Source organism: Epinephelus fuscoguttatus, linkage group LG13 (genome assembly GCF_011397635.1).
Source record: "Epinephelus fuscoguttatus linkage group LG13, E.fuscoguttatus.final_Chr_v1".
Taxonomy (NCBI): domain Eukaryota; kingdom Metazoa; phylum Chordata; class Actinopteri; order Perciformes; family Serranidae; genus Epinephelus; species Epinephelus fuscoguttatus.
In genome coordinates this window covers 8,785,273-8,929,451 of record NC_064764.1, presented here as the reverse complement: position 1 = coordinate 8,929,451, position 144,179 = coordinate 8,785,273, and the positions used below count along the sequence as shown (strand labels likewise).

General features: G+C 40.1%; 2 protein-coding genes across 2 annotated transcripts; both read right to left on the bottom strand.

Moving 5' to 3' along the window:
* Nucleotides 1–35,362: 35,362 nt before the first annotated feature.
* On the bottom strand, nucleotides 35,363–78,127 carry calcrla (calcitonin receptor-like a). The gene is made up of 13 exons (XM_049594216.1): nucleotides 77,975–78,127; nucleotides 50,396–50,503; nucleotides 49,564–49,717; nucleotides 49,261–49,371; nucleotides 47,608–47,720; nucleotides 45,702–45,793; nucleotides 45,479–45,605; nucleotides 45,032–45,185; nucleotides 44,138–44,198; nucleotides 43,703–43,769; nucleotides 41,946–42,164; nucleotides 41,190–41,231; nucleotides 35,363–38,027 (listed from the first exon to the last, which is right to left on the bottom strand). The coding sequence occupies exons 2-13, from the start codon at nucleotides 50,468–50,470 to the stop codon at nucleotides 37,806–37,808; spliced, it is 1,437 nt and encodes a 478-aa protein (XP_049450173.1). The 5' UTR covers nucleotides 50,471–50,503; nucleotides 77,975–78,127; the 3' UTR covers nucleotides 35,363–37,805.
* A 2,417-nt stretch (nucleotides 78,128–80,544) lies between these two features.
* On the bottom strand, nucleotides 80,545–141,714 carry tfpia (tissue factor pathway inhibitor a). Its single transcript, XM_049594238.1, has 7 exons — nucleotides 141,534–141,714; nucleotides 107,434–107,634; nucleotides 91,518–91,694; nucleotides 90,542–90,616; nucleotides 88,007–88,066; nucleotides 83,330–83,503; nucleotides 80,545–81,672 (listed from the first exon to the last, which is right to left on the bottom strand). The coding sequence occupies exons 1-7, from the start codon at nucleotides 141,619–141,621 to the stop codon at nucleotides 81,605–81,607; spliced, it is 843 nt and encodes a 280-aa protein (XP_049450195.1). The 5' UTR covers nucleotides 141,622–141,714; the 3' UTR covers nucleotides 80,545–81,604.
* Between the last annotated feature and the right edge of the window lie 2,465 nt (nucleotides 141,715–144,179).

Below are 144,179 nucleotides of genomic sequence, written 5' to 3'. Positions count from 1 at the left end.
TGCAGCCCTAAACTTCACTCAGTCATGAGGGTACATTAGAGCAGAAGTCATAGCTTGGAGTCTAATGCAAAGCACTGGAGACACAGTAGATTGTAGTTTCAATGCATCAGCACATGCACATAAACTCCAAAACCCCTCACAAAGACTATGAATTGGTATGAAATTTTGTACTGGTGATTAGGATCTCCTGAATTTTGATCAGGCACCAACACCAGGTCAAAGATTTTGCTCATAAGATGAAATAAAACCAGCTACAGTAGTTTGCTAAAAGTCCCTGTGAGTAGTATCTTCAGCACCACCTGTTTGGTAAAGAGACGTGAATGAATAGCTGTTCCACTTTTTGGTGTGGTAAAACTCTTAAGAGAGTCACAGCAACCAATAAGCGCAGAAATGCAGACTGTGTGTCACTGGTAAAAATGTGTAAACTATAAAAATAAAAATTGTAATCCTGTACTGCCTGTGCTCAATATGTGACCGAGTCATGAGGATTTAAGGCAGTAACAGGCTGATATGTGATGCAGACTAACTCAGGTCCCACAGGAGATCCATTTTCTCTGGCGTCTATATTTGCAAAATTAATTTGAGAAATTTATTCAGGATATGATTTTGCTTTGAGGTTCCAGCAGGCACAGTAGAGCAGTGAAAACATGTTTCCTTAATTAAACCAGCCAACCATGGCCACAGTATCTGCCTGTCTGTGTTTCCCTTCAGGACTGAAAAGCGATATTTTAGGACTTCCGTTTCTGTTCACAAATATTCCCACTGACAACTGTGTTTTGAGTGAGAGTGGATGCACCTGTTGGTGTGAGCTTCTATTTGAGGAAGTTGGTTTTGTAAAGGATTGCAGACTGACAACAGAGTACTGATACTTTTATAATGCAAGAGACAGCAATTTCCTCTAAGATATTCCTAAAGCTTTGGAACACTCTTCCTGTGAGATGATTGTTCTCTATTTTTGACAACCTTTTTCATCAAAACACAAGGTATCAGAGCTGGCAGAATAAGAGAGGTGTTAGTTTGGCCTTGTGAGACAAGTAGAGATAGACAAATGGAACCGCAGCAACATGTATGATGAATGCAGCAGATACGGGCCATTTTATTTCCTCATTTTAAGTCAGAATTGTTTTACAAGAACAAGAAATAAAATTTTAAATATTGCTTTACTTAGTGCCAGAAAAATATCCCATTACCTGTCTTTGTAATTATTATTCAAATGCAGCTACCCAATATTCATTTTCTCTTGTCATTTCCTTTAGCAAATAATCTATGCTTAATAAGTCAGAGTTATGCATGCACTTTTAGTACATTTTGACGTAAAACCCGCATAATTCTATGAAAATTTACACTGAATTTGGAGGAAAACTCGGCTTGTGACATGGGAGTCTAACTATGCAACAATTAAAAGTCAAAAATAAAGTCATAGGCCATTAGTGAAGGGCAGCAAGGATAGTTCAGGCTGTGTCCTCAAAATTATATTTATATACAACTAATTTGAAACAGCAAATATGTTTTTCAGGGAAATGTAATACTGAGCAAATGACATTTTCTATACACATCATGTGCAGATGTTGCTATTAAATGTACCTGGCAAGTTCCAATTGAGCGAGGCAATCACGAAATTCAGTAAAATTTCAATCTGACTTCTATCAAAAACATAGCGCTGAAACAGCACTGTTTTAACAAACAACATTCTCGTGCCTGCTGATGAAGGGGAATATTCCAATTTCGTTTTGCTTGACTTATCTGCTGCATTCAGTACCACTGATCATGCCATTTTACTTGATAGATCGCAGAACTGGGTTGGTATCTCTGGTACTGTGCTTAAATGGTTTTCCTCACATTTGTCTGACAGACACTTTAAGGTTCTCATTTACAATTACATGTCTTCCTCCACTCCTCTCTTATGTGGGGTCCCACAAGGGTCAATACTAGTACCTATTTTGTTTTCATTATATATGGCATTATATAAGGACAATCTGCTTAATTCCTTAAGCGGTATCGCTTACCATTGCTATGCAGATGACGCACAGCTTTGCTTCTCGGTTAAATTTAGTAATTTTAATAATCTTACCATCCTTTATGACTGCATAGCGTCTGTTTCAAATGTGATGTCTCAAAATGTCCCTCAACCTAACCACAGACATAAAGGAGTCTGAACATGAACCCAACATGAACCCAGGACTCTGGTGTCACAGTCCTGCACTTTGTACGTCCGTCATTGACCCTGACCCCCTACCTGCAAATCCAGCGCAGTACATAAATGTAGTATTTCAGCAATTCAAATAAATATTCTCTCTGAACATAATCCAGACAGCAATTACGCTGTCACCACAACATAAGTATGAAAACAAACATAAATTCTAGGAGATAGTTTTGGAGTCGCGTGAAAGCCAAGTAGTATTTTGAGCTGTAGACAAAAGACAGATAAACAATGGGTCCCAGCTGCACAAAAAAACAAAATGTATCACAACCAGTGTTAGAATGTTTCTTTATTACCCAGGAGAAAAACACAAATTTGTAGCTCAATCTTCAGGTCTCAGTTTTCACTCACTTGACACTGAATGAGCACTGATGGCAACTGTGGAAAGGTCACGGTAACTACTGAGGGGAATCATAATACTTATTATCAAATCAACCACAAGGACGTCTCTTCACCACTCCCAGATACTTATATCCCTTGCCAAACACTAAAAATGAGAACCCTGACTCATGAAATGAGAACTGTAACTAGCGATAAACCAGGATGACTACATTTTTAATTAGTGATGTGGCCTCAGGGGTCAAAGACAGATGCATAAATTTGACCAAAGACAGTGCTCAGCTCAGAGCAGCTCAGATCTGGTCTGGAAACAGTGACTGCAAGTTATGCAATACCTCATGGGAAGTCGCTTCACATCTTGTGAAGTGGGAATTCCTGGACAAGAAAGATGACCATAACAAATGGCATGCTATCACTCTGTCAGAACGGTTTACCCTGTCTACTCTACAGGCAAACACATTGTATTTGCACTTCACAGCTGCGGCACAAATGAATTCCCCACATCTGTGTGCCGTTACTCATATCCACCTCATTAACTGGATTAAAAGTGACCCACTTTCCCTAAAATTCAACAATACAAGGGGATTTTACCACATTCTACGCAGCCAATATACTCCCTTGATTTCCATACTCAATCAACGCAACAGTCATGGAAAATTACTTTTAAAGTGAAGCTCCCATGAAAACTGCATTGGGTAAAAAATGTTGGGGAAAAAAGAGAAAGGTCCCACAGAGCGATCTGTCCTCGGTGACCTATACATGTCTGTAGATTGAACTATACATAGACTAAGTCTTGGATGTCTAATGAAGTCTGCGCATGTTTAGCCAGCTGATTGGGGGCATTCACTTTTTTAGTTAAACCAACCAGATTTTGCCACAATCTCTATCAGCCAATCATATCTTTGCTGTCAATATTTGAAATCTCCTTTATGTTGCTGTCAGCTTTCATTTCACTGCACACAGCCATGATCCTCCTCATGCCCATTCACCTCCAGTTCATCATTTCAGCTGCGAGGTCTGAGCCCAAGACCACAGAGATCTCAGCATCCTCCTTATTCATCACCATCACAACCACCTGTGTCTGGACTCCATCAGAGGGGTGTCCCAAACTACTCACAGCATTTCTAACCCCTCTACAAAAATATGATGACATCATGATGGGGTCCAATTGCTAAAGACACTTTCATTTTCATCTATTTTGTGCAAATGTCAATAAATAATTGTTCCCTCAACGAAGTCTCTCCTGATACCCCAGAGTTGGCCATTTTAATATGGGGATATATGAGAATTTATCAGCCTCTGATGCCAGCCTCAAGTGGCCATTAGAGGAACTGCAGTTTTTTGGCACTTCCATGTTGGTTATATTTTTTAGCCCTTGAGTCCTTTTCAATATGTCACCTTTGCTTCCATTATAATTACTACAGCCACTAGAGGTAGCTGCCTAACAATAAATGTAAATAGAGGTCATAATAAGCTGCTTTTACGAACTACCTCTGCTGTTGTCTTTTGGGGGAGGACAGTCTCTAAGTAATGGAAGTTGATACCATTTGCTAACATTTTCACTAAAGTATACAGAGCTATATCTCTATATATGCATCCCTTTCTAAACATTTTGGCAATCCATAGTTTATGTATAGAAAATGGTGTCAGTTTGCTACAATCTCTATGTATTGTTAAAAAAAAAAAAAATTGAAACCTCATGTTGTTTAGTAAGAGCACTCATTCACCTTCCTGAATTTGTCTTCTTTTAGAAGTTATAGGATCTCATAGTCACTAAGGAATGCATTTGAGATTGGCAACAATCAAACTGCGGATAAAAATTTAAAAAAAAAGAAAAGTAATATAATTTTCCGATAGCTTCACCAATCGTTTGTAATTAAGTAATTATCTAAATGCACTTGTGTTTCTGTATCCCTGTATTTTGAATAAGGCCTGCATTTCAAAAAAACCAACCCAGTGAGAATGACTAACACATTTTCTGTTGTCACAGAGCTTGAAAATCCATCTTGCGTATTGGTGTGTGTTTCTGGTGTGTGTACATTTCTTACTGTTTCAATTATATATTTAATATCTGTGTGCTATTCAAGTCCCTCATATCATGAGTTGGAGTACTTCACCCCTCACCACCTATTATTGCCCTCAGTGTAATTACTTTCCTACTCTGAAAAAAGAAATAGCTCTAATGACATTCTTCCTGTCTGGCTAAATTTTCCACGACACAAAGCCCCAGCCATTACTCCACATTAATGTGACTAGACACACACCTGCAAAAATCCACACATGTGGCCATGCAATTATATTTACTGACACAGTCCATTATCTAGTCTATTGCTTTCAACTGTGTTATTATTTCTGTAATTTCTGTCACCTAACACACTCTCACAGCAAATTAATTGAATTACTTAAAAACATGCACGCATGATTTTACTTAAGTAGAAATATGGAAGTGTTTTAAATCATGCAAACTATGAACTAAAGTATAAAAAAGTGTAAACTAGCTCAAGTAAAAGTACTCAGGAAGCAGCATGATAGCCCCTGACGTTTCATAACAACCATGTAAGCATCATTTCACTACTGTAGCTGGACAAGGTTTAACTGCTTTAAATACGGAATGGTAGTTATATTTATAACAGTGTATCATATTTCATAAGCTCATAATATTTTGCATGTTACATATTTAGCTTCAAAGTAAGATATTATTTAAGCTGCTATATAAATGTGTAGTGAGTAGTACTTAAAAAGTGAAGCTTTAGGGCCTATTTTCATTCCATGGTTGTCCAATACAAATACTTCGTCACACCCCTAGATGTGAGTAAACAATGCCAAAGGCACCCTTTAGTATCTCTATTAGACGCACCAGGCTTTCAGCTTACTCCAGTGTAAACCCATCCACGGCAATACTTGCAACTGTTTCACAGAGCGTGTTTTGACTCACTATATCTTAATGAAAAATGTGTTGAATTGATTTCAACCTGATTGAGCCATATCTACGATTTGGTTTAGGTCACTGCGTCTTTAAAAAGTATGCCTTTCCAGTTCACTTTTTACAGGAAGTTAGTCGAAGTGGAAGAAGAAGGTGGTGAAGGAGAAGATTTATTTCTATTAATCCCTGAGGGGAAACTACATTTTTTTCACTCTGTTGTCATATACACACAGGCCCAGAATACACACACATGCACAAACAGGAACTACACATGCTTTAAATGGAGAGATGTCAGAGCGAGGGGACTGCGTTTGACAGGCAGGGGGGTTAAGTGCCTTGCTCAAGGGCACCTTAACAGTGCCCAGGAGGCGAACTGGCACTTTTCCAGCGACCAGTCTACTCTCTCTATATTTGGTTTGTATGGGGACTTAACCCAGGGACCCTACAGTTCCCAAGCCAAATCCTTATGGACTGAGCTGTATAGGATTTTCAAAGGGAGGCATTTTTATTGGAAATGTTATAGTTTCATATATAGTTCTTACTGAACTTACTGAAATGTAACGTCTTACCAAAAAAAAAAAAAAAAAAAAAATCTAATAATGGTCAAGTACTTTTTTTTAAAGGCACTGTATGTAAGAATGTGGCCAAAACGGTTACTGCACTCAAATTCACAATACTAGTCGTGTCCACCCCTCCTCCCCTACAGATTCGAGGTTGCTGGACAGCGGCAGAGCAAGTCCGGCTTCTCTGCTGCTAACGCTGCTGCCGGGACACAGCTGAGGAGGAGCCAGCTGCTAATGCTATGTACGGGGACACTGCTAATGCTGCTTGCCGTGCTGCTGTAGCTCAGTCGTAACTGTAACTGATGCTGAGACTCTACTGACTGCGTGACTGGCAGACGGCGGTGGGTGGCGCAACGGGCCAAAACACAAATTCAAAACATAAACATGATTTGCAGACTGCAAAAAAATTTTTTAGATGTAAATATTCTGGCTGAACTATTGTTGTCGGTGAGATCAGTATGTTATATGAACATTATTCCTTAGTCTCTGTGACATATTAGGATGATTTTACGACTATTTGCTTTAGATTTCTTACATATAGCTCCTTTAATTAACATACTCTACCACATGGTTGATTTTGCCTTCATGGTAAAGGTAGCAAAGCTAAGCTAATGTAATTAATTTACATTTAATCTTATCTAACATAGGCTATAATTATTATTATTATTTTGTAAGTATGATTTTTTTAATATTTAAGGCCATGCTCAACCAGTTGAATTGTCCTTTTATGGTATCGGTAGTAATGCGGTAGTAATGCTAAGAATACCATATTTTTATTGTTATTCTATTAAATATTTGATGGAAAAAAATATCTCCAAAGTACTGTAATTATAAACGCCTAGAATAAATGCCTGGAAATAATACTAGTGCTGGTAATACCACTAATTCCATGGTCACAAATTGATATTTGTTGGTATACTAACATCTTACAAGCACTATAACAGTCCATGATTTGTCATTTTTAATTTTTCTCTCTGTTTTACCATTACCATGAAAAAGAAAATAGCCTCAAGGAAATAAAACATGCACCGCCATTGCCTTTTTATTAGTGAGGACACTGAAGGGTTAAATAAAGGGGGAGTGTAGCTACTGAAGCAGGGGTCCAATATGCTCCAGGTCCAAATCAAGGGCACGGGAACTTTCTTTTCAACACATGCAGGAAGTTTCCACAGGCCATCCCCAGTGCATGCACACCACTTAGGCTGTTAATTCCGTTTAATACCATCACCAACTCCCATTTCCTTTCAACAGTTGCTGTGAGTTTGTTTAAGAGGTTGGGTTGGCTCGCTGTATCTTGTTTCACATGACACTCCACCACCACTTGATGAGCACTTTGGGATGCAGTTAATCTCTGAGTTAGATGTTGCGCAAAGAAGTGGCTGAATGGAAGATACTAGAACATTTTGTTTCAATACTGAATGTGCGGGGAGATCTGGGTGGAACAGGCAATTGTACTGGCACTTTTTTTTTTGTTTTTGTTTTTGTTTTTTTTTTTCAAATAAAGCAATAAATGCTTTAAAGTCTAAACAATCATAAGAGACACATAAGAGTACTCTGACAGTATGTTGCGTCTCTTTCTTTCACTGATGCCTTATTACTAGCTGAGAAACACATAATGAGCCTCATGGCACAAACTGTACAACACAAGAAGAAAGGGTTGTGGTTCTAGCACAGATTTGACCTGAGTGTGACGTTCACTTCTGTCTGTGTCAGTGTCTCTTAGTTTGTCTTAGCTCCACCTTATCTTTCCTGCCCATCCTACCAAGCGCCTTGAGGACACAAAGCGTTCTCATCTTCACTCACCACACCTACATTTCACAGCCAAAGTGTATTCATCTTACAGGAGCCTCTGTGCTGTTCATATTTTCCATTTCAGACTCACTCATTATTTTGAAGTCATCCAGTTCATTATTCTTTGACTTCCTCCAGGTTTTTGCCCTTGACAGGACACTTCAGCAGAAAGGCTTTAATTTAGGAATTACTGTTGAGAACCCGACAATTGTCTAATACTAAGACAGAAGAAAATTGGTATCCGTAAACATGTTCAAAATGAGAGCTAGAAAACGTTCAATTTTATAGATCAATCAAGATCAATTTTATATGTTATCCTGTTTGTACTCTACAGTATAAATGAGACAGGAATAAGAATGGGATGATGACCATGGTTCTAATGCGACCATTCATTCGAAAGACGGTTGTCCTTGATGTCTTTTATTCTGCACTGCTATTTCTAGTGTAACTTTAACCTAGCTGTGCATATGCTCATACTCAGCAGTATGATTGACATGTGGTTAAAATAAGCAGTGTAGCAGGTGGTGATTAAACTGAACAGAAGGAGATACATATAATACTGTAAATGGTTTCTAGAGGCCATGTTCTTTTAAATATACTAAATGACATTGGAAAAAATATGATACAATTTTACTGAAAACTCCATGATGTCAAAAAGATCCACCTATCTACAGCATACAGCCAGTCATTGCACTGACTGTTACAAAATGCAAGATTCAGGTCCACACACAGCACATTTGTTCTCAAACATATCACTGCAGCTGTCAGATAAAGATTGTCACAGATTGTCATAGTGGCAAATCACAGAAGAAGGAAACAGATTGTGACAAACACAATGAAGCGTACTGTAAATCACATCATAGCAATCATTTGTGACAGAAAAAGGCATGAATAGACTCATTGTCTTCTGTATGGGACTGAGTTTAGATGAACATGCCCTGCTCTGCTGCCAAGAACACAGTTAATATAATCAGAATGGAATGGAGAGGAACTCGTTGCCCTGTGAAGTTTAGCTGGTCAGTGATGCTGACAAACCAAATGTCCTACAGTGCCATCTGACACGGGTCAAGATGACCTCAACAAATCCCCAGACAAAAACCACAGTCAGTCATTTGTCCACCACTCTACTGTTAAAGCTGCTGTTATCAATATCTGTACTTGAACAATGGAGTAAATCATGATGTGGATGCGAAAGGATGTAGTGATACACTCATAAAAGTTACTACTAAACTATACATTCCACGACTTTACTGTCATTCCCAGATATATCAGACAGCTGCTTTCAGCACAAAGCTCTTAACCTCTCTACATGTTACTTGCTCAGCACACAACAACAGACACAACCCAGCTGGCAACTAGCTGATTAACATAGTGGCCCATTTGGCAGCTAAAGAGCCAAATGATTCCCGTAGGAGGGACAGTCTTAAGTCCACCATATTAACTCAGACGATTCTACGACTGTGTGTGTGTGTGTGTGTGTGTGTGTGTGTGTATGTGTGTGGTTTACAGCTTTGTTGCACCAACCTGACACATGGCATGATACACTGAACCATTTTGTGAGCTGTTCTGTTTATAAAAGGGCAGGCACTTGACAGGTGATTGGATGAACCATCTGTCTATCACTGCCAATCACAACCCAATCACATCAACAAATCTACCAGTGTAACTGGTTGGTAAATGAAACTCTTGCTAGATCTTTTTGAGAAAAACCTTCAATGCTGTTCTTTGCTCGTCTTCAATAAAAAAAAAAAAACTCTTCAGTTCAGATCAGAGTACTTTGTAACGCGTTGAGTAGTCGTGTATAGCGATACTTTGATTACTTTTTGCAGTAACGAGTAACCTAACGTGTTAGTTTGCTGTTTGAGTAATCAAATACTTAAGTACATTTTCAAACAAGACATCAGTTACTTCCGTTACTTTTAGAACACTGGTCCTTCAGCAACGGCTGTCGTTTGGTTCTAATAACGGAGATAACGTTAAACCTATCAGTCTGAAAGAAGTCACGGAGCTTGTGGCTCGATACGTGGTCGGAGAAATGTTGCCGTTGTCTACGGTGGAGTCTAAATAGGTGGAGTAGGACTCGCTGACAGACATATTTCAGACTCAGGACTTGCATTATGCCTGGTACACACTACACGCTGGTACTCACCAATTATCCCCGGTCGTCTTTCACGGAGTGCGTGATGTCATCGGGTTATTCTTGTCCTATTTTTATCACTTTTACTTTTATTTGTGTCACTGCCAGAACTGTGTCTGTTCATGTGCCAGCCGACATGTTGTTGTAGTCACCTAAAAGCATCAGCAGATGGCAGGAGCTACATTTGAAGCGTCATAAGTAAACTATCAAGTTACTGTATCTTCCACAGGAAGTTCGGACAAATGTTTCACAATAAAAGCCTATTTAGAAAATCAAGGGATTCTCTAGCCGAGGTTATAAGGGGCTTTTAATTTGAAACAAGTGTTGAGTTTGAAATGACGGTGCGATATGTTAACTTTACAAAGACAATGGAGCGGATAAAAAGTAAATATATAAACACACAGAGGGATTAATAAATAACGGACCGTCTATAATGTAGTTTGTTTCAAATGAAGCTGGGAGCCTCTGCAGTTGTGGTGAGTAAAAGCCCCGCCGCTATTTGTTAATGTTATTACTTTATGTCCGACCGTGAGGATGTAGCATTGTTTGCTAGCTTGATGCTAATGACAGTAACGTTAACTCAGCGGGTTGACAAAGTGCCTCTGCTGTTTCACACCATCATTTCCCCCTTTTACTCTGTGTGGTAACATCCCTAGAGGAAATATTAAAAAGGCTGGGGTGTTGTTGTCATACAGTTGTCTACAGCAGCAGATCATTCTGTGTTTCTACTGGTCAAAGTGACGGCTGTGATGGGAGAATTGGATCTCAGTGAAGGGCAAGTGGTCCATAACTTTAATTTTGGAGACAAAAAATGTAGGCTTAGCGCCCTGTGGTCCATTGCCCAATAGGAAATGTAGAATACTCAAAAGTACTTTAAAAGTGCTTGAGTTACTTTTCTCAGGGAGTAACGCAGTAAAGTAACTGGTTACTTTTTTAAAAAGTAACGCAGTAACGTACTTTGATTACTTTTAAAGTAACCCTAACTGGTTCTGATACAGCTGGTGTTACTGCAGCATCTCTGCCAGTGATATTCAACCTACAGCTTGTGGGCCAAATCTAGCCAGCAATAGGGTGCCAGCTGGCCCACTGACCGTGTCCTAATTGAAGATGAAAATTCATTAATTCACTTTGGGAATTTTTTACTTTGAATGTAAATAAAGTGCTAGCATGCACACCTGACCTGTGCAGAGCTACTACCACTGAATTTGTGTCTTGGCAAAGATGAGTGATGACAGCAAGCATTAAAGGGTTGGAAACAGCCAATTTATCTTAACTATATAATGACGAAAACTCGGTGTGTCTGTGTGTCTTTTCCACGTTTTTCTCCTCACTGACTTGGTCAATCCATGTGAAATTTGGCACAGTGGTAGAGGGTCATGGGAGGATGTGAATGAAGCAATATTACATCAATTGGCCAAAGGGGGTGCTATAGCAACCGATTTATATTGCAAACTTTGAATGGGCATATCTCATGCCCTGTATGTCGTAGAGACATGAAATTTTGCACAGAGATGCCTCTCCTCATGAGGAACAAATCTGCCCCAAGAACCCATAACTTCCAGTTATATAGATTTTCTGCCATTTTGAATTTTTTGAAAAACACTTCAAATCGATCTCTTCCTAGGAAGTTTGACCGATCTGCATGAAACTCTGTGAACATAATCTAGGGACCAATATCTAAAGTTCCCTCTTGGCAAAAGTTGGAAAACTTACTAAAACTGAGCTTCTATAAGGCAATGAATATTGCGGAGGGCGTGGCTCATCACATAAAGGTGTATAACATCTCAAGGGTTTCACCGATCACCACTCAACTTTGTAGGCATATGACCACACATAATCTGAGGGGACCCCTCCATTATTGACCCCATCAAACAAAATGGGGCGCTAGAGAGCTAATTTCTTATCTAGGCCTAACCGCTATATCGATTTTTTCTGAACTTGGTAGATATGTAGAACAGGACGCCTCAAGGTGACTGGAGAAATTTAACTCTAATTGGCAACTGGGTGGCGCTATAACAACAGAAAAATGCTTAAAAAGGGCTAAAATGCGACCGATCGCTGTGGCTCCCCCTGTGGCCCAATGTTGTTGTTTTTTTCTAATTTTTGGTATGACTAAGTCATGGTACGGTATGCTGTACTCAATGGGTATGGACTAGTTTTTATATATTAATAAATATTATTAATGTATTAATGTTTATTAACTTGCCCCTGGTCTCCTGTTATTTTGCAGAAGAAGCCACCAAGCAGAGCAAGTTGAATATCGCTGAGCTATGCTAACCACTTTAGGAACCACTGTTGTTGTGTGTTGCCTCTCCATGTTGTGTCTAACACCTACACCCCGCCTTTAGCTGCCAGTAGCACCACAAATGGTGGTGCAGACACAAACACATTTGTGTAAGCTTGATAAGGTGGATTTTTTCGTGATCCTGTGATTTTGCGTAATATTGTGATATCTATGAGAGTCCACCTACAGTGCAAGGTAATCTTTCCACTGCTCCAAATGACCAAAAAATAAAAATAATGAAAAAAAAATAATAATAAAAAAAATAAAATAAAAAATATTAATGCAGCTTTAGGTTTTAGTTGAGTTGAGGAAAAGACACACACTGCTGTATCTGGTATTAAAGTCATATGGTCTGTACACCCAACCATTTACCTGAGAGTTGTTCCAGTGATATAATAATGTGATGTTACTTTTGCTATTGAAACTAAGGACAGACATTTTTTGCACAACTGTCATAACATGGGTTAAAATTACTGTAATATTTCTCCCTGATTTTGCTGCCCTAGATTCCCAGATTTGGGGGTAAAATACCCAGTTATTTGTTATAATCTTAAAACTTGTAATAGGATTTGTTGTTGCACTAAAACATGATTCTAAAAATGTGTTACAGCACCCAAATATGCCCCCAGATGTCATGAGGTGGGAGGACTTTTGGGGTGACCACTATAGCAATGTGTGTGTGTGTGTGTGTGTGTGTGTATGTGTGTGTTAAAGGAATGGCAGTGTTGGGCTGTTTGTTCCACTGCTGTGCTCCAAATTCTTAAACCCTCAATTTCGACAAATATTAGAGGGACAGCCATGAAATGTGGAACAGATACCCATGTTGCCCAGACGGCGAATGCTAATTTCTTTGCTGATCTCCTGATTTAACCTTTAGTGCCACCATGAGGTGGGCGTTTGTGGCTTTTAGTCAAATATCTCAACAGCTCTTGAATGGCATGGCACAAAGCAGATGCTCAACTCACACAAGCCCTGTGGCAGCTCCGAATAGAAAGCACTTCCTTTTAAAGTTGAACAGCAGTGTAATCTGATGAGGCAGCTGGTTAAACTCCAGATGAGCCTGACTGCAGCCTCAGGTCCTCCAGCAGATTTTTATTAGCTGTTTTGCTGGCTGTAGATTAAAAACAAATGATCTGGCCTTAACCATTAGGGCTTGTCAATTTTAAAACAACTTGCATGCGAAGCTCAGTCTGGCTAAATCTGTTCTCTGTTCTGTTTTACTTTAGATTTCACTTTTATAGAGTTCAAAGAGTTTTCTTTTATTCCATACTTCACATTTGCTATTGTATCTTAAGCACTTCATAACTGTTTGTAAAGTGCAACGTAAGTAAAAACAACAATGATGACGAAGATAATAATTATAAATCACAAATGTATGCAAATATATTAAAATTCACAGCTATCAGTCAGCCAATATTTCCACAGGGAGAGGCGTCAAAACAGTTGAGATGCTCCATGATAATGACAAACCACTTATTATTGCTCCTGCCCTCTGACTAGGATACCAATGCTTTTTGTTTTCCCAAACAGAACACTAAAAGATCTTTGAAATGCATTGTATGTCCTTTTTTTTCAAGCCTCACTTCACAATGCAAAATTGATCACGCACATCCACTGAGACTAAACCCCAAAATCAATCAAGGAGGTGATTTCATATATTGTGCATGAGCATTGAGTGGGGGTGGCTGGACTATTCCTGAAACCCATCAAAACCTGTGTGTTGAGCACTTGAAATCGTGGGTGGGCTCTGTTGCCTTTTTTCCATAATGCAACAGGGTGAGAGCAAATTCTATTTTCCGTGAGTTGACTGTCGCTTTAAGTGGGCTCACAGGTCATGTTAGTCATTGTTATGATGAGTCATTCATGCTGCAGTGCTGGAACTAACTTCTGCGTCAGATGCAGAGTTTATTTTCTACAAACACTACAGTAGATATCTATTTTTGATATCTTTATTATAGTTGAACATCCAGGGCTCCTAAGATATAAAACATCCAGTAAGTTTGACTGATTGATACAAATGACAAATGCGACGAACCCTGACATAAAAAAGTCCACCTATCAGCTTTCTCTGGTGCTTTCAATCACATCACATCAGTTGGCGATGGATCAGTTGTCATACAAGCTTAGTTGTTGTCGTTGTTGTTGTTGTTGCTGCTTCATCCATAGCACTTTCTAGGGTCTGGATGAAATCCATCCATTTTTCTAACTGCTTATCCTCTTGAGGGTCGCGGGGGGGGGGGGGACGCTGGAGCCTATTCCAGCTGACAATGGGCGAGAGGCAGGGTACACCCTGGACAGGTCGCCAGACTATCGCAGGACTACCAGACAACCATTCACACTCACATTGACACGTACGGACAGTTTAGTGTCACCAATTAACCTGCATGTCTTTGGACTGTGGGAGGCAGCCGGAGTACCCGGGGAGAACATGCAACCTTCACACAGTAGGGCTCCCGCACCCAGGATCGAACCCAGAACCCTCTTGCTGTGAGGTGACAGTGCTAACCACCACACCACAGTGCCGCCCCTGGATGAAGTCATTCTGTGTCACTGTAGACATATTTGTGGTTTACAAAAACATAAACTGCCACCATTTACTTCTTACAACTGGGCTGGAGGAAACTTCTACGTACTTCTACATTCTACATACTGCTCATGTGATATGGTTGAAAGCTCCAGAAAAAAATGTAACTTTATTTGGGCATGTTGTGTCACACCACTTAGCACCAAGAATGAACTTTCATGCATGACAAGTCTTATTATGAACAAGTCTTTTAACATAAATGAATAGAAAGTCAAACACTCTCATTACACAGGATTTTGCATACTTGCTTCATTGATAATTTCATTTTCAAAATGGAATAAACTCCACTACTTCATAACCAATAATGTCAGCATTTATTTTATTCAGTCATAGTCCTGAACTTTCAAACCCCAAACTCATACATTGTGGAATGTGTAATATAAGCACTTGTCTTTCTGAAGATGTTTTAAGATGGTCCCTAGAATAGAAGACCACTTAAGATCAAAGCTGCTTTGGCAGTATGTAGTAACACAGTGCTTTATGAAGTTTAAAGCTCCATAAAGTACTTGAGAACTCAAAGCAGGGATACAGTATGTTATGTTTAGTTGTCTAGGTTTCTGACTAATAGGTTCTTGTTCCTGTTTTCTGTTCTGTTTCTTTCCATCTGGGGTTAGATAAGGTTTTACATGCACAGTACAGCAGACTAAAATCTGTAAAGACAAGCATTTGAAGGCACATGGAGGCCACTCCTGTGTGTATTTTTACTTATTTCCTGATCTGACACCATTTACACTCTTTAGACTCCACCTGTCTGGTTCACCAAACAGATTAATAAAATAGATAAAATATTTGTAAACGCAGGTTGTGAGTAAATGCTTGTATGCGTTGCAAATGTTCCAAAGTGAGTCGAGCCAGAACGACATCTTGACAGAGGTTTAAAGCGGTGATAAAATTGGAACTATTTTTTTCAGTCTGTCCTCTTATGCAAAGCCCGGCAGCACTCCCACAATGGAGTCAACATTAATTCAATATAATTTCCTTAATTGCATTCACTTACGAGCAGAGGGCAAAAGACAGAGCACAGATTTTGTCAACAATACATCCTCTGTTTACAGAAATTTCTTATCTGGGGATGTGCAGGAGATTAAACATGAGGAAGATTTATTTTGTTTGGGACTGGAAAAGGAAAATGCATTGCAACTCACTAAACCAGTAGATAAAATCATAAATACTACATTCAAACCAACCATGGGTTTTGAAACAATTAAATCATGACATCAGTTCTGCAGGAGGGAACATATTTTTTTCTACATTTTCTACATCGTCATATTGTATTTTCTATGTTTATTGATAATTTCACCCTAAAATGTATTTTCAGGCAAACAGAGCTAGGATTAACATCTGTTGCTCTCTCTATAACTCACATTATGACAGTGGTTCCCAAGCTGGGGGTCGGGGGTTGCCAGATAAATCTGACAGGGTCACGACATGATTAACAAAATAGAAAAGAAGAAGACAAAACATTACTGCTGCACATCATTTGTTTATTTTCTCTGGCTCTTCTCAATCTTTGCCTTTTATATTGTGAAATATTGCAGACTTTTTCTTCATCAGGACTGTAAAACCAGTATTTAAAAAAAAAAAAAAAAAACAGAGAAGAAAACGTGGTTTTGGTAGTTGTGGCTCATAGAGAACCTGTAATGAGTGGTCATGAGCGGTCACTGGCCAAAGACCTTTGAACCTGTGCATTCTGATGAATAAATATCTGTATTTAACCTTCATTTGCCATGTTGCACTGGGCTGACATGCAGTACATTCAAAGGAAGGACATAAACACCCCGGGGAAATGATGTTTTTAGTTCATTAGATGCTTTAATTTATGTCATGGACTATATGGTCACATCCATATTTGGTGCTGCTTAGCACCACATGTATTCAGTATGTACTGCACTATATGGAAATCTACATCATGTTATTATAACATGTTATGTTATTAGGAAAGAGAACCTCTGTACGAGCTGAGCTGTACGTGTGCATTCATGTGTAACACTTTTCAAGGTGCAATGCTCATCCAGCTGATTGCTGCACAAACCCATCACAGTTCATTATCATGATACGCCGGTGTATTTACATGACCTGCCCTTACACTGAAACTTGCAGACCTACAGCACCCAGACTGTGTGCTGCTTGGTAAGGTGATCTCTAACCCCACTGCCACTGACTTATACTGGTATGCCCCTTATTTCTAGTGTGCCACTGCCACCGCTCTTGTGCTCAGATGTCTTGCTTGGAGCCAGATGAAGAATCTTTGAATCCACTCATATCCCTCTAGTCTTTGGCTATTTAAGGCTATATGTGATGTTAAATGGAATCCCATCTGTTCCGTGAGGGGACTGATGAACGCAACTGTTACACATCTGGCATTGACAAGGTGTACAATAGCTTAGGGAAGAACACTGAATTTGTCAATTTGCTGTAATGCTTTCTATTAGTCTCATATGAAACTCAGCTGGGCACTGACATCTCAACAAAAGCCCTTGAGTGTACTGACAGATGTTACCATTACTTTTCAATGCCGGAATGTATCTAAGTACATTTATTCAAGTATTGTACTTAAGTAAATTTGAGGTACATGACTATTTCCATTTTATGCAACTTGAAACTTTGACTTCAACAGTTCACTCCACTCTATTTATTTAACAACCTATGTTATTAGCTACATTCCAGATTGAAAATCTACACAAGAAGATGTATGATCAATGCATTGGTAAAGATTAAGCCAGTGTTCCCAAACTCTTTTGGGTTGTGACCCCATACAAAAAAATAGTGTCAGCTGGGGCTCCTTGCCACTGGTTTCAGATGTCTGTAAATTATTAGCAGCAGTTCCACCAAAGAACAATTTCCCCTCCAAATTTCTCAGATGGTTTCATTTAAATAACAGTTAAAGGATCAAAGAGGTAAAACTCCGCAATTTTAACAAAAAAAGCAAAGATTAGGAGGAGTCTGAAAAATTAATACAAACTTCTTTTAACTTTCTTTCCACCCCATTAATCATTTCATGACCCTGCAGACTTATCATGCAACTCTACAGTGGTGGTCGGAACACCACTAGCTTAAACTACTTAAGACTAGACCTTGATTAACAGTAAAATGCATTTTATTGATGCATCAACAATGTCATATATTGGAATATATCAACCACATGAGCAGATTTTCTGCAATATCATTACTTTTAATCAGTGGTGTAAGATAGTTACAATAGGCTCCAGAACACACTATTATGACGGTCTCTAGTGCAAGCTGTAGTGTCACATATCATCTTGTCACATGACCAAACAGAGACAGAGAAAATAAGAAATTATACAATTAATTTAACAATTTTAGTATAAGCATATCTTTTTGCTAAGGATACTACTGACTATTCTCCAATACTAGATTTGAGTTTACCTTTTTCGAGGGCATACAATGCAAATGTCACCATTTTTAATTTAATGAGAGTTCTTTGAAGACAGGCGTATGTCAACAAGGGCCCATTCTTCACCCAACACATTGGACCCCAGTGCAACCACACTGCCTGCACTGTCTATGTTTACACCCCTGCTTTTAATACTGTAAGTAAGTTTAGCTGATAGTACTTTGTACGACTAGTTGCGGTATTGGTACTTTTACTGAAGTAAAGGATTTGAGTTCTCCTGTTATTTTCCTCAATGATGCTGACAGTAAATTGCATGTATCATAATATATTTACTGGACAGGAGGCTCAGACCGTTTGTTGAACCTAGGATTCAGGAGGAGCAATGCAGATTCTGTTCTGGTTGTGGAACAGTGGGCCTGCTCTTTACTCTTGCAGGGCTGCTGGAGGGGTTATGGGAATTTGCCCTTTCAGTCTGCACGTGTTTTGTGGACTAAGAGAAGGCTTCCGACCACATCCCAAGGGGAGTCTTGTGGGGGGTACTGTGGGAATACGGGGTACCAGGGTTGCTCCTATGAGCCACCTGGCACAAAGTCAAACATGTTCTCGGTGACTTGTCCCTTGTCTCCGATTCTGTTTGTGATATTAATGGACAGGATCTTAAGGCACAGCCAGAGGGAGGAAGGGGTACAGTTGGTGACCTAAGAATTTGCTTCTCTGCTTTTTGCAGATGGTGTGGTTCTCTTGACTTCTTCACACCGTGACCTCCAGCATGCACTGGAGCAGTTCAAAATCTGAGGCCAAGGTTCTCTGCTGGAAACTGGTGGATTGCCACCTCTGAGGTCGGAGTAAGTTACTGCCTAAAGCAGAGAGTTCAAATATCTTGGGGTCTTGTTCATTAGTGAGGGTAGAACGGAGCGTGAGATGGATTGGCAGTTTGGTGCGACATCTGCAGTAATGCAGGCGCTGCGCTGGACCGTGGGAGCTGAGCCAGTAGGCAAAGCATTCGATTTACTGGTCCATCTACATCCCAACCCTCACCTATGGTCATGAGCCATGGGCAAAGACTGAAAGAATGAGATCATGGATACAAGTGGCCTAAATTAGTTTTCTCCATGGGGTGGCTGAGCTCATCCGTAAGGACAGGGTAAGGAACACAGACATCTAGAGGGAGCTTGGAGTAGAGCCGCTGCTCCTTTGCGCCAAAAGGGGTCAGTTGAGGTGGTTCGGGCATCTGATTAGGATGCCTCCTAGACATCTCTCGTTACAGGTGTTCCGGGCACATCCAACTGGTAGGAGGCCCCGGGCAGACCCAGAACACGCTGGAGGGATTACATATCTTGTCTGTCCTGGAAGCACCTCTGAGTCCCCCAGGAGGAGCTGGAAAGCGTTGCTGGGGAGAGGGACGTCTGGAATACTTTGCTCAGCCTGCTGCCCACACAACCCAGCTTCGGATCAGCGGTTGAAGATGGATGGATGGATGGATGGATAATATATTTAGCTAAAATCTCTAGATTGCACCTGTGTACTTCCTGTTTAGCTCCAGTGAAAGATGGAGCTTTATCAGGATGCATCTCTTGTCGGCATGACTCACATGAATAATTGAGATTCACAACAAGCTGGTTGGGACACATTGATCTTACTATCACTGATCAGCTCATAACTGATAAAAGAGCCATCTCCTCCAGTTATGTTTGCGATATGACTCTCTGTACTATGTGGAACTTGCAGTCACAAACTGGCTCAGGGACTGTGACAAGGAGGGATTCCAATGTTTTACTTTAAAACAAACATGTTTTGGGGTAGATGCCAGCTGTAGGAAAGGAAAGACAGTGTGAACATATAGACCAGCATTTATAGCTCAAGGGCTAAACTAGAATATAAAGAATTTAATTTTATATACTTTATTAATTCAATTTTTTCACTCCTTTGTCGTTAACACACACATGCACAAACAGGACCTATTCATGCACAAAGTGGAGAGATGTCAGAGTGAGGGGGCTGCCTTGGTCAGGCGCCCCGAGCGGTTGGGGGGGGGTCGGTGCCTTGCTCAAGGGCATCTCGGCAGTGCCAAGGAGGTGAACTGGAACCTCTCCAGCCACCAGTCCACGCTCCATATTTGGTCCAGATGGGGACTTGAACAGGCAACCCCCGGGTTCCCAACCCAAGTCCCTATGGACTGAGCTACTGCCGCCAACAATTGGTACAATGTTTCCTTGCTCTTAAGAAAACAGACTCTACGCTTGTTTTTGTTCAGAAAGTAGTAAGTTGAATATTTTGCTTTCCCTAATGTATTTTTTCCCTCCAATTACCACCAGATAATGCACTGGTATGGGTTACATGTGGGTGGAGAAACATAACTATCTTTATGACAACAAGCAAAGAGGGTATGCACACTTCAAGGCAGTAGCTTCTCACAATTGCAGGAAGACTCTTTAGTGCTCATGGCCCTCTCAGTTAGGAGCAACCTGGGCAGACATTTCCTGGTGTGATAGCAGAGCTCTGCAGTTTGTCTTATTAGCAGACGTCCTGAATAGTCGGCTCCATAAACAAGCCACTTCTTCCCCTTTTCTCTACTTAGGATTTGTGTAAATTGTTGAACATTCCACTACGTCTCACTGAGTGACATACTTTACTGGAGGAAACCTTGTTTTGTCTTCATGGCGCAAGAGGAAGAAATAGTTAAACTGCCACTGGAACCTCAAAAATACAAAATAATGTCTATGCAAATAACAAGATGAAACTCTTCTTTTTAATTCTATGCAAACAAAACATCTACATGAAAACAAGCAGTGTGTGGGCAGACCTCCTGTGATGGAAATACTGTCAATCATGTCTACATACAGTAAAATAAAAATAACTAAACAAGCAGTGTGTGGATATTTCAGTGTTTTAGTGCCATTTAATTGAAACCCAAGCAGCTTCTGGATGTTATTGTGAGCAAATGGTCTTGGACTGAAGATTAAACAACACTGCTATCAGTTGATCATTAGCAGTAAACACAAAGTGTAGCTGATGGGAATGTCATTAGTTTTGCAGGTATTTAGTCATAAAACAGACAAATACAAAAACATGACTTGATGGTGCTAGATGAAAAGTCAGGAGATCATCAAAGTTATTGCAAATCATCCTGAGGAGAAAGTTTGTGGCAAATCAATCCCTCATGTACTTGTTGAGACATTTAATTGTGAATGAAAGATGCCATCCTGCCGGTGGTGCTAGGAGAGCACCAGAATTATTGGGATATATCATCTTTGAATAATGAATGCCAATCCATCCAGTTTCCACTCAAAGTGAAATATTTATCCTGTTCGTGGTGATTAGTCCTGTTTACACCTTTTATTAGCACGTCTCTTTGCCGATCAGATCACAAGTGGACAGCTCTTTGTCTGTTCACGCCTGGCATTAGACAGCATCTTCATCATAGATTGTACTGAAAAGTCACTCATGGGTTTTTGATCTCCCATTTTGGCATTTCAGCCATCACCAACTTGTCTTTTTGGAGTCAGAAGTGACCATATTTGGATGATATTTGGGTGGAGATGTATAGGAGCAAGGGGTAGATCTGACTCACAGACTGTAGTGATGCCCCACAGTCACTCAAGTGGCCCCACCCTTCAACCTTAACATTAAGGGCTCTAGTTTCCCGGTGCAGCACAGGGTGGCGCAAGGTGGTGAACCCCGTGCAGAGCTAGTTTCGAGCAGCGCAACCCGAGGCGCGCTCACTTTGGTAGTTTGGCAGACCGAGGTGCGCTGAGATGGGTGTGGCGGCGCAGCAGGGGGAGGTGTCGACAGATCCAACTTGGCGCAGAGACAATTTCGTGCCAAAAGGCTTCGCCGAAGGTGCACTAAAAGCTCGCCAACTGAAACCACATCTACTGTCAGCGCAGGGGGAGCGCAGCTGGTGTAAGCCGAAGTTTGGCTGACTGGCGGACAGTGTGCACACGTCACCAAAACCTCACAGGCAGGTTTCCAGAATATCAGGCACATTAACAATGCAATAAATACCCAAAAAACACTATTCAATGCAACTATCTGCAATCAGCACATAAATGTATCTCTATATCGACTGTCCCGTCACATCTGATGTCAGATCAAAGGGGATTGGCACCGTTTGGCACGTTTGGCACGCGTAATGGAAACCCAACCTGATTTGATTAACACAGCTGCAAACTAATGAGTTCACATCCCTCTCAGCCAACCACAAACAGCCACAGCATCAGGGAGTATATATTCAGCATCTGTCATCTTAGAAAAGTCAAAAGAAAAGAAACAGAGTGAGACTGCGAGAGAGAAAGAGAGAGCGCGCGTGCACAAGAGAAACGCAACATTGATTTACAATTGTGGTGACCTCCTCCCAGGCTACCTTTGCATCATCAGCCCGTGGAGGTCTGCTCGCAGTTCCGTATATTCGGACACTGCGAGCTTGGACCTCCCGGACCAAAACATCAGTTTCCTCCTGGGAGAAGTTTGGCCGTCTGAAGCTGCTGCTCTCTTCTCCCATGGTGAATTGAGTAAACTCTCATTACGCCTTTGCGCGGCGCATTTAAGGGCGAGGAGAGGGGCTCATTTGATTGGTGTGATGTGTGTAAAACCCACTCCACACCTTCTCTCCTCCCTCTTTCCGACTTGCGCAGGTAGGAGGGACGGAGGTGGGAAAGAGGAGTAGCTGTGCCAGCATGCATGGTGTGCCAAACTTACAAAATCCGCCTGGCCACACCCAGTTGGCAAAGCGCAGGTGCGCTGCGCCCTGGCCTCGCCCGGTCTGCGAAACTAGAGCCCTAAGCCTTAATGAAATGTAAGCAGGTGAAAAATAAAAATTCATCCCTTGTACAGTTGTCATGAAGGGGAAGATTAGCTATAGAGACCAATTTTTGTACAAGGTTGTAATCATTTTTATTTCTACTGTAAAGTTGGCATTTTAATGTAGGGGCCTATGAGGATTAAATTTGGTTTGGAGCCAGCCTCAAGTGGCCATTTGATAAACTGCAGTTTTTGGCACTTAAATTTTCAGCCTCAGAAATTACCTCTTGGTCTCCAGCAACCACTTTGGGATTGTAAGTCACTACTCTGCTCTATATGCAAATAAACGTGTACATATTTCCGTTTGCAAAGACTAAATCTGTAGTGGTTTCTTTTTTTTAAGATTATTTTTTGGCTGTTTTTAGATCAGTCCAATATGAAATTGGGAGAGAGGATGACATGTAGTAAGGGCCAGAATTGGAACTGAACCTGTGGCCACTGCAGCAAGGACATAGCCTTTGTACATGGGGCGCATAACCTACTAGGGGAGCTCGTGGGCAACCCAAATGCATACTGTAGTTGTTTTTGCCTAGTCTAACAGAAATTAAAAGAAGAAGAAAAAGAAGAAGAAGAAGAGGAAGAACAAGGGCACTTTCAGTTAAGAAAAAGGCTGCAAAGACCTTGGCACAACAAGGTTTCTTCCTTGGCGTGTTCCAGTCAAACTAAATCGCTCAAGATATTTAATGCACCCATAGTATCTCATGCACAATATGGTGTGCGAATGAGTACATACTTCCACCTACTCAGAGGACATAGGTCAAGTAGGCGGCCTTTTAGCATGGCCCAGGACATATTTGCATACACTCTGCTAAAAGAATGTAGCCCAGATCACCTCTGAATGTGGTCTGAGCGATCAGATCTGAAGACACATTGGGAATGCATTGGGTGCCCTCACACTTGTACTTAGAGTTGTCCACTTGGGATCTGATCGATCAAGATGCATGTTAATATCAGATATAAACAGGGACATAGATGAAAAGTCATGGGATCACTTAAGTCAATAGGACTTGCCCTCTAGGAACTATAAGGTACAACATTTCATGACAATCCATCTTATACAGACATTTCATTTGGATCAAAGTGGTGGACCAACCAGCTGACACTGCCATCCCTAAATCCCTGCTGCTAGCATAATTCAAAACAATGTTTGATAATGCTGATGTCACCAGTTTTGTAACCAAAGCATGTATGTCACTGGTTTAAGCTCTTGGCTTACTACTCTTTGTGAATGACATTTTTTGACACAAGTAAATAAAAGCAATTAATAGCACTAATCTGAAAAAGACTCGGCACAAACAAAGCACATATGGAGATGATGTTGCTCCTGTCGGAGGTGGAACTAGTGCTGATGCTGTTTGTGTGAGTTGAACTGCTGATCTCTTCCGAGTTCCAGGGGACAGATTTAGCAAGGAGTTAAATCTCTAAACCTCTGGTGTCAAATCCAAGGGCATAGGAAGTATGACTGTTACAGCGCACAGTGATTGTATGTCCGTTGCCATGTACACAAATACATGCACACTATACATGGATTGGAAAATTCCTCAATATGCATTTTTTAGAACTAAATATATGACAAAATTACTCTTCAGTGAGAATGCAACATGCACATTATTCACACGCATTCAAAGAAAGAAACATGCTGGGACTTACACGTGCACCTATGCACTTAGAAAAACACACAGCTCTCATTACACGCACGCAAAAGACTCTGTCAAAGCTTAGCCTTCTATTCTCACTTTCTGCAGTGTCCATGCCACTGTTACGATACACCTGTCATCACACTCCCCCGACGTCAGCTGCCAAACAGCTTTCCAGCTGATGTGCATTAGCTACTTCCTGGAAGCTCTTCAAGCTGGATATAGACCCACAGGCACAGCACAGTTTCACAGACTGACCAATAAAGCTGCCAGCTGCTGACAGAACCTCCTCCTTGAACAATAAGTGTTCCTGAGCAGGGTGGATATGTTGGGTTAAGCCCACTTCTGTATAGATATATGAAATAATGTTCCTTTGTTTGAAGAAAAAATATATATAAATCACTATTTATAGCAGAACACCCCTCCAACTATGCAATATCGTGCTTTGCATGTATGGGTGCAAGGAAAAGTATCTGCTGTTAATTGCTCAGTCAGTGGAGTGAAAAAACTGACACAGTAGCATGCAAACACATGCAGTGGCTTTGCACCTCTGGCAGATTGCACTGCAATCAGTGAGTTATTCAGCAGCTTTATTAGTATGTGACCACAGCATTCCAACATAAACTCTAAATCTATACTATTCTACTCTTTACTTCCTTTTGTTGCATTTAGGTAAACAGCACAGCAATAAATTTCACAAGCTTCCATGTGTTTCTGGTTTTACTGACACAGTGTTATGCACTGGGTAACAGTCATTTTACAGATTAACCTCAACAGGTTGACGATACATAAATATGTCAGATGGATAATGCAACAATATGTCACATCCTCCAGAATCCTAACAAAAAAAAGATCTCTGCTGCCTGTTTGATCACCTACTCTCGCTCTCAGTCAACCAATCCTCCTCTGACAAAAGCATTCAGTTCAAATTACTTGTCACCAAACACACATCTCAGTGACATGCCCTCTTCTTCCCTTACTGGTCTCCTCCATCGAGAGGGTCACATTAGCTGTCTCTAACCTCCTGCCAGCACAGAGCACTAGACTTGTAGGAGATGGACTTTTTCCACTCCACCTGCATCCCTCTGAAGCTCAAATGTATGAGACGCTTCCTAAACAAAAATATGAACATTATTCCTCCTTTTGTTCTAAATGTTCATCATTTTATGTATTATTGTTTAACTATCATCATCTGCTCAATGAAATTCCCTGCAATAGAAAACATTGCACTGACTCACTATTTCACATCCTCCAAGCCAAAGCCCCCCTGGGTGTTTCCCAAGGAATGGGAAGACTTGGTGAACCCCTCACCCCCCACACGGTCAGAGGGAGAGAAGCAACAGCAAGACTCTCAGATATCTGCACCTGCCCATGCTGCGATCCCAGGGAGGCCCCTGCTGGGAAGCTATGGGGTATAAAGAGAAGTTTGTGAGGGCTCACAGAGAGAGATGGAGAGATATGGAGAAGACAACAAGTGATAGGAAGAGGTCAGATAGAGTCAGGCTTAATTTCCTGGTGCATTATGTTGCTCGAGTTACAACTTCAGACCGCCATAGTCTCTTCTTTAAACCAGTGTAACTGTGGCGTACCCCACCCACTCTGGATTAAGCTCCTTTATTAAACACAGTGGGATAAACATTTGATACATTTAGCAAAAGTAAAAAATTATCAACATGAAAATAAACTCAAGCACAGATACATGACCCAAAGCAAATGAGCAAAGCTTTACTATCACTTTTATGAGTGGGAATCAACTAGCAGAGATTTGACATAACATCCAGAAGTTACTCAGTTGTATCGATCCTTTGATGTCAGGATAGAGTTTAAAACAAATCACAGATTACTGCTCTAACCCACACTGACCCAACAAAAACTTTAACACATGAGGAAACCCTAAGCCTCTTTGTGAGGCTATAGCCACAGCATTGCTTTGAGCCAGCCCCGTGCCTTTACAAAATTAGCATCAAATTAGGGGGCAGTTATCTTGTGTGCTGGGTTGGAGGAAGCTGCTGGGGAAAAGGATGTTTGGCTTTCTCTCCTGGTCTGTTACCACCATGACCCTGACCAGGATAAGTTACTCAGAAATCTGAATGGATGAATAGATGGATGGAAAAGCTACAAAAAGATTGGAAAGATGTCACTGCTATGTCATAATGTGGATTAATGTGAAATCTATTCAAACATAGAAGTGAAATGAAGTCATTTAATACTTGTAATAAACAAAAAGAGAAACACGTTTGACATAAGGTGCAGTTTAAGAGTTGATGGCTCCAAGGTTCATGGGGAAGCTGTACTCTGATGTATAAGTGGACAGAGCACTGGCAGCAGCACAGATAACTTTTATCTGTGCTGAGAAGCATAGAGTCAAGTTGCTGGCAATGATGACCTTATTTTTTTTTTCCAACAAAAAAAAAAAACTCTTTGAAAATTATTGTTGTATTGTTTATTACTGTCTATTCATATGGTCTATTCAAGCACATTCTTACCATGAAAAACTAATGTAACATGACTGAAGGCCACTTGGAAAAAATGATACCGAAGCTAATTTTGGTCACGCACAAAAGCTATGCCTTGTTCAACCAGAAACAAATTGCTATGCAAAACCCAACAAGGAACGGAAGCACACAGAAATAATTCTGTTGTTGCACCAGTTAATAGTGCCATATGTTATGAAAGTACAACTTTTTTTTTTGAATAAGTCCAGTTGAATTTGTTTTAAAAAACTTGTTTTAACAGATAAATATGAATTTTAAAATGCATTTACGAATTTTATGAATCTAACATATTATTACAATGTTGTTAAAATGGTATTACATTTGGTAAAGAGCTCATTGTGACTGGTGTATAACTCCAAACTCAAGTTTAGGACTTGGGACTTGACTAATACCTGTCAGTCTTGACCTGGAACTTGACTTGGGACTTGACCTGTCTTGACTCAGCGCTTGAATGCAAAGACTTGGGACTTACTTGTGACTTGTACAACAAACACTTAGTTCCACCTCTGGCAAAAACTAAATCTGATTGTACAAACATTTTTTAAATGAGACCCATGTTAATCCAAAGCAAAATTTAAACTCAAAAACGAAGCTGCATCACCTGACAATGGTTAACCCCCTCTGAATATCCACCTAATCATGTCTGGGTCAAAATGATCCTGACTAAAAGAAAAAAGGTCCATGGAGTAGCAGTAAGTCTTGATTCCCTGACTCAGATTTGCTCTGAGCTTGGGCCACATTCTTTAAAAACCCACTTGTCTGACCTGTTGGCAGTAGTTTCCGAGATTCCCCAAAGGTAAACAATCTTGCTCAGCGTCTTGTGAAGTTGGCTGTTCTCCTACATATACACAACAGCAGCTATCAGTACAGGACAGGGTAAATGTTTTCATTGAGCTGAAGGCCTCCCTTCGTCCCCACTTCCTCTGCTGTCATGGAGGGGTGCGAGATGGGGGTTGATTAGATAGCGAAAAGCACGCACATTGGCGCCTTCTCATCCTGTGGAGCTTTTTCAGTGTGGTGCAGTTAAGGTGTGAGACTACATTGTTGTGTTGAAATGAATCATACCTGTGTGGGACTCATAATAATGTGGGCAATATAAGCGGACACCCCCCATTCTTAGTTTGTATTACGTGTGTACTATTTTCTCATTATTTGGCTGTCATTATTTGTATTTATTTGTAATCTTATTTTTGTGCATAAGAACAGCTAATATTTGCAGTGGGTTAGAATGTGTATAAAATGAGTAAAGCTCTTCACAGACACTTTGAGGCAGCCTAAGGGTCCTTTAAGTGAGGTGCAAGCTAGCGCTAACTAATAAGTGGACCCCCCCAGCCAGCCTGCATGTCGCGATGTGGTCGTGCTGATGTGCTTGTGTTTCTGTGTGTTTGTTTCTGTGTCAGGTGAGCTGAGAGTATGGAAATATGTTGAATATGATGTTGTGACACGTGAGCATACAGAGTGTGTAATAATAAGAGACTGTAATGCAAATGTGTGTTGCTGTTCAGCGTTTGCAAGTTGAGTAAAAGTCTGATGAAAACGTGCTTCACCTGACAGGAGTAAATGGCGAATCACAACATCAAAAGCGTTACCTACTGAAATATGAGTTGTGTGAGTGTGCCAAATGTTATCAGAGTGTTAGCTAAGTGTTTAAGCACAAGCACATATTTTGTTTAATGTCAGTTTGTCAGGAACGGGACTGGTTAGTTTAAGTGAGGTGCAAGCTAGCGCTAATTAATCAGTGGACCCCCCAGCCAGCCTGCATGTCGCGATGTGGTCGTGCTGATGTGCTTGTGTTTATGTGTTTACAGAAGTAAAGGATCTTAAACTCATGCACGCCTGAGAGTCTTCTTTGTGCTCAGGTGTGCAACACCTGTCTTACCATTGAATACAATACAGCAGTATATCCTCCTGAGTAAAGGGAGGACTTTTTGTCCTCATGGGAAGCTCATGCGCTAATACTGCAGCCAAGCACTCAGGACTGCAACTACTCTTGGGCTTTACAACATTTGACATCTCTCTGCTCTTGGACCCTAACAGTGGATGAAGAAATATTTACTGATGTATGTAACATATCTATCTAGCCTATTGTATGTTTTATATGTCACAGTAGTGGACATTTCTTCTTGGTTTGTTTATTGAGCTAAACTGAACCTGAAATCTTATACTGTGATAATTATACTGCATGTTTTGACTTATCAGACTTGTCCCTGCGATAGTGAAGTAAATGGGTTGAGGAAATTAGCCCTGTTGTATTTCCTGTGACAAGAAACAAGAAAACCACTTGGCACAGCAGTAGTCTAGTGATATATTACGACAACAAGTCCTCCAGCCCATACGACCACGCAAGTTGTGACTACTCTCTAATATGACCCATAGGAGCATTTCCTACATTCCATACTATCTAGGTTAGGATTAGAAAAAGAATAAGGTTGGGCATCATCACGTCACTTTTTCAACATGACATGAAGAGATAATGTGAGATAATGTCATGTCATGTCATGACATGACATTATATAGCCTACATAATGAGATATTACATGCGTAATTTGAAATAACTCAACGTTGACATGTGGTTTCACAAAGGACACAAACAGCGCTCTCCTTGGTCAAAGTTCTGTGTTTTTTGACCCATCCAGCTTAACCCCCCCGCCCCCCGCCCCCACACCCTTAAGTCAACTTTGTCGCTCTTTATAGCCATTCACTTGATTTCCTCCTTTGCTCTTGTCATAATTACTCTGGCCACTAGAGGTGGCTGCTTACATTAGAAGTAGATATGTGTCGTAATAAGCTGCTTATAATGATCAATGGTGTCATTTTCTGGGGAGGACAGTCTCATTTAAGTGGTGGTAATCAGTCTATATCCCCTTTGAGACAAAGAAAATCATCTAAACAGAGCTTGGGCATAGTTTAGTTGCAAAATCTCTGTAGATTCATCACAGCTAACAAACCCTTTTACAAAAAGTGCTGCAGGAGTGAGTCCTAAAACCTGGAAATGAGTCAGCATTTTAGAACTTCCTTGTGTCAAAGTCAGTGGGGTTTTTTTAATGGGTTTTTGCTTAGATGTCTTAAATAAAGTCTGTGGTTAGCTTAAGAGATTTTCACAGTTTTGTTCTGGAACATAATGTGCTAGCACATAGGCTACCTAGCTGGTGAATTTTAAAGCGTTTAAGTGTTTTACAAAAGGTTGGTTGTCAAGTTGTTTAATGAGACACAACAACGTCATCACACCGAACACGGCTTTACAGCCGTGTTTATAGCCTAATGTTAGCTTTTAACTTCTGGTTAATGCATTTACAAAACTGTGATTATCTTGCTGAACAAAACATCATCAACTTTGCCACAGAGCTTATTTTCTCCCATTGAATTTTTGTCGAGGGAACCAGGGTGATGCTAACTTCTGCGCTGGCCTACAAATAAACATCATTCCTTAACCACTCTATTGTCACACTGTTTAACATTGTTGATTGAAAAACATGGATTACAGCCCCTTTCACAAAGCACATATATCTTGGCCAAAACAGCCTTATAGTATGTAAGGAACAGCAGGGTGCACACTCTTATTTTTAAACAATGGAATATAGTTTAACACAGTCTGAAGTAGCACATCATGGTATATTAAAATTTCTGGTGCTGAAATCCTCATCTAGAATGTATTTACATCTGTGTGTGAAAGAAAATTCTCTCACTCCAGTCACAAAGTGTAAATGAGAGAACAATGTAATACCCCCCCACCCCATGTTATGCAGTCTACAAATGTATCACTGGTTTTGAGGTTAAGTGCAGGCGACAGTGCCTTAAAGCAGCCTCTCCTCACTAGTTAACTGCCAGTAGTGTGCACCCTTACTTATTTAGGTCATGGAAGAGGGAGACAAACCACCAGCAGCAGAGAAAAAGACATGAGATGTTTGTTTACATAGAACACCAGGGATATGTAGTTTCATCCCTGGGTGAAAATTTCTTGCTCAGGTGACATGCGGCTTTAACCTCAGCTGCCACATGCTGAAAAGCAAGATAAGGGTCATAAGAAATTCCGTACGTCAGCTCAGGCTGGTTGGAGGCAGTGGAGCGGTGGTTAATGAGTGGTACGGGGAGTTATAATTGGACATGATGGGATACAGAGGGGGCTGGTGGTGGAAACGTGTCTTTAGCCTTGTGTTGTTCTACAGAGAGTTGTGAATGAACTTTTGAACTCAACTGAGAGCGGCGCGTACAATTGACAATATGAACGAATTCCTCTGGAGAGACGACTCAGCATCAAGTAGGAGCTTTGCTGTCCACTGTGCTGGTGGACCTCTTCGTCCAAACAAGACAATCAAAACAATCCATTAGGATCTCTTTGTGAGTGTGCACAGTTTCTGAAGCTAGGGGATGGAGTGTGTTGGTAATATAAGCAATGACAAAATATGCTACTGGTGCATAATCTAGCAGCCCTGCATCAATATATGTCACAACTTCATAAATAGTATTACACTACTAAATATTCCATAAGGGCCATACTCATTTGAAATACTTAACAGGATTGGATTTATTACAGTAAGCAAATCTATTTTCTTTTTTAATTTTCAAGCCCCATGCTGCCCTGCTTTTGAATTTATGATACTATTCCTAGATACCATATTAATGTGCAGTGAGAGGAAGCTCAGTGAGGTGGGACACTCAAAGGAGCTTACGTGAGTGAGTGTAACTCTGTGTCAAGGTTAAGGGTGGCTGATGTAGACAAAAATGTGAATATCATCACATATTTCATCATAGATATGTTGCAGTAATTAGCAAAGTATTCAGAAATATGTATATGTCAAGAGTCAGATGTTTTCTGTGTTTTACTAGAAACAAAACTGACAGGATATTAGTCTGGTCTGATGCTTTTTTTCTTAAATTTAACCACACTATTAATTTTGTCATAATATAATTTGTCATTATGTAGACACAATAAATGATACTATCAATTTTTTTGTATCAAATTTAAAAAAAAAAAAAAAATCACTTCTATTCTAGTGAGGTGTGGACTCACTTTCACATGAAAGCATTCTTAAAGATAAAAAATAAATAAATTCATTAATTAAATTAAATTGAAATTAAAAACAAAGTTAAAATGTTTTAAAAAATAATTAAAAATTTCTTCTCTGCAAAATTTCAATTTCACATTTTTGTTAAGTGTCTATATAGCTGGGCTGTTGTATTGAACTTTCTTTTTTTCACTGTCTCCTGTAAATGTATTTGGATTGGATACTATGTACTAATAAGGTAGGTACCAGTCATAATTCCCTGTTATCGCATATTTCTAATAGACTTTTCATAAACTTCTTACTAAAAAGGGGACTAGGGGCCTGAATGACATAAGCAGTAGAGCGTGTTTATTCCTTTAACAGTTACTGTGGGGAGTCTTTGCCAATGCCAGTTACATTGTGTTCTTAAAGATTTAACAGACTTGGCTTCGACACTTACTTGATTGTATACAGTCAGTGAGACAAACATGAAGGATATTAAACATGTGTTTGTCTTTTTTTCTTCTTTTTTTTTGCTTAGTGGATCTGCTCTTGTGCTTGAAAACTACCTGCACTGGTACAAACATTTTGACCACTAGTGAAATTTAAGGTGTGCTATTTATTTACTTGCACATCGGTGTAGTACTGAGATATAAAGCAGTTGTGCACATGAATTGTTTATCACTAATGCAGCTAAGACTTCCCAGCAAACACATTTAAACATGGACCACTAGCAAATCATCACACTGGAGGCTGGACCAACCCCTACACAAAGTCCAAAGGAAAAACCAACCTGTTCTCATGCAGCTTGCCAAATATCAATGCTTTGTCATGCCCTTCGGCATCTGATAATGATGCACATGGCACCCTTTAGCATATCTACGTGACACACATATGAAACACATTGTAACACCTGGTTAAAGGATCTGTAAGTCTTCGTAAGCTTGAAAAGTTTTTGTCACATACAGCAAACATCTCCTCACGATCCGCTAGCTACACGTCCTCTGAATATGCTGTGAAAAAGTCCAGTCTCTGTAGGCAGCCCAGGCTCCGCAAATGGCAACAAAAAACATTTTGGTCCAGGCTGCACCAACCAGCCAGCGCGAGACCAGCGAAAGCAAGCACCCACACGTGAACACGGTGCCCAGAGAGGCAGTTAGAGCTACAGGTTACAATGAGGCTAAAAGGCGAGCTAGCTCGATTGTGTTTGATAACATTGTTGAACGTAAACAGAAGTGAAGTGTTTTTGTTGCCATTTGCAGAGTTACATTAAAAAAAAACGGTTACTTTTGGTTTTACATGGGGTATAAGTATGTAAATTACATAATGTTACTTGAAAACATAGGTGACTTTAGGTTCCAAATAGGACAGTAACTGCGATTACCTGTGTGAAAGTCCAGTTTTGTTTGACCCAACCACCCCCCACCCGACATGGACATTCTCACTTTTTACTACGTCAGTTGCTTTCAGCATCAAGTATTCCCATGGATGTGTTTACATTGGAGATAATTCACAACCCAGTGTGTCTCCTAAATATGCTAGGGTGCCTTTGCGCCGATGGGTGTGACAAAACGCTGGTATCTGACAACCTGGGAGTGAGAATGGGCTGGTAAAAACATGAAATGTTTGACAGTGTGTGTGCAGCAACAAAGTCTCACAATTAAGACAAAAAATAAAATAATACAGTGGTGCTGTGCTATACTGTATTAGTAGTATGCAGATACACACAAGATAGCAACATTGTCTAATCCAGTAAAATAATAAAAAAGAGACACTGTACGTAAATATATGTATAATATATATATATATATATATATATATATATATATATATATATATATGTTTTTCACAGAGAATAAACACAACCAGTTACATTCAAACAGCAGTGTGGAGTCAATGTGTCAAGACTACCAAAGTTAAATACAGTACAGTATAAACAAAACCACAGACATTGCCCTTAATGCTTTTGTCATACTTTACAACATGTGTCACTGGGGACTTCACAAACCCTTTGGAGAGTCATATGAAAATATTTCACATATAAATAACACAACTTAATGGTACATAGGAGTTATTACATTTGCCAAAAGTCTCTGGCTTTTCCACAGTTGTGATGAAATTATTGTAGCTTCAGAAAAGATTATGATGCATCACTACATAGTAAATGACTTGGTTTATGAAGACTTCATAATTCTGTCAATGTACATGAATTGCTGGCTGCAAATCAGAACTATGACAGTCATAAACACAGGCTGTTTAATGTATGATTCAGTGGAGGAACTGTCCTGCAGATCTGACATAGAAAGTACAAACCATATGTGTGATACTGATACCTGTCGCTTCGAGCACTCAGAATATATTACTGTGTCTGACATTAATTCTTTACCTCAAACACTGGCAGCCAAAAATACTTTTTCACAGATACCTCACTTTACCTGACATGTGGAATAAATAACTGTAAGTCACTGCAGTTGTATTAAAGACTGATGAGAATACTGAGACATTCAAAAATATTTTTAAAAAATGACCATCCATCCACCAAGAATAAAAGTTGCTGACTAGAAAGCAGAAAAAAATAACTTGGAAAATTAATTATATTTCTGTCTTCACTGAAATAGTAAAGAAAACATGCCCTTGGAAGGTTGAATGTGAGTCTTCACATATCAGACTTACACTAATTGTTTCAGGAAACATATTTATGTCTGTTCTGGTAATACGGCATGAATAACTTATACAGAAGGCAGTGGTACGTTTCTTTCTTCATCTTCCAATACAAGCAAAACAGAAGGCTGACAGACTCCAACAAGAATGATGGCAAATAATATATGAGCAGACAGGTACAGCAGCTTGTTGCAAGCTCCCAGTTATTAACCCCAGCCCATTCCCCACCCTCCCTTTACAAAACACAGAAGAGGAACAAACAACTTCTTTATCAACGTCCCACACACTGCCACATAAGACAGTTGCTTCGTGGTTGAATGTGTCTGAGCATAATGTACTCATAAATACTGTATATACAAATCATGCACACACACACGCACATGTTCAACTTGCCCTCTTCTCAGAAACGCTAGATTTACAAAAATATTTACATCAGCTGATAGTGACTTATGTTCCCAGCACTGTGGACAACGTGTTAAAAATGTTGTGAAATGAAGAACAAGTACATAAAGGTTTGGGGTTTGTGTGGATGAAATGACAACATAACTGTAAATGACTTCTGACCTGGTTTAGACACAGCCTGCTTTAGCTAAATGCTTTACAAAGAATGTTTTTTTTTTTTTGCAGTATTTTTTTGCACAGCTTCTTTTGTGATAATATCATCACTTCTGAATAAGGCTGTGTTCAGACTGACATTAGCACTGTGTGAAAAAATGCATCTCCTTCATCCATTCAAATAAGGTCACTGCTTAGTCGCAAAAAAAGGAGAGTCATTGTGCAAACAAGTTAAACTCAACTTTTGCCGCAACACAACATGACTTCCACCAAAACTTTTCAAAGCTGTAGAATATTTCCTCATAGTGTCATAGTTCCCTATTGTCTTAGTGTCTGATGAGCTTTGAGGGATGGGTTCGGATTTTTTTCAAGTCTGCAAAACAATTCTCACATGCCATATGTATGTTGAAAGAGCCATTGGTCTTGTAATTGTTCCTTCTTTCTATACCAGCTGTGAAGCAACTTTGTAGCACAACTAGACTTTACAAGATAGGGAATGAATCTCAGCCATGAGCGAATGACTCAGTTGTCCCAGTTAGCCAAATAGGCTGTAGTGGTTATCTTGTGAAGTCATGGCCTTTTGATTACAAAACTTTGTATTAAAAGCCACAAAAACACTAAAGGTTGTATGTAGATTGTGATTCAGCTTTTACTGATAGAAGAGACAAACATAATTAGATAATCGTTGCCCTAGAGGTTAAGCCTTACTATACTTTTTGGGGGGCGCCTATTATTATAACGAAGGACGTGTTATAACCACAGACAATTTGCTAACTATATGTGGCTCTTGCAGAACATTGTTATGACAGAACTTGTGTGAATCAGAACAAATCTTTAAATTGGTCAGAAAATGGCTCAACATCATGCATCAAAGTCCTGTAAGATGATATCTGTGCTTTTCCGACATGCATTCACATTTCTAGATCTTTACAACAATCCACAGACAGGAAGTAGGCGTGCCTTACAGTATGATCCATATCATCGTCAAAACTAATTTTCAGGGTGTGGATGGTTAGCTCGGTTAGACGTTATTGTTGTTTCCCGTAGCAAGGGGGATTCTGAAGACATCAACATGCAGATAGAGTAAGGGAAGGAGTATGCCGGCCTAAATAGTCAGCCAGTGGCAGGTTTACAGCCACAGTCTACACCCACTGAGTCAGACTAGCTTCGGCTGAACTTTAGAACACTGAACAAGGACTGTGGATTTCGTCCCCCATTTCCAACAATGTAGTTGCACTATGAAAAGAATAATTCACGACTCGTGCAAAAACAAGGAATCAGTACTGTATTTTAGTACTGTAAAATGGACTTGGAAAATTCTAACCTATCCTTTAAAAGTCACTGATATGTAAGTCAGACTGGCCCTCCTGGATCATTTTTCATCGTCCCACTGTTAGCCCTCTGCATTTTTAACACAGCGCTGTTTTCGGTCTGAACACCTGGTAACACTTATGTCATGGTTATATCAAAGTCATCTGAGAGGAGTAAGGCTAAAGACAGCAGTGAATGGGAATGTGATACATACAGTATGCTCAGAGCCAGGTCTTCAAACTTCACGGTTACATTCAAGTGTAATGAGTAGATATCGGAGTACATGCGATTTCATGATGGCTTCTCGGTGATAATATTGTGTCAACAAGCTACAATACAACCTACCATGTGGTTTACAGGATGCACAGGTCACTAAGGATCACTTAAACACGCTCAAACATTAGCATGATGAAATCTCTAACAATGACGCTAATGATATGACTCCGTAAATCATCTGCATTAACTGCACACATAGAAACAAACACTGCAACAAACAGGAAATACATTGAAAGTTTACATGGCAACAAGTCATATTTGACTAATTTTGAAAAAAATGTAGCATGTCAACATTAATAAATACTGTATGGTATTTATTTAATTTCATTTAATAAACAAGAATACGTTCAGATAAATTAAGTTTAACGTGAAAGATATAATATAGCTTTAATATATTATTACGCACATGTTAGATGTCCTATCTTCGTTCTCATTCTGTATCGAAAATTTAAAAAAAATTAATGAGGCAGGCAAGGATTTCCTGGTTTGGCACTAACCATGTGAAAAGAATTTACAGTGTAACCAAAGGCTTTATGTGCACAACATGACCCCAAAAGGACAGCCAAGCAGTTAATATTCATCCATTTAAAAACTATTTTGTCAGGCAGAAAGATTGCAACCATAATTGTGATTATCAGAATGCATCTTAGGTCAAGTGGAGCAGTTCAGCGTCAAATTGTAGACAAAAGACAGCGCAGGAAAAGATCTCACTGTACAGTACTGTTAAAGGGCCTGTGTCAGCGTGACAGAGTGGAGATGGTTTCCTTCAGGTGGGTATGAAATCCTTTTCCTCACTCATCACTTCCAACATTGTATCTATAGGAAGAGTTGAGTTTCCCTGCTTACCACGGAGCGCCAAACATGCTGCAGTTTTTAAGTGGCAGGCGGGGCTTGGACGGAGTGTCGTCGTCAGGCGAAGGGGCTGTCTGACTTTAAGATCGAGGCGTCAGAGTCGTGGCAGCCCTTGCCGTTCATGTGTTCTGTGTGGCTGTCGATGCTGTAGCAGCCCTGTACCTCTGTGATTGATGAGGCCGTGTAGGAGGCTGAACGCAGGGCGTCAGAGTGGTTTCCTACACTGCTGCCAAACTGGATATGATACTGGTTCCAGTGCCTCCTCAGAACCGCTTGGACCTAAACACAGAAACCATATTTCATATATTAAAGAGACTGAGAATGATTCTTAGTTTGAGATAGAACTACACTTTATACATTTAAAGTCCAATATTTTGTGAAAAATACACTTATTTGTTTTCTTTCTAAGAGTTAGAGAAGATTAATATTAGTTGCATGTCTGTGTTAGCCATGTTCATAACAAACACGGTGTGAATTTTAGTGTTGCGTTACTTGCGCCAATATGAACGCTAGAATATTTGATGTTGACTCCCTAAATACACTCAAATAACTCACGTCATATGCATGTGAAATCGCTCAATCGATGAATGAACTCAATGCTGATTGGCTATCATGGCATGAATCCATCGCTCAAGTTTAGATTTTTCACCTCTTGCGAAAAAGCCCACGTCAGGATTCATTCGTGCCGCTTAATCTGCATATTTCGTGTCTATCGCGCTGCCTGGTGGGAATTTGCATCTAACAGCATCTTTGCATTGACTTTACATGTAATTAACTTGTGCAAATTGTTGTATTCAAGCCCGGTGTGAACACAACATTAGGCATGGAGCCACACCTGGGATGTGGTTAGCCTAAATTAGCATAAAGAATGCAAGTAAGGGTAAATAGCTACCTGGCTCTGTCCAAAGTAGTTAAAAAAAAAAAGCTTATCTAATTGACCAATAGAGTGTTGCATGGGTGACAGTTTTTTTAGTAGGCTGACTCGGAAATTAGCGTCACCCTAGTTTGCTTGACAAAAAGGATTTTGGATTATTGCAGAAAATAAGCAAAAAAAGTTTATGAAAGTTCCACATTTTGTTCAGCAAGAAGATCTTAACAAATATCTTAAAAAAACACCACTGTTTGATTTTTTCATCATCAAAGCAATCAACAGAAATAAAAATCTAACGTTAGCCTATAAAGGAAATACACAAAAATACAGCTGCATGACTTCAGCGTCGCCATCACACCAGACTGTAAAGCCATGTTCAGTGTGATGATGTCGTGTACTCTCAATTAGCCAAACTGTCCTTTCTAAGACACATAAAAGCATCTAAATTTACGAGTAGGGTATTTACTTATGTATTTTAAGTCATAGAACCAAATGTGAAAGTCTCTTAAGCTTGTGTTAACCACAGACTTTATTTAAGGCATCTAACCATAAACCCATTCAAAAAGCCTATTTACCTCTATACAAGGGAGCTGGGAGTGCAAAAATGCTGGGTTTTGGGACTCATTCCTGCACCTCTCCATGAACTAACTATCTTTTTTGTTTGATTCATACATAAACAGAAATGTAAAAGGATGATTTGTGCTTTTAGGGGGGATTATGACCTGTAAATATTTACTGGCAAACAGCGAGGAGCAGGGAGTAGTCCAGCATCCTAGAACGTTGCTGTCATAGTTAGGTAGCCAGGTTTGGTAACTGCCATACTTATAAAGAGCATATCTGGCAACCTGCACTACAGCTGGAGACACTGCACAGAAATGCTGAATGTATTAATAAATGTGTTCATCAAAAGTGACTGCGGCACAACTCCCCGTAAACTGTTGATTTTACGGCCCTGTTTTATTTCTACTAATCAAACAAATGAGATACAACATATTATTTAGTGAGCTTTAAATGTGCTTGTAGACAGTTGTTTTTATTTTTTTTTTACTTTGGACAGAATCATCTGGCTGTCTCCAGTCTCCTTGCTAAACCAGGCTTAATACCAGGGGCCAGCATACTTCAGACTATGTGTATGCGTGGTTTTAGCTGCAATGGCAGCAAGAGTCAAGGTTTGGATGACTTTGTTTTTGTGCTATTTGCCAATTTCACTGAGTGATTGTGTTACAGTATCAATGTGCAGTCTACACAGCGTTCTGTAAAATTTAGATCAAAGGTGGGATGTATATTATAAAATATAAATTATTTCATTAACGTTTGAGCCATTATTTTCCCATTGATGACCTTTGACTTCATCCTAAATTGGGAAGCACTCAGTAAAGTCAGGTCTACTTTGAGCGTGATGAATGAGTCATTGATCATCCTTCTGACCTTCAATAATACTGATTATTGGGATTTTACCGCAATGATGGTTTGCTGAAACGAAATGAATTAGTGATATTGACACTACAAACAGTCACCGCTCTGCGTAAAGCTGCTCTCGCACTATTGGAGAAACTGGCTTCTCTTTGCAGTATTTTTCACTGACAGGTTTAATACTGTGATGCAAATATCTATATGCAAAGGGATGTCTAAGGGCATTTCTGCATCTATTTAAGGTGAACTGTGCAAATGGACATAAGGCTCGTGCAAGTGCGCCCACTTCCACAATCATCAGTTTTTATAAAACAGAGTCAGGTGTATGCACAACTATATAACTGTGACAAAAAGATATGCACAGTTTTATGCATCCAGGCCAACTAATTATTGCGCAGACATGAGGTGGATATCAATCTTCTCATCTTCGTCTCAGAAAGAAAGCAAATAAGACATATTTTCATAATGTTGACCATTCCTTCACAAATGGTAATTTGTATGTTCCCTTTTTAAATTGCATTTTCTTGTAATTTTTTGGAGAGACAAACTGACTTGGACATACTTCATATGTTAAACACTGTATGACTACACCTGAAGCTTTTGGACTACAGTTGTCTTGTGGGTTTGAACACATGCCTTTAATGTCTGTCTGTAATTCTCTCCGGAGCATCAAAGATCTATATACATGCACATGATGATCCCCATGCTGCTCTGCATGGACAAACATTGACACTGTTTCTTTGAGCATATAATATGGCTAGAATTGTTATAAAAGGTTTCATACAAATTATGTATGATAGCAGTAAAGCTTCACTATGTATTGAGACAGCATGAAGAGGAGTTATTCAGTGACTCTTGTTAAACATTCACCTAAGGCAAAAACAAGCTATTTTGTATACAGATCAATCACCTGAATAATTGATACCAATCAGTGTAAAATCCATTGCTGCTTGGCAACGGTAAACAATTGTAAGTCCCCAGTGAAGCCCTGGAGGACTGAGCCTGTCAAGACATTCCCCTGATTCACCACCCTGCTCAGAGGGTCACGCAGAGGAAGTCGCCTAGTCTATCCCTGATCACAAAGGGGAAGTGTGGATGAGTGTGAGGATGTGTGGTCTAAAAAAAAAACATAGTGAAAGGGCATAACCCCATCTTACTTCTCCGTTGAAAAAGCAGAAGATGGTGGCCACCAACAAACCCTGGAATTAAAAAAAAAAAAAGAAACACATAAGAACGACGAAATGTTTAAAATCTGGTCTTAAGCATCAACACTCAGTTGTTTGTGGATGAAATTTAAAGATCTAAGTTGCTGTGAAGCAGAGGAACTTAGAGATCAAATTAGATAAATTTTATGAGCTGATTCGATCTGTTGCTCAAGATGTTGTCCCTGCACTGCCTGGGGCAGCATGGGATGACCAGGTGACACCTCGCCAACATATTCAGCCCCCTTTCAGCTCAGATAATTCATGCCTTCCTTCCTGCTGTTCTTCCCTGCGCTACAACATAAACAAAGTCTTGACAGAGGCCGATGGGAATGCTCGGCTTTTACTAAAAGCTAAGATGTGGTTTATGGCCAGGCACTAGTTCCTTTTAGTAACATAAATGTCTCCGGCATTGGAAGAGGAAGCCACTAACATGTAACCAAGTTTCATAATAAATGATGTACATATAACAAGGACAACAGGACTTCATAAATAGTGCACAGCAGTACGGCAGACTGTTAACTCTGAATAGCATTCTAAAAATATAGTTTGGGCATGCATTAAAAAAGCATGACATAATGTACAGCTGTTTATGGAGATGGAAATGTTCAAAGAAGCTGGTGACAATCACTCGGCTATGACTAAAACACATCACAATCTGTTCTGACTGGACAAGAATACCATGTCACTCAAACCTTTACATCGTCTCACCTGGTAATGCATTAGTATGTGCATGATGTAGTCATATATTTCAGAGGAAACCCGTCCCTCTGGCTTGTATGGAAGCAGGACATACTGAATTCCCAGAAGAGGCACCAAGATGAGGGTGGCTCTTACAGCTTTCATGTAGAGACTGGACTCGGCTTGATGGGTCACCTTCAGCTTGGTGATGAGCACTCGCACAATGTTCAGTAGGAAGAACAAATTGACCTGAGGAGGTTGGCAGCAGAGAAGACATCAGTAAATCAGCATAATATCAGCTGCTGTCAGCTGGTTAATGACTTACCAATTTTAAACTGTGAAATTCCTAATATCATAAAAATATAAAACTTGTGCCAATAAATCGTATAAATAAGCCTCAGGCAGACACCGAAAGCCAAAGGTAGAATATCCAGGATGTTATTTTACGATGGTTACTGGTTAGAATTCATGTCAATGACATAAACTGGCTTTGCCTGGGAACCAGACGTTCAACTACGGGGCGGTTTTGATACAATGACTGACGTCTTGTGAAGCCTTGGCACTTAAAGAAGTAGGGTGTTGGATTTAGTGGCATCTCGTGGTTAGGACTGCAGATTGCAACCAGTTGAAACTTCTCCCATGTGCCAAGCACGAACTCCCGGTTAGGATTCCTTCAGTGTCCACTGTTCAGTTTCATGTTAAAAAAAAAAAAAGTGTTTTTACGATGCTCGTCATGGAGGCGCTGCTAACTATGGTGGCTGAGGCAAAGGTGTGTCCATTCTAGGCTAGGGTAGAAACATTACAATGCGACATGGTGGACCTGCAGATAAGGACCAGCTTACTATGTAGATACCTACGGCTCATTCTAAGGTAACAAAAACACAGTTAGTATTTTCAGGTGATTACACACTGAGAAAAAAAAAACACCTGACAAAAGGTCTAGTTACTAAAATGTCACAATAAATGTATTTCTTTTGCAAATTACATAGTGTACAGGAGTTTGTCTGCACATTGTATCCTACTCATCCTGCTATAAATATGCAAAGTGTTCTTCTGTTCCAAAGAACTATTTTCAAATTCTGGTGTCAAAATTGGCTACACTTGTTCACGGATATATTGATGCTACACCATCAAAGCTCAAATCTGCATGCTTTATTCTATTTACATTTTTAGCTCGAGGCAATCTCACATATTTAGGTTCTCCAGATTGCTTGCAGGCTTATCCAATTTCATCCAGAGGCATTTTGAGCTACAGCCTTTGATAACACCCCTTGAAAACTAGAAATAAACTAAGAGGTTCCAGGCTAACTCACATTTGTGACTTGGTCTGATGATACCAGGCTAAAACTGTCAATTACAAGTAAAGTTAAAAAAAAGGACCAAACAAAAAAAAAACAAGACCAAGAACTTTTTTGGGCCTGAAACCTGACCAAATCATTTTAAAAGTTTCAGCCGTGAACATTTATTCCTGCAAGAGTCTTAAGGGACTGTTTTTCTCTGAAGCATGCCCGGCTGTGCTGATTAGGTGAATTCCTAGAATGCAACATGGGGACCAGTGGGTGGATCCCCAGAGAAGCAGATGTATTGATTTCGCAAGATAAACACAATTATGCATGCTATGAGACTGTGTCCTGGTTTCAGGCCCCCCACAGTGTCCAGTCAAAGGAAGGAAAGTCAGGCAGTCTTTGTTTTGTTCATTGCACAATAACAAAAAACAGTCAAACAAGAGAGACATGGAACATATCAGTTATCATTGCGATTCACTTTACTTAACTGAAACTTCTTACCAGTAGAGCAGCACAGATGGGACCATGGATGATGTAGAGTAGTGACGTTTTGGAGCTAATCCAACAGCTACAGCAGAGAACAGAGGACAGCAGAAAGACATTAACACAACAGTATCAGTACATCACATGACAGCTGACCCACGATGCAGATCAATAGGTTTTATGAGAAGCTAATTAGCAAAAATAAAAGAAGCTATCAGCAAGGTTAAATGCTTTGTTGAACTTTGCATGGTGCAGATAAACAAACGGCATATCATTTTAGACAACCAATATTAGCATCTCTTCATGTCACATTTTATACTCATTCATTGTATTTTTTATTCATATAACCCCCCTTCTGTTAATGCCACTGATGTCTGGCTGTCATTTTTTTTTTTTAAATATACATATAACCTGTAGTATTAACTGTAAGAGATCATGCACTTGAATGCTTACTTGTCATTGTAGTAGTAACTTCGAGCAACAGCATGTATAGTAGCCGGAATGAGAGGAAAGCCTGCAAAAACCCCATAAATAAACAAAGTAAAAAATTACATTCTGGAGTCAGACTTCCCGTAAAGCACAATTCTGGTTGAACACAACAATATATTTTTAATTGTTGAAATGTGGCAGCACAGTGACATTGCTACAATGAAGTCCAACAAAAGTCAAAAACAAGTCATAAAGTCCAGTTCGCTGAACTGAGGTAAACCTACCCATGAACACACCTAAACTGTCAGTAAAAACGCCTAACTGCCCACATGAACACAATCATGGTAAGTGCGACACATAGACACAATTGAACTAGTCTGTAAACCATGACGTTAATGGTGGACATGTGGGTGATAATTTTACCATTTATTTTCAAATCATTTAACAATGGTGCTGCATTGTGAGATTTCAGCAATTAACTTGGCAAGGACAAGGACTTTTTTTGTCCACAACAGCTGAGCTAAAAGTCAGTATGCCAAATCTTTTTTTTTTTTTTTTCTCATTTCTTTTTTAATCAAGCAGCCATAGGGCTAAAAACATAAAGCTACAGAAGTGCCAAAAACTGCAGTTCCCCTAATGGCCACTTGAGGCTGGCTCTGGAAGACAGTCAATCCCTATAGACCCCCATGTTTAAAAAAACAGGATGGCATCTGCCAAAATGCCAAACAAAAGACTTCAAAATAGGAGTACACGAAACAATGGGCGACATCACAATGGCTACGTCCATTTTTGCAGTCTATGTTTTTAATAAATTAGAATCAAGAGACCGATTCCAATGTTAGTTGATTAAAAATTGATGGAGTCTTTTCACAACAGAAAGAGCGACTGCCATTGACACAACACAATATCCTGACTTACCCCAACCTAAAAGATAGTACCACATCAGATGCTGCTTCTCAGCAAACACAGCCACCACGATGAGAGTGTGCAGGTATATTCCCTCACACAGCATCCAAAAGTAATTGCAGCCAAACAGGTACAGATGAATAAACTGGGACACTTTACAGCTCGTCTGAGGGGGGAAAAACACACACATAATCAATTTTGAAAGATGGCTGTTAAGCTCTGCTTCTGTTATTTCCTGTGCAGTACTTTCAGTTATGTGAAAAGCATAAATGAATGTGGCTATAACAGAATTAAAAAATGAATCAAAGAGCATTTTACCCTGATTTATGTGTTAATACTGACACCTGGATCACACAAGGAACAGCTCAGACTGAATTGGTGGAAATCTTTTTTTATGAATTCAACAACAATTAAACTTCTTAATAATAAAAAAGCTATAACACAAATACATAAACTCACTGGGTTCCTCTGCACCAGCTCCTGGTTGTTTGCCACAGCTGTCAACCAAATGATTGTGATCACAGAGTTGAGAACAAAAGAGAAGAAGAGGTTTTTGTGAAGTGTGATCCTTTGGCAACTTAAACTCCTGCAAGAAGAGAAAGGCGACATTACATCACTGTGGTATTGATTCATGCATTCAGTGGTCTATACAGCATGTTAAAAATGCGATTTGCTGACTCACTTGAAATGGAAAAATATTCCAAGGGAGATGAAGAGAGAGGTCAGTGACAGGCCATGTCCTATGAGAGCTAAGTAGAAAAGATTCATTGCCGTCTGGAAGGAAAAAAGAGACACAAATTAGATCATCTGGATCTCCTAATGACTACTCATGCTGTGAGACAATATAAATATGCTCCTGAAGAGAAGTCATATCCTTTCCTCCGACAGGAAATCATTAATTTACGTAAGGAAGACATTGAAATCATGTTAAAGTGTATATAAAGGTTGTAAAATATGAAGCAATAACTGAATAGGAAATGTGTGAATGAGGGAAAATGACAGATTGTGTGATAGATATTCATGGGGCCCAGTGAATGATGTCATGTAATGATTCTGGTGACAGCTAAACCTTTCATCAAGTGCCATTCCACTGACCAACATTTCCCAGGGATCAGCATTTAAGCCAATACAAAGAGCCAACCTCTGAGCTGAAAACTAAAGCTAACGTAGCCTGGTTCCAGACCATAGACCCCGCCCACTCAACTGAGTAGGCTTGCATCTCTGGTCTGGCATACTGCAATGAATTTGCGATTTATCTCGTCCAAACGCCGGACGGACCAATGAACGCTGGGGGTCTAGCGATTAGTCAATCAGCGCCACGCTGATGTCAAGCTGTACGCCGGTGGGTAACTGGTGAGGATAGCAACAATGGCGACCGCTACAGATCCTACAGACCACATTCACGATGCTATCGAGGTATTTCGCCACTACTCGCGTTAATGGAGGACTAAATTAAGGAAGCTGCTAAACTGGATTTAGCGGCGATGCAGCTGGGCGTGCACGACGACGGAGACATTTTAAACGGGCAATGCTCGCTTGTTTTCGGCACCCCCGTGACATGGATACTAATGACGTCAGATTCTGGGTGAGTCGTTGATCTCTACTGATTGGTTAGGGAAAAATCAAATTCCCTCCCCCTTGTAAATCGCCTTCAATGGAAGCCATGTCAGACTGAAGGTTCTGGGAGCTTCAGTCTGACACTCAGGCTAAAGCTAACGCAGACGTACCAAAAAACTGCCTTTCCTCAATTGGCCACTTGAGGCTGGCTCCAAAAACAAGTTAATCCCCATAGACCCCCATGTTTAAATGCCCAACTTTACAGCAGAAATAAACATGTTTACAGCCTGGTACAAAAAGCAATTTTGGTTTTTATTGCTAATTTTCCCGTTAGTGTCATCTGGACGGGGGTACATTTTATATAACTTTTTATATATCATTAAACAAACATAATCATTAAACATCATCAAACCCTAGATTAACAGTGTAGTGAGTGTAGGTGTAGCTGTTACATTCACTATTTCAGTGTGTTTTTAGTTCATGAGAGTTAACTAAAAAAGTCTAGTTTAGCATTTGATTGTACTTAAAGACACCCTAAGGGGTTATCTATTTAGCTTTTCCCAGAAGTACATTTTGTTTTAATAGAATTGAACCTGTTTTTACATAACAAAACATTTTTTGCTGGCAGCGCCTTCAGAGCAATATTTTCACCTAAACATTACAAATGTTATACTAAGTGGACTGCCATTAAAATTTCAGGGCACCCTGAGGATAGATTACTTAGATTTTGTTTCATTACTTTAAGCCATGTTTTTTCTCTTCCTCAGGACAAAACAAAACACATTTTCAGCCTCACCACAGAACCATTCCAGAGCATTTCAGCCAACATGAGCATCACATGTTTACAGTTGTGTTATTTAGTTGAATATGTGTGTATAAAATAACTGTCTACTGCTGCAATGCACATGCCCATTAGTGACCTTTTACTATTCTCTCATCACTGCAAATTGCAGGAACTGCCCAGGAATTTATTAAAAGGTCAGTGTTAACCATGACTCACTCCTTTATACTGTCTATGCTAAGTGACCTACCACTCGGCCTTCATTGGTGTGTTCATTGCAGCGGGTGTAGTTGGTCCATGTGCGGTTGCTCTCCGGATGCAGGAACCAATGACCACTCTCTGTGCAAATCTTTGTAACCATCTCTGCAGGTAAAAATGATACAAAGATATGCTGACAAACCACAGGTAGCTTTGTAAAGAAGCAAATGTGCTTTTATAACAACATTTCAATCCTGTAGAAAGAATCTTAGAGGATATTTTCTTGGAATATATAATTTGCAGCAAAGTAGGTGTAAAAACTAGGAGCTAAGTCAATAAGAAAGTTTCCTTTAAACACACAACCAGACAATAATACACATGAAACTACTGAGAGCAGTGATAAGAGGGACCAAATCTAATTATAAATCTGCATATCCTGTTGAAGGATGTGCTGCGCTGAAGTGTTGGCTCAGAATCTTCCAGCGATTAAAACTGATTTACCCTTATAAACACATTCAGGCATTTACTAGCAGCACACATGGAAACACAATTAATCTCTAAAAGCTTGTATCATAAATAGAAAGAGCTCTGCCATTGTCAGTTTAAGACACTTCAAGTTATATTCACACATACAGTAAAATTGCTGCTGTCTGTATTTACTTGTGGCTCTGAAGACTTGTGTATCATGGTCATTTTTTGTGTCTGGTTTAAATATTTTGTCTTTGACTTGAACATAAATGTTCTGACTTGGCCAACTGACTTAATTTAAAGGGGCACACGACAATAGGTTTATGAAGGGGAGTTCTAATAAAAACTGCTTAAAGCCTGCATCCCAAACTTAGGGTGTGGGTTTTGAAAGATGTGGGGTTTACCAAGCAGGTAGGGGTGAATAAAAACTGCTATCAAGTTTTATGGGAAGTGAAGGATCCACCATTTTTGGAGCTTGACCCAAAGTCAAAGTCAGGATATCTCTGTCTCTGCTGCTTTTATTTTGAAAATTATTTCATCAATCTGTCTTTGTAAGATTCCCCAACTTTATGGAAGTGCAATTGGAAGTGCAATACTAAGTCTCTGGAGATCCACTTTAAAGTTAAACCAAACATTCTTGGTGAAAATGCATCTTTATACCACATTTCCACTACACGGTACGCCTTAGCTCGACTCAACTTGCCTTGCTCTTTTTTGGTTTCCATTGTATTGTTAAGTTAAGCACCTGGTACCTGGTACTTCTTTGTACCAACCTGATTAAGGATCTGAGTGAGCTGAGCTAATAGGCTAATAGAGCTGGTTTTAAAACACTGCAGATGACTCACTGGCCAGAAAGAACTGCTACTAGAATCATCACTTTGATGACCAGGGACCTCCTGCACAAACATGTCATTTTTAAACAGCCAAGGTATTGTCAACAGAGGCCACTTTTTTCTTTTATCCGCACAACCCAGATTTTTTAAAAATGCCAGCCATTAAAAGCAAACCATAGTACAGTTAACGAAGTTAAAACATTCCTAAGTTTGGTTGCAGAGGAATGGCGTTTCACACCGTTTAGCTAAGGCAATCAGCTGAGAATCCCATTCCGCTGAGGTGGCACTATCCGCACTGGAAAATGAAATATAGAAAAGGACCTGGTACCCAAGGTGAGTTGAATCGACTCAAACCATGCAATGAAAATGAGAAATTACGGTTACTATAAGCCACAGATTTTTACCTGAAGGATCAAAATCCTGGAAGTAGTCGGGGCAGTGCTGCTCTGAATTAATACCTGCCTTGGTATCATCCCAACACAGCCAGCCATCCCAAGTGCGATTGCACATGGGCTCTACAAACACAGAGAAGGTTTTAGTAGCAAATTTCAAATATATAATTAATATATGTAACAATAAAATATTTATTTATTAATTATTTAGCACAGAGGTTAAAAATTACAAGCACTGAATTTCGCGAGCAATTAATTCCAGTTACTGAGCCAAGACAGCTGTCAAGTTCAGAAACATGAAACGTAACAAGTTACCTTGTCTGCTTTGGGTATCATCCTTCATTATTTTTTGATAGCACTCAAACTGTGCTGTAACAATCTTGTTCCTGGTAAGTCCCATGTCGTGGTAGACGTTGGTTGGATGCTGCTGTTGGGTTTCATTTACCTCTAGGCTTGCCTTCACAAAAATCTGCAAGGGAAGGAGAGACAGGGTGAATAAATCTTTTCAGTTCTTGTTTTATCAAGACAGATTTGGCCAAAGAGGTCCTGGCTGATGTCCCACAGAGGATGCAAGGATGAAAACTACAGAGTGGACACAATCAGCAGAGAAACTGTTATTTTGAAGTCTATGGCCACAGAGCTTCATTCCCGAATAAAGGTGTTTGCGTGCAAGCATATGTCTGGACTCAGTCTTGGCTGAGTATTCTGGCTCTGTGGGGATGTGTTAAAGTAAGACAGTCCATTATATCCTACTTAGAATGCCAGGAAAGGGAGTCTAACATACACAAGCTTCCATTAAAACCATTTGCACTCCATGGAAAATATGACATCTATGCAGAAGTACTGCCAACCAGATATGTCCAGCTTATTTATTACACAGCAGATACCAACAGGCAGCTTTTTAATCCTTGAGAAATCCCCAACATAAACCGTAACTGACATAAATAAGTCTAAATAGGTCAAATGAAGTCACAGCTGAACAGTACCCTACAGTTACAGACCCAAACACACAACTGACATAAAATACATCATCTGTAAAATTTCTACAGCCAAGACAGATCTGATTTATTCATATATGTAAACATATTCGGTAAAGTAAATTTGGTGTGTTTTCAGTGTTTGCTTGATTGCATGCAGGCCGTCTTACCTTTGTTAGATTACACAGCAGTAAGAGTGCCATCATCCCACTCCGCCCGATGCTATCCATCTTCCTCTTGGCCATGTCAGGGCTGATTGATGATATACCGCTGCTGATCTGGAACAGAGAATAAAAAATCAAGCACTGTCATTAAAGCAAAATAAATCTCCTCACAAAGGCCATTTCACAGCACTCCTTATCTCTGTCAGTGTTGATAAAGTTTTCACCCAGAGGCTTTAATCTACTGAAATATTGCTTCTGTATTCACCACCACAGTCAACTAAGCTGGAAACAGACCATAAGATAACTGTAGAATAAATTTAAAGGGACAATTCACGCCAAAACCAAAATACATATTTTTCCTCTTACCTGTGGTGCAATTTATCAGACTAGATTGTTTTGGTGTGAGCTGCTGGGTGTTGGAGATATCAGCTGTAGAGATGTCTGCCTTCTTTCCAGTATATCGGAACTAAACAGCAATGTCTCTTTCCAGAAATCATGACCTGGTTTCTCAAGATAATCCACAGACCTCATTGTGGGTAGTTTCATGAAGGAACTATTTTCTGTCTACCAAACTACACCCGCCAGCCTATCACTACGCAGAAGGAAGCGTGCATCTACTGCTAGCTCACCTAGCACCACTGAGCTAGTTAACGCTACAGCTCAGTTGTGGAGGACGGCATTAATGTTTATGTCTTGTGCGGTCATGAAAGCAAGCCTCTTGTCCATGAGTAGATGCCATGGATGTATAAAGAGAAGTGGATACAGCATTAGAAACAGGGCCCTGTTCATTCCTACGAGAGGTGCTCAGTGGCGCATGAAACCATGGTATGAAATTACCTGCATCTGCTGTATCAAGGGGTCCATAGAGCAAGCACATAAGAGACTTTGCCTGCCTAGAAGCTGCCTTCCAGTTTAGCGTTCCGCTAACCTGAATAGGGATAATATCTGTTTAATCATGCAGCTCTTCTAGACTTTTAAAATATTATTAGACTGATTGGATCAAATCCCCCAAGGAAAAATTAGTCATTTTGCGGTGTTAATGACGCTAAAAAAAATGAATCAACTGATTTACAGATGGCTGTTTCGCAATGTAGGTTTATGGGAAAAACTCTTTCTGGGCCCCATGACATCACATCACAGACCTGGATGTTGTAATTCCCCATTTGGCCACCATGTAAAATTGGCTTCAAAGCCTGGCGCTGTTTTTAGGAGCTTGGTAGATGCATGCTTTCTTCAACACAGTGAAACAATTGGTAGGTATAGTTTGGTAGAAAGTAAATAGTTCCAACATGGAACTGCTCACTACAAGGTCTGTGGGTAATCTCAAGTAACTGGGTCATGATTTCTGGAAAGAGACACTGCTAGAGTGCCATCTAGTTCCATTATACTGGTGAGAAGGCAGACGTATCTCCAACACTCTGCAACTCACACCAAAACAATCTAAACGGATAAATAGCACTACAGGTGAGAGGGGAAATATGTAGTTTTGATTTTGGGGTGAACTTTCTCCTTAACAGCCCACACACAATGACTTATTTAGAGTAGACAGATTTTCCAATTTGCTGTTTTTGGGCAGGACTATTCTTTTTTATAAACTGTGATGTAAATGGTTCAGATTCTCATTGTAAAACTCAAGCATGTTCTAAATAATCTTAATATGAACAACCAGCAGCAACTGGATCAGCAAGTTGACAACCCTCAAACACAACAAATCATTTGCTTTTATCACCATCATTAGCAGCTGTTCCAGAGTAGCGACAACATGGGTCTGACTTAACCATCGTAATCTCGACTCCACAATTGAAATGCACGCATGACTACTCCTTTACAGGCAACATTGCATGCTATCACTGATTGCATACTACAGTATTAAGTCAGTTTTAGAGTTAAATGTGCCCACAATGGTAGTATTCTTGGCTTAGTGATCAAAGAACACAGCTGACACAATAAGCAGATGGCACCAGCCCAACAAAACCCCATCGATCTCCCAAAGTTCCTGTTCCCTGACAAAAGTCATGTAAGCACAGCTGAGAATTAAAGCCCTGTGCTCTCACTGCCGCTGTGTGTTTTGTGAGCCACATCTCCTTTGCACTCCATCATAAATTCTCAAATGTGACAGCAGTTTTAAATTGGTTAGTGGGTGTGTTACACATTTTATTTGTAAAGGTGACGCTGGTGTCTCATCAAAGCAGGATCCCAGAAAGTTGTTTGCGGCAAAGCTAGAGGCCACTGGGATTTCATGTCATGGCTGCTGCATAGCAGATGAGACAAAATTCAAATGGAGACATATCCCCCCAGGTTGTACAAATCTGCTTTGCAAAACGGTGGGTGTACTAATGCTCGGGTAGCTTTAGATAGTTTAAGCCTGCCTGCTACGGCTAATGTTCAACTATCAAAGAGTTACAGGTCTGTAACTGCTCCAGATCTTTTTGTTCTGGGGGCTCTGTGTGCCACATATAGTGAAGCATGTTCTCCTTCTGGTTTGTGTTTAAAGCCCATAGAGGTGGCTTTCTGTGCAGGTGTTCGGAAACATGTCTTAAAAATGTATTTTCTGCATTTCTGAGCATTTCCCAGCACAAACCAGGAGTTCCATAGTGGCTCTCCAGGTAACCAGAAACAGGATGTTAGCATTGTTACAACGTCTGATAGAAATCACAGCAAGTGGCAGCACTGCTTTCAGTGTGAAACTATGTAACAACATTTTTTTTTTCTTCTAGCCGATGAGGAACAACAAGAGTCAGGAAGGATATGGGAGAGAGTGAGACAACCTGAACCCAGGATGACATACATGTAGGTGCATGGCCTTCAGGAGTGGATTACATCTCATTCAGAAGCAAAATTTAATAATGTCTTTCATACCCCAAAGGAACTAGGTCATCACTTGTATGTGCAACATCTCAAGTCTAATTAAATTTGGTGGAGTGGAACAGCTAAACAAACTCTGTAACAGGAAATGAGTAAAATGCATTCAAGAGACGAGCATTCGCAAAAAAGGGGCCTTTAACTTTAAGCATGCAAATATTCATATATCGCAAGTTTGAGGGTAACAGTAGAAAATGTCCAAAGAGTCCTGCCTTTCAGCTCAGAATGCAGTAGGTTAGTCCTAAGTACTAATACATTTAACTTATCAAAACCTGTATTGACACAGTTTGTTAGCAGTGAAGTTTTGCCTGTATAAACAATGGACATCTAATGAGTATTTGCACTAGATGCACAGTATCTAGAGTCAGGTGTATTTGTCTGATGTAATAATTTTATATAAATGAACTTAGTTTTTTGTGTAACTTTGATGTTTAAAAAGGGTTAGTTCTGATTCACCAAAGTCACACAATAACACAAGCAAACTAACCGATTGAGGCAGTGGTAGACCAGCAACTCCCATGTTCTGTGAGGTGAAATGACTGTTATTGTCAAGAGTCTGGTGGCTTTGAAGACAGCATGAATGGATATAACAGCTTCAGTTCCCATTTGGAAAGGGTTGTCTTGTGGATAAGGTAAAGTGGTGAAAATATTCGAAATATATAATTCACTTGCACAGATACTGATTTTTTAGCTGGCTAAAATAAGTTTTGCTGCTGCCCCTGTCCACAGCAGTACATTGCTTAGCATCCATGGCGGTACTCCCTCTGCTTCTCCAAACTGGAGGCATGTCAACAGGCATCTACTGAGAGTAATACACTGACTATAGATAAGTACCACATACAACCCAACTTCCAAAAAAATTGAGCTATTCCTTTAACTCATGCAGGGAAACAGCGGGGGTTTCATACATGCTAACATATAGGCTATTCGGAGATTCGGAGTCGTTGCAAAACAAATACATTAAACACATATTAATTAATTAATATTAAAATGGTACCACGAGCATTATTCATCACTGGAGAAAGCTGAGGCAGTGCGGAAGCCATATCCACACAAGAAGGATGAACTCTCAAAAGGGATGTAGACCTAGGTATAAGGTTTCTACCTCACATGTTGTGATTAAAAAGACCCTGTTATAGTTTTAAAAGTCTAAAACTCAACCCCAGAGTTTTTCAAATGCATTTTCAAAAGTCTCCATTTTAAGGGTTCCAAAGTGCTGAAGAAGTGTGGATGCTTGGCATAAATGTAGCAATGGTTATATCTTTAAAACAAAAAAGTATGAGTGTGGATGTAGCCTAGGAGCTAACTTAATGTCGTCTGTGTCAGTGTTGGAGCTGACTACTACTTGCCATTTCTCAAAAAAAAAATTGTAATACTGAAAATGTCCATATCTAATCTTTCATGACATTGTGATAATGTGCTTTCTATCCCACTGATATACGCCTATCCTTGATTATTGTAAACCTGTGAAACAGATATTTGTATCATCTGGTTAAGAGCTGTTTTACATTGAAAATACACAACAAAACTGTTTATATAACTTACCTAGTAGTAAGTAGTTTAAATATAACTACATATATCTTTGATGCTACAAATTATAGAAACAATGCAGCAAAAGGCAGCTTCAACTTTGCTAAAGCCTTGGTTAGTCATTGCCTGGTTGCCAAAACAAACACTTTCAGTACAGTCTTTCAACACACTGACTAAAAGGCAAAGCAGGGGGGCTGTCAGACAGTACATCACTGAGAGATTTGACCCAGTTGATTCTTACAAGTCTCCCTGCAGCTCTGTCACCAGAGGGACTGGCCCAATGCCTCCTCAAGTCTGCTCAGAGTTAAAACTGCATTACCCTGGGGAGGGAAAGGGGAGGAGGCGGAGGAGGAGGAGGGGCTTACTGAAAGTGGGATTGTAAAACATTATGGTGATGTGCAAATTAGAAACAGCCAGGAAAAGATCAGCTGCACTGTCACACATGCATGCATGCAAACACAAAAATGCACATGCACGCACAGACAGATACACACCCGGCGCTCAGCCTTGCCAAGTCCCCCAGCTGTTTCTTGGCAAAGGCTGTTTTTCATACATTAGCAGACCGATACAGAGGATATATATTGTCAGATGGCAACACTGAACAGACGTTGCAGTTTTCTTTCCCAATCTGCTTGAATGTTGCTTCTATCTAGTCATGATTTGATTCTCATCCCATTTTTGTTTTTTTAGTGGTCATACACATTTAACTAATCCTAAAGGTGGTAGCGAAGAAAAAAAGCCTTTCCCCTCCCATCGAAATGGAATCCATTTGTCATGGTGGAAATTTCCGGCATAACATTTTGTTCACATCTGCCATAAATACCTTGTGTATGATGGAACCAAAAAAAGAAGCATGTTTTGTACAGTACGTGCTATTGATAGCTGCAAACCCCAAAACACATGCTGTAGCTTCATAGTGATTAGCGCTGGTAGAGCCACCGTACATGGGAGAGTATGATCAACTCCACATCAGCTGTTTTTGAATGATAAAACTTTGGGAAGTGAATTGATCACATTGGTTGGTCCTTATTCAAACCAAATGACACTGGGTATTACAAAGAAAATATGGTTTCAATCCTATGTGTCCTAAACCAACCTTGTCTCCTACTGTCCTAAAGTACGAAACGCCTTATAATAACTATTAACAATTTATGTTCATTGGCAACAGTTCCAGTATTGGCAAACAGAGGAGTGTCTCAACATTTCCTCAACCATACTGTACTTGGGTAGTCTCACATAACCTTAATGTTGTCTTTACTTTAAAGCTGTATTTAAATGTTTTGGCCACTAGGGGGCAGCAGGACTGAGGAGGCGAGGACACTATCTGCAGATAGCCTGTCAGTCAAAGTGACTTGCCCTTAACTATGCGTTACTTTAAGCCTTAATACAGTTGTCATGAGCGGGGAAATTATCTATAGGGACCAAAACAGTTTTTTTATACCAGGCTGTAAACATGTTCATTTCTGCTGTGAAGTTGGGCATTTTAACATGGGGGTCTATGGGGATTGATTAGCTTTTGGAGCCAGCCTCAAGTGGCCATTCAAGGAACTGCAGTTTTTCCCACTTCTATGTTGACTTCATTTTTCAGCCCTTAAAGGTGCCACTTGGTCTAGTGCTGCTTCAATCAGTAAGTGTTTAAGTAAAGCCCATAAAGTATTCCAAATAAAGTGTACTCTTAAACTGATATTTTTCTTTTGTTTAGGTGGGACTTTTTAATTGACAGAATTACATTTTGCTGCAGCCCTGTCCACAGCAGTGTATTCTTTAGCTTCCATGCGGGTAGATTTGGTTTATCAAAGATGGTAGCACGGTACATAAAATAAGCACAGCAGAAACCTCAGATAGGTTGGTGCAAAACATGTAACTAAATATCTTTGGGCTAAATATTACAGTTATGGCTGAACATGACAGCAGAAATAAATATTTATGCCAATTTAACATATTTCTGCAACTGAAATCAAATTGCTTGTTGGTAGCACAATGTCATGGTGATTTTGTCTATAATCTAATTATAAAATTGTTATTGATGATTGATGATTGATTGATTATCTAAACAGATGCCCGTGGCAGCATTGTCATTGTCTTTGATATGTTCCTCATGACCATTTTGCATGTTTCAATATAATATGCTATTTGAGGGTTTTAATATCTTTTAAGGATTTGAGGTGTCAAGCTATGCCAAAGACAAAAAACAGTTTTGCTACTGAAAAACTTAAAAAAAAATTAAAAAAAAAAAAGCCCCCAAAAAACATCATTGGCATGGGTAGGTTCATATGGTCCAGAACAGTAGCTAAAACTGTCACTTCAGCAATGCTTTAGAAAAAAAACCCATAGAGTAACTTAAAAAGTAAGCATGTTTCTGCTCAAATACACGACCAATAAGAAGTTATCTGTATCCTTTCCTGTTGGCAGCTTCTTAAAAGCATTGCTGAAATCCAGAGAGCAAAAACCTCTAACGCTTTGTTCTGGCTGGTTGCAGAACAGTATCAAAGTATTTGGGAACAAGGCTTCAATGATTGCAAATTAGTTTTGAGGCTGTCTGAATTCAAAGACTATTTGAATATCTCAGCTTGAATATACGTCAAAACTCATCAGTTTTGTATTAGCTGAAGCACACAAGTCATGGTCACCAACATGTCACCCATAACTGTTTTCTACCTCTACACAGACGTTGGCATGCCTCAGTAGCAATTTGTTGGAGTCCATTTCAAGCAAAGAATGAAGAGATAAATGAATGACGGCCCACAAAAACACTCACAATAACTTAAAAAAAATCACATACTTCATGAATATTCTTTGCTAATTTCAGCTCAAAGCTTAGAGAACAACCTCTCTAGAGGCACAACACTTGATTATTGATCTGTTTGGGTCAACTTCATCCAACCACAAACCAGTGCAAACTGTGGGTGGTCCACTATTATCTGTAGTACCTCAGAGTGTTTCACAGAAGTGGTTAGTCATGTACACTTTGTACAAGAGCTGACATCACCTATTACATCCGCCAGCACGCAGAAAGATACCTGGAAAAACAGTCTATGCATAACAGCTGTTGTCTTCCCGGCCAGTGCCAGAGCTCAGCCTGTACTTATCTACTCCCACTGTCCCCGCAGAGATGTTGTTCTCTGCTGTAAACATCCTTCTGCCCTCACAGGATGTTTGGCGCCTGATGCTCAAAGTTCCTCTCGGTGGCATTCGGATGTCCATTAGGCTGGTGTAGGCTTGTAACATCATTACTGCCCTTTTCTATACCAGGATACAGGCTTAACTAGAGAGGGAAGTGGCCAGGAGAACTGATTCAGTCCTTAGATGCAGAGGCACGCACAATCAATATGAGAATATGCCCCATGTCTCTGTTATTACTGCTCATGTTGTAGTTTAACTTCTCACCAGTGCTACCAAGACATATTCCTGCACATTTCCTGCATGGCTAATAAAATGACCCTGACTCTTGAAGGAGTTTGACAAGTAATTTAATGGCCCATAAATCTGCAATAGTCTCTTTAATGTGGTATTTTTTCAGTGCAAATGCTGAGCAACAAACCATCCCAACTAATACTGCATGCTTTCTGATGCATCACGCAGCATCTGTTAAGAAGGCAAAAATAAACACTGTACTGCTGCACTGTATTGTTTGCTTGATCCTGTTATCAGTAGTTGAAAGTAACACACAAAACTGGTCACTGGGGTAAGTATCTCGTGCTTGCTGTACAAACAAGAAAATACCCAGCATGGGAAATAGCGCAGTTGTGCTGTCTGGATCGCATCTTCAACGACCTGCACAGTTCCTTTTATGGAAGCAATTACAGGATAGAGCAGACTGCATCTTCAAAAGAATTCATATCTACATAGATCCCATTATTAAAATTCCAATGATGTTTTCAATTTTTTCATTATGGTGTCAGATCAGAAATGCTTTCTAATCATACCTCTGAGATGTCTTGTTGACATGATTAATTCACGAGCACAACTGGCTAGTCCTCTCAATTTTAGCGTCACCAAAGACAGCAACAATAGCCTAGTTTACTGAAAGGGCAGTGTTACTGCCCCCTACAGAAAGACACAGCTTACTGCACCTACACACTGAAAATACCAACAGTGGATCCACTATTAACTTTTTTCCCCCTCATTCCAACTTGCAATAAAAAAAAGACCCTTTAACAGGTGATATTGTAGATATGGATGTACAGGTTGCACGATAAATGACTGGTTTGGGTAGTATACCTTTCTGATATTTCGGAGGGGTATTCCATATGTGAGGGTATTTGTGTTAACAGCACACAAACAATTATACAATGATCCTGGCTTAGGCTACTACATGTAAATTAACATAAATTGCAGTAAAGTAGGGCTGTCCCCTGAAGGGAAGAGATTCTTATCATCCGTTGGAGACCCCTCAGTCGACTGAGACTGCTTCAAGTAGATGTCGATGGGATGTTTTGGTCCCCAGATTTTGCTGCAGAGTGATCGCCATTGACTTTCACACCACTCTGTGGTACAGAGAGCTGTGGACACACAGGCAGGTAGCCTGAAACGCAAAAGAAAAAAAGAAAAACGCACTTACCTCATGTGATCGCATGATTCAATGTCCAAAGGCACAGACAATGCTCCCCAGGAGTCACATATATTTAGAAAGGGCTCATTTTCTCCACTATAATTGTCGAATTCCGCGACCAATAGCCTAAGCGGGGCTTCCATGATTTAATTCCAGCATTTTCCCGCATGGTTTAATGTTGCATATAAGATATAGCCCATGTGACGCGCATATCCAAATACTATAATGTAGGTTATTCTAGGTTGTAATTGGCTATCGGTCTTATGTGAATGAATGGAAAAGCTGCTGATGTCTTCGTAAAGTTGACAGAGTCTGTCCCATTCTGCAAGTTGGTAACTCGACCACTAAGCACGCATACAGACCTATGCACTGGAAACAGGCCATCACACTTGTGTATCTAATTTGGTGACAGGTAAATTTCAGAAAATATGAAAAAGAGAAGAACTAAAACATTCATACATTTTGTGTATAGGCTATGTGTGTGATGGCCTATTAATTAAACTTTATTTCCAGCACCTGTAGCCTACAGGCTATGCATGAATGGGACAGACTCTGTCAACTTTACGAAGGCATCAAGCTTCTCCATTCATTCACATAAAACTGATAACCAATTACAACCTAGAATAACCTACATTATAGTATTTGGATATGCGCATCACATGGGCTATATCTTAAATGCAACATTAAACTATGCGGGAAAATGCTGAATTAAATCAGGGCCCCGCATAGGCTATTGGTCGCAGAATTCAGCAATAATAGTGGAGAAAATGAGCCCTTTCCAAATATATGTGACTGTTGGGGAGCATTGTCTGTGCTTTTGGGCATTGAATCAACTCGGCTGTATTAAAAGGTAGTGCTTCTGTGTAACACAACCAGTTGTTCAACCAACTGTGTTTCAGTTTAAATAAACATTCCAAATATTAATATCAGTACCTGCCTCAAATATCCAGTATGGGTTGGGCTGTAAGAAACAGTGACAGCCCTCACACCAAGTTGTTCGGTAGCTGGGAAACTGTCCAGTACCTGAGGTCCACAGCTGGTGAATGAATGAAAAGGGAATAATATCTTGGCAAGTTCAGCTGGAGCATGGGCTCATGATGGAAGTCACATTCTAACCAAGGCCAAGCACGACCACAACATATATCTTTAAACTATGAAGCTGCTGAAAGATGTAACATAAAGACTTTGTATGACAGAAAAAAACATGATCAACTGGATAACATGGGCTGACGTAAGAAGCAACACCACCCCTTTGGCAGTAATATAATATTCTCCCACTGAGATATTTCAACATTCTCTGCATGTGTGCTGCCTCCCATCATATGGATTTATTTGTGTTAGTTTTCTTCAGTTCCATTGTAAACATATGTTGGAAACTGAAAGAAAGTGGTCCATCATGATGTGTTTACTCATGCTCACAATCCCAGTTTCACTTTACATGCAGCACGTGCAGCACGTGTCCCTGGTCTGTGTCTTTATCGGTCAGGCTTGCGTTACCTTAACATCAAACGCGTTTGTTGGGAAACAGCTTGAGGAGTTCAGGTGTTAGTGCAGTACATTACCTCAAACTAATGAGCAAGCCGATATGCTGCATCCTGTTGGATTGTCTGTGCATACATATGCTTTTAAAATCAGATGCAGATAATAGAGAACTATTAATAACCTCTCTCTGTTTTATTCTTATGATTTTTTAAGTATTTCCTTGTGTCTATATTTACTCACTCTCTGATGAAATGCTCTACCTTTTTATAATCTCTTTAAAAACGTATCCTGACAAGGAAGTCTTGACATGGCCAAGGAGGAAGGAATAGGTTCAGTTTCCAGCCAGCTTGGTCTCCCACTGTTTTCTGTCATTTTAAGAGCACAGTAAGAGCTGATGATTGAAAGAGTGGACAGAAGAGAGTCTACAAAACAGGAAATTCTAAGAAAAACCTACTGCTGTCTATGCTTGACATGTGAACACAAGAAACAGGAGGAGAAGCCTTTAAGAACGACATGGAAACATGGTCCCTTCTGAGAGCCACCTCTCTCAATCAACAAGACCAAATCTAACTGGTGGTCGTTTCTCATGGGATCAGCTGTACATTAAAATAATCTCTCCCATGTGACAGAAAACATGTCTGAATTAGAGTTTCACATCTCAGCCATTGATCTTAGCAAGCCCCGGAGATGAGAGCAAGCCTCATGCAAGCCTTCATGTTGCCAAGGGCACCACCAGATGTCAGGGAAAACAATAACAATCCCACACAGATGTGAGGGAGGAGACCTCTTTGTTTCATAAGAAGACCTCCTCAACTCTCAGTCCACCCGCCCTGACTGATGCACGCAATATTCTTTGCATTAACATGGCAAGAGGGAGGCTGCGTTCCCGCGGATGCAGTGCAGACAACAACCCAGATGCCAAAGTATTCATGTCACTGCATTCACGCCCTCGTTGCCAGCATGCCAACGTTCTCAGGGCAAGCACATGGATCTACTTACAATGATGCTAAAAAGAGGAAAAGACTGCATTCTAGTATGCAGCTCATGGGGGGAAAAGGAAGGAGAGGCTCATAATAGTGCTGAATATTGTTTGATGATGTCAGATATGCAACCATTCATGGTGGTCATTTAAGCCCTCGAGGCTGCACGGTTAAAGGACAGATGATGCAGCACAGTATTTCAAGGAATTATGAATATTGAAAGATTCTGTCGCCCAAGATCTTCTTCCAAGGCTAATGTTCAGCACCGGTGCAGAACACAGTGTGCTCTTTTTATAGCACAGCAGATAGTTAATGCGTGGAGAGGGGGCTGGTGGAGTTCTTGTTGCTTCATAAATTAATGTGAGCTTTATGTTTTACAGTAGCCATAGTACTATAGGTGCATGCACTGAATGTAATGTGGGATTTTGCAGTATTATTAAATACAGTGGGAACTAGGATACAGGACGAGAGTAAGAAAAACAAAGATGTAGTGAGCAAAGGTGGATGATTCAATATTTCATAGCTCCTACATAACCGAATCTACCTGACATCACTACTGTTATTCTTTTTTTTCTAGTTAAGTACATCAAACTACTTAAAAACTATTTAAAATGGGAAAACTCGTAGCTCACTCAGCCCCTCCACGATCCGCTCTCTCTCCCTCTACGTTTATCAAGAGACAGTGGCTACGGTTACATGATGGCTTCTCATTCGGAATGAAATGAATCTGAATGAAATCATTCGGAATTAAAGTGTTTCCAGGTAGTTTACATGGGAAATATTAATTCCGAATGAGGGTTTACATGGGAGATCCATTCAATCGCCTTTATTCAGGTCTGCGCAAGGTTTGGGGCAGGGAAGGTTTCTGATTGGATAGGGGGCGGGGCGGATGTTACGTGTTTACGTTTACCGGAAGAAAACACTGTGGTCCTCGCTCTGGATAACAAGATGCTTGACGACGCCGTTATTAGTGCCTTTTTCGGGTGTGTTTTGCTTATATTCTTGAAGCAGCAGTACGACAACAACCTTGTTCTGCTAATGCTTCATCTGTTGAGCAGGAGAAGGGAGGCAGAAGACCGTGCTGTGGCGAATGGAAACCGGTGAGTGCAACGAGTCCGACTGCTCTAGCTCAGCCCGTTGCTATGCAGCCCGTTGCTATGTGCGCTATATACATCATCGCACCAGAAAGGCAAGGAAACGAGCATGCGCAGAAAGACCGGAATGAACTCAAAGAGGAATGAGTGTATACATGCACACAAAACTCTTTCATTCGGAATGACAAACGGAATAAACCACCCCCTTTAATCGGATTTAATTTTCAATCGGAATGACCATTTTTCAATCGGAATGACCGTTTACATGACCACTTTTAATCGGAATGGCCGTTCATTCCGATTAAAAGTGGAATTAAACTGTCCATGTAAACGTACTGAGTCACACACCGGCAGTCAGCCTGCACACACACACACACACACACACACACACACACACACACACACACACACACACACACACACACAGGGCTGAGTGTTAGCATCACACAGCACCTATCAGTTATTAACCGGTTAAATGACAGATTTGAGACATTTTGGTGATAGTGTGGTTCGTTGGGACTGTTAAATAGCTTGGTGTTGGACGTTAGCCGCTGGATGTTATCCCAACAATCAGCTGCCTAGCACACTGAAAACTAAAATAACTGATGCTCACAAAGCAGGAGAAGGCTACAAGAAGATAGCAAAGTGTTTTCAGGTAGCGGTTTCCTCAATTTGTAATGTAATTAAGAAATGGCAGTTAACAGGAACTGTGGAGGTCAAGTTGAGGTCTGGAAGACAAAGAAAACTTTCCAAGAGAGAATAGGATTGTTAGAAAGGCAAATCAAAAACCTCATTTGACTGCAAAAGACCTACAGGAAGATTTCACAGACTCTGGAGTGGTGGTGCACTATTCTAGTGTGCTGTCCTGTACAAATATGACTCAAGAGTCATCAGAAACTTTTCCTGTGTCGTCACCTCAAAATTCAATGTCAGAAGTTTGCAAAGGAACATCTAAACAAGCCTGATGCTTTCTGGAAACAAGTCCTGTGGACTGATTAAGTTAAAATAGAACTTTCTAGATTCAATGAGCAAAGGTATGTTTGGGAAAAAAAGGGTGCAGAATTTCATGAAAAGAACTCCTGTCCAACTGTTAAATACGGGGGTGGATCGATCATGCTTATGCGCTTGTGCTGCAGCCAGTGGCACGAGAACATTTCACAGGTTTCACACACAAATTCTTGCAAATTTTGGAGGCAAACAGTCCCCCAGTTGTTGAGGTTAACATGTTAGCAAACAGCTGCGTTTTTCCACATCCAGCTAACACAGAGAAACATAAGCATCCATTTGGAGTAATACTTTTGTCCACTTTATGAACCCAATGTCCATTTTCTCTTTGATTCTATTTTGGTCACAGACTAACTCTTGAGAAATCATTTGGCTCTTTAGCTGCTAAATGCTTCACTATGTTCACCAGCCAGCAGCTAACTTTGTCTGTCTGCTGTTTGGTGATGGGCAGGTTGTGTACAGTGGGTTTATTGGGAGCTGTTGGGCTGAAAACTGCTGCCTAGTGAGGCTAGAAACACAGCTGATGAGAGCAAAATTTGTGTGTCAGGAAATCAAAACAATGTGCTGAAAGATGCTAAAACCTTCCACAGAACTGAGGGGATCTGCAGGGTTGGTTGTGTTGATGCAGCAAAACCAGCAACACCTTTCACATGACCCAGTCATTTGACCCATATAGTCAGTATAAATATATTGTCTGGCGTGGCTTTAAAACAACTGGTCACATTTTGACATATTTGACTGGATCTGAAATGTTACTGCCAGACTGTTATGAAGTCTCTTATATTATTTGCATAAGCTGATTAATATGTTTAAAATAGTTTTGTTTTACAGTGAGGGCTTAGTTCATGAGGAGTTCAGTTAGGGCAACACTGTTGCTGAAAAAAAAATGCTTTGAAACTGTTTGAAACAGCTAAACCTCGCCCAAAAAAGAACTGGGTGCATTATAGCACTATCGTTGGTTTTTCATCTACTTCCTACAGGATATGGTTTCAGACACTTCTTACCACCTACAGTATATACAAGATGAACAAAAATATCATGTATCTGCACTTTAGGCATCTATAAAAAAAAGGCAGCAACACAGGTGAGTCATACTGTGCTGGATGTCAAGTATGTGTCAGCGTTAAAAAAAAGTCCAGTTCAATGCGAGTTTTGAAAACATAATTAAGCAGCTAACAAAGTCCCAATGATGCCAGATACACAGTGCCTCAACTCTACAGTAGGTACATGAGTCACAAGATATCCAGAGCTATTTCATGTAGAGAGGGGAACAGTGTGAAAAACTGCCAAACGCACACATTATCAAAGAGGAACAGTGGCCACCAGTGCCAGCTCACTGATGGAGAGAGATGCACTGTTATTGTATAAGGATGACCACTTAATATCACAAAACTATGTCCTCAAAACTAAACTAAGATTTAAATCAACACCCACTGCGAATATGGAGGTAATCAAAAGGAGTCTCTGTAAAGCCAAACTAAGGGCTCATTCCCTGATTTTTTTTTTTTTTTTTTTTTTTTTAAATTTTAGGAAATACACTTACTCACTTTTTTTCAGGGAGTTAAATGAGAGGAAAATGTGATGTCTGATACTGCTCTCAGTGTATAGTAACATGTAGCTAGAGTCAACCGTTCATTAGCTTAGCATAAAGTATGAAAATGGGGCAAATGGCAAGGGATGCCGTGGTCACCTCAATACAATGAGTTGAACTCAAAATGTCAGCTGTACCACTTTTAGTCTATGTACATCAGATAATCAAGTAAAATTCACTGTAGCATAGTAAAACGAAAGTATATTAGCATAAAGTCCTTAACTCTCACATTAACAGGGTTTTCAATTAGTGGTACTTCAATGGCATAATAGAATTCATTCAATTCATTTATGACTTTTGGTTTTGGTGTGCCACCTCAAGATTTTCAGTGGCCACATCTGGCCAACCCTTTGAAAAAATTTAAAAAAAAAAAATTTTGAACAACTGGATTAAACTACAGAACTGTAGATTTTAAAATAGGGCTGTCAAATAACGTGTTAATTTTGATTAGTTTATCGCAGAAAAAATAACGCATTAAAAAATTTAATGCTGATTAATCACGTCCCATGGTGCTCTTTGACCCAGTGCATCATTGAAGGCCACAATGGCTTTGACACATTATGGAGGCAGATGAGAAGACGCTGCTTGGCCCCGTGAATGGAACATTTACACTTAAAAAACTGTTGATAGGAGCACCATTCTCTGCAGTTTCTGCAGTAAGATATTTTTGTACCATGAGAGCCTTAAATATCACCTCAATGCAAAGTAGTTAACAGCGAACCTGGAGGTCCCAGCGAGCACAGCCTCTGATGCTAATGCTAGCAGCCAGCCTCGTCAAGCCCCACTCGACCAGGTGTTCAGATGCAAACTGCATAAGTCTACTTGTGACCGACGAACTAACTCTCTTTCTAAACTGATTGCAATGGACTGCAGACCGGTTTCGGTGGTAGAGGACAGGGGTACAATTGTGTAAATCCAGCAGCTTTACTACAACACATCTGGCAAAATTCATTTGAATTGAAATTTTACAAATACTTTCATAGCTCAGTATTCTAAAGCTCACAAATTAATATGTTATGTCTATTTAGTCAGTCCAAAAACCAAAGTGCAAAAAAACCAAAACAATTTGTTATAGTGCAACACATTACTCTCTCAGTAAAGCCAGTACCTGATTTGGTTTTTGTACGGATTATACAACAAGATGTATTGTGTTAATTAGTGAGCTTTAGAAGTGCTGGTAATCGGATTATGTTACTATACCTTTGGACAGAGCCAGGCCAGCTGTTTCCCACTGCCTCCAGCCTTTTTGCTAGGCTAAGCTAACTCTCTCCTGGCTCTAGGTACATATTTACCATGCAGACATGAGAGTGGTATCTATCTTCTCATCTAACTCTCGGCAAGAAAGTGTATTTCCAAAAATGTCAAACCGTTACCTGAAGAGGATACCAAACACTGTTGAACACGCTGCTGTGTGTCAACAGGCATGCCATTCATTAGCTGCTGAAAAGATAATGTTTCGTTTCCCCTGAGAATGTGACATGGCATTAGTTTCATCATTATGTGAACATAACAAACATCACAGTAGTCTTCAGTTACTTTTTAAGAGGTTAAGAGTACTAGAGGTCTTACCATAGAAAAAGGATCCTATTCCACAGGCCTCCGGTCTACGTAAAGGAAAAAATAGTACAAATACCGAGATAAAAATACACTGGTTAAAAATAAACCAGGCTCCCTTGTACACTGCACCTGTATAGCTGCTAGTAATTCTCCTTGGTGTTAATGTAAATGTTTTGATGCAGCTATGGGCCTTCTAGGCTGCGTTCAAAATAGCCTAACCTGCTGAGCATGTGCTCACTCTTTCACCTGAGGCATACAGTACAGTCTGGTGGGAAACTGTGGCTAATTCCACCAATTCCTTCCACTACATGGAGACACATTTTCATGGGTCACTAGTTTTTCTTTGTCAAGTGCTTTAAGTGCACTGACAGGCTGACAGCTTTTCACAATAGTTTAAGCTTTCTTGGTTTTTCTTCCTTCCTGTGTGATATTTCTGCATCCTAACTGGCTATTGCTCCTGACAGATTTTAGTTTCATGGCTGTGTTTGTTACAGCGATTAGTACTCATTAAACTGGCATACAGCCGGAAAGGGATTTTCAGGCCAAAAGCTGACCTGGGAGTTTAAATGGGTGTTTACATGTTCTCTCAGATTTTATTTGGGGATAAGGAAATTGTTCTTCATATCAGAGGGGTTCATCAACAATGCTTCAGCTCAATTATCAGCTTTTTTTTCTTTTGGCAGGGGAAACATTGTAAACCCAGAAAGATGGCCTTTGGGATCTCTCTGCAAGCAAGGCGAGCACCACTCACTAATCCTCCCCATGTTCAGTGTCATTCTATCCATCCGGACATTCCCAGAGCTCCATACCGCACTCACATTCTCTGTTAGTAAAAGGAATTCTCAAATTCCCAAGGTAAGATATGTGACTTTGTGAGCACAGAGACACAAACAAAAACACCAGCACGGAAGATAGGTAGTTATCCACTAAAAAGTCATTTCATCACATGTGTGATAGGGTATAAAAGATGTTATTTTGGAAGATTTGAAAAGTTTTGTCTCACAGTCTGATTACATCTCTTTAAGCATTCACTGGCGTCTGTGAACACACAGGCTTTCAGCACCGTGTGAGTGGTTCCCTTCTGATATTGCCACGACAAAAATAACTCTGGAGCTCGGTCAAATTAGGTGCTGCTTTAAGAGTGCCTCGAGGAAGCCAAGGAATATCCTCCATGTGCTTGCTGTGGGCCCTAGACTTGACCTCCAAGGAACAATTCACGTCATTACTAACAGGCTCAAGTTGCTCTGTATGCCTTGGGTTTGTGTTACAAAAACATTTAACTGCTTACATGAGTGAGATATTGTGAAAATAACCTGAAAAACTGTATGAGGGGTTTTGGAGTCTGAATTGGGGTAACTATTGATAACAACCACCAATGCCAACATACATTCACAGCTATAGCAAAAGTGAAACCACTCACAGCAGCCAATAAAATAAGGCTGCCTGTAAAATAAAGTTTGCAGGTGGGATTTCAGGTAGGTAAGAAAATGAAACAGCAGTATACTCAAGGCACCAGGCCCCCTAAAAGCGCTTAGCCTTGCTTCCAGTTTTTCCCTGTGGCCACTTACGGTACTGAAGCAAAAAATCCCCTGCAGCCCAAAAAGCATTTTCCTCAAAGGTCACTATTTTAAAGAGATAGATTATTGATAGAGACTGTTAACATGTGTAAAACCTCTGCCTGTTACCAAAATCAGGTAAAAATTCAGATGTTTATTGTGGCAAGTCAAAACACTCACTCAGAGAGTGAAAGTCTGGCTCTGAAATCTCACGTCTCGTGAGATTTGAGTTGTTGCAGGAAGTTAACGCTGGAGTGACCTTACAAACGCAAGGAGTTACTCTGTTTGGAGTAGTCATGGCTGAATTTTTACCTGATTTTGACCAACGGGATCTGGATGAGCCATTTGAATTTGATGACCGCCCGTATTTATTTGAACACGGAGTATATGGACATACACGGACGCAGAGCTCATTGAAACTGAAGAGCGGACGAGGAGAGAGAGGAAGCAGTGTTACTTCGGTATCACATATACTAAAATTGCAACAGGCAGAGGAACATGTCCGAATCCAGCTTAAGGTAAACACAGACATTCATTTCTCCTTTCTGTTATAATGTCGGATAATTATACTTAGAATCCGAGCCTATCTGTGTGGAAAAAAAATGCACTTTTAGTGGACGTATTTTGATGTTGTTTGACGCTGTCTGAGTGTCCTATTATTTAATATAGCGCCACTCACGGGCTGCAGGCAGGTCAGCCCGAGCTTCGTACTGGAGAAATGTCAAATATTGAACATCCTATCACTCATTTAGATAAAAGCAGATCGGAAAATAGGGCCCAGGTTAAAAAAAAAAAAAAAAACATTAGTTCCCCTTTAAAAAAGAATGAGGCAGTAGCAGGAAAGTTAATGTTGGTTACTTAAACACATTCTCACTTCCAACTAGTCAAATACTGACGCTTGGTCAGTGGCCCTGCACAATAAATGATGTGCTAGGTACCCTCCTGCATCAGTTTTGGGTGTTCGGGGATGACATGTCAATTTACTTTCTACATTCACTGTTCCTTTTCAAAATAAACTTCAGTTTTCAAAGGTAATTTACAGTTTCTGCTTGTTAAATGCATGCAGTCTTTCAAAATAAACTTAAGTTGGTAAACACAACTTTTGTTTTTAGTATTACTTCCTTAGTTTAGGCAAGAAAAGTATGTGGTTAGGTTTGGGAAAAAACATCATGGGTTGGCTTAAAATAAGTATGCTAGTTACTAAAGTCAGATAATGTCATGTAATGTATCTCACTAGCATAGCATGCTAGACATACTAGCAGACAAGTTATTAAAATTACTTGATTGACTTTTGGTTTCACACAGGACACAAACAGTGGACTCCAGGGTGAAAGTCCAGAGTTTGTTTAATCCATCCACCTCAATTCCCGTCCACCGTATGCAGACTTTCTCGTTTTTATACAGTAAAGAGACTTGGCTGGTTGTTCAAAGTCTGTAGCTCTCGTGCTGTGCAGCAGATTGCTGTTTGGCTGTTACATTGTGTATCCGCAAGCTGCTTAGCTAAAGTGGCAGAGCACTGTGTGTAGGCTATTTGACAGTGCGAACAGCCCCATACAGAATCACTGTAGCTGCTCATGTGAAAGAGAAGGAAATAAGACCTAAAGCATATTTGTCACATTTGTATGTGCCATCTAAGCTGTTTAGAGCTAACTAGTTGACGGCAGGCAGGTAATTCAAAAGTCAATCTAGCTCACAAAGCAGTCGATCTCTCTTCCTGCAATGTATTTTAATAAACGATACTCCAACAAGATCATCTTAAGAAGATGCTATTTTCTTGAACAGAATCAAAATGTCAGGGTTCTTAATAAATGGATGTATTGTTGTGGGTAAATAATAGGCCATCGCTGCAGTGAAAATGTTTTAGAAAGAGTTTCATAATCAACCAGATGCTCTAGCCACTTTCCACGGCATGATATCAGTCATTTGTGTTTAAGTGAGACTGCAGTTGATAACTGTCAAAGGAAGGCAAACAGTATTAACTTCTGTAATTACCAGGCCCAGCCAACATTAAAATCTTGGCACCATGCCTGCTTTACTAAAATAAAACATGCCATTTCAGTTAGCCTTTAAAAGTGAATACAGGCCGCTTTCTTCATTTTGAGAGCAAAGACATATTAAAGAAGATATTGTGTTTCAAGCATGTGAATGTGCGGAAAAAAACCTCATGCTGAAGGTTTCTGGTTTAACTAAAGGAACAAGAGAGACCCTCCAGGCAGTCAAAGTTGAGTATTCATCCAGATCACGCTATGAGTTGCGATAATGTCCAGTATAAAGTAATCAGTAAAGCAATAATACACTGTGGTTTTTAAAAAGGGGAGCAAAGTAATTTGGGACTTTTATTAACCTTGGAAACCAATTAACTGCTAGGTTTTTGGCACAGCTTAAGGCAGCCTGAGTTTTACAATAATAATAGTCACATTTTCACAGTAGAGCAAGTTAGCTAATTGGAGATCCCACCAAAGTGTCTGCTGCAGACATTTGCTCACAGCAGCAGAAAATGCAGGGTCCAAGAGAGGTCCAAAGCAGTGAATACTGGCTGGAAACAATAAGAAGTTGTGTTGCAAGAACAAAAAAAAAAGAGGTGCTTCGCTAGTTTGTGGAGACTTCTCTGTATCTTGCCGGTAGAAAGAATTCTAAAAATCCATCTTGATGACAAAACAGTACGGAAGGTTCACCTTTGGAAGACAAACGGACAGACGCACAGAGCTTCCAAGGGACCATTTCCTCTATTCTTTATGCCAGAAGCCCCCTGCTATGCAGTAAATCAGGAAGCCTGTGTCACTAACAGTTTGTTTAGCCCAGACAAACAAGGAACACCCTTAGAAACCGCACAGCCTCTTTCCACTGTCCTCGATCCTCCACAAAGCACTGCAGTGCGCACTGCCAGCCACTGCACATAGACAAAGCTCCCCAGATGCTGCTTCTGAAGACATTAGCCCATGACAGCTCTCATCAGGCACCTTGTGTGCTGAAATTAAACTGGAGAAGGGGAAAAAAAATATGACCCTCCATAATGTATGAGCGGAAAAATTACCTCAAAAGGTTTCACATCCCCGAAACTGAATCCAGAACCTGAGGGGAGCACTTTGAGACTGGTGCATATGTGCATCATTGTGCTTTTGTGTAATACGATAACTTCGGCCTGAGGTAAGCAGACAGGAAAATACATATAATGTGTACTTGGGTTGCTGATTTGATCTGAGCTGAAACACAATGAAGGTTCAACTTGAATGAGTTTAAAGGACAGAAAAGATGGCGGAAGGATATGAAATTGGTCGTCACATCCTTTAATAAATACGCAAGAACTCTTACAGTGTCCACAACAGAACAGGGAATATAGGAGGTAAATCAATAAGACACAGGCTGCCGTAGTCCAGTGCACCTCGATGATTTATGAGGGGTTAAGTTTCACGAGAACCGTCATTACTCTTGTGACTGTGAATCGGGTGGCCTTTGCACTCATCACAGTTTGCTGCCAGCAGTGTTTGTAGGAAGTTGGATCCTTCAAAGCAGCATCAGTTAAACATGCATGGAAGGCAGAGAGAAAATCCTCCATTTGCTGCTTGACTGCAAACAAGTGATCCTAAATTCAACCCTAACACACCACACAGCCACTGTATGACAGTATCAGCTACAGTGTGAATGAGATTCCACTGGCACAACCTACTAAATGCCATTGCTTTAGGAAGAGATCCACCATACCATGGAGACCTCAAAAGCTTTGGGTGCTATGCAGCCAAGACCTTTGTCTTGCCCACATTTAATAGCTGTTTCCTGGACTCAGGCAGTAAACATGCAGCGTGATAGTTTGGGGGTTGAATCTGTCAAGTTGCATGACATTCCCACTGCTCAGTCAGCTCATGTATTTAGTGTAGGCCCGGGCCATTGGAAGACGTCAGAGCAAAAAGGCCTCACAGACTCATCTCACAGCGCTGCCAACTGGCAGCTTGGATGTGTTCGCTGTCCAAAGCGTTCTGATGGCTGACATGCATGGACAGTGAAGTAAAAACCCAGTTTCACTTGGCTTATTTTTTGGTATTTCTAAACATGTCCCATGACATCTTACAAATTATGATTAAAGGGTAATTAAAGTGGGTAATTTTGTTTATCAAGTACGACTAACAATATTTTTTTCCTAAACTTTGCTTTATCCTGACAGTAGTACATGAGGCAGATAATCTGTGATCAAATCATGCTCCAATGCCTTGTCGTAGTGCTCCTAATGGTTTCTGCAATAATCACGTAAACAACCAATCAGAGCCGAGGGCTCTCTAATGCAGCTGTCAATCTTGTCAGTCACTGCTCATGAACTGTGGTAAAACTGTCAATCTCATCAGTGCTGATCAAATATGAATCAAGATTCTGGCACTGCATGCCTGTATCTTGTCTCAAATGTTTTGAGAAATATATTTTAGTGTACTGTTTAGCTGTAAAACTTTGCTGCAGCGAGAGGGCGGTGCTTTGTTTTGACTCAACTTTTTTCAACATGGCAGCCGGTTAACAAACCTTACAGCTAAATGGCGCAGTAAAATATGTTTCTGAAAAGAGATGAGATGAGAAATATGCAGTGCAGTTATAGAATTGAGATTTGTATTTGATTATCGCTGCAGAGTTTGACTGCAGTTCACGAGCTGGGATTGACAGCTGCTCTCTCTGAAAATGACCTGTGATTGGTCGAAGTGTGCTATCACATTTAAGCCCAATTCAGACCAATGATTCGCGACGAGACGAAACCGTTTTGGAAGGTTGCAGAGAAAAGTTGCAGCTGTGTTAACTTGCTGGTCTAAACTCGACTGAAGCCCGCTAATGGTGTCACCTGCAACTCAGCTGGTCCATTCACCGGCAAGCTAGTTTTAGAACATATACATCTTGTCACCTGTTTCAACAGCCAATCAGCTTGTAGTGAAGTCCGCTGGTCAGGTCAAAATGACCACAGGCGGCATGTTCATTTGCTGCGGCAGGTGCTCTGTACCCTCACAGTGTACTGGTATCAGACGGTGGGCTGCTGCTGCTGCTGCTTGCTGTACAGTGGTGGAAAAAAGTTTTCGGACACCCCATGCATTTGTGAAATATTGCATTAAGAATCACTCTTAGGTCTTCAAGTGCAATTTCTTTTAGTACAGTCACAGCCAAAATACTAAATAAATCCTAAAAAAAGCCATTAAAAACTTAAAATTGATTGGTTCCATAAAAATACATTAAAAATTTTGAGTATTGGGTCATTTTGGTACCAGTGATGAAGGTCGTTCTTTTTATTAAAAGACACAATTTTTGTTGCCAAGCTTCGTGTCTACATAAAGCCAGCACATTTGAAAGTTCTTCAGACCCAAAAATGGCTAAAACAAGGAACCTAACGCAGGAAACACGCCTGAAGATAAAGATTCTCAGCCAGGAAGGGTACAGCTGCCGCCAGATAGCCAGGAAGTGCAGATGCAGTCCTTCATCAGTTGGATACACTCTGCAGAAATACATACGAACCAACAGCTTGGAAGACAAACCAAGATCTGGGCGTCCAAGGGTTTCTCCAGCAAGAAATGACCGCATCCTGATCCGCACGTGCAGGCAAAACCGCCGAATGACATCACAAGAGCTTCAGCAGCAGTGGTCAAACCAAACTGGTGTCCAGTGTTCCACCCGCACTGTGATCATGGCTTAAGGTCCTACAAGGCTATCAAGAAGCCCCTGATCAATGAGAGACAGAGGTTAGCCCGGCGTCGTTGGGCCCAGGCACACAAGAACTGGACAGCCAGGAATTGGAAGAAGATTTTGTGGTCAGATGAGTCCAGTTTCCAGCTTTATCTTCCTCCTACTAATGTGAGGGTGCAGAAGGCCAGGTGAAGCATTATCTCCAGCATGTACAGTACCTACTGTCAAGCATGGTGGAGGCAGTATCATGGTTTGGGGATGCATGAGTGCTGCTGGTGTTGGTCATCTCACTATCTGTGATGGCACATTGAACTCTACCAAGTATTGTACCATTCTCCAAACCCACATGCTCCCTTCTGCGCGTGCACTGTTCCGTCGAGGTAAAAACTGGATGTTTCAACAAGATAATGCCCCTTGCCACACATGCAAGGCCAGTAGAACTTGGCTGCAGGAGCACAGTATCCAGGTCTTAGAGTGGCCAGCTCAATCCCCGGACATGAGCCCCATTGAAAATCTGTGGTGGATTATCAAAAGGTCTGTTTCAAAGCATAAACCAAAGAATTTAGAAGAATTAAAAGCAGTAATTCAAGAAGAATGGGACAAGATTACCCCTCAACAGTGTGAAAGGCTCGTGGAGAACATGCCAGCCAGGATTAGAGCTCTACTACGTGCCAATGGCAGGACTACTAAATATTAATTTGATGATGTGATGGTTTATTTATTTTTTGTTCAGTTTTGAACACATTCTCTGTTATTTGTTGACTTTGATACCGACAATGTTGAGAACTGACATATTGAAACTGTCAAGAATTTAGTTTTGTTAGTTTTTCTTGTAAACAATAAACAAAAAAATATAATTTGTATTTGTTTGTATCTGTCTAATGCAGCCACACCTTTTGAAACACAAAAAAGATTTTTCCACAAATATTTCATGATAATATTTGAGATTATGTAAAATTTTAAGGGTGTTCAAAAACTTTTTTCCACCACTGTATATGCTAATGCCCCCTCACACACACACACACACACACACACACACACACACACACACACACACACACTCATTGACTGATTAATTGCTGCTGGTTTTTTACATTATCTTGGCATATTTTTTATGAATACAGTCCATCTGATGCTCGTTTTGTTTAAGTTTTTTGGAGTTTCATCACTACAAAACTAAGTATAGCCACTCACTATCACTATCCTCATTCATATTATATTCATCCACAAAATCATCCTAAAAAGCTGGAAATCAGAAGACAAGTGCAGAGAGTTGTTGCATATAGATGATACACCATCTCATCTAGTTGCATTGGTGTGAACTGGCAGGTTTTTAGAACGTTGAGGAACAGTGCATCGCAAGTAGTTGCCTGTGTCATCTTGTCACGAATCTTTGGTCTGAACTGAGCTTTAGATTTTCTGAGGCCAGAAAACAGAACCACTTTCATACCACTTGAATTACAATATGCTTTAACTTTATTGTGGGATTTTTGCCCAGTGACACCAAAGTTAAACTGCCTACCACAGCTTTAAGTGCATAACTTCTAGTAAAAAATTTACAGTCATTCACGGAAACATGTGTCAGTGGAGCAGCAGGACATTCATACTGCATATAGAGAGGAGTATGGCTGTAGAAAAGTGGTTCCTTACTGGACTTTTTTGTAAATGATTAGATAATTTTACTCCCTGAAGCCTCTGAAACTAGTTGAATAAAAGAAAAGAAAAAACATTCTAGCTGAAGTGCTCATGACTCATTTACATACATAACTAGTGATGGAGGTCACAGGTAGACACTTCTTGACTTTAAGGTTCCTAAAATCCAATTTTCCCAATCGGCATCTTTTCACATACAAGATTTTGTATTTGTGTCTCTCTTATATTCTCCGAACTTGTTTCGAGTGTGCGGTGATTTCATGGGCTTTTGTGCACCAATTACAATGCATGTGATGAAAGACGTGGAGCTATCTGATCAAACCGCACCCACAGTCCTGATGAAGCAGATTTGCAGAGTGGAGGTTTTTAAGTGTTAAATGAAAAGAAAGAAAAACAACAACAACCAAGGATGTTGTTTTAAAACTAAACGCTAAATTAAGTGGTTGTTCATTTAGTCATGATTGTTTAATATTTCCAAGGAAAACCTAAGTATGAAACCATGTTTCTTTAGTTGCATTTTGATGCGTTCGAAAGATCAAACACTTTCTGTTTTCTTTCTTCAGTATTTTACAATGAACACAATCTTTCCTAATCTAAGTGGTTTGGGTTTCCTAAACTTAACCGCACAATGTCTGTCTTTTGTTGCCAAGGTCTGATGTTGTGGGGGAAATTTTGTAAAGGCTATTTTATGTCCGGTTTAAATGTGCAACAATTTGAACTACAGCATATAAAAACAGCACATAAATCTGTGGAGTGTGATTTTTTTTTACACAATTTCATTCTTGACAATTGCTGTGTTTATCCATTCATCAATACAGAAGCCTAAATCAAATGTAATATACACAGCTGGCACACTGCGAACACTCCTCTTCATCATTGCAAAACCCATGAGGAGTTCAGTTTGCAGCAGCAGCCGAACTGCATCACATTTGACCTGTTGACAGAAAAAGTTCACTCATGTCCACAAACTTGGCTGTAAATAACCACTGTGGTTGTGTTGCTCCTGCTCTGCCACCTCCCTTATAGCGACCCTGGTGCATCTCTCCTCGGCACAGTGCCCTGTCATCACATCCTCCTCCTACACAACATCATCACCATCACCATCATTCACCATCACCAACCTTTTCTTTTTTTACCGTCCAGCCCACAAACTTCCAGCATGTCCAAATCTGCTGCTTATGTAACCATGCAGATGATTTAGCAACCATCGCTTACATCAAAGCCTCGGTGCTGAATGAAGCTGAATCACTGTTGCTTTCCATTTCAATCAATCTGAAAAAAAAACGCCTGCGTGTATTTCATCCCTTCATACACTTTAATGTGGATTATTTAATCCGATGAGTGGATGTCAAGTCTGGTGGACTGTACAGGAGCAATCCGCGGCTGTATAGCTACAGTCAGCTGAGTCAGCCACACATACAAGCCGATATTAAAACTGATCACTATAGTTTAGCCATGTGCCAAGAATATTAATATAATCTGAGCGTTTAGAAAACACTGCGTACTCTGATTCCCTTGAAACGGCGTTTACGCGTGTCCATAAACCATGACTACCATACTGTGGGCTACAGCTGAGCACACCGTCAGTACATCATTCGACGTACAATCTTCACATTATGAATAAAAGCCACATAAAGGTGAGTCCTGATATCTCTGAACACTATGCATTATACATGGCATACACATGATCATGCACGGCGCGCTCGGGTGGCCTAATGGTGTCCAAAACCCACTTTAGACCTCTATTTCACTATATTCTTCCATAAGATCCACGTTTTTCTTGACAGAGGGACACTGCAGCTGAACTGGACCCAGTTATGGATGCTCACACTGGTATTCCGATGTTTTCTAATGGATCGAGGACATCACAGTATATGGCTTCAATGCACATGCCTCGACTCTGTAATCCACACAGATACAGCTGAAATGACCTCGATAAACACACAGCGATGGACAAAATGCATTGTCAACTCTGCATTAATTCTACTCGACGTTACTGCCAGTCGCATTGCCTGGAATACATGGAAGTAACACAGCGCATAGCACACATTTCACACACTCTGTCAGCGCGTCCTACCGGAGAATACAATCCAACAGCAGCTGCAGGGATCTGAACTGGAATAAACTCTCAAGGCAATCCCGTGAAGTGTCTTCTGTCTTCGGCTTCGGCGCAGAGCACCAGACGCAGCGGATCTCCGGCGCTCAATGAGCGCAGCTGAAGCGGCTGTCAGGTTGACGTTGGAAGGCAACCCACTACTTCCTGTTACATCACACTGGAGCCTACAGCTGAGAGCAGGATGCTTTGCCACTAAACTCCCACACTCTTGTGAGTATGTTGACTGGTGGAACTATAAGTTACCCTTGCAGCTGTCAGTTGTTACATTTTATTTGCCAATATAAAGATCCGAATGCCATTGCAAAGCTCGCCTCTTAGTGCCAGGAATTAAATGTGGGGAAATACAAAATCATAGTTTTCACATGCATTAATTTACCACGCCATAGTGGACTCAGCCTGTAAAATATAGACCAAGTGTAATTTGAAGAATGTGTTTAACCCTTCAAATGCCCTGAAAAAATACACAGGATATGAACTCAGTGTCTTCAGTAAGCTTAAAGGAACACTTCATCCCTCCATATGACCATATCTATATCAATTCCTCACGCTGCGTTACATTGTATTTGTGAAGAAAACTGTGTTTTTCTCTCATGCCTCCACAGTGAACAATGAATCCAAATATTCCCAATGAAGTCATGGGGGTCCATGTTTAACAACAGCAAAACTATATAAAGACATCATCACACAACTCCTGCAGTACAATCTAAGTTTCATTTATCCAGTCGTATGCTCAGTACTTTCCAAACAGACAGTCCTGTGCAACAGGGAACTAAGCCAGACACTACTGACAAAAACAGTAATTTTACCTCACTGAATATGAGAGTTGCTGGTCTACTGCTTCCTTGATCAGTTATAGGCTTGTTCAGGATGAACTGCGCGCCTCACCTGGAAAGTGGTGGAGCCGGCGCCAGCAGCAGGAGGGAGCGACAAAAAGGCAGTTCCCAGCAGCCTTCAGTCCTTACAGGCAGTCACTGAAATGTTCACATCCTATCAGATCTGATGTTGATTTATTAAAATGTTATCAGACTCATATATCAGTTTGTTCTCAGGCTCCAATTATTTTAATTATGACAGGGTAGCCTATTAAAATGCTTTACAGGCGATCTGTAATTTATGGTCATTGTTCAACCTCCATTTTACATGTATTCTCATGTAAATCAGCATCATATCAGGATGCTGTTGCAGAGCAGTGCTGTCCTCTCAGCTACACAGGCTGAATAAATTGTGTCTGACTATTAGGTTAATGTTTTCAAAGGACAGAAACACAAGACAGCTTTCATTAAAGATCCATCTGGTATCATCAGGGCTTCACATCTGTATAGATGTTATTTTAAGAATCCTCACATCCCACTTAACACAAGTCTTTGTGTTGCCAGATACTTCAATAATCAAAGCAGTCCAATGTTAATATACAGTAGACTACATATAGTTTATGATGAATGTATTCAGTCTGACTACTAGTCATGACCATCAGTTACAAACATGTTTTCTGTTAACAAAATAAACCTTCACACCATACAAATAAAATCAAACTCTCTCTTTCAACAAAAATGAAGAATAAACCAATCAGATGTTTAATCAGGTGAGAGCCAGGTGTTTCCCATCATGCCCTGGGTCTTGCAGGCAATGGAGAGCAACTGCAGTTCCTGGCTCTAAAAACTGCAGCCTCGATCTCGTGAGAATATCACTGTCCACTTTTGTATGATGTCAGAGCAAGTTGGGATGAAGTCAATCACAATCTAAGCCGCATGCATTGTACGGCGGTTGCCAGTGATCAGTTCTGTGCACGTCTGGCTCATCTTGAACGAGCCTAGCTTGTTTGTGTTGTTTGACTTTGGTGTTTTAAAGGGTGAGTTCAGATTCACCCAAGTGAACGGTGACAGCCAGAGGGGCTGTCTGAGTGGGGAGCACTGAGCATATGGCTGGATAAATGAGACTTGGATTGTACTGCACAAGTCATAAAATGATGTTTTATTTATTTCTGCTGGTTAAACATGGACGCCATTACTATAATTTATCAAGATTTATTTTTTGTTTTTGGATTCTTCATTTATCATGCAGTTTTCTTCAAGAATTAGATGTAACACGAGGTGAGTAATTGATATTCAAAAGATCATTTGGAGGTAAGTATTCCTTTCAAAGTATACTTTCCAGGATTTGCCTAAAAAAGAAAAAAAAATGTACGGACTCATACAAAAGTATTCCCTCTCAATCATCACATATGACCCACTCAGGTATGTTGTGGGTTATTTATCTGCAGAGACTCTGCCATCTGTCTGTATTGTCTTTTTATTTTGCTGTGTTGGAGACGTTTACCTGCACAGCATGCAGGTGATGACGAGACTTTATAAAAAAGAAGCAGCACATAACCAGGACGAAGCTACGAAAATCAAGGACAGAGTATTGAAAAAAAAAACATAAAAATAACGAGGTGATATGCCAAGCCGGCAAAGCTTGTTCCGAAATCGCATTGATTGACATTAAAATTACTTTCAAAGTATTGTTTCAAAAATGATCAAATGAATGCAGAATCTTTTTTCAACATATTTATTAGCAAAAATCATCCATGAGATTGTTTTCCACAGAATCTGAATTTTGAAAAAGCTTCCTAAGGCCTATGAAAACTATGCGATCTTTGTTATTATGTTATTTATTTATTGTACTTGTTAAATACAAAAACATTGATGAGGAACAAAGCTGAAAAAATGGAGGAAGAAGAAGATTGTTGACGTTTATTACATAAAGTCTCACAATCTAGTTCATTACAGCCATGGTTATAGAAGGAGACAGTAGACGAATCAACTGCAGCCAGCAGGGACCAGTGCTGACAACCTCTTTGAAAACTTACTTTACACAACACAGCCCCCTTCTGGTTTTCCTTACCAACAACAACCAGCAGGACTGCAATAGTGATTTACAAACCTGCATTAAATCGATTAAAAATCATAATATATATGTATAATCCAACAGAAATAAAGCAGTCATTACCTTGTTCACATTAACTGATGTCTGTGAGGACATCTTGATTCATGTGTTTGCTTGACAACATTGTATATATTGTTGTGGCTGATCCCACAGTGAGGAGCACCCACCAGTTTAATTTGCTAATGCTTTTGTTCACATTGATTAACAACAGTGGAGCAACCAAAACTGTTGTAGAAAAGCATCAGTAACTGTACAGACTGTAAATAAGCAGGACAAGCATTCATGTCGTTACCGAACAACAATCTTGCTGCAACTTTGGTGTTTCTTATAAAAGTTACTATGAAATATTTATGGTCACAACAGAGCCCAGAAACTGTAACATTAAAAAGACATAAGGTATTACAAAAACACTGATACATATCAGTGTAGAGAGCTGCTATATTAGACATCGGCAAAACAAATATGTTTTCTGTCAATCACATATTGAAATGTGGATAATGGTGGTAATTGCATTCAGTCACTACAAATCTAATGCCCATACACTAAAAATGATTTTTATACAAACACTGTAGCACTACAAAACAATAGATATGAGTAAAGCTAAGCATGACGTATAGACATAAATACAGGTGGCTCCATGGCAGAGCAGGATCTACAGCGGAGTGTTCAGGCTGAGCGATTAACAATGCTGTTGATGTTTTTCTTCTTTATTCGAATCATCCTCTTCCCATGAGCTGCAACAGAACACAACAACAAAATCATTCTAATGCCATGATTGTCTATTACAGAATTTTTTTAAAGATGACAAGATGATATTTTGAGATACACTGCTCAAAAAAAAATGAAGGGAACACTTAATCGTCAAAGTATAACATCCGGTTAATTAAACTTAAGTGATATCAATCTGTCCATTTAGGAAGCACAAGTGATTGTCAATCAGTTTCACCTACTTTGGTGTAAATGAAAGTGACAACAGGTGCAATGGAGAGACAAAAGCAAGACAACCCCAAAAAAAGGAATGGTTTTACATGTGGTGGCCACAGACAGATGCTCTCTCCTTATCCTTCCCGACTGATTCTTCTCTAGTTTTGTGTTGTACTAGTGTCCTTGTCACTACTGGTAACATGAGGTGGTGCCTGCAGCCCAATCAGGTTGCTCAGGTAGTCCAGCTCCCCCAGGTTGGAACATCCATATGTGCAGTAGCAAGAAGGTTTGCTGTGTCTCCCATAAACAACCTCAAGAGCATGGAGGAGATGCCAGGAGACCAGGGGTTACAGAGGGAGAGCTGGACAGGGCTGTAGAAGGGCATTAACCCAGCAGCAGGAACTGTATCTGCTCCTTTGTGTGAGGAGGAATATGAGGAGCTATGCCAGAGCCCTACAGAATGACCTCCAGCAGGCTACTGGTGTTGCATGTTTCTGACCAGACTGTCAGAAACAGACTCCATGAAGGTGGCATGAAGGCCTGATGTCCTCTAGTGGGACCTGTGCTCACAGCCCAGCACTGTGCAGCTCGATTGGCATTCACCAGAGAACACCAGAACCGGCAGGTCTGCCATTGGCACCCTGGTCTATTCACAGATGAGAGCAGGTTCACGCTGAGTACATGTGACAGGCGTGAAAGAGTCTGGAGACGCCATGGTGAATGTTATGCTGCCTGTAACATCATCCAGCGTTAACAGTTTGATGGTGGGTCAGTGATGGTCTGGGGAGGTGCATCCATGGAGGGTTGCACAGACCTCCATGTCATAGCCAACTGTACCCTGACTGCTGTTAGGTACTGGGAGGAAATCCTAAAAGCGATTGTCGGACATTACACTGGTGCAGTGGGCCCTGGGTTCCAGAGTGTGCAGGCAGTTCCTGGATGAGGAAGGCATTGATGCCTTTGACTGGCCCTCTCGTTTCCCTTACCTAAATCCCACTGAGCACCTATGGGACGTTATGTATTGGTGCCACCAACTACCGCCATCGATGACTCATCAGGTGCATGCCCAGACATTGTCAGGAGTTCATACAGTCACATTATGAGTTGCTGTGATAAAATTCACACAAGTCGGACCAGCCTGTGATTTCAATTTTTTACTTTGATTTTTGGTGTGATTTTGAATCCAGCTCAGAGTGTGAATAATTTTGGTTCCATTGACCATTATGTCCTTTTGTTCTCAACAAATTATACAATGTAGATCAGTAAAGATTTTCAACTTGAATAATTCGTTCATCAGGATCTGATGTGTGATTTAAGTGTTCCCTTTTGAACAGTGTTTTTACAATTAGAAGCCTAAAATCAGAAATTTACAGCTGTAACATGTCTGCAATCACACAATATTAAGTAATGAATTCGAAATGTTTTTAACATGCATTTTAAAAACAGTACTAAATTAAACAACCATACCCTTTCTGCTTCGAATGCACTTCTTGATGCAGTCTTTCCGGTGCATGAAGTTGTTCTCATTTCCTCCGCAGCCGCTGTAGTGAAACATCTGGCATCTCTTGGTCTTGGGGTTGAATGCAAACCTCCTCTCTACTCCGTTACATGTCCCCCTGTCCACAGGTCTGAAACACAGCTCTGTGGGCCACAAAAAGAGCCACAAAATATCAGATTTAAATTCGGGAAAATACTAACAAACTGATATACGTGTATCATCCAGTATATCATCTCACTTGGATCCATTCCAGTTTGATAACAGGATCAGGAAGGGGGTGGAGGATGCTATGGTCCTAAAGGACCTGAAGACAAGTTATGCCTGTTTACTTCTCATAAACATCCTCTTGAAACTCCACATGGGCTCATATCCTCAGCCAATAAGCTGCAGTCTGACTTTGGAATAGATTTAGTCCAGTGTCTGCAGGCTCTCAGACTTCAACTGACAGATATGAAAAAAGTGAGAGTTGTTATCACAGCCCCCCACAGGGCTGTGTAAACTATCCTCTTTGATTTATTCACCGTCTTTCTTCATGGTGAGAAACACAGGAACACTTGTTAGCAACCGCGGGTGATCTTCCCAAAACTTAAGGATGTTGATTTTTATACAGCAGGCAAATGCTAGCGCTTCAAAAGATCAATATTAAATCATTGTGACTTAATTTGTTGGGGTCGACTAGGGTTAATTGGAACAATTAGAGCATTTGAGGACCTTGATTAATTGTCCCTGAGTAGTCCATAAACATCAATAGTAACTTGAAGTAGACATCATGAGAGATCTGATACCAGACGACATCCCTTTTACCTGCTATTCTCTTCAGTTCAAGAATCATTAACTGAGACAAAACCACTCTCATGATATCTGAAAGAGAAACTTAACATTCTTTTAAAAATATATGAAATACCAAACACTTTGTATCATGTCTCATATTGTATCATGTATCATGTCTCTTCATGTCTATGAATTGTTGCGGTAACATTGTTTTTGTTTTTAACCCTAACTAAGTGCACTGATGAACCTCAAAAATGACCCCATTATTTGGTTGGCATGAAACATCACGTACATCAAGTGGAAACACTCACAAAACATCACATCCTTTTACACTGAGGAGGAAAACAAAACATTTGCTACCATGCTGAAGAGCTGCTGTGTGGCATTCCGCATGTTAAATAAGCTTAAAAATCCAGTTACAGGGTTTTTCAATCTAGCTATTGTCCTATGTTTTTGTGTCTAAGTGACTAATGGGAGCAACATTTCTTTTGAAACTAGTCCAGTATTGAGTGAGACCGCTGCAGTCGACAGCTGCAAGGCTTCAGTGTAAACACTCACGGTATGTTCACACTGTCAATTTACGTCCACGTCCAAGTGCTTGTTTTTGCCACTGACAGGCTCAGATTGTTGTTATAAGTGTCTGACAAAGTAAATGAAAGGATCCCTACAGAGATAAACTTTTTTGTTAAAGAGTATGGTTCTTCATGGTTAAGCGGAAACAGCCCCAAAACTGCTATAGTCAAACCCACCAAAATCCATTTAGAAAAACAGTAATTTTATCATCGTAAAACCCACTTCATTCAAAGTCGACAGAAACAAAACAAAACTCATACAGACCATCTTGGTTCATCTTTCCACTCTTCCAACACCAACTCTGGTTTGATTGAAATAAAACCTTAATTCATCCAGTTAGATGTGAAAATATGTTGGCTCTATACACGCTAAAATGACCGCTTATTTAAGTGGAGTTTGGTAGGTTCGGTGATGGTGATTTCTGGGCTTTTTCTGTTCAAGCAAAAAGGATCTAACGCTTTAACCAAAGAGTTTAGATCATTAAGCCACTGGTTAAGAAAAAGTACTGAGCCTACAAGGACCTGTAGTTCTTGAGGTTGCAAATCCCTGCATGGTAACATTAAAACACATCATCAAAACATAGGCTAATGGGTTAGCACTCCTATAGCCTACTGTGTTCAAATGTGCATGGAATTCACTAAAACATGCTTGTCTATTGTATCATCGCTTTAATGGCTGCAAGGTACTCATATTATGGTGAGTTTGACTGATCATCCTACTATGGGCTCTAGTTTCGCAGACCGGGCGAGACGGGAGCGCAGCGCACCTGTGCTTCGCCAACTGGGTGTAGTCAGGCGGATTTTGCAAGTTTGGCGCCCTGGTGCAGCTACTCCTCTTTCCCACCTCTGTCCCTCCTACCTGCGCAAGTCGGAAAGAGGGAGGAGAGAAGGCGTGGAGTGGGTTTTACACACATCACACCAATCAAATGAGCCCCTCTCCTCGCCCTTAAATGTGCTGCGTGAAGGCGTAATGAGAGTTTACTCAATTCGCCATGGCAGAAGAGAGCAGCAGCATCAGACAGCCAAACTTCTCCCAGGAGGAAACTGATGTTTTGGTCCGGGAGGTCCAAGCTCGCAGTGTCCGAATATACGGAACTGCGAGCAGACCTCCACGGGCTGATGATACAAAGGTAGCCTGGGAGGAGGTCACCACAATTGTAAATCAATGTTGCGTTTCTCTCGTGCGCGCGCGCTCTCTCTTTCTCTCTCGCAGTCTCACTCTGTTTTTCTTTTGACTTTTCTAAGATGACTGATGCTGAATATATACTCCCTATCACATAATCACGTAAAGTGTGTCATTCTGTCAGTCAGTCATTCTGTCTGTCCCACATTTTTGTACTCACTGACGTGGTCAATCTATGTGAAACTGCACATAGGCATTGAGGATTGGCATAGGTAGAAGGTGACAAAGCTACCAATGGGTATGGACTAGTATCTATAGCAGAAGTAAAACAGGCTGGGGAAATTACTTTTTTCCCCCTTGCTGACTTCACCCTCACCACATGTTAACTATGACTAGACACAGACTGTATCAATTGGTGAAGTTTAGAAATGACAATAGTTTTTCTTAATTCTTGTCATTGTTTTAGACGTTTTAGTCTGTATTGAATCTGGAACTTATTATATCATTATCATATTATATTTGCCAACAACCATTGTGTTGCATTTATTGCAAAATATGCACGAATCCACAAGATGCTTTCATAGACTGTGATTTTTAATTTCACCACAAAAGTATCTAGATTTCAGCAAATACACAACTACATGATAAAGAAACACTAAAAGACAAAAACATTCAATATTATTGCTGAATGTGAATTGATGATTGTAACACTAGTAGTATGACAGTAGTAGTAGTAGTAGTAGTAGTAGTATGCATTGTATAGATATGTATTTTGCTGCCTGAAAAGCTAATTCCAACAGAGGTATGTTTTTACAAGCTGTAACCCAGAGCTGCTTTAGTTTAGGATGAGTTCATGTTCATCTTTAGACACATTACAGCCTCTTCCACTGACATTAAAGGTGTACATCATCATCTAACCACAAGATGTCAGTCTTTGGTTTCAACTTTGCAACATACAGTTTGCTTGGTAGAAAGACACAATACTCCAGATGTATACCAATGTCATTATGCCCATTTTCCAGCTTTTGTGACTTTGACATTCGAAGGCTCCATGTTATTAAGCAGTGGAATGCCATCTGATATTTATTACCAGCATGACTCATTACCAAATATGATCCTCTTATTATTTGAGTTATGATTTAAGATCTGATCTGAATAATTCATTGTTAGTCTGAGGACTTTGATGCCAGGGTTGTTTTTGAGATATTTTTGTGCTTACATGCTGGAGATCTCAAAAAAAAAGAAAGAAAGAAAAAAAAAGACTGATAGGGAGGCAATACTATTGAGGTTAACTCATCCTGAATCTTTTCCTCTCAATATTTTCTGACAAGGGTGAAATTGGATTCTTAAAATTATAACTCTTTGAATGAGTTGAGGGAAGCAGGCCAGGGTCCCCCTGTGCTCTCCTGCTGCGGCACAAAAGGACCTTGGAACCCGACAACCATGATATATGCTCCCTCACTCCTCATGCACAGAAAATTAGTGAGTGGAAATATGTGACAAATGGGCTGTGGGAAGGAGACACTGATGCACTCTGTTTCTACCCTCTGGATTGCACAACAGAAGCAATTTTGCACAGTGTCTACTGTCTATGCATCACTGCACCTTGACTTTTTTTTTTATCACAGCAAAGTTATTGGCAGCATACACAGGTTTAATAAATGAACTGGATTTGCTTATCTTGAAGTTTAAGCATATTTCAGAACTCAGCATGGACTGGTTGCTCCTCTGAAGACAGAATGATTGATTTAATTATGTCTTACAACAGTGAATCTATCTTGAATGTCTGGTGCTCTGGGATTTCTGTAATAAATTAACACTGCATGTCCTGCTTCTGGCTGTGTGCCTTGCTCTCTGCATTATGTGATGAGACTAAAAACAGTTGTTTTCCCATACTGAAAGGATAAGGAGTATTTGTTGCAATTTATTTTCTTTTTTGATAACTGTTACTGGAATTAACAGCATAAACAGCAACACAGTAGGCTTATCCCCGATGTTTCATGATTCAGGACCGTTTTGTGCAGTCAACATTTAACTGCTCCAAACAGCCAATGTAGCCTACTGAGTCTGACTGTACAGGCATTTGCTGTAAGCTGGCTACTGTAGTATCACATGCACCAACTGTGCATGTGGTTGGTTCCATTCACATTATAATGGCATTTAGAGTCATGCTTTCTTACCTTTTGGTGCTAGATCAGTGTCATTGCCCTGCACCTGAGGTTGATTTACAGCCAGTGCCCCTAAGAAACAACAAGGGATCAGTCATTTTAAGGAATAGTTCATTTATTTATTTTTTCAGAAATGTGCTTAATTGCTTAGTGAAATGAAAAGATCTGTACCACTCTCACGTCTTAGATAAGGAACTAGGGGCAGGTCACGCTGTTCTCACAAACTGTAAGTATGTTTATCTAAGAAAATTAATGCACCCAAACTTTCATAACCCACGTATTTTGCTGCAATCACATGACCACTGCACTGACAAGAGTAAACAAGAAGCAGTCCCAAGCACTCATGTAGGGAGGCAGGTTGGGGTAATGGAAGGGTCACAAAAACATGGACCTTCCCCCGGGACTTTCCCCTGGAGTCCTGTGTTCGGAAGCGTATGAGCTCTGTGTGAACTTTGAGTCATTTTAAGGTACGTCATCACCATTGTTCTTTTCCTAAACCTAATCTTAGTAAATTCACGCTAACTACGTAACTGAACTTTAAGGATGTAACGTCATTCTTGTGCATGCATTTTTCATAGGATATCATATGACCCGTTCTATGAGAATACGTTGACTGGTTGGTGATGAGCTTAACTAAGCTCAGCTTAGCTTAGGGTAAAGACAGCCCATTCTCACTCCCCACTTGTCAAATACAGCTGCTTTGTTGATGATTTCATATACCAATAAAAGAAGCACTTGTCGTGGCAGTCTGATATGCACCAGGTGGCAGCTATTTCTGATGCAACTAGCATAGTATGAGCAAAACACTGGGCTTTCACCCAAGAGCCCAAAGTTCAAAGTACAACCAAAAGTCAGTGGAGGTATTTTATTGACAGTGTGTTGCATGCTATGGTAGTAACCATAGCATGCAACATATGTCATGTGATGTGACATTACATTAGTAAGAAACTTACTTATCTTAAACCAAACTAACTAACTAACTAACTAACTAACTAGCTAACTAACTATTTTTTCTAAACCTCACCAGGAACTTTTGTTGCTTAAACCTAAGGACGTAAACATTAAAAACTAGAGCACACGGACAGTGCAGACCTTCGCCAGGCAGCTCAGATTTCCCGCCATTTTTTTATTCTATACAAATCGCTTAAACTGATCACCACCAAAATTTTATCATCTGTTCCTTGACCCATTATCAACCTTTCCTAAAAATTTCATCAAAATCCGTTCAGAACTTTTCGAGTTATTTTTCCAGACAAACAGACCAACGCCGGCGAAAACATAACCTCCTTGGCAGAGGTAATAAGTGCTCACCTACGTAGTAAGTTTATTTTGACTTTCTGCATACAGTGAGCAGAAACCATACTTTTCCTGTAAAAATGGAAAGACACAATGCACTTAACGAGTGTTAATTGAGACGCCGCCCATTACTGTCAAAAACCGATGCAGGAGGCAACCTAGCGTGTCATATTTGATATGTAGCTCCACTGACAAAGCAGCAGAGCAGCAGTATTTGAGTTGCAATGAGAATGCTTTGGTAAAGACTGGAAGCAGAGAGATTGTGTATGCCAGTAATTATTTCTAAGGAAAGTAACTTTTGTTACTTTATAAACATTACAGCATCACAATAGCAACATATCATCATGTTTCACTTGCCGTCCTGCTATTCCATCTGACTGTTTGTTTGTTGTTCCCATGTTGTCTTGTTTGCCTGAATCCATGTGAATGCAAAACAATGCTGACTGATTCATGTCATTTATTGTAACGCCATATTAGGTCAGGTGACGTTGGATCATAACCTTGAAACAATCTGTTTTTGTTTGTCTGCTATGATCAACACAAAAGTGACTAGTAACAAGTCCATTTAAATTCCAGTGATTGTAACTGAGTTATTTAATTTGAAAAGTAATTAGTAACATTTCTAGTTACCGCCAAAAGAAGTTGAAATAACATGTTACCTTGTAACCCTTCAAATTTAAAGCATACTCCCAAAACCTCTAATAAACACGATGTATCTTATTTGTTTGGGCCATACACAAACAGTAGGCTGATATAAATATGACAGTTTTTGGAGGCAGTTTTGTGATGTAACTATTTGCAGATAAATCCTCGTCTATCCATCTTCCCAGTACTTCTGCGACCACCTCCACTGGGATTTATAGCAATCTCACTGTGATGACAACACTGTGGGAACTTCTTCTGTCCAAATGTTCCATTTTAAAACCTTGGATGTTCCCATCGGTTTCCCCCTGCCACCCTTTATGCTAAGCTAGGCTAATTGCCCCAGGCTCTAGATCCATACTTAACAAACAGACATAGGAGTAGTATCAGTCTTCTCATCTTCCCTCGGCACAACATTAAAACCTGAATTACACATGACCAAAAACATATATAAATGTGTGTTTGAGTGACTTAAGTGAGCACACAAAGGTTTATCCCATTGGAATGAGTTGATGTAATTATTAGATTTGGTGTCTTACTAGGTACTTTTTAGACAAGGACAAGAAGCAACAGAAACTTGAAGCAGAGTGTGGTGTTCATAAGTCTTACCAGTTACTGTGGTCGGCTGCACAGCAGATTTTCTAGCGGAATGTGTGTGGACTTCTGGTGCCTTTGTGGGTTTTGCTACATTGACAAAAAAAGTAATCAAATAAATATAATAAAATTCAAATCTCATCTGAGACGGCATGTTTCCATGGCAATCCACAAAACATGAATCTGAGGAATTCATGCCTATATTTAGAACAGATCTCATTAAATCCCGGTGATCAATCATAATTAAAGTAAATTTAATTTCATTAGTATCAGAGTAGAAAGGGTGTTGGTCTGCAAATACATATGATCTACTAATGAAACTAGACAGAGTCATCTATCTGAAATTGCTATCCATAAAAAAAGCTTTTCCAATTGATTTTCAGTACAACATGGGCTGTCTGCAGAATTGGTCACAGCTGAGCGACTTACTCGTTATTTTCTTTGACAATTTCAATATCTAAATGACTTTTAAGTCTGGCATAATTGAGTGCGCTTTGGTCACTTTGAAACGATTTAAATGCTAAATCAAGGTGGAATATGATTTCATGGTCAGCTAAAATTCATCAAAAAGTTAATTTTCCGAGGTAGAAGTATTTTGATTATATCACCTCCATGGAATGAGTTTGCATGTTTTGCGAAGGGCTGTGATCTGCTTAGCCTTGGCTGTCTACGGACCAAGAAGTATACAGTACATTACACCTCATGTACTGCCTTGAAGTAAAGGCATGACAAGTCTTGGTTCATGTAAAGCTGACTTTTAAGGCTGAGCTGTAGATGAGTTGGCTCTTAAAAGGCCTTAGGATACTGTGTTTCTTTTTTTCAGATACAGTGCATTTTCCAACAAATGACAGCATCTCTGAAGCATTCACATCTGCTGAACACAACAGACTTAATTAGTGGTTTTAAATAAACCCAAACAATGCAGCTGTCTGGACAGCTTGGTTGTTTTCCAGTCTTTACTGTAAAAGGACAAAAGTTCATCTCGGCCTACCTGGGTTCTGACATTTCGCCTGGCACTCCTCCATGCTCCTGAAATTGTTGGCATTGCCAAAGCAGCCGCCATAAAAGAAATGCTTGCACTGCTGACTCTCGCTGTCAAAAAAGTAGCGTGTCAACAGCCCTCGACAGGGACCAGGAGCTTCGGGTAAATGGCACGGGTTCTTGTCATCTAGGAAAGGAAGAAAGAAAAGACACTATAAAGACTTCATTAGATAACTTTTATAAAAGATTTTTTTTTTTTTTTTTACTTTTTTTCATATTTGCTGAAACTGTCACTATATCCTGCAGTGCATGGGACAGATAATCTGGCTTCTCATAATGCTCCTAATGGCATTTGCAAGAATCAAGGGCACCTGAATGAAAACAACCAGTCAGAGCTGAGGAGAAACATGACGTCCTTCTTTAAAAATGATAGCTTTTCGTCGTCTGTCTTTCCTGTTTACTTGCCTTTGCCGTGTACACTGTTGTGCATTAGAAGGGTTTGCCATTAGAAGCTCCTTGTCTCTGATTGGTTGTTTTTCATTTACATAATATTTTCACAGATTATCTGATGTGATGTACTCCTGTCAGGATATGGAGACAGTGTCAGCAATATAAAAGAATGTCTTTGTATAAAAGTTACCCAGTGTAGCTTTGATTATCAAGTCTGTTGTTTAATATGTAAATAGCAAATGTCTTTAGACATTAAAGCGCACAGCAGTGCACAGTTTTGCTACATATTTGACTTTTGTCTGAAATAAAAAATGTATGACTTTTGCTGCTGACTTACTGAACATAGAGATGTAACTTTCCTGTAAGATTTGTTTGACCAAGAAAGAGTCAGACAAAGTGCCAAACTGGCTTCTACATTCTATATTATAAAGTATCACCTTCACTAGTTTGCATGGTCTGAACATTAAGCTCTAATGACTCCAAAATTTGACTCTGTTAGGAACGAAAACAAAATAGAAGCAAGAGCACATGACATACTTCACTGCCCTGATTGAGTTCTAAGGTCAGCCACAGACAGTTGTTTTTTTTTTTGTTTGTTTTTGTTTTATGCAAGGCCTTGAGCGGTAAATGACAAGTTTGAAATTGAACAAGAGGTCAACACAGTCTAATAAAGACATGTCTTGAAAAGAAAACACAAGCATGGGAAAGCAGGGACATGATAATAAATGGGGAGGAAAGATAAAGCTACTCAAAGTCTGTGTACAGTAAAAGGTCCAGTAAATGAACCTCAGGCCAGGACACACTTTGCAATTGCTGGCCGCTCGGTCACAGCTCGCCCACTTCCTGTCTCCCTAGCGGTACAGTGACATTTCCACTCTAGTCAGGTTTCAAATACACTCCCAATCTTCCTCTGCAAGCTGAAAAGTCAACACTTCTAGCAAGAACTTCCTTATGTTCCCCAGTGAACCACATCACCCCTCTGTCATGTCTTCCTTCTCTGCTTTCTTTTCTGTCATACCTCTTACCTCAGCTCTCACTCCCCGTGTTTCTCTTCCTCTTCGCTCGTTGCATATATTATCACCCTCGGGTCTCGGAGTATTGGGATTGGGGCACTGGAGCTCTGAGCTACAGTTTGATGTTCATCTAAATTCTGCATCTTTCATTGTGTAAGGTTGATGTAAGGTTGTTGTAATACTGCTTCTTTGCTTCCTCATTGTCTCCCTTTCCGTGATGCTAATTGTTATCATTATGCAATCCAACCTTTATGCTTTTGGAAGGAAAATCTAAAAGTAAGATTATTTGTGCATCACATAGTTCATACAAACTTCATACAGATTCTCTTTAATCTGAAATCTGTAACTTTAAATGTTATTGCATTCTGCAGCATGGAGTCCTCGACAGCAAAGGCAGCAGAGATGTTGTGGAGGGTTGTCAGGAACCCTGCTGCTTATTTGAATAAGCCGTCTAGAAACCTAAAACATTTACAAGCTAGTGACAGGCTCATGCTTGATTTGAGCCTGAAACACAAAAGCAGGCGTGGTGTGAAATACATCCCTTTCAGTGGACTGGCTCAGTTTCAAAGATACTTTACTGGCCCTGTCAACCAAGACAGGTGCAGCCTGACAAGCCACGACTATAGCTGATCAACGTTTTTCAACAGCAGAGTAAAGTGTGTGCATCCTGCTATAGCAAGTACTATGATGATTTATTCAGCAAAAAAATATCATGAATATTATAAAAATATTATGTTTTTAACACCAGATGCCGTAAGTTTCTTTAAATCTTTGTAGTGGGAAAGGTTTGTTAGTGTTTTACTTCATGATTACATCACATTTAAAATGACAGCAGTGATGAGGCATCTTACTTTATAAGTGTATAGTCCAGAAGTTGCTGAGGCAGTGAAAAAAATAATAATAATAAAATAAGTTCTAGTGAAGATTCCAAAGTTTACAAAAGTATCAGATATGCTGGGCTGTACTCTAGCAAGATGTGTCTAAAATTATGCAAAGTGCATACACAATAGTAGAGTCTTGGGTTTGAATGGTATTTCTCCCTGTCTAAACATTGTATATCTTCTGAGGCAATATGATACACAATATACATGATATGATATTGTCAGAGTGTATTCTAAGGTATTTCTACTGCCTTAAAGCTACTTGTAGTTACAGTAGGCAAATTTTATTTAAAATTAGAAGTTTATATCCATGTCTGTGAAAACATTGATACTTCACACACATCTTGTGTGAAGTATCACCAGTTTAGTATCTGACCTGAAATATAACATTGAGTAATTGCCAGAAAAGTGTTTTATGCAGAACATTAATATGTCACAGTGATGTTGACCTTTGGCCTTTTCGATATAAAATATCATCACTTAATCATTGTATCCAATTAGTCATTTGACTTAGGTTTTTCTGTAATCAATGTAAGAATTCTGGAGTTAGGGCTAAAAACATGTTTTGTGAGGTCACAGTGACCTTGATCTTATACCACAAAATTATAACCAGTTTATTCTTCAGTCCAAGTGGAGGTTTGTGTCAAATTTGCAGAGATTCCCTCAAGGTGTTCTTGAGATATCGAGCTCAAGAGAATGAGATGGATGCAAGGTCACAGTGACCTTGACCTTTGACCACCAGAATCTAATCAGGTCATTGTTGAGTCCACATCAACATTTTTGCCAAAGTTGAAGAAATTCTCTTAAGTTGCTCTTGAGATATCACGTTCACAAGAATGAGATAAACAATGCCATAATGGCTTTAACCTTTGACCACCAAACTCTAATCAGATCCAGAAGTGCAAGTGAACGTTTGTGCCAAATTTGAAGAAATTTCATTGTGGCATTATTGACATGTTGCATACACAATAATGAGACAGACAAGGTCACAGTAATTTTGACCTTTGACCTATGACCACCAAATTCTCAAGGTGTTCTTAGAAATTGTGTTCCCAAGTATGGGATGGATGCAAGGTCACGGTGACCTTGACCATTGACCACTATTATTCTAGTAGTGTATCCTTGAATTTAAGTGAATGTTTGTGCCAAATTTGAAGAAATTCCCTTGAGGCGCTTTTGAGATATTGCGTTCACAAGAATGGGATGTACTATGCACCCATCATGGTTTTGCAACAAGACAACAATTAGCTGACCAGACACCAGGATATACTGGCTAACAAACTGACAAAACGCAAAAATCAATCACCCTTGTTAGAAGCTAAATTAGAATTCTGCAGAGACTAAACACAACGTGTCCCCATGAGCTGCCAGAGGATGTCTTACACCAGCTACACGCTCACTATCTAGTTTATCTGTTAAGTCTTTGTATAACCACACTCTAGTGAAGGGTGACCATGATTAAAAGGCTATCGTTGTAACATCCAAATACATTTTACGAGGTGACTTTGACTTAAAAGCATGGGCAAAGACATGTGTCAAAGGGTACTCTAGCGCTCTCTCCAGAGCAATGCAGTGATGAATAATTCAGAAACACAATTCCCTATCAGAGCTGTGAAGGTGGAAGAGGTGATTTGTGTTTTGAGGAGAATTATCGGTCAGCCCTTTTTTTTCAAGCACTTGGGTGTGAATCATATGGTCTGTCGGTCCAGGGAGTTTTGGCTGCTCTCCAAAGAGAACTTCAATATTTCAACAAAACAGACTTCAATATTTAAGACAGGTTCGGATGCTTGTGAAAAGGAGCCTGGTTTGTGTGTGAAAAAAACATTCTCAAATTTGCATATTTTGATGTGTCCTACCCAGAAAGATGAGACTTTAGGACACTATATGAACCTCCTGCAAACTAACAATGTTTAAACCACACCTTGTATCACCCCATCCCCCCCGAATCTCTTCACTGGCTCAACGGATTTCTCACTGCTTTTTTTCCCTTTAGTTTTCTTCAGTACTTTTCCACATATTTTTAATAGTTTTGTTGTCCTGCCTCTAAAAGTGCTGACACCATCTTGGTCAGGCCTTCTGTGGAGGAAGAGAAAAACGATTCCTAATGGGATACAAATAAATGTAAAATAAGTGAACTCAGGCGTAAAAATAACAGTTGCCACTGGATGGAGACAGACATAATCCAATCACATAGAAAGACACTGACCTCAGCAGCAATATCAGCCTATCCACATAGGGAAAAAAAGAAAAAAAAAGACTGTTATATTATTGATTTCTTTGTTTTTTATGTTAATTTTGCATATTGTATACATGTAGTGAGATCGAAGCACTTATGTGGCAGAGGTTTGTACGTCAATGTTTGTAGGCTGAGCTCTAAGGAGAGAAATATGAAAGTTTATGAGACTTTTTAAAAAAGCTTCTTTTGTCTGATTAGCTGATTAGCTACGATACATTAGACAATGAATACCAATGCGTTCTCATCTCCATCATATCAAATAGATGCACTTTGTCAGTGGATATTCACATCTCAATACAAACTAGGTAACCTCCTGCGTCTGTTGATAACATTCTGGGACGGCATGTCAGTTTACGCTTGTTATATGCATTGTGCCTTTTAAAAAAAACAAAAAAAAACTCACCTCCATTTCACAAGAACTGTGCAGTTAATGCTCGATAGATGCCTACAGTCTTTTTCAAAATACACCTACAACATTATTTCCTTGTGCAACAAAACACAATATTACATTTCGAAAAAAACCATCTTGGTTTGCCTCATACAGGAAGCAAACAGCGGGCTCCTAAGTGAAAGTCTAGGGTTTGTTGGACCCATCCACCCCCCCTGCCTGCGTTATAGGGCCTTTTTAGCTCTTTATATTACATGTTTGCCAGCGGCATTACAAGCTGACACTGCACGACCGTGTTACAAACTGACCCAGCACAGCGGCGTAGCATATCAATAAGAAATTTTCCTTTACCGTCGGTGTCTGATGCCAAAATCACTGACAAAGTGGGGATAAATTTACGAGCTGGGAGTCAGGGCTGGGGATACCCAGCTTGCTTTGCCCTGGGGCAACTTTTGCAAAATGACAGGGGGCCAGGAGCATAGGAGTTGAGGACATTCAGGTCTTCAGCTGGATCCGTCCTGGCACTTTTGTTTTAACAAGTACAAAAAACTCCCAGTGTGCATCAGTTTATTTTTTACTGTGAAATAGAAAACTGTCAGCAGGACACCAGGCCCCCTGTGGTGGTCCAGATTTGGCCCACAGGCTGTAAGTTTAGTATCACTGCATTAGGCAATGAGAAACCACAAGTCTCACACAGAGAAGCTGCAACTTTAAGGGTTGTTCGGTATTTTTGCTTGCTTGCTTTAATGATTTATTATCAAGTAGTTGACTAATTTTCTCGCAATGGACTGATTGATTAATCAACTGATTGTTTCACACAACAAAGTAGGCTCACATTACCTTAACTATCTGCTAAGTTTTGCCACCTCAAGCAACATCACATTGTTTGTGCTGTTCTGCCTCTTTTCCTTTGCTTATTTATTTATTTTTTTTTAACAGTGTCTTTGCTAACAGACTGAGCATAAGCCCTGAGCTAAGGACAAAAAAATAGTGCAACTGTCTGAGAGAAACGTTGTATTTGTGCCTCTGACCTCCTCAAGCAGAGCTGTAAAAGGGGCAGCAGTCCCAAGGGAGAGTGTGGGACACAATGGTTATGACTCATTGGGGTTTCAGAAGAACATCGGGGCTAGAGAGCAAAAAGCCTTCGCAGAGATAGAAGAAGAAAGTTTCTCAAGCAGAAAGACAGACTGTTCCTCACATCAGTTTGTGACCTTTACAAGAACATTCTTGTTAAGCTGTGCGTGACCGCGTCGTCACGTGTAAGAACCATGAGAATGTACAACTAACACATCTTATCTGAACAATAATTGAAATTAGATTGTGTCAACTAGCAGTTTTTGTAATGTGCCCTGTTTGTGGGAATTTAAATGTCACTGATCTGATGATAACAGCCCTGTTGCAGGATGGGTAATATTGCAGTGCGTTGGCCCCTGAGATCTGATTTCTGTAAGGTAGAAGTGTGATGACATTTTCAAATGTCTGCGGCTGTTAAATAAAACCATTCTTGGAAAAAGTCAAGCTTCACCTCTGTTAATCACAGAAGTGAGAACTTAATGCATGCATTTACTGTATATGATGAAACATGTTGCACAGGCAAAGTTTTAAAAAAGTGTCCCAATCAGTGAGAATATGTTGTTGTTAATTTAGTTTGATTTCAAATTAATTTAAATATGCATTACTTAATCGGCCAGACAAGATCAGTGTGAGTTAATTTTACTGCAGTGGAGCTCAAGGCTGACTAATATTCTCACTAATGACTTCATTTGTTTGCAGCAATCTCACTCGTGTCTGTTGTTCGTAAAATACAGCTGAGATTCATTTTCATACTGCATACTGACTGTGTACACTATGTACTACACACTGATAGTTTAGTTTCCTGTTTTTGCAGTTAGTGTCCAAGAAATTAAAACACTTCATACTTTACACTGACAGGCCATGATAAAATATGAGTCTATGGAAAGACACTGTCAATATCAATGGGAAGAGTATGTCTTTGGAATAGTATGCATGACCATATAATGCTGGAAGCTGCAATATCCTGTGTGGCTCCAAGGCCACAATTGCTTCAGTATTCCCCAGCATCATTCCCAGGAATTTAGTATCACCACCATCTACAACTAGTTTGAATTTCTTTCAGCTTAGTGCAGCTTCTCTCTTTCCTTGTGCAGTGCATTGTGGGATAATGTCAATTGAGAGCAAATTCAGAAATCAAGCCATTTTTAATATGCATATGAACTTTTCTGAGCATACTTCAGGGTACATTTTGGAGTTTCTTTGTCAAGAAACAAAAAAATGTTTACATTCAGTTTATCTTACAAAAGTGGTTAGTACTGTCACCTCACAGCAAGAGAGTTCCTGGTTCGATCCCGGGTGTGGGAGCCCTTCTGTGCAGAGTTTGCATGTTCTCCCCGTGTCAGCGTGGGTTTTCTCTGGGTACTCCGGCTTCCTCCCACAGTCCAAAAACATGCAGATTGGGGACTAGGTTAATTGGTGACTCTAAATTGTCCGTAGGTTTGAATGTGAGTGTGAATGGCTGTCTGTCTCTATGTGTCAGCCCTGCAATAGTCTGGCGACCTGTCCAGGGTGTACCCTGCCTCTTGCCCAGTGTCAGCTGGGATAGGCTCCAGCCCCCCTGTGACCCTCAAAAGGATAAGCGGTTAGAAAATGGATGGATGGATGCACTGTACACATCCAGATGGGTGACAACATAAAGTTTCTTAGTAAGGTGCTGGGCCACCATGTGCTGTCAACACCTTCAGTGTGCCTCAGCATTGATTCTGCAAGTCTGTGGAACTCTGCTGGGGGGACAAACACCAGTCTTCCAAAAATATATTCCCTCATTTGGCGTTTTCATGATGGTGGTGGAGAGCACTATCAAACATGTTGGTCCAAAATCTCCCATAGGTGCTCTAAGCCCAGTTGTTCAGAGATCATCTAATCAGATTTCGGCTATCTGATTGGATCAAATCTTGAAAAGGCTTTTTTTCAAATGAAAAAAGGGATCCTGAAATCAGGTTAGATCACACAATCCAGTCTTGGTTTTTATCTGGATCAAACTTTTAATATGTGTTTGATTATCCTGATCCCAACAGAAGGTTGGATTCAAGATTGTTATCAAGAAAAAAAATTATTAAAACTTTATAAATTGGTCAACTAAATACACATTTATTATATTTGAGTTTTTGAAAAGTTACTGTAATAAACTGGATAAAGTAGAATGTAGGTTATCTGTTAAATACTTCTTGTTTCATTGTGACAGCTATTTGGGGATTTATTTCAGGGGAACAACATCATTTTTTTACTGAAAGTCTTAAAGTTACAATCTCAAGGATGTCCATTTCATTTTCTTTGGCAGCACCTATTGCGATGTGGTAAGTGTGTTTGTTGGCAGACTGAACACATTGTTCTGTGTAGTCCCATGTAGAGCCCTGGTAGTCTAGATTTCATAATGTTGAAAAGTTTGTATCTGGATCAGGGTGATCTGATCCAATGTTGCTTTTAAAAATCGGTACAAAAGCAAGATGGATTAGATGATCCTGGACAACAAAACATGGGATTTCCAAATCTGGATTATTCTGATCTGGGGAGTGCGAAGGCCACAGCATATGATTCACATCATTTTCATAATAATCAGATCACTCAGTGACCCCTCGTGCCCCATGGACAGCGGTACTGTCATCCTGGAAGAGAGCACCCCAATCAGGATGGAAATGTTTCATCATGGGATAAAGGTGATCATCAGAACAATTTTTTGATGATTTGCAGTGACCATTCCCTTTGAAGTGAAGTGGACACAAACCATGCCAGCAAAATGCCCCTCACAGCATAATCCCCTCACTCATTATGTTTCTCTAATCATTATTCAGGTTTTCCCTTTAATTTGTCACCCATCTGTCTGTGTTTACTTGCTCGCAGTCATCTTCTTCTCTGTCTTTTGTGGGCTCATTACTATGCTGTATGCTGATCGCTGGTCGGTGGAATAGCATAACACTAGCAGCAGGATTGTGTATGATGTCACCCACATGCTTACGTGAGTGTCTGTGATACAATCAGCACAGCTGCAAGACTTGTAAAGAACATTTTCAAAGTGTGAACACACTGTATTACATAGCCAAAAGCTACTTATATTAGTATATCGCATTGGAATTTGGACACAATTTGTTTCTTTCCATTCTAGTTTTGACTTTGACCACTGAGCCAAAGTCACCACCCAGAACTGTAAAAGTGGATACACACATAGAAGTGTGTTCAATTTAGATAAAAGCAGCCACTATAAGGTGTTGTGCTGTTCTGCAACCTGCCCTTTTTATTCAACCAAGAACCAATAAAAAATGTTGTGAAACTGCCCTTTAAATGCCATGGAACAAATCAAACTTTTATAGCTGTGTTTAATGTAGTGTCATTTTCTTTATGATCAAAAAGCAGCATGTTTCTCACTCATGAGTACGACTGCACACTCAGACCGGCTTTAATATCTGACAGTAACCTTCATATTTCGGTCCAAGCTGTTTTATGTAATGTCACCTTTAGATCAGCTGGAGCCAGAGACTCCACAGCTCCACCTTCATCTTTACAGTGCTGATTTGTTTGTGTGGTAACTGATGATGGTTCATCACACAGAGGCACCTACTGCATGTGGCATTGCCTGCAGGATGCAAATTAATCCATGCTCCTCTTGTCTGACTGCATTATGTATCCCATGGCATGCAATAAGAAGGTGAAGGTTATTTTTTGCCAGTGGGAGAAAGCACTTTGTCACACCACAGAATAACACGCCATCTACATACGTTGATAGATGTGTCATCGCTGTCATGCAAGGGCATATTTCATCTTGAGCAGACAAGTTTGAGTATTATTGTTTTCCTGCTGTAAATGACAGACACCATTGCATACAGTCGGAGAGAAAGGTGTTTTCCTCCTATTCACTAGTTTCCTTTTGTGGATGTACAGTGGGTTTTTTACACGCATATCTTAACACCATTCCACTCAACCTGAGTGCTTTTGTACCACAGCAGTGCAGAGCAGATCATCTTACTGTCGATGGATTCAACTCCCAGAGGTGAAAGGTCTAATTGTTGCTGCTTTGATTGCTTTTCAAGAGCAGCAGCATTATGATATATTACTGACATCTTACAAAAGCTAAGTGCAGCGGAGTGAGTGGCACAATGTATCGCTGTGCTGTGAGGACTGCACTTAGCGGGTATTGCCATGCTGTTACCAATAGAGAAGATGAAGCAACAATCAATGAATGTCTTCTGCCACCCTAACTTTTCATCCAGCTTTTACTCATAGTCACAACATGTGCAGTGACCTTTGACCCTCTACTTTCAGTCATCCTCAGGTGCTCTTACATAGTTATAAAACATCAAATTTCTGTTTTGTTTAATCCATGATTGCACCCTCTTGTGTGTGTGTATCCATTTTCCTTAGTGATGCAACACCAGAGAAAACTTTCTACCACTGAGGTAATGGATGCATCTTTCAATTGCAATCCACTCTGTGTGGCAGGCATAACACCCCAAAATGTTTTTTTAAGGTGGTGTGAGAGGAAATAAGTGAATCTGTGTTATAAATATCTGGATGTTCTCATCTGCTTTATTTTGAACTCAACACTTACCTGGGAACACTGCCATAGCTCTACTCCCCATCCATCAGAACCCAATGGGGAAAAGAATTTTTAGCTACATTTTTCATTTGACTCTAATTGAACGATAAAAAACAACCTAAAATCAGGCTCTTGTACAGCAAACTGAATGCACTCCTTTTTCCATGTAGCCTACAGGCACCACAACCAGATCCAGATAAACACATATATATTAGATGCACACACTGCAGATGTCGAACACATGCAAGCATTCATGTATGCCCTGGGTGATATTTATTGCTTTATCTTTGCACTTGGTTGATGCGATTATTATCCAATTACAGCCTTTATCTAATCTGTTTAATAAAATATGATATTGGCAGTGATGATATGATTACCATCTGTTGGTGTAGGGTGACCACATGGTGATGTGGAGATAGCAGATTCCTGTCCCTTCAGTTTGAAACTAAAGCTGTGCTTTCCACATTGCTTTTACAATACAGTTTGGGAATTAGGCTGTTCTCTTTTGTTTAAAGCAAGTAAACCTTCTCTAAATCCCTTTCCAAAATGATGACTGTCCAATCATAGCTTGGCACCTGTATTTATGTACACCGGGTCTCAAGCTTTGGAGTCTTTTCCACATAGTCAAACCATTCTCATTCTGTGGGTAACAAATACAACAGCTTGGTCAGTACTCTTTGGCATTTGACTCTGACACACAAGGCACCCTTTAGTGTCAATCCAGGCTTTAACTCCAATTTAAACCTCTTCGTGGCAATGAAAAGTGAGAGAGTAAAAAAAGTGCAAATTAAAGGTGGGAGGAAGGAGTGGAGGACAGGACAAACAATCACAGGACTTCCACCCAAGAGACCGGTGTTCATGTCTGGTGTGAAACCAAAAGTCTACATTAAGTTCTTTTAGCCCAAACTATGATCTTTTTTCTAAACCTAACCAAATAATTTTGTTGCCTAAACCTAAAGTATTTTTGGTGACAAAACTTACATTTTCTGTATACACTGAAATTTATTTTACAAAAAAACTATGCATGTAACAAGCAGAAAGTGATACGTCATCCTTAAGTGTCCAAAACTGATGCTAGAGGAGTACCTAGAGCACCAATGTTTGAAGCGTAGGACCACTGACGTAGCTGCTGCATTTGAGTTGGGAGGTATTCTTTGTATCCAAAAAGGAGTTAAGTAAAAGTGTGTTTGTTTGTTTAAAGGAACAGTGCTGATATTACCATTTCTATCTAACTAGCTTTCTACTTACAGTGACATAACGTTAGTGAAGGTAATAAAAGGAAAACACACTGTAACAGGAGCTAACTATGTTATTTTGTGGGGTTACAGGCAATCTGTAACTCCACGGCTTCTCTGAACTTTTTCTCGTGCATGAAATCTTGGTTGTAAAAGAAACAAATTGGTTTTAAATATGAATAATAAAGTATAAACCTTGTGTGCATTTGTGTGGCTTCTCCCATTGTGTTTTGCAGTAGTACCCATAGAGTCTAATAGCTGCTAACTAGCCATACTCTGCAATACGAGATCTGCTCCTTTATTTCTATGTTGTTGACATGGATCATCATCTGGTGAAAATAATGACTTTCACTCATTCTTGTATTTGGATCCCCATTAGCCACTACCAAGGTATCAACTACTCTTCCTGGGGTCTATACAAGCAAACATTATAACTTAAGTCTTTATTGTGTTATTGTGTCATCTCACTGTGCTGATAGCATGATAACATGTTTGTAGTCATCAAACACAAACTTAAGAGCATTTTGCAGAGTTTTCATTTTCAAACAAGTTAGCTGGAAATGTGGAAGAAAAGACTCAGCTAGAGATGGAGTTTTCATCCATCCCATGGCATTCATTAACTGAGTAGCTGCAGCTGGTTCAAGCTGCCAGCGACAGGTGTCATTTCAGCTGTGAAATCAACAGTTGCAGAATAAAAATGACAAACCTGCTTTAGTTCTCTCTGAAGTCTCACTGAGGAACCATTGTTACAAAAATGACTGCAGTTTCAACTGTCAAATGTGGCAATGTATCATTGTAAACTACATATGTGCCACACTAGAATTCAAAGCTTGACATGCACAGTAATGGTGACTAAGACCCCGCTCACACAGAAAGCATTTTACAGGTTGCAAAACCTGAGGCGCAACGCACTGCATTTTTTTTAAAATTGAATGCTTGTTTTTATTGTTGCCAGGCAACCAGCCCATCACCTCCTTACCCTACCCTTGCCATACAATCGATCTACCCTTAATTTATTTTTGTTATATTTTGTTTTATTTATGCTGTCAGCAAATAGTTTGTTTGGCACAGAGAAATGGAGATCTGTGTGGGTACATGAGACTCTAAAAAAGAGGGTGGATCATTGGAAGTACCGCCAGTTGGTCCAGAAGCTTCACCTCTATGATGGCCATTTCCAGGCATATTTTAGGATGACTTGGGGGCAGTTTGACAAGCTACTGTTTATCATTGAGGTTAGTAAAACAAAAAATGAATAGTAAGTATAGGGAGTCCATTGGTCCGGTCAAGCACCATTGCTTACCAACTGTAACCTTGTTGTCCTAACCACCACAGAAGGCACACATCTTATATCATTCAATTGGACAGCGGGAAAAAAGTGGAGATGATGTGGAGTGCCTTACCACTCTGAGTTGAAGCTGAACTCGAGGAGTTCAGAGCACTCCAGCAAAAATGCCAGGCACCTTGAGCTCAGACATGCAAGGCATGTAGCAACGCAAAAACAGCAAACAAAAAGCTTCATTCTCATTAAAAATCAGTTACAAAGCCTCCAGCTGCTAAATTTTTTTGTGCGTGATCTTGGCCTGAGAGACTTAGCAAATATTTAATATCCAGTGAGTGAACATATTTTTGTCACATTCAACTGGGCTAATGGCTGTTAATGGATATGCAGTGGTAGTGGTTAGCCTCAGTTTAGGAACTTTCCCATCTTTAACCACAAGGTCATCTTTGTCAGGCTGGCCAACTGGTCCTTGCCTCTTTTACATGGTTACCATAAGAGTTTCCCCATGTTATGAGGTGTTTTGTTTCATTGAAACAAACACCCTTTTTATGATTTTTGAAACATAAATGTGATGTCCAGAAGTAAGACGCTAATGTTAGGTTATAAACAAACTTGCCTACACCATGGTCAAATGACTTTAATATTGGAAACACAACAAGGCTGTAAAGCTGTCTCATGTAGCCACTTGATATCAACCGTAAGACATGTATCGGCTTCAAAATTCACAAGTTGGGCATTTACTGGCGTATTTTATGTTGTAGTAGAACAAAACATGAAATTCTATGAAGCTTGTATTAACCACAGACCTTTTTTCAGGCATCTAATCCATTGACAAAGGAACCAGAAGTGCTAATATGCTAATTATGTTTTGGGTTTAGCGAAAATATCAGAGAGAGAGAGACAGAGATTCAGCTATACATGTGAGACTCAGTCAGACCCAGACTAAGGGCCCGTCCCAATACCCCCCCTTAGACCTACCCCTTGGCCCTACCCCTAGATTTGTGCGTTCCCGCGAGGGGTAGGGGTGTCCCAGTTCCTTTTTGCGTATAGGGGTAGGGGGCATAACAAGGGGTAGTGGGTATGAAACTAGCCCTTCAGAGGGAGTGATTTCAGATGCTGACTTGCCAGCGAGGGGTAGACATTGCCATGGCTACCACCGAGCAAGAAACGGGGAAAAAGTTCATACGTGTACGTATTATTTCGCAAATAAACATGGAACTTTTGTAAAAACGTTTTCGAATAACTATGTATTTGTGTAGAGAACAGTAAAACAATTTTTTATTGCTATTCACGATGTCTAGATTGGAGTTGACAGAAAGCTAGCCAGCTAGCTAACATTACCGTCATCAGGTTGCTTGTTAGCTAGCTAGCTAGTTCGCACTATCTGGCGTCTGTCATCTGTCCTGTTCTGAAAAATTGTCGTATTTTTCACATTATGATAACACACCAGCTAGTATAACTATGCTGCCTCGTAATGCTAGCTGGTAAGCTAGCTAGCTAGCTAGCAGAAGTCCCCTGTCGTACATATCGTCGTCTGTCGTTAATCAAACGAAGCATGTGATCAGTAGGATGAACTCAACTGGAGACTCCATTGTAGATGCCAGTTGGAAATGTAGATGGCTCATGGCTCCCTGTTTAAACAGTTACATATGCGTGAATATAACTGACACGGTGACGTAGTGAGTGGTGTCCCAATTCCTAGGGAGAGATTTCAACCCCTACTCCTCGTTGCTTCATTTTGAGGGCCAAGGGGGAGTGGGCAAGGGCTAGGGGTAGGGCCAAGGGCTAAGGAGTAGTGGACAAGGGGGGGGTATTGGGATTGGGCCTAAGATGATGCATGAAAATCAGCGACTAGCAGACGTATCAGAATGGTAAATGTAGTTAGCATCTTTTATTTGTTTATGTTGTTTGTTAGCTTCATAGCTTGTAACTGGCAGTAGCTGACACAGCGTTAATGGTTGTGAAATGTACAATCATTTCTGCTTCAGTGTTAGTGCTGACACTGCCATGGTTTACATGCAAAAAACGGCACACTACCATATTTGCTGTCAAAACGTTCACTCTGCTCTCTGTGCTGACAAGTACCCTCTGTGCTAGAGCTTTTGTATTAGTGATGTACCTAACATGGCTTGCTGGGCTTACGTTTGAATCTCAAATTTTACGGAAGTGCATCGACATCGCCCCCCTCAGTAGAGGGATGTGACAACAGGCCTCTGTTAACAAACTTTGCACAAATATCAGTATATCAAGGTCATACATATCAAAGGGCCATACACAAGTTTAAAAACTGTTTTCAGATTGAGACAGACTGACATGAGAGTTTGGGGATTCGATAGTTTGAAGACTCTGTTATTAGTTATAATCAATTAAACATCGTCACTTATCATCAGTTTAGTATGTGTAACCCATAAATAATAGAATACTGTCTGCCTCTCTAAAATGTGCCCATATTTTTCATTAACCAGATGCCTCTAGGAAAACTGTTCAGAATTAATGTGCTGGCAATGTTCCCTTTTAGCCGCATACCAACAAAATGACTTTGTAATAGGATTTTATGCCCAAGGTGGCAATAAAATCTAATGAGGAACAACGGTCCTTGAAAACAAAACTGATCATTTGCTAACAACAATATAACAATGCAAAGCTATAATATATCCTTGTCCTGTGTACTGTGATTATGAAAAATAGGCTTTTTTGTATCCCTTTGTATCAGTGGTGTTGGGATCTGTGTTCACTGTTACTGTTAACTTAAAGAGGAGATTGTTGAAAAAGATGAATTGTCAAAAATGTGGGGTTTTTTTTATGTAGTTGTAAGTGTCAGCCAAAGGGTTTGACTCACCTGAGACAACGCAGGTTTCCTCACATGCCTCCAAGGTCTTGAAATTATTGTCATTTCCCCCACAGCCTCCATATTCAAACAGCTCACAGCGGCCTGTGTCGACATTGAAGAAGAATCGGTCCTTAATGGCCTTGCAGGGCCCCGGCTCGTCCTTCAGGGCGCACAACTCATTGAAGATGAAGAGCTCGGGTTGAGCTCCGTCTGTTGAGGTGGGATAGAAAGGCAACTTTTAGCGCTCTGCTTCTTGTGGCGCTCTGTGAAAAGGTTTTTTGTGTTGTGTGGGAAGAAATTAGGTCACAGCATCAAACTCTAACCTCAGGCTTTGAGATAAGGTAAAGTTGCATGACAGTATAATTTTCCAAAAAAGACTTCAGTGTATGGTTTGACAGCTTACTGTTTTTAGATACTCTGCTGCAGAGACAGACTCTGTGAAGGATTTGTAAATGGCACAGCATGATGAGCTGTGTGACCTGACTGAATATTTAGACTGAATAATTAAAAATATGCAATCATGTAAAGTCACACACATACTATTTTTTACTTCTATAAAATAATTCTTAAATACTACATCTGGTGGAAACACAAGCCTGCAGGTGCTGTTTTTTTGTACTTGCACTGAGAATAAGGAACCATCAGGGAGCACCTAAATCCCCCCAGTACATAAAAGCAGATCCAGGCAGGTGGCAGCTGGCAGGAGAACAGTGAGTGAAAGCAGCAGAAATTTCACAGAATGCAGCAGCACACAGCAACAGTTTGCAATGCAGTACATCAAGCAGTACACTGCACAGCTTGAGAGACTGGATGATCAGAGCCTATTTTAAATAATATTGTGGAGACCGTGTCTGATGTTGATGCTGATGCTGGCGAATATTCTGCTGGACAAATACAGAGGTCCCATTATTCATAATTGTTAGGATCAGATACGGTTGCAGAAAATGAATTACCTCTGCATACACACACTCCTCTGCTGTCATTATCATTCATAAACGCTGGCTCATTCAAACCCATAAAAAGAAGTGACATGAGACCCTGTGAGCTCTGCTAACCACTGTTGCGAATGTTAAATCACTGTCTCAGTGTGCTGTTGGGAAATGGCTTCCTCGGCCCTCATCCCTGCTGTTTTTAGGTCAGGTCTCTGTTATGCCTGCCTGTAGCGGTGCAGTTACTTAAAACCCACTGAGAGAAGAGGGATCTCTGTCCAAAAGGATTTGCAGATGGCTGAGGCTTGAGTGACAGTATTTAAAAATGTCCTTCTGCATTGCACATTCAATAACCTTGATGTTAAGTGATCATCCATTGAATGTTTTTATGTCATTGCATTTTTCATGATGAAAGCAGAGGGTGGAGAGTGACATAAAATGGGGGGGGCAGGAAAAGGTTGAAAATGCAACTAATGAGCTGGAATAAGAATGTGGTCAGGTTTTTAGTCATGCCTGGAGCACGGCTGTATGGATTGCAATGTTGGTCTGTTGGTTGAGTGATCCACCACCTTAGCTAAGACTGAATCGCTCACCAGCCACTGAATACAATGTGATGGAATGTTGTGAAGACATTAATGTTCCCCAGAGGATTAATCCCATAGATTGACAAATTCATTTAATGTCGCCTGCAGGTCAAACTTTTCACTTATCCAGTGACATATCCTATCATCTACTTTACTGACTGGAATAAAATTTTGTGGTTCCCAAAAAGTGAATCCTTCTGACTTTGGTGTGCGGGCAGTGGCGTGCACACTATCATGATGGGCCCTAGTGCACGCTATCATGCATGTTTTGCCTTGACACAAATAGAGACTTGACATTAGACGGCATCAACATACATATTACCCAGCACTCATCATTGCATATCTGACAAAAAGTATCAGAAAGTAAGAAATCATGAATTTAATTGAACAGTTTTTTATAGTATATTGACAGGATTTATAGCTTAAAGAATAGAATAGAAAGACATTTATTAATCCCCAAAGGGAGATTCAGCTGTCCAGCAGCTCATAATAAAATAGACATAAAATAAAACATGTCAAAATAAAATAAGTGCATAAATAGAGAGAGCTGCTGGCTGGCTGCAGACTCTTAGTGTTTTCTGAACAGAGCTTTTGTGTAAATAACGTGTTTTTTTTTATCATCATCCAGTTCTTTTTATTTTTCTGGCGAGACTGTAAAGTTGTAAATTAAACATTAATTTCTCTTTCCAGTAAGGTACAAAGTTCCATCAAAACATCTGATGGGAACCACCCTGCCCTGTCCTATCAGCACAGCAGTCAACAAACAGTCCCTCTGCTAGGTATCGTAATGAGAGCAGCGGCTCACCACAATTTCTTGCCCTCTTCCCTCGTCTGTCCAATTCTAATTTATAACCAGGGATTGGGGACACCAATCAAATACTCCAATTCCCTTCCTTCCCCCCAACCTGTGGTTTTGCTATTGCATGTGGGAAATGTGGTGAGGGCAGCGGGCTTCCCTGCAGAGACTTGTGGTAGTTTTTATTTACGTTCTTCTTGTCATGTTTGATAAGGAGTCGAAGATTGGGTCGTCTGGCAGGGGAGAAATTACACAGCGACACAGGGAATCTGGGTCTCTGTCTAGTACCCAGCCCCATTTTGGCTATGTAAACACACTGCAGTGCTGAACCTAACTCTTTTCTTAGTCAGTGGATGCTTTAAGCTACCATAGTTGCAACAGTACGGTGCCTTTTGGGTTAAAAAAAATTCTGACATGGGGCAGACTTGTAAATAAGAGCGTTCAATAAGCCCAATTTTGGCCGCCCAAGGAGAGGGAAGAAAACACTCCTCTGATTGATTTCTGTTCTTCTTGTCTGAGACAGACCAAAGTACAATAAGCAGTGTGTTCTTCAATCACTCGTGTCCAATATCCAGACAGAGGCATTATGAGGCGGTCCATAAAAAACCCAACCAAACATTTTCTCTGCAAGGAGACTGGAAACAGTCCTTTTCTTTTAAATACAGTCTGCAACTTAGGATAAATGTTTACCATGCACAAAACACCTTATTCCCAGTGAAGTATTCATTCAAACACAGCCATCACATGACCCAAAGTGCAACACACAGGTGATGATTGCATGGACAGCAGTCTTTCAAACAGGGGAAGCTCACTTTAAGTTTACATCATAAAATTGGTCATATTGTAGCGAGGCAGTAACTTATAAAAGGAACATTTAATTGAAGCCGTTTTTCGACCACATTCATGCCACAGAACCACAGCAAAACACACCTCAAAGATTTTCAGATGGGTTTAACGGTGAAAATGAGCTATATCGCTTATGGAAATACAGAACTCCAGACGGCACTCTGTCAGAAGACTCCACTCGCAAACATCCACCTGGAACTGAGCTCAAAATGCGAAGTGCTGTCAATCACAAGGGGGTTCAGCCTTTTAGACAATTCCTCCAATCATCATGCATACACCGAGCGTCCTCTCCCGCCTACCGCTCCATTAGGTCCCACGGACGCTGAGCCTCCCTGGAAGTGACAATATTGTCGCATTTATCCAATGACCGTCTCACTTTGCTGCATGAAAGAAACCTGCTCAGCGCTGTCTCATAGGAATGCTTGGAGGCTCCGTGTCCACCATGCTGACATGAGAATGTACGACAGGGAGGCCCGTTTGAAAACTGGGGATAAACAGCTGACATTTGAACATCGTAGTCATGATGTGAAACGCATCCTAGCGCACGTTTAATGCAATGCAAATTCTTATTTTAATGTAAATTCAATAGTGCATATTTGACCATTTCTTCTATGAAATTTTAGGGGAAGTTCAGCCTCCTTTGTTGTCTCAGAGCACTTGCCCCTGATGGACAGTCTCGAGCTCAGAAATCCATGGGCAACATTGGGCACCCATGGGAGAATCATACTGTGAATAGTAATGTTGTTGAGTGAAGATGCATTGAGGAATAGACACAATTTCAACGCATGGTTTGAACTTGGGGCTAAATCTATGCCTCTCTATTTAAAATTTGTGTGACACCTGAGGGCACCCTTGTAGGTTCTGACCACTCAGTACATTCATAAAATGATATACAGTACATTATTTTACATCACCTTGTAAACTGCAGCCAGAAAGGATTGTTAAACCTGTGCACAGTAACTTTCAAATTGAGGGACCTTCTGCCAACAACCAGATCTTCTGAAATATTGATATTTTTAATAAGATGTATTTTGGAAAAGGCTAAACAGACTTGCAGTGATAAGTAAGCTGGTCAGTTGACACCTAGCTCAAACTAAAAACTATTTATTCTAGTGTCTGTCCACTGACTGTTGTTCCTCATGTTGTCCTCTGTAGCTCTCTGCTAGTAGCAGCTGGGATCTGCTTAACACTTCCGTCACTCTGGATTTGTTTTTGTTGTTGTGTGTTGTGTTCAAAGACATTTTGAAATCCCATTTGAGCTGCCAGAGCTTCTAGACTGAGACAGATAGAAATCAGATTGGAATCACATTTCAAACTACCTCCAAACGTGGTTTGGATCAGACTTGCAAAAATCGCAATTCATGTGTTCTTGTGTGTCCACTCTCCCTGAAATCAATCTGGATACACCCTGCGTATGCCAAAAAACAAAAAACAATTTGGGCTGGCAGTGTGATCAAGGCCTTAATAGCAGCCTTTACTTGTTTATGTGGGCCCTACTCCAACTACTATTTGAGGCTTAGCCATTATTTGAATACTGGAATTTCATATATGTGAATTCTCAGTATATGATGATGTGGTGGCCTTTGTGTATCTTGTCAGCTTTATAACAGTTCAAGTTGCATGACGCAGTTTCATAGTAACCCAGTTAGAATTGCTAAAGGCTACACAATGATTAAACATCAAAACAAAGGGAATGAACAGCATGAGATATTATTTAGTTTTACTCTTTTTTGTCTGTCCCCAATTCTTGCAGAAGTGGTCACAATCTTCCAGGCTGACATTTGTTAGAAGACAACTTTAGAAAGCGCTTATGCAATAACAAGTATTTTTTGCAGACTAGACAGCAGACAGCAGTTTGCAGACTAAACATTAACATTTCAAGTAAACTGGGTTTAAAAAAAAAAAAAAGACAGATTTGCACACCGCTGAATGCAAACAACCTTTCCAAGCAATCCATAAATCCATCCAAAGCTCCAGATCTGTCATCAGGAATCCTCCATGTTGTTGAACAGAAGGTAAATAAATAAAGTCCCACTCGCACAATGCATCAGCAAAACCCTTGGAAGGAAACCAACAAATCAGCCAGCTCCTTGAAACATAGACCATGCTGAAAAGGGAAACAGATTTCAGATGCATCAAATTTCCATTGGCAGCGAGTCTCCTGACTATTGCTGACGGGCGCAGCTTGGCCAAGACACACGCTCACACATTTGGATAAAGATCTGAGTTGCTCAACATATGCACTGTGCCAAGCACCTCTGTAATTCCCGAGATGGGCAGGTTGAGTCGGTTTGAGGCCCAGTCCTGGCTTGTTTAATAAACCAGAAGATTATCCTGTATATCCATTTCAAGGTCTTTTAGCAAAAGGGACTTAAGTTCAAACTGTACAGCAGCCTTGAAGCAGCAAATAAGAAAACACAGCCTATTACTGATGACTCAGCAGAAGACAACACACCAAAGAGCACACACTGTTAACAGGATGACAGTAAAGTATGATGTGCTAATAAAACAGCTGGAGAAAGTGAGACAGATGTAGACAGAAACAGAGAGAAGGAGCAGAGCGATGCCAAAGTCTTGACAGCTCCCAGTGGTTCTGTCATCTGCAGCCTTAACTATATATGACTTTACACTCCATAAGAGAAAGTTGTCTCAGTGCTGTCTTGAGGTTATCTTTCCCAGCTTTTTCCCATGCTGTGCAACTGACAAGGAAACTTAGTAAGAAACAGTAAAAAGTAACAGTAAAAGTAAAAGGTATGCATAAAACTTTGCTGACTAACTTGAAGAAGTGTAAAGAACAACAACATTCAGAGACAATAGTATCAATAGAAGCAATGAAAAAAAATATCACAGAAGTGTAGTGAAGAAAACAGTTTAAGTGGCTGAAAAGAACACTGCATTCTGATGTGTACTCATTATTAAAGTATGAAAAAAAAGTGGTTGACCAATTTTTCAGTTATGCCGATTTATCACTTTGGCTGGTTACTTGGCGCCAGTGAGTCGTTTTAAACCACTATCATTATCGGCGGGACTTGGCTCCATTAGTGGCCAATGGCTGCACAGCCGCTAACCAACACATTCTCACTCTGACCGCATCACATATTGACGTTAGGTCATGGACTTTCCACGTTGGAAAGTCCCCTTGGTGTGTTGGTTGTTGATGTTCTGGACACTTTGTCAACTTCTGCCAAACGAACCTGGTTACATTTTGTTAACACACAAGTGGGTGGGTTTAGGCAACAAAAGCATGTGGTTGGGTTTAGGAAAAAAGAACAGGGTTTGACTTTATATCACTTGCTGGACCACAACAGCAGGTCCAGGGCTTTCGTGCTAGAGCGCTAGTGCAAAAGTTGATGAGTTCGTGCATACTGCCACTTCCTGTTTCAAATTAAAAGCCCTCTAGGGTTTGGACCTAGTGTTGTTTTTTTATGTTCTATGAATCATCCAGAAAGTATTTTGTAAACACATATTACCCCACTCTAATGTATCTTGTTACAAATTACATTTGATTTTTTTTCAGCCCTGCCAAATACCAATCACAAGTTAGTCAAAAGTAATTGAAATACAAGGAAGAGAAATGTCAATTAAAGGGGATTTATGGTTGTGGGAAGACCCTAGGCACATAGCCTACAGACGTCACCTATGGCGTTGTGAGCATTTTTACTTCTGCGATGGTGTGTCTGTGTCACTCTGCAGTTACACCTCCAAAACACTAGTTGGCAGCGGAGAAAGTGCTGTAAAGTTTAATTGATTCAAAACACACCCAAAACACATATAAAATATGGCTTAATAGAGACAATTTCAAACAAAAGTACACACATTGGCTTCACTATAACTCACAGCATTCACAGACAAACACTTGTCTTTATCTGGACACATTTCCCCCACAAATACAACATGCTAATGTTATTAACACAAGCCTATGGCATTTGACATTGCATAAATTAGCCTAGCAACTAGCAATCTTCTCATCTTCTCATATAAAACCAGGAGCAATGGCCACATTTACTAAAGGTAACAGCACACAGTTTGGCTCCATTACAACTCACAAAGTTCACTGACAAAACAACTGTCCTCTATTAAACACATTTTTTAAACAAATACAACATGCTAACATTATTAGCACAAGCCTATGGCATTTTACATTGTACAGATTAGCCTAGCGGCCGGCGATCTTTCCCTCTTCTCATATAAAGCCAGAGACAACAGCAGCATTTGAGAAAGGTAACGGCACACAATTTGTCTCCATTACAACTCACGAGGTTCACCAACAAAACAACTGTCACACTAAACACGTTTTCCAAACAAATACAAAATGCTAATGTTATTAGCGCCAGCCTATGGCATTTTACATTATATAAATTAGCCTAGCAACCAGCGGAGATTTCCTCTTCTCATATGAAACCTGGATAAATCCCGAAGTAGTCCATAAATACCTGAAGGATAAATCACACACAAGACTTAAAATGCTATTTTAATGGAGGCCTTACTGTCGGCCTACAATTTATTGTTTCTTATCTGTGAACTAAACTAAATACAAGCTTCATTTCCACTGAGGGAAACTGTGTCAGTATACAGCGACAGACATGAGGTCTGATTTTGTAGTTAGTTTGGTGTTATTGTTATTCATTCATTCATTCATCTTCTAACCGCTTCATCCTCTTGAGGGTCGCGGGGGGGCTGGAGCCTATCCCAGCTGACATCGGGCGAGAGGCAGGGTACACCCTGGCCAGGTCACCAGACTATTGCAGGGCTGACACATAGAGACAAACAACCATTCACGCTCACATTCACACCTACGGACAATTTAGAGTTATCAATTAACCTAGTCCCCAATCTGCATGTCTTTGGACTGTGGGAGGAAGCCGGAGTGCCCGGAGAGAACCCACGCTGACACGGGGAGAACATGCAAACTCCGCACAGAACCACACCACCACACCACCGTGCCACCCACGGTGTTATTGTTATATTTATGTGAAATATATTTTAGTATTTCATTTTATTTTATTTTATTTAGTACTTTGACTTCATTTTCAGTTTAACAGTTTCTGATGAAGTCAAAGATCGTTTATTTCTGAAACTGTTAAAATGTTTCCATATGGGTGCGGGTTGATATCGCCTAATTTTCAGTTTACTGTTGTTATTAAAATGGCCTTTAAAAATCAGCTGAGGCATTGTGCTAATGTAAAGCTCAATATTTACAGCAATTACAAAAATGGTGAAGCAGAAATCCTGTTGTTTAAATAGCATGTGTAAGGCTTATATTTTCTATCTCTTCTAAAATAACAATGTCAGTGTCACTGTTCAACCAAAATAGACAGAACGCAGCACTATGATCATTGGAACAAACTTGTGTTTTAATAACAAAACTCAGACATTTTTTTTTTTATCAACATCTGGTTCCCAATCTACATGATCATGTTGATTTTGGAAATAAATTTGTACAAAGCAAATCAGCATTGTACACATAAGCACACTACCTAACAGCAATCTACAATCAATGACATCATCAATGAGTCAGAAAGTGCAACTGAGTCCATCACAGTTTTTTGCATTTCACGACTGGATAAAATCAGAAAGTAGCATGTTCATGTGGCGTCAGTGAAACAGGAAAAACAGCGAGTGAGCATTGAAGTGAACACTGATTCAAAAATAGGTGAACTCACTTATCCCCGTGTAAAATGCATACATGTATAAATAGTGGAGTTAGTCACCGATGGAACACTCATTTCTTTAATGACTCACGTCACTTAATGGTCCATGAAGCGAAGAGTACAAATTCCATTAAATAAAAGTGGCGCTCAATTGCAACACATGCTCAGAGCAGTATGTGTGTGCTGCGGTTAAGAAACCAAAAGGGTGCATCAACTGTGCCAGAATAATGTAAGAAACGCTGTCAGGGTTTATCAGAGCCATGCCCTGAGGCCAGCGGACAAATGGCTGCGGGTGAGTCACAGCCTGTCCCAGCGTTTTACAGCTGAGCTCAGAACAAACGAGGCTACCCTCATTATATATATTTGTGCGTTTGTGTGCGAGTGTGTGAGCATGTGTTTTATTTTTCTTTCAGGGTTGTCATTGTATTTTTGAGGATTACTGTAATGGCCCTGAGAACACTGCATTTTTGTTTGCTTTTTCACGAAAAGTCTGTAAAAGTGGAGCTTTTACTAAATTCAAGGTCTAGACATTTATGTGTTCAGATGTTGTCTTTTATTGGAGAAAGTACAAAGCTGTTATTCTATAGAGTGAGCCACTTTAAAAAAGTGCTGCATTACGAGTCATTTATAGCCTTAATGTTGCTAACTAGTTTCTATTTGTTCGTTTAGCTACAACTGTGTGCCTGCCCTAGTTAGTCAGTACCAAAGTGTCCAGTGAGTCCAGTTTCTTAATGGTTTGTGTTACAGCAGACGAAGTATATGACCTACAAACAAGTACAAAGTGCCTTCCAACATATTTACTGCAGATATTTACTGGACACAGTCACCTGTTAAGTGTCCAAGTAATATGATGTCACCATGTGTCATGCTAGAGGATGGAACACCTATAAAGGAAATCTGAGAAATGTGTCAGAGAAAGATCTTTCCAGGAGAGTGTGTCGAGTATGTGACTGAAAAGACTGAATGAACCCTGAATGCTTTTCACTACTACAACTTGATGAAGTCAGATGAGCTACACAAAGATGGGATTCATGCTTGTACTATTTTTGAACTGTGTGTACAATTCTTTACTCGAAAAAGTCTCACGGACGAGAACTTACCAATGAGTTTACCAAATCTATCTCAGATATATCTCCAGTCCTTGAACACATGACCGTAGTAAGTGGCTGTGTGTTCAGCTATTGCAGTAAGATATTAATTTTATACTTGACATTGCTCAAGAGAATTCAAACATAATCATGACATTCAAAAGTGTCTTTGTAAGAATAAGAATAAAAGAATAAGAATAAGAATAACTTTATTCATCCCCAAGGGGAAATTCAATTATCTGTCAGCTCATCTATTATATGTCAAAGAATTATAAAGTCTGATGGCTGTTGGTATATAGGATCTTCTGTATATCTCTGTCCTGCATTGAAGAGAGGGGAGCCGTCCACCAAAATTTTCTTGGTCCATCAAGGTGTTGTGGAGTGGATGATCTGGGTTGTTCATGATGGCCTCGGACATCTTCAGTGTGCCATCTGGGCCAGCAGCCTTCCCAGAGCAAAGTCTTCCCAGCTCCAACCTCACCCCCATCTCTGTGACAGACAACAGTTAACAGCCACATATTGACCAGTTAACTGCTGTTAAGTCATGTCTGACAAAGTTTTAACATCAGACTGACAATATTATTAAGGGCTATAGAAATAAATGTTGATTGATTGATATTAGACAACTAGTCCATACCCATTGGTAGCTTTGTCACCTTCTTCCTATGCCAGTCCTCATGCCTCATGCATCTATGTGAAACTGCCTATGTGCAGTTTCACATAGATTGACCATGTCAGTGAGTAGAAAAACATGGGACAGACAGAATGACTGACTGACAGAATGACACACTGACAGTTTCCGTGATTATGTACAGCATACCATACCATGACTTAGTCATACCAAAAATTAGAGAAAAAAACAAACATTGGGCCACAGGGGGAGCCACAGCGATCGGTCGCATTTTAGCCATTTTTAAGCATTTTTCTCTTGTTATAGCGCCACCCAGTTGCCAATTAGAGTTAAATTTCTCCAGTCACCTTGAGGCGTCCTGTTCTACATATCTACCAAGTTTAGTAAAAATCGATATGGCGGTTAGGCCTAGATAAGAAATTAGCTCTCTAGCTCAATAATGGAGGGATCCCCTCAGATTATGTGTGGTCATATGCCTACAAAGTTGCGTGGTGATCGGTGAAACCCTTGAGATGTTATACACCTTTATGTGATGAGCCACGCACTCCGCAATATTCATTGCCTTATAGAAGCTCAGTTTTAGTTAGTTTTCCAACTTTTGTCAAGAGGGAACTTTAGATATTGGTCCCTAGATTATGTTCACTGAGTTTCATGCAGATCGCTCAAACTTCCTAGGAAGTGATCGATTCAAAGTTTGCAATTTCAATCGGTTGCTATAGCGCCCCCCCGAATTAATATTGCTTCATTGGCATCCTCCCATGACCCTCTACCACTGTGCCAAATTTCACATGGATTGACCAAGTCAGTGAGGAGAAAAACGTGGAACAGACACACAGACACACACACAGACAGAGTTTTCATCATTATATAGTAAGATACAATAAGATAGTAAGATATAGTAAGATACTACTGAGAGCTCTGCAAAATGAAAAATTTTAACATATTACTCAACCTTATCATCCACATTGCCGGGCTACCTATCTGGCTATCTGTCTGAGATTGATGTGAGGCGATCACTAGATTGGTCATTTTTAAAAGACACACTGCTGTTCTTATTTTTTTTTTCAAATATCAATGACACCATTGATGTTTCTTCTTTGACATGAACATATTTGGGCACGAATAAATAATACAGACACCAACCAGCATGCATAGAGCAGATAAACGTGTTGTGTTGTTTTGCAACTCACAGAATTAATGCAAAGTAGCTACAGCTGAGTACACTTGCTGGTGACAGTTGTCATGAAAGCCAGTGAAATCAACAGTTGCTTGCACTCCTACTTCTTCCAGCTTGCTAAGACACTGTCAGCTAATTATGACTTAATATTGTTAATCAATTATTCTTATTTGTGTTATTATTAGTTTTATGTCTTTTAAAAATTATAATCATACTTCTCCGTATATGAATATATCACTCTTAAAAGTTACATTAATTCCATCTGCTTGTGAGGCATCATCATTTGGGGTCTTCACCACACAGTTAACACCATCACCAGTGTCATATTCTAGTCATACAGCAGACCTCCTGGACATCAGACACAAAATCATGAAGATACATAAATAGCATGTTTTCATTGATAATGCCAAATGATGTCATGCTAATAAACTATTTACTATGACTCCTGGTTAAAGATATGACTTCATTATTAATACATGTTTGTCATAAAACTTCAATTAATAGGCCAGGCTATTATTTGCTTAAATCACTGAACTCAACAGGCCTATATTGGGACAGGTGTCTATGTGGGGCAGGCCTTTAATTCCTTTCACAGAAAATTGTTGCCCAGCAAAGATCGGGAAATAATCAAACTGTTTATTTAAACCAGTATGAATATGAATATTACTTGTATAGAAAGTAAGCTTCAGATAATGACTCATTCATTTGATCTAGCTCCAACAGACGAGAGCGTGAGAGAGAGAGAGTTATGGCACTCAAGGATTATGCCACGTGGAGTACCGACACAACAAAATGTAATTCTGTTAAAACAATCCTCACAACTTGGAATAATTTTTACGAAAAACCCTTTTGATTCTTTTGATCTGAGGACCCTTACCGACTTGAGGTATATTAATAACTTACAGGGTAATCGGGGAGTTGAAACATAATTTAAGGGAGCCAACAGTCCAGTTTTATACATCTGAAGAACTTCTACTAAAAAGACAGGCGTTTGTTTATAAGAATGTGTCACCACACCGGGCTAGTAAAAGGAAGTAGGCGTTTAATCGGGACTAGGCCTTTAAATTTAATTTTACAGTAAACACATCTCTAAAAAAGTTTACCCTTAAATCAAAAATATATTATTCCTCTTACCTGTAGTGCAGTTTATTAGTCTAGATTGATCTGGTGTGAGTTGCAGAGTGTTGGAGATATCAGCTGTAGAGATGTCTGTCTTCTCTCCAATGGCACTTGGCTTGTGGTGCTCAAAGCACCAAAAAGTACATTTGAAAAACTCAGCAGTGTCTCTTTCCAGAAACCATGATCGGGTTACTCAAGATAATCCAAAGACCTTCTTGTGAGCAGTTTCACGTGGTAACTATAGCCCCTTTTACACTGCCAGATTTTCGGCAAATGTTGGGCCGTTTTGCCGGCAAGCTGAGAGCGTTTAGACACACAGAGCCAGATTGGCGAGTTGATCCGAGGTGCCCAATTTTCCGCCTCGTAGGGTAGACATATTGGCAGAACCTTTTTGGTTTAAACAGAACGAGGCAGCCTTCCGCAATGGAAGGGGCTGTTAATGACTTGTGGGAGGAGCTGTTGATGACACTGCATGTGCGACCCACTGGCGGTGGATAAACATATCCTTTTTATTCTGCTTTTAATAGTTTCAACATATTGTGAGGCACATTGGTTTCACTTCTGATATTGTCATAAGAGGATATGTCAAATTAGATGATATATGAGAAAAGCAGAGCTCCTTTCACAACATTTAAATCAAGTCTGCAAATAAATTCTCAATCAACATGGCTACAAGGCTAATAACAGCAAAAAGATGTGGGTCAGCCCAATAATAGTGAACCTGAAAAAGAAGCTGTACAGAAATACTAGAAACAATAGCAATGACCCTGCAAATTATTTCAAATGCAACTCATTAAGGCAATAGACTTTAGCCTTTAAGCAGCCATAGAGAGATGACCTCATTCCTGCAGCGATCTTGCAAACAGGGAGAGCACTTCCTATGGCACTTCACATTGGGAGATCAAAGTGGGCTTCAAGCACCTTCCAAAGCACTTATTCAGCAGATCAAAGGAATCCCACTGAAACACGGACATGTTCGTGCCTCCAGGAGAAATCTGTTGCCATTTCTTCGAACAATAAAAGCTTTGAGAGCTCACATTGTGTGGTCGGGGAAACAGACTGGGGGCTACCCTGAAGGCTGAGTAAGTAGTGAACCTACTTGTGTTTGGGCAGCAACAGGCCTGGTCCTGTACAGCTCAGTACATAGAGCATAACACAAACTCTGCCAGGGCTGGTGATTCGATTGTTGCTAGAAACACCCAAATGGAAAAAATTTGCAGTCACGATACAGTCACACGAAAGACCATGCAAGCCCACAGAACTCTGTGCAAGCCATTGCTGTGTGTATTTGATGTGGTGTTGCTAAAAGATTGCAACCATGCTTTCCCCTGTTCTAACTAGTAGCGCTGCAGGGAAACCTTCTTAATTATCTGAAAGGCTTGTGAGACCAATGCATTTTTAATCAGAGCCTGTGTTGGTATAGCAGGTGTTGAGGGAGGAGGGATGAAATGGGTGAGTTAATTGTCACTCCACAACCCGATAGCTTTTGTAGACCCATTTGTCCCTGCCAAGCCAGATTTACCATTCATCTCAGTTTGCCCTTCCCCACCCACAATATCTGAAGGTGTTTTTGTCTTGCTCTTTCAAACTGATGACTGGACAGATAAACAACAAAAAAAATTAAACTTTCTGTCTGCCTTTTCATGGCTTTAACTCTCCTCCCCATATCTAGCAGGTGTTTTTATCAACTGACTTTTCTCCAATGTCAGCTCACTGGTGGAAATCTCCACACTCTCCCACTGCAGTGGCATTATCTTTTTTCCTGGCAATATCTAAGTTGAGCCCCTACCTGTTTCCCACTTGGTCTCGATAACAAAACAATAGTGGGAACCAGAAATCCCCCTCGCTTCACTGATTCTGCCAAATCCGTGCTCTGACATTTGCAAAGTCTGAGCGCTGCCGAACCGAACAATCCCACTCAATGCCAATTAGAGTCTGTCTCGGCTGGTTCTCAGCCAATCAATTGGACAAAGTGTGTTTCCTGGGTAGCACTGTGGTGGGTGTGTATGATTGGCTGTACTGCAGGTTAGTGACAGGCATCCTCAAACCCGGTCATGCCTTTGCAGGATATCAAGCGTGCATCTGCTGGAGCAAAATGGTGTCCGGCTATTTTTCAGTCCAGAAGGAGCATATGGCAAACAATGATGTGGGCATAAGTTTGCCATAAGTTGCACAAGCCTCTAGGGGAGAAAGTACCAAGGCACCATCTGCCAAATTGAAGAATTCCCAATTACAAAACACTGGGTAAATTATTCATCACACCACTCGCAATAACAACCACAAGATTCACAAGGATGGAGGTGTTGAAATCAGTGAAAATGTTGAAGGATGTAAAAATTTTAAAGCTTTTCATGCAAAGAACAAATACAAATTTGAATGAGATTAGATTAACATTTCTAAATCTGCCTGAAGTGAAACAGAAGCTCATAACAACTGTGACTTAAATTAAAGTAGCTTTAATGCAACATAAAATATAACCACATTTCAATCTCACACAATGGAAAAGTAGCAATTTGTGAGCAGCTGCTTATTTGTAAGCTAAAGGCTATTAAGATAGTACATTTCCGACATTTAATATCAGGAGTGAATTTGAACTTTAACATCAGAAACGTGTTCTGTCAGCATATTATCATTTTTAAATAACAGATGTACTCTTTGTGGGTAAAAAATAATTAATGACACGTTTTGCAGTGTAGGCCAGATGAATGTATTATCACAATGCTGGTCCCAGACTGATTTTGAATGACACAAAAGAGAGCTATGAGGAACAGAGGAAAGAGGAGAGAGAAAAGCCACAATGGGATTCAGTCCCTGGCCAGGAAGGCTGTAAAGTAAATGGAGACAGAATTTTTAACAACTTCTTTAAACACATAGGCACACATAAAAATCTCTGGCAGTTCCTGAAATGTTTCACTTGTGATATCTCACGAGGTCTATAAAGCTTCCCAGTGATAATTTCCTTGTGAGTATATTGGGATGTTAATCATAAAGAAGCAGCTGCTTGGTTTTCCTTGCCCTGCTTACGCACAAAATCATTCACTTGTTTCAGATCTTTAAACATGTAAGACTTAATTTAAGCTCCTTGTTAATTGAAACAGCTGAGTTTAGATCGTCTACACTAAAGATGCGATGAAAATCACACTTGCTGATATCCAGCAAGTAATTACAGCATAAAATGGAGGAAAATCTGAACTGGCATATTGCCTATCACACCATTTGTCTCACACGCAGCCCCGTGAAATAGGGTACCAGCCAAGCTTAAAGCTTTGCAGGTGGCTCACCTCCAGGTATCCTATCGGGGATCAGATGCAAAGGTTGGATCACACAGGTTTTCTTATCAGCCCACACGACCACAAAAGCAGTGGCGGGTAGAGTACTGAAAATCTATACACAAGTAAAAGTAACTCCCATCAAAAATAACCAAGTAAAAGTTAAAATTACAAAACACCAACACTGTGTTTTGATTTTTATGTTAACAATACAGCTAAGTTAAATAAAAATAAGTTTTTATGTGTAGCATTTTGTGTCACATGCATATGGCATATGATGCAGATTTGGTGTAAAAGCCTGTTCATGATTGATTGAAATAGGGAGGCAAAACAAGATTTTGCATAGCGCCCCAAGAAAACTAGATGCAACACTGACGCAGCTGTCGTGGGGAGACAAGCAGCACGTTGCCAAGGATAAAATGCGATGGGGAGATCTCACTGCAACTTCGAGTCCCAGAGGGGATGAAGAGGATTCAGTAAGTTAGTAAGTGGTAAAGTGATTCTTTTATTTGTTCACTCATTAACTGGTAAGGCTAATATTCATACCCGAAAGCTTATGTCATAACCAATTTCATTTTCATCGCCGTTCGTTGAAACATTGTAACATTCCACTAGGCTACTGTGGTTTTAGAAAAATACATTTTTCAAAAATCCATGATGCTTTAGGCCAAGTAAGGGGGCAACTTTGGCCGGGTGGGCTAGTTTGCATTTGGGGTGCTCTTTGCGTGCTCTCCCCCTACACTCAATCCTCACATTTAGAGCAGATTATTTGTAATGACAGTACAAATGGCAAATGTAGTGAAGCAAAAAGTAGATTACTGGTCCAAAAATATATAAGAGTAAAGAATAAAAGTACAGTTTAAAAGAAGCAACATGAAATGTATTTGTTCCATAAAAAATACACTCCTGTGGGTAACCTGTAATACATAACTACCCACCCCTGCACATAATTGACCTATCGCTAAGCCCTGCCCTCAAAGTCGATGAGCCAATCACAGTGCGTATAGCCATTCCCATTCACTCGGACATTCTCTGCCTGGACGTCCATTGAAATGCATTACAGAAAGTCAGTTTTGTTCGGTTTCATGAGCCTTTTCTGAGATTTGAAGTTTAAAAATGGTCAAACGGTGTGCATGGGGTACATGCAACTCATGCAACAAGGTATCCTGAGAGGCTGGGCGACGAGGTGAATGTCTTACCCTTTCCTAAACCACATGTCAACCGAGAAAAGTGTCTCCTTTGGATAAAGTTGTGCGGTAACGTTAGACCACAACATCAACTCAACGTGAATTAACAATGATGTCTACATCTGTTTTAAGGTAAGTCAACATTGTGTTTGAGGCAACATATTGTCACTTTGCTGGAAAGAAATATAAAGTTATCTTATACATCTCTAGCTAACGTTAGCTAAAGCTAGCCTAACGTTAGCTCCTAGCTGCATTGTTCATCATGTCACCTTGTTTGCTGGGAGTTCATTAGCCTATTTTGTTCTAGTTTTGTACTTTGGAGATAACAAAGAGATGACAAAGGTTGGCAAACATTATGCTGAATGATTCAGTGTAAATACTGAATGTTGATATTTTGTACGAGTGAGTGGAGAGGTCGTGGCTTAGCCATAGGTCAGTTGGACTGAAGTAGTTTATTACTCCCCATACTTGAGTTTATTGAAGGGCTGCGCCCTCTAGTGGCTGCAGTAATTACTACAGGAGCCGAGGAGGAAGTGACATGATGTAGGATAAAAAGCAACAAAGTCAATTTAATGTGTAAACATCAAAGAAGCTGGTATGTGGTGGACAGGAGGAGTGGTGTCTGTGTTCAAAAGTCAAGATTGACCTCTTTAAAAAAAAAAAAAACGTAGCCTATTAGGCTAGTTTGTGTGGCATGCTATACTACTTACTTATCTGACATGTCGTATTTGACATATGTCATGAGAAGATGTTACATTGCCTTAGTGACAAAAATACTGTAAATCCGACGGCCTGCCCACAGGCTCTCCTAAGGTCATTTTTATTATTATGATATGTAAATCAACTGCTGTGTTCGTTATTATCAAAGTCGTTTTGTCTTATGACCTATCATTTGAGAGTTACACTCCTTGCTTCTGTCAGACAAAAACAAACAGTCATTACTCACCTATGAAGCGCTATCATAATCCAGACCGAATTACAGCTAACATAATTTCCATTTTGTCTCTCAAACACTGTCAAAGGTCCAGACAATCTAAGTCCAGTAAAATATTAAGTCTAAACACATTACTACATCCACAGATATCCAAAACTGCATTTGAAGTTTTTTTTGGAAGTCTGTGGAAATTGACCTTTTCTGTCGTTTAGGTATGAGAGAGCGTTGTTTCGTACCCAATATGTGAATGCAACCCAGTCAGAACAGAAGTTCAAACAAATTAATTTACCATGTGGCAACCAGCCACATCTCCTGTGTATTTAATGTAAATAAATGTGACTTGCTGCTTATTATTTTAATTTCTACTGCTGTAAGAGCCTGTTAGACAGTGAAGCCTGCGTGAAAATAATTGTAGAGGCAAAATCCTCACGGCAGTGCTCAAAGTAAAAGCATGTTCTATCATTGTGAACCTGATATTATTTATTGTCCTCTTTGGGGGAAACTTGTATTGGGCCTCATGTAAGTGTAGATTATCTCTAATTAAAAGCCAAGTAAATATACAACATTAACAAATTACAAACACAATGAATGAGCCTATACAGGCATACACACATATACACACACATATATCTGCACACTACACAATTCACTCATCCCAAACACAAGTACATTCTCAAGTGGCATTAAAGACATTTTGCACAACCCCTGAGGCCAACAGCACATTATCTTTGCTCTAATGTAGCTTGACTTCCATAAGTATATGAACATTTATAGCAGCTTAGCTCAAGCGCAGGATCCCTGAATGTTTTACCAGGTGGTAAAAGCTAAGAATAAACCGCTCATACTACACAGTCCATCTTCTGCCACTCATGGCTATAGGTGTTTTGACCCACAAGGGATATAATGTAGGAAGGTGCAATGTTAGTGTTATTGGTGTTTGAATGAGGCACATCTGCCGGATAATCTCATTGTCTTCTTCAGGGTTTTATTTCATCACAAAACTTTATTGGAAACATGAATTTTAAAACATCCAAACTGTAGTCAATGCAGCACTGTGCAATACTGTGATATTGTGTTTTCTCATTGCAATATCATCAATTTAATATGAGCATATTCCCTGTCTACACTATTATACCCTTGTGATGTGTGGGAGCAGTGTTGTTTGCCACGAGACAACATTATTTGCTGCCAGAAAATCAGAAAAAGACTTTAGCAAGTCAATAATTCCCAGAGCAAAAGACCACACTGCAGGTTGCTGGACAACCACAGAGAACTTTGACAACATGAAAATAATAACCTGTTGTATTGCACATCACAGGTTGGCAATTTGCTATTTTGTCCAGCTTGAGTAGCCAAGCTAAAACTCATTTTTCTAAACGCATCTCTAATAGCCCACATACAATGAAGCTGCAATTTGTCAAACATTGAATGGACCTTCAAGGACTCTACAGGCTGCAGCCATGAATGTCTGTGTCTCTGCCTCCTCTCCTTTGATGTGGATGTGATTACGCAGCTGAATCAATGGGACAGATAGAAAGCGAGAGCAAGTGGCTCATTCCCCATCTGTGCAAATGTCATCCTCGACTGATTGTACTGTAGATGCACTCTTGATTAGATGAGAGGATCGATACAGTGTTTTTTTCCCCCTGCAATGCAGGTTATCATTCAGACAGTACAAATGGGGGGGGGGGGGGGGATAATGTTTCCTCTACTGGCAATTGTCGATCTGTAACTGAAAGTTTTCATTTGAGAGCATGCTTTCAGAGCGGCATTAACCCTGCTGCTGGGATGGGATCACATCTAAAGAGCAAAGTATTACATATGAAATACACTCAGGGTTCAGCTTTCAGTGATTGTTTTTTCACCATCTTGTTCAAATCAGCAGCACATAGGCCTTTTTCTGTCCTGTCTATCATGGTCATTGTGTTATTGTCATTATTGTAGATCTCAACAGAAAAAATCAGCAGAATTCACTGTAGCATGTCTGCAAATTCCTCTCAAATGTCACCAGTTTAACAAAGAATACATTATTACTTTTAACTAGGGATGCACCAATATGGGTTTTTTCAACCGATACCAATATCCGATAATTATCTGCTTCTCATGGCCAAAAACTGATACAATAACCAATGATTTCACATTTTTGTATTTTAAATGGAAGTGTATAACAGCCAGGTAACGATACAAATAATCGCTAACTGTAGCATCACATGGCTAGCGGTTATTAATAAATTTCAGTTCAGTTCAAATTAAAGTTCAGTCAAAGGCAGAACTAAAGGCAAACACACTGGCACACCCGCACAGAAACAGTCAACAGCCTGTTTCCACCAAACACTTTCAGTATGGTACCTTTGGAACCAAAAGTAGCCTTCAGACATGGTACCCAGACCCTAGCATTTCCACTGCAAACCATACCCTTAAATGTGGGCGGAGTTACTGTCACTCACTGCTCCATCCAGCCTTCACTGGATTTCCTCATTATCAGTGACACAGAGGGAAGTCTGCACCTCCTTTACCGCTCACAGAACGAGGCTGCATGCCAACATTTTCAGAACAAAATAAAACAGCCTGCAGTGAGAGTCTCTCTCCATGGGATATTCAGAAGTAGCAGGTTTGTGCATTTATCCTTCTCAGGCAAGCTCAGGGGTTTAGTGTTGCCCTCAACTCAACCCTTTTTTTTTTTACTCAGAGTGAGGATTAGAATATATGCAGTGTGTTAGGTACCCCAACAGAGGGGGTACCAAAAATGGTAATGGTACAGAACGGTTCCATTAGTCTCTATAAACAGACTCTACATTCACTGAATGTGAGATCTTGCCTCCGGAAGAAGAGCGGAAGAGCCCTGGTTTCCAGTTGTAGGCTGTTTGTAGTCCACGTGATATTGACCAATCATGTTTCAGCCAGCTGCAGTTGTTGCCAGGTTAAATGGTCCGTGCGGTGAACTAACGAGGCAGAACATAATTGGCGTCACTGCAAACTCTGAATCCATCACAATGGTTCAGCATATTTACTTAAATATAAACGGAAGTCGGAAACGGAAATTCGCCTCCTCCGCCCAAATCAAACCAGAATGCCAAAAAATCGGGGGTCTGCCCCCAGAGGCTGTATCGCTGTCTGCCGGAAGTCAGACGCTGAATACAGCCGATGGGTTCCGAGAATGCGGTTCCATTGGTACCATCCACAACTTTTTGCAGTGGAAATAGAAAAAAAGTGTACCGAACTGAACAGTACCCTACTGTACTGCTCAGTGGAAAAGGGGCTAATGTGTCCGTGGCGAGCTTACTGTAAGACAGCTGTAAGCACAGACTGTAAGAATAATGGAAATAGCTACTCTGACATCACCCTTTGGTTTGTTGACCTTTGTTTGTCCGTGTAGCGAGGGATGACTTCAACCTGAGGATGCTATCCACATACAGCCTGTCACTCAAAGTGGCCTCGCCCTTAATTATGCATAACTTTAAGCCTCAATAACATGTAAATGGTAGGTTGCATAAAAATTCACCCCCGAGCAGTTGTCATGAGACCAAAACCCACTTTTTGCACCAGACTGTAAACATGTTAATTTCTGCTGTAAAGCTGGACATTTGTACCTGGGAGTCTATGGGGCATGACTCGCTTTTGGAGACAGCCTCAAGTGGCCATTAGAGGAACTGCTTTTTTTAGCACTCCTGTTTTGGCTTCATTTTTCAGACCCAGAGGTTGCCGCTTCGCTGTAAGCTAGCTCAATGCCCAGGTACAATTAATGCATAGGCTGTTTGAAGTGAACAAACAATTTAGCCATATTCATGCAAATGATGCAAGGCACATTTTCCTGCTTCCTGTCTGAACACACCTGAAAAGTTTACAGCCATACTAACGGCTCTGCAAGGCTGTATTTAGACACAGTGGTGCTTTAAACTACATGGTCACATAGGTATGCTGACATGCTCACAATGACAATGCTTGAATGTTGTTCAGCAGAAGTCGTTTTTGCTACGCCTACAGCAGAGACTGCTGGGAATGTCATGAAATTTAAATTTTGACCTAATGATACAACATGAACAGTCATTGAATTGAGTTATAACAATTTTTCGAGTAGTAGTAGGTAGTAAGAATGTCTGAACCAAACTTCATGGCAATCCATCCAATAGTTGTGCCATAGGTGCAAACCTCATTGTAGTGCTAGATGAAAAGCCAAGGGATCACCACAGTTATTAGGATACATCCTCTAGGAGCCGTGAATGTCTCTATGTCACTGTGAGTGTATTTCTCAGACACAAAAGATAGCAGACACAGTGGAACATCTACATTCTATTATTTGGGATATTTCAATATTTTAGTATCTTAGAAACCTAGATATGCCCATACCCTGTTATCATTCCTCCCTTTTTTAATCTGAGTATGTAGTCGCACATCTCAGTAAGCATTTTCAAGTAGTACATTTTTAATAATAAAACGTTGAGTTTATTTCTGTGCTTCAATTCTCAGACTCTCAGAGTTTACACTACCCATATAAACGTTAAGTCTTACAATTATATATATAACCATGCTTGAATCATCAGTCTGCTGCACTATTTTTATACATAAATGCTGGAAAACAGTGAATGAAAGAACTTGTTGACATGGTTTGCATTTTTCCTGTTATCTTTTGCTTTGTCGAATCTTGTTTATCAATCTGAAGGTCCTGTTGTACTGCTGATACTATCACCCTGATAACAGCAAGATAGCTGAAAGGATTTAGTGAATAAAGCATGACGTGCTGGGAGAGAATTGTGCAACCTGTTTTAATTTTGATGGACTTGCATTGAACCTGACACAGCTCTAAGCCTGCATGTTCTCAGAGTTTAAAATTGTATGGCTGACAGTAAACAAAGGCAGATCAAACACATTATCCCCACAGCCCTGACAGCAGATACCTCCATCTTTCAGTCTTTAATTAATTCAACCTTAACTATACTTATTTTGAGGAGCTTTGGATTGCAAAAGTGGCGTAATCTCAACTTCAATGACAACCAACACCAAGTAGTTATAAAGAACACGCACATCGTCCACCCCGCCTTGCCTGAACTGGCACAGCATGAAGACAAAGTGATCACTCTTTCATCGGGTATTTTCTTTGAGTGCTACCTCAACAAGTTCAGACTTAGTTCACCTCTTTCTCTGATACCTTTTGTACACTCTACTGACATTAGGTGCTACGATTGAGTGCCAAGCTTACAATCAGTCTCCTCACCTTCTCATGACAAGAGGTAGTTTTTTCTGCCATATGATATCAAGACAGATTGGGCTGAATTTTTGTGGCTGCCCTGCTACAATTTGCTTTTTTGCCAACCTTGAAGTTTGCTTTGTAATTCCTTACACTTGCAAAACATATTTAAAATACACAATGGCACAAGCAATTGGGCACCATGAACTATCTCAGGCCATATGTCCATTTACATTGTTGACATCTGTACATTCCTCGTTTCCTATTGACTTACAATAACCGTTATCTCCCACAACTTCAGTATCCTGTAAGATGCATCACTTCCTGAAACTCTCTCTTAAATAAAGCTTACAATTATCGTCAGTACGACTCATACAGGAAACACTAGCGTAGCCTTATCCATCTGCAGATGGCCAGCTGCAAAAACTTTCCAGGCTAAGAAAAAGATATCACTATCTTTGTAAACAAACCAAAGAGAGTGAGTCACGAAGACATGGGACAAAACTACCTCCCTAATTAGTGTCCTTGTTGGTGTCATTCACCCCCTGTGCAACACACGGAATATTCATCCTATTACGTGTCAACATTTGAAAGATTAAAGCTTCCTGTAAGCTACAGAGAGACACTAATAATGTATCCCCAGCTGCAGACTCCTTTGTCCACGCAATGCTCTGACAGATACAACACACTGTGCACACAGACAGATGAAGACACATTTGAACAAAAGGCTTACTTTTGTCTGTTTTTGCCCCTGGAGTAATTAAGTAACATCCCCAAAACAAGAAAGTACACAAGTTACACAAGCACCACATGAGCTGAATTTAACCAACCACCACAACCACAGTGGTTAAAGTATTCTGAAAGTAAGACCTATGAAATAGCATCAAGTCTTCCTTTACATTAGTCTGATCTTTACATACAGCATTCCCATCAGTGTAATTCAAAGCATTAAACATTATCCACAGTATCAAGACCAATCAACTGCTGTCCAATCTAGACCAGCCTTGTCTGAAAGATCAAATGTGAGTTAAAAATTTTGAACATAACTACAATGCTTTAATCAGACCAATCTAGATTAAGACTGGTTTATTCTATCAAAATGCATCATCCTTCCAACTCAAACCTGAATTTAAAAAAAGGACAGAATTTAATTACTTTCCAACACAAGCCGTGCCATGTCATAATTCCGACATCCCATTATTTCGACATCCCATTATTCCGAAAATTACCCATTGTTCCGAAATCTCAATGTTTCAAAATCCCATTGGTTCAACCATATTAAACCCATTGTTCCGAAGTCCCGTTGTTCCGAAATCTCAATATTGCAATGCAAAAAGTTGAAAAAGCAAGCAGCAAGGGAAAGCAGCAAGAGACCGTGTTGTCGTGTTTTTTACTGTTGCCATGATGACAACGGTCGCCCTGTTTTGAGGAAGTAGAAACGATGTTGAAAGTTATAATTTTAACCCAAACCATGATCTTTTCCTAACCTTAACCAAGTAGTTCTTTTGCCTAAACCTAGCCAGACCTTTACCATGAAACAGTTATTTTTTAACAATGAAAAATGAGATTTCGGAACAACGGGACTTCGTAACAATGGGTTTAATAGGGTCGGAACAATGGGATGTCGAAACATTGAGATTTCGGAACAATGGGTCATTTTCGGAACAATGGGATGTCAGAGTAATGGGATGTCGGAATTATGAGCAGACCCCCACAAGCCTTCCCCCTAGGAGCCGGTGTTTGGACGCATGTGAAACCAAGTGAACTTAGAGGCATTTTAAGGTACATTGTCACCATGTTTCTTTTCCTAAACATAACCACAGTAACTTAATGTTAAGTATGTTGCGTCATTCATAGGATATCATACAAACTGAGGATACATTGCTACAGTTTCTTTCATAACTGATATTTCAATTTTTATAGTTCAATCAATTATGCTTTTGGTTTCTTTTAATAATCAATAAATGGATAAGTATTTTAAGTGTCAGAAAAATATCAAATATCCATCCAGAATCCAAGGTAGGTATATTCAATTAAAAATGAAACAATATAGCGAAGCTGGAACCACAGAGTGTTGGCAGGTTGACTTGATTAATTATGATTCATCAATTATCAACAATGTTGCTGATTAAGCTTTTGGTGATAGACTTGATTAATCAGCTAATTGTTTCAGCCCTAATGACATGAGCTGTTTATCACATTACGTTCACATCATCTTACGTTACCTAGCACCTGGCACAATAGCATAAAATCATGAGTAAGGTGGCAAATATTTCTCGTTTTGGAGTGATCTAACAAGTGTTTTATAAAGGGAACATTCAGTAATTGAAGAGTAAAGGAGTTTTTGAGACACAGCATGAGTCTGTTCGAAAACCTGCCAGTAATTTCCTATTTTAAGCTGTGAATTACACTCTAGGTCACTAAAATACCAACATTTCAGTCCAGAGTACATGGCGTGAGTGTAGAAGCTATGGAAATGCTGAATGTTTCTACCTGACTCTGTCCATGCAGATAAATGCTAACCTACTGTTTTTTTTGTTTTGCAGCCCCATGATTCCAACACTAACATTACATCTTTGAGCTCATTTGTATCCAATTGGTCTGGTTTATCATGATCAGCCGATTGCCCGCGAGCTGTCCTATCTTCTCCTGCCACTGAACAAATAAGATGGCAGAGAGATTTCTCGGTTGTCGGTTTGGGAAATGAGTCAGCTCTCAAACTGCCCTCAGTTCTGAGGCACCCCTGCTGTAGCTGCGAAAGAAAAAGCTAACTTAACCATTTTGTCAAGTTAGCGGAGAAATGACCAAGGAGACAGTATCCTCTCTCTATATATAGAGGCGAGGAAGTATCCTTTGCCAATTTCTACAGGCGTCAGTACACAGGACACACAGATTAACCTGTGGCCCATGCTCCTCCGAGTGCATTTGTCATCTCCGCCACTGTGTCAGCCTCGAAAGGACAGGTATTTCCTCACACAGGGACACATATCTTCAGCATACTGCAACATAGTCAGCCTTTATCTGGAAGTAGGATACTAGATTTATAGGTATGATGCTCAGAAACAATTTCCTCAGCACAAAGTCTTCTATGCATCTATGTTCTACATATGATAAATCACATGTTGAAATGCTACAGTCTTACAGTCTGTTGTTTGCTGTGTATTGTTCAGAACATTGCTTAGAGTTCACTAACTCAGCGGCCATGTTCTTATCTTTTTTTCATTACACCACTCACACCCAGAAAATACAGTCAACTAGCACTCTAAACTAGCAGCCCTGCTGTCATGTTATACAACAAGGTGTCCTTTATTTTATTTTCTGCAGCAGATGATTCAGCAGGACTTTTGAACTCTACAGTCTGTATCACACTATAGTTGTTTCACACAAACAAAATCCCGAAGTGTTCCCAATCCCAATTTAGATTACATAACGTGAGTGTCAGAATGAGTCCATGGCGCCCACTCAGCTGTGGGACACCCATATTCAGGTGTGCATTCATATACACTATCAGTGCATATGTTATTTATCAACTCAATGGGAAAAGACGCTACAATTGTTGAGACAGTGTGAGGAAAAGACAGAGACTACAAACACATGAAAAGCACACAACCACTGTATGAGCTGAAGGTGTTACCTTAAGCAGAATTCAACCTTTTGCCTCTGAGAAGTGATGCTGTGTTGGAAGCAAGCTGGGAATATCAAGACTCGGCCACAAGCTCAGTGGGATTCAATCAAGTCTGTTTTTCCATTTTGAAACAACACCCTATAGTGAGATTCTTGGTGATGTACAAGGCAGTTATGATCAGGATGGTGAGAAAATGCTTGACAAAGATTGAAAGCCTCTTTGAGGGCTGTTGTTTATGGGCACAACATGTGCTTTGTTCCAGCAAAGATTACATATGTCTTGGTGTTATTATGACTCACCCATCTTATTTTCACCACTGGCCATTTGTATTTAATCCATGCAGCCTACTACAGCACAGAAAGCAGGCGTGACAAAACAGATGTTCTGAGACTATTTAGTGTTATGACAGAAATAAGTGCTGTATACTACATCCCAGCCTTCAAGGGGTTAAATGCAAGGTCTAAGGTCTATAGAAGGCAAGCCCAAGTCCTATCAAGTAGATCAATGGCAAGTCCAAGTTCTGTATCAAGTCTTTAGAGAGCAGGTTCAAATAAAGTCTCGAGTCTTTTGAGGTGAAAGTCCAAATCATGACTCAGGTCTTTCGAGGTAAAAGTCTAAATTAAGTCTCAGGTCTTTAGAAGTGAAAGTTAACTCATGTCTCAACTCTTAGGAAGCAATAGTTCAAGTCATGTCTCAGCTCTTTTGAAGTGGCAGTCCAAAACGTGCCTCAGGTCTTTAGTGGCAAAAGTCCAAGTCATGTCTCAGGTCATTAAAGGGAAAGTCCAAGTCATGTCTCAGGTCATTAAAGGGAAAGTCCAAGTCATGTCTCAGGTCATTAAAGGGAAAGTTCAAGTCATGTCTCAAGTATTAAGAGACCAATGTCCGAGTCATGTTCAGGTATTTAGAATGAAAGTAAAAGGCATGTTTCAAGCCCTCAAGGTGAAAGTCCAAGTCATGTAACAGGTCTAAGTCATAAATCAAGTCTTTGAGGTGAAAGTCAATTTCATATATCACAGGCAAAAGTTCAAGTGATGTCTCAAGTCTTTAGAGACAAAAGTCCAAGTCATGTATCAAGTCTTAAGAGATGAAAGTCCAGGTTATCTCTCAAGTCTTAAGAGGCAAAAGTTCAAGTCATGTTTCAAGTATTTGAGGTGAAAGTCTGAGTCATGTATCAAGTCTTTGAGGTGAAAGTCCAAGTCATCTCTCAGGTCATCAGAGGCAAAAGTCCTAGTCATGTTCTAGGTCTTTAGAGGGCAAGTTCAAGTAAAGTCTCAAGTCTTTAGAGGTCAAGTTCAAATGGACTCTCTGGTCTTCTGAATTGAACGTCAAATCAATGTCTCAGGTCTTAAGAGGTGACAATCCAACCTATGTCTCAAGTCTTCAGAGGGCAAGTTCAAGTCAAGACTCGAGTCTTTTGAGGAGAAAGACCAAGCCAAGTCTCAGGTCTTTAGATCTGAAGTTCAAGTCAAGGCTCAAGTCTTTAAAAGTAGGGTCTGGAGGATTTTCCATTTGCTGTTTGTAAACACACATTCAAATTTGGCCCCTCCTATCAGGCTCAACTCTCCCAGGTGTACGGAGCCCGGAGGTACGGAAGAAGGCTTCACAGAAGAGGTTCAGGCAAGGCTCGTGCTGGTGCATGCTTGGACATGCACGGGTACGGCACCTGCGCTCTCTCATTGGCTGGGGAAATCTCCTCCCAGAAGCAGTCCGAGCTCACAAAAACATCAGAATACAGTTAAAGGGCAGGAGCTCTGCAAACAGAGTCACCACCACACATGAGTAGAAGCCCATAGGTGATGATTAAGCAGGATTTCATTTGTATATGTCTGTATTTTGTTTTGTTTGAAAATCCTCCAGATCCTACCCTTAAGACACAACTTGTGAGTCAGAGATAAAGTTTTTGTCCAGTCTATTAATGCATCATATAGTAATTACAATAGCATTAGCTCTAGTAGTGAAAAAATAACCATAACCGCAAATCAAGCTTCACTGGCAGCTCTTGTGAACATAGTTTAACAGTTGACAGCTGACCTTTAGTTTGTCTAACTTATTCAAGACTACACCTATGAACAAATTGACAGTACTAGTTTAATTCATTTCAGATCTTACGGCCACGACACACATTTTTATTATGTTCAAACAACTTGGTATTCACTGTGTTATTAATTAGTATGAATATTTTTACAGTGTGCTGTGGAGTGCTGCCCATTCTGCAATTTGGATTTGGAGTTGCTGCTACAACTGCAAGTGTGCACTAGGTTACAAAGACATCCCTATTGTGTTATTAATTATTCATGACAGTTTGGAAGAGTTCCAAAAGATACAGCTCCACATTCAGTAGTATTTTCAATATTTATGGGTCACAAAGTCATGTCTCCTTATCCTATTACCTTCAAGTCTCAAATCAAGTTGAGTCTCACAGCAGTCCTCATTTTGCAACTCATGTCCGACTCATGCTCAAGTCTCAAGTCTACCGCTGTAATTGCACGTAATCACTAGGGTGGATTAGTTGGGGACAACAAAGACTGCAATAGTCAGTCATAAGAAAACCAACTGAGGAATAATTAAATGAGTTGCCACAACAAACAGAAATATAAATTAAACTGGAAAAGTGACTCAACAAATGTCACGCACTGAAGGCAGAGACTGAACTCAAATAGAAAACGGGAGTGGGTATGTATGTGTACAAACAGAAAACACAGAAAAGTGAATTGCATCATTCAGAGAAAACTTCATAGTGTTTGATTCATTAATAGTCTGTATTATTATGCCGGTGTCGCCCCTAGAAAGAGCTGCTGCTTTTCCTGCTGTGAAATTCCTTCAGGTAAGATTCATGTTGAGACAAAGCAGACATTTTCTCATTAAAAAAACTAAAGGCCGGCATGCTGGTAAGTGCAGAAAACATTAGGTAACACTTAATTGGCAAGGTAGAGAAGTGTCTACACTTTCCAGTTATAGGTGTGTTCATCTAATGAAGTCAAAATAGTTTTTAGTGACAGTTTAGGCGAGCACTTTTCTGAAGTCTACTCCTTATTGCAAACGCTAATTAAGATGGCACATGCTGCACAGTTTCCTTTCTGTCTATGGCCTGAGGCTCCCTAATAAAAGGACCACTTCAAACAGCAAGTGAGCATCTAATTAAATTTCTCCACAAATTAATGAGACACAATGTTTACTCCTCCATGAGACGATTAGTGAAGCTACTAAGACCGTGCAGCAGTGATACTGATGTTGAGTTTCAAAGGGGCCCAGAGAGTCCCTTACTGTTTCACCTCTCAAGAGCGCCTAAATGATATGCAAATAGAAAAAGCTAATGTTCCCCTATGAACAAAACCCTGAGCTAGTAGCTCAGATCGCCTCTATGTATTTACCTATGGCTTGCATTATCATCTCTGATGGATGCTAACTATAATTGCCAAATGGTAATGCCTTTTTACAGTAATGCCTGGAGGCTGAGTTTTTGTTTTGGAATATTAAAACAGCATACTGTATTTGTCCCTATGTGCTTTAAGGTCAAAAATCTAAACGTGTGTTGTTTGCAAATGTTAACCATCAATAAATGTCAGCTGATGGCTTGTGGGAAACTGGAGCCCCTTACATGCAAACTATGTTCAACGCTTACTTAAGGAAAGACGATAGGAATACTCAACCTTCGAAAGAATAAAGACTGAAAACACTTGAATTCATATATGTTTTGATAAGATGCAAATATTACACAAAACATGCGACGCCTGCTCTTACATCACAATAGCGTTACGCCTTAGTACACCTCAATATTTACCATTATTTCAAGGTAACATAAAAACAAATCTACCTCCACTTTGCTGTTTTGTCTAAGGAGAAGAACACCCTTTCAAGTTGTCTTTCTGATGGAAACTTAACTGTAGCTCACTTGTCTAATGGATGGGAAAATATGTAACAACAATCAAGTGGATGCTAATTTTATCATGATCAGATTTTGAGGAAGCTGATGAGTGGACATGCCTATCAAAAATCAGTGTAGTACTTTAAGATACAGTAGATCAAACCAAACTCTGATCTTTCTTTATTTCAATCGTTGACTTTTATGTGGGGCTGTAACTAATGACGATTTTTCGGTAGAGCTAGACCAATAAATCAGTCAGGCAGATATGTCAGCTGATATTAGCTCATTTGGTATCAGTGGAAAATGTTGAAAATTACAGCAATGCCACATAGGTTTGAGCTAATTTAGAAACAGTGTCTTCACTACATACTACATACTGCACTGACAGATATTTTGGTCAAAATTAAAAAAAAAAAAAAAATCAAAATAGATTAAATTCTTATGTATGATTTTTTTTTAAAACAAATATTGATATGAGAGTCAGCCTAACAAATCCAGTTTTGATCCAGCTATAATTTTCATGATGTATTTGTTCTTAAGATTAACTTAATCATTTATCAAAATTCAGAATTAAGTAATTCTACTTTAATAAGGCAACAAAGTTAAAATCTACTGACACTGGAAACCTGGCACCACAGCACAACTGTGTAAACGATGATGATGTTAAAGGACATCCAATAACTTTTTAAAATTTAAAAAGCAGACTGCTCAGACTCCTCAGTCCTAACAAAACATCAGCCCCCAAAAATCTGGGTGTTATTTTTGACAAAGACTTAAGCAAAGATACAAGGAAAATAGTCCAGTCATGGTGCTATCAGTTAATATCTTATAAATTAGATCAAATCTTTTACTCAGTAACAGAGAAAATTATGCTTTAATATTCTCCTGCCTCAATTATTATTGTGTTTTATTTATTTGCCTTCACTGTCTTGGTTTCCAATCTCTTTCAGATGTTACTTTTCAGCATTATCAGTCTCAGCCCACCGGCTTAGGTCTAACAATGATTAGCCTCTAGGGCAATAGCCAATATTTTAGGGGCTGTGGTGTAGCCGGATAACAGATACCCAGGCTAAGACTTCCTCTTCTGTGTGCCGGCCATTGTTTACACAACAGCATAGCCTCTGAGTAATCTCTGTTAAATACATCTCCATATTAATGTAGATACATTTTTTAAAAAGCTAATACAAAGTTGAATCATCACCAGACAATGGCTAATGGGTTTCAAGACTTCATTTCAGCCAGTGTGTTCCATCTCTAGTGCTCTCCATATGGTCTGTTTGCCTGCATTCAACCAAATGTGTTTGGTCAATACTACTCAGACGTCACATATAAGGCTTGGCATGGTCTAATAGAATTCCAGGACTAGTGGTTGGTTTGTGAGACTCTCCACTGAAATATCACAAAACTGTCATATGTGTCTGCAGTAGGGACACACGATAATATCAGCACGTCATCAATATCAGCCGATATAGGCTTTAAAATGAAATATCTATCAGCCAACATGATTATTCTTATTTCGCACAATGAATGAATATTACATTCATTTAAAGTATTGTATTTCATGTCTCCATCTGCTGGTGGGCCATTATGAAAAGAGTCTGTATGCATAAGATGATGTTAATTCCACTACAGAAGAGACTTGATGATCACTAAAACTAGCTGGGGAAAAAAGTGAATATATCAATATCGGTATCAGTTATCAGTCAAATCAGTTGTTACATATCGGCATATTGAAAAATCCAATATCACGCATCCGTAGTCTGCAGTGTGCACTGTTCCTGATGAGATCTTTAAAACAGCAGAATACATACACAATGTACAGCGAGTGGGAAAAACCAGGGGAGTCAAAAGGGGCCCACAGCTCAATTTTTGCCCCAAGGCCAAATAGAGGGTTAATCCGGCCCTGGCTAAGATGACCACAATGTAACCAAGCATGAAGTGCTGTCCAAACAAAATATTTAAGACATGCTTTATAAAGTACTTTTAAAAAGAACCACAGGTAGGGGGGTTGCATATGAATATAGCAAAAGGCCTTAACATTGGGGACAAAGTGTGAATATTATATGAACAGGAATTGTATTTACTGTATTTATTTTTAAAATGTTCTAACTAAATTTCACATTTTCTCTCCATAAGAGGATTCTCAGCCTTCATGCTTCGCTATAAATTCTGTTCGTAGACTGTAAACATACTATCCATACAGGGAAATGATGCATAAAGCCAGCTGTATGTCAGTGAGAGATAAGGAAAAACAGACACTGACATTAAAAGCATACAGTGTCAGCCAAGTTCATCACCAAACCTCTCAACTGCCTTCAGCTAGTATCTCAAGACCTACCACACATGGAATGACCTCTCTAGACTTTCCTCTTACCTGCATAGCTTTCATTAGTGAAGTCAGGCCAGTTCAGTATTTGCTCTCAGGAATGGAAGAGTAGCAGAGGAGTATTACAGTTTCTCACCCACTTTGGACCAGACCTGCCTACACTCAGACCTTTCTCAGCTTGTTGAGTATCTGACATCCAATCCCAACAGCCTCATTACCGCCTGCAAGGCTGTTGTTGCGACATGACAGGACAGGAGGAGTGCCAGGCGGTTCAGGTGTGGGTCGTGGCTAGAGAACTGCTGTCAGAGTGGACTTTAGCCCTGCCTGACGCCACAACTCTCCCCTCACTACTAGAGACTTGGAAGGCCTAGAGCACAACACAGCAAACTCTGTAGTGCGTCAGCTGCGGTTTGATATGGAGCAGGATTTATGTGAAAGCACTGGTTAGAATTTGGATCTTGCGTTGTTGTTGTGTGGGGCATTGCACATTAAGATCAATAATTTCTTGAGCCGAACTGATACAGTAGTCCATTTTACAAGCGTAAACCAATTTACCGAGTCAGTTTAAGGGCGCACATTTTCCGTTTGAAAATAACTTTACGCTTTACTGTTGAAAGCCAAATATCACAGCAAGGAATATGGATTTTGCAGCGATGAAAACACAAACCACAAGAAAACACATCATGCAAAGCCCAAACATGAATATACTAAAGCCAGGATATAACATAACACTGTGGGTAAGTACGAACTACAGACTCGGCTCCACTTTACGCACGACTTTCGTGACGAAAACTTTCCCTTGCGCTGTCGTACACCGGCACAGACTGACTGAGAAAACGACGAATATAATCAATATCATCTGCACATACAAATAGTTTTTATTCATAATCATCTTACCTTCTCCGTGTCTTCTGCAAGACCCAAAAGGGGCGACGGTGTAGAGCGAAACGGCGCACAGAATCCACCACTTGTTGTACGGAGCCATGCTGCTGAACGGGTTGACTGGTCCGCGCTGAATGTAAAGTTAAGAGGAAAACTTCATCAAGTTGTAGGGCTGAAGTTGAGAGTGTGAGCGTGGGTGCGTGCGTACTTCCGTTTGATAACACCGTGACTGTCTGTAGGCTCTATGAAATTGGAATTCCCAATAATTTCCTGGAGGGATATTCAAGGAAATAAAATATTCCCCTTGACTCGTAGCGTTTACTGAGAACTTCAATGGAAACTAATCAAGACATATTTTATTATTTATAGTAAGTTATCATATTACCCGCCTTCATTTTGTATCTTTTTTTGCCATATAAGGCGTATGACGTAAATGCTTTAATAATAAAGGGGCTGTGGACAACCTGTAGGTTACAATGGCATCTCAGCAGAAAGCTTGATCCTGCCATTTAGCACGCACACAAGCTCTCTCTTTCTCTCTTTCACACACAGCCTTTTGTGAGCTGATGAACTGTAGCAAGCCAAGCCCCCACGTTGCACCTTTTCAACCATCTCACAGTGATGAGAATTTCTCATCTGCAGCCCATTACCCAGACTTAGCTGTCTGTATCATTCAGGAAATCCGTACCTGAGTTATGGCCTATGGAGAGGTTTTGAACCCCCTTTCAGCTCCTCCAGGCCTCTGCTAGTGACACATACTGTAATTGAGCTTCAAGCTGGTACACATACGCTAAAAAAGTGTAGCCTGCCAGCCCCTTTGTGTCCTATACTTTAATAACTTGAATGATTTCATTACACTTGGTTAAATACCACACAGCAATGTTCAATAACACACCATGCTGAGTACAAATGGCTGCACTGGTGCCAAGGCTGGATATTTTATACACAGTTAGGGGTCACTCTGAATTAAAAAAAAAATCTGGCTTCCACTATCATACAAGGCAAAAATTTAAACCTCAATATTCAAATTTGCAGAGATAAACCACACAGTTCATGTTGCAAGCAAGACCAGTCGACCAGGCAACCAGCTGAAACTCCAAGAAGTTAATGACCCCAGTCAAGAAATAGCCCCTGTAAAATGTTGAATTATTGTTGTCACACTTTGGATTTTGTACTAATTAAATAAACATGGCATAAAGTGTTAAGTGGTGAGCATTATGGCTGCTTGTAGGAGGACTCTGTTATTAAATCAAATCAAACTTTATTTATAAAGCACCTTTCATACAGTCATGCAGCCCAAAGAGCTTCACAGAGCAGGATTAAACCAGCACAGAAAAAGTAACAAGTAAATAACTAGACATTACAACAATAAACAGTTCACTAAGAAAGACCACACCAATAAGATAAAGATTTCAAATGGTTTATTGAGTATCATGAATTATGGGTTCGGAGGAGAGCGTGAAGGGGTGAGGATCGAGGGATTAGAAAATGAAAGGATGAGGATGGGGGGATGAAGTGATGAGGGTCGAGGGTCAAATGGATGAGGGATGAAGGGTTGAGGGCCGAATGGATGAGGGATAAAGGGATGAGGAATGAAGAGATGAGGGTCAAGTGGATGAGAGATGGAGGGATGAAGGGTCGAGGGTCGAATGGATGAGGGATGAAGGGCTGAGTAATGAAGGGATGAGGGCCAAGAGCCAGATGGATGAGAGATTAGGGATGATAGGGTAAGGACCAAGGGATGAAGGCTGGGTTCCTGGGTAGCAGGCAAGTGCGATGATGAATGTGTTGGGTTGAAGGTAGGAACGCAGGAGGGATCCAGGGAGTGAGACTGAGTGGGGTAGTTGTTTCTTCGTAAGCTCGGCTTCGGATAGAGCCCCCACTAGTTCCTGTATGCAAAAAGGAGAAGAGAAAAAGATGAAAGAGGCAAGACGGGATTGGGTGGGTGGGATGTGAGAAATGTATCAAAGAGAAAGAGAATGCATCAGGTGTGCTTAAATACTATTGGGCGGAAATGGGATGTGTTCGAGGCGTGGTCTTTGTTCCCAAACCTAGTTTATACAACTACATTAAAATGTTTAAAATGAATAAGATTTAAAAGAACAAATAAACACAAGGGATAAAGATCTGAGGGACCTGCTAGGTACATATCTAAGAATCATATCTGAGAGATAGGCTGGAGCCAGGCCATTCAGCGATTTAAAAACTAATAAGAGAATGTTAAAATCAATTCTAAAACTGATAGGCAGCCAGTGCAATGACTTTAAAATAGGAGTAGTACATGCTCTCTGTCTGGTCTTAGTCAGTATTCTAGCTGGTTTTTAGGCTGCCAACAGCTGTTTTAGGTAGACCAAACAAGAGAGCATTACAGTAATCAAGCCTAGAGGTTAAAAAGGCATGCATTAGTTCGTCTGTGTCAGTCTAAAAGAGAAACAGTCTGACCATAGCAATGTTTTTAAGTTGATAAAATTACAGTTTGGTGATGTTTCTAATGAGTGATTCAAAACTGAGGTCAGCATCCATGTTGGGATGTCAGAATGTTCCCGTGGGACAGAATCGGACTGGCATTAGTCTCTTATACAGACGCCGATGACGTCAGCACACTGGCTGACTCTGTTGTCTGTGGACATTCCCATAGGGAAGTTGTAACAGAACTAGTGC

What these genes read in the sequence shown, in the direction of transcription:
- tfpia (XM_049594238.1), bottom strand. Translation starts at nt 141,621, where the DNA reads ATGGCTCCGTACAACAAGTGGTGGATTCTGTGCGCCGTTTCGCTCTAC. An exon ending in GGAAACCTGCGTTGTCTCAG is followed by an intron (nt 91,695 to 107,433) that starts GTGAGTCAAACC and finishes TTCCTTTCCTAG; the next exon opens with ATGACAAGAACCCGTGCCAT. An exon ending in GTGCATTCGAAGCAGAAAGG is followed by an intron (nt 81,673 to 83,329) that starts GTATGGTTGTTT and finishes GTTCTGTTGCAG; the next exon opens with CTCATGGGAAGAGGATGATT.
- calcrla (XM_049594216.1), bottom strand. Translation starts at nt 50,470, where the DNA reads ATGGCCAAGAGGAAGATGGATAGCATCGGGCGGAGTGGGATGATGGCA. An exon ending in AGCTGGTGCAGAGGAACCCA is followed by an intron (nt 45,186 to 45,478) that starts GTGAGTTTATGT and finishes TTCCCCCCTCAG; the next exon opens with ACGAGCTGTAAAGTGTCCCA. An exon ending in TCTGCTTTTTCAACGGAGAA is followed by an intron (nt 38,028 to 41,189) that starts GTAAGATGGGGT and finishes TTCTGTGTTTAG; the next exon opens with GTCCAAGCGGTTCTGAGGAG.